The 105,938-nt window shown below is 44.5% G+C and overlaps 1 protein-coding gene across 5 annotated transcripts; it reads right to left on the bottom strand.

The window, feature by feature from the left end:
- Positions 1 to 12,763: 12,763 nt before the first annotated feature.
- Positions 12,764 to 96,214, bottom strand: ESYT2 (extended synaptotagmin 2). 5 transcript variants are annotated; one of them, XM_058723615.1, is made up of 24 exons: positions 95,795 to 96,214; positions 67,905 to 67,946; positions 66,896 to 67,030; positions 64,092 to 64,168; positions 59,624 to 59,696; positions 59,285 to 59,374; positions 50,029 to 50,084; positions 44,034 to 44,154; positions 40,360 to 40,536; positions 39,251 to 39,333; positions 37,778 to 37,826; positions 36,623 to 36,712; positions 35,860 to 35,955; positions 33,944 to 34,045; positions 30,135 to 30,197; positions 26,791 to 26,865; positions 25,806 to 25,892; positions 23,591 to 23,740; positions 21,452 to 21,837; positions 20,201 to 20,299; positions 18,277 to 18,408; positions 16,505 to 16,610; positions 15,649 to 15,698; positions 12,764 to 15,552 (listed from the first exon to the last, which is right to left on the bottom strand). In XM_058723615.1, exons 1-24 carry the CDS (start codon positions 96,104 to 96,106, stop codon positions 15,507 to 15,509), a joined length of 2,697 nt encoding a protein of 898 aa, XP_058579598.1. In that variant the 5' UTR covers positions 96,107 to 96,214; the 3' UTR covers positions 12,764 to 15,506. The 5 variants fall into 5 exon arrangements, with proteins under 5 accessions (XP_058579598.1, XP_058579602.1, XP_058579599.1 ...); XM_058723619.1 differs by lacking the exon at positions 95,795 to 96,214 and adding an exon at positions 68,589 to 68,881; XM_058723616.1 differs by lacking the exon at positions 30,135 to 30,197.
- Between the last annotated feature and the right edge of the window lie 9,724 nt (positions 96,215 to 105,938).

Genomic DNA, 105,938 nt, shown 5'->3' with positions numbered 1-105,938 from the left:
TGAGTGAGTGAAGCGCTGGGAGGCCATTCCCACAATGCATGAACGTGCCTTTCCTCAACAGAATGAATCCCAGGTCTCCTCCAAACCCCGTACAACTTCACTCTGTCTTCAACCCTGTCGTGTGACGCAGCCTCTGAACCCTCCTCTCCACCAGCCCTGTCTGCGCCTCCGTGTCAAGACTATGCCCTGTTCAGCCCTGCGTCCTAAGCCTGGCACTTTGTTTGTTTGTTTGTTTGTTTGTGTGTTTCTTTGTAAGCTCCACGCCCAACATGGGGATTGAACTCACAACTTCAAGACCAATAGTCCCATGTTCTGCCTGAGATAGCCAGGCTCCCCCTGGCACATTTTAGATGTTTGAAGAAAATGTTTTCTGAATAAATGAACGAATGAGGTGTGAGGGTGATCTCCCTTCCCACCTGGTAAGGTTCTAAGGCCCCATGGCAAGGCAATATAAACTAAACCTGAAGCCGTTTGGGACGGGACATATGGGCTAAAATAATACTTCAATAAAGGATCAGCTGTAAAATTCAGGGTGTTTTTTTTTTTTAATTTTGTATTGGGCAAATAACACAAATCGCATTGTTCAAATTCAAAGGAAACCACTCTTACCACTTTCCTGAGTATCCTTCCAGAATATTTCTGGAAGAAAACACAAAATTTGTCACTTCATTATAATATTTATAACCAGGAAAATAAGCTAAACAAGAGGACATCACTGGCTAGGAACTTGAACATGGGGCTGATGAGAAGGAGCATTTCACGGTTGTTCTGGGTGGAGCAGAGCACAGGGCCAGCCCTCAGAGCTGGACGCCCTCCAGCCCCTGAGTCACTGATTCCAAGAAAGAGGGAGGGTTCGTGACTAATCAAGAGGCAGCTGCAGAAACATTTCCTTCCTTTTTGTGGTTTTATACTATAGCGTCTCTAAAAGTAAAAGTTGAACTTGGGAAATGTGGATGTGGATATTCGAACAACAATTAAAGAAAAAGCAGAAGTCATTGGAAGCTCAGGGCCCACCCTTGCCCTCTACCCGTGGGAACTGGGCCAACAGGCCCCACAGGGCACCGGGCCTGGACTGAGTGACCCCTTAGGGGAGCCCTAGGGGTGGCAGGGGACAGCTGGCTGCCCCTATGCGTGCTGTGAAAGCTCCTGGGTGCACATACGAAAAGAAGTATGAACCCCACCTCATACCATTCACAGAAATTCACTCAAAGTGGATCAGAGACCCCCATTAAAGCTAAAACCATAAAATGTCTATAGAGGGCGCCTGCGTGGCTCTGTCCTTGGGAGTCCCACTCTGGATCTCAGCTCAGGTCTTGATCCCAGGGGCGTGACTTCAAGCCCCACATTGGGCTCCGTGCTGGGCCTGAAGCACGTGCTGGGCCTGTTGTTAAAAAACAACAAACAAAAACTAAAGTGTCTATATATGTCTTTCCTCTTCCTTCTCCTTCTAAACAATGTCCCTGGAACAATTTGCTCTTCAGGAGACCCTGACCATCACCAAACCTTTCCTTGCAAGCCTTCAGTGCTTTCTCCTTGCTTTAGGAAAAACACAAGGGTGCCCGGCCCTTGCCTGCCTCCTCAGCCTGGGCTGCGCCCCTTTCTGACTTGTCCGTTCCTGGGGACCCCACAGGGTCCCTCACTCAGTGCCTTCACCCCACCTGCCTGAACCCTCCCTTCCCCCTCACTGCCCATGGCTCACATGCCCTGCAGAGCTCAGCTAGTGTAATTTCCTCCTAGACACAGAACTCCGCCCACGGCACACAGCATACAGTAGGCGCTCACTGAATGCACGGAAGAATGTGTGTCCACGGGGCTTGGCAGTGACCCTACTGAGGCCCCTTGTGGAGCTGAAAGAGAAATCAGACACAGCCGGTGTCCAATTCGCAGGAGGAAAGGTGTCATCATGAGCAGGGCCCGCCCTTTTGAGTGTCCCCAGGATGTCATTCACATTTGGCAACTTCTATTAAACATGTGGCCCCTGACCCCTTAGTCAGGAACCAATGCCCTTTCCTTTCTTTCTTTCCTTTTAATATTTACTTATTTATTCAGTGAGAGAGAGAGAGCATGAGCAGGGGTGGGGCAGAGAGAGAGGGAGAGAGAGAAGCTGAAGCAGGTTCCTCGCTGTCGGCGGGGCTCAATCTCAGGAACCGTGAGATCATGACCTGAGCCGAAACCAAGAGTCGGGCACTTAACTGACTGAGCCACGCAGGCGCCCGAATACATTTAATCTTTTTTTTTTTTTTTTAATGTTTATTTTTGAGAGGGGGGAAGGCAGAGAGAGAGGGAGACACAGAATCCGAAGCAGGCTCCAGGCTCCACACGGACAGCACAGAGTGGGACACGGGGCTCGAACTCACAAACCTCCAGATCGTGACCTGGGCCTCACGCTCAACCAACTGAGCCACCCAGGCACCCCACATTTAACCTTAACAACAATGATTTAAAAGTAATTATTTTGCTGTATTAATTAATTAATTAATTAATTTTAATTTGCTCATTTTTGAGAGAGGGGGGAGAGAGCAGGCACACGCCTGTGCATGTGCTCAGGCAGGGAAGGGGCAGAAAGAGGAGGGCAGACGGAGGGTCTGAAGCAGGCTCTGCGCTGACAGCAGACAGCCCAACAGCCCGACATGGGGCTCAAACCCACGAACCGCAAGATCATGACCCGAGCCGAAGTCGGACAACCAACCGACTGAGCCACCCAGGCGCCCCTATTTTGCTGTCTTTACATTTAACTGTGCTGGTTTAGAAATCACCTCAGTCCTTTCCTCATCCTGAGAAGTTTGTAGAACATGCTGGTGGGATCTGCCTATATTCCTGCCACCCTGGCTTCATAACCAGCCCTGAGACCGTGGGTAAATCATTTTCTCTGAGTGCCTGGTTCTTCTCCTGCGGGAGAGGTAGCGCTAAGATCGCTAGTGGCTCCTTCCAGCTCTAAACTTGTACAAGATGTGCCGAAATGAAGGAAACGGCACATCAAACCTCTAAAAGCCTCAGCGTGTTGCCGTGGCTACGGTGCCGCCTGGTGGGACTGAGGCCCCTGAGGTGAGAAAAGGCGTCAGTCAGCCTGCTGTCCAAGGACTGGCCAGGTGACCCCTAGCGGATTCTCATGTCATATTTCCTTTCTCACATGAAGACACACACTTGAAGGGCAATTTTGGTCACAACGCATGCTTCCACTCACTTCCTCCACTCCACACAGCTCTGAAAGATGAGATTTAAAGAGGAAACAAAGAATGCATAGCTGTGCCCCACGGAGCATATGTGGAACAGGATCCTGAGGACATGGGTTTGCAGTCAGCAGACAGGCAGGTGCGTCCAGAGGGCAAAAGGGCTATGCGTGCACCACAGAGAACAGAGACCAGGTCTGGGCTCACTGCCCACAGCCAAGGGCCAGCTGGACCTGTTTGTCCAGGAAAAGACGCTGACAAGCTCAGAAAGCTGGTACCTATGGCACAGTTAATAGGGAGCCACGGGCCAAGACGTAAGCTTGGGACCAGCAGCTACAGCAAGTCCCCTCTCACTTGGATGCAGGAGCCGTTGTCTCAGATCTCAAGTATCACCAAGGAGTGGGGTCTCAGAATGTCCTTTAAGACCTGCTCCGGGGGCGCCTGGGTGGCGCCGTCGGTTAAGCGTCCGACTTCAGCCAGGTCACGATCTCGCGGTCCGTGAGTTCGAGCCCCGCGTCGGGCTCTGGGCTGATGGCTCGGAGCCTGGAGCCTGTTTCCGATTCTGTGTCTCCCTCTCTCTCTGCCTCTCCCCCGTTCATGCTCTGTCTCTCTCTGTCCCAAAAATAAATAAAAAAAAAAAGTTGAAAAAAAAAAAAATTAAAAAAAAAAAAAAAAAAAAAAAAGACCTGCTCCGGACCAGGGATTAGGAGGGCAAAGATTGGGGAGGGGGTAGGATGAGCTTAGTTGCCCCCCAAATAATCAATATTCTGTAGACCATCTTCTCTGGCCTCAGTGCATTTAAATTAGTAACCAACACCAAAAAGGTAAGGGAAAACATTCTTGGACACTTAAAAATGTCCTGAGAAACTCGTGGAATAGAGTCGGTCCCAGTGGAGATTAGAACACACTTGGATCTAAACGGCAGGGAAGGTACTTACCACTTGGGAAGTGAAGCTACAGCGGGTGTCGCTCGCTTCACTGAATAAATATAAACCTTTGAGAAGAAATACTGAAAATAAGTTCGATGTTGACTCTAGGAGCTAGGAAAAGAGCAGCTCGGGAAACCTGAGGTAGATAGAAAGGAAGCAAGCAGATTCTGATACAAAAATGAGAAACAGTTGGTGTAATAAACTAAAAAGTAGGGTCTTTACAAAACCAATAAAGTAAACTGACTTCTAGTAGGGTTCCATAATCAAGAAAAAATAGAGAATACAAACAAATAATATTAGGGGCGCATGGTGGCTCATTCAGTTAAGCGTCTGACTTCAGTTCGGGTCATGATCTCACAGTTTGTGGGTTCGAGCTCCGTTGTCGGGCTCTGTGCTGACAGCTCGGATCCTGGAGCCTGCTTCGGGTTCCGTGTCTCCCTCTCTCTCTGCCCCTCTCCCACTCATGCTCTGTTTCTGTCTCTGAAAGATAAATTCATGTTAAAAAAATTTTAGTAAAGAAAACAAATAAACAATATTAGGAAATTAAAAGAAAATGCAGCTATGATATAATAGAAATATTAAATTCATAAGAAATATTTTTGCAATAAATTTGAAAGCATAAAGTGGGTACTCTTCAAAACTGATTTGGTAAGAAATAAACACATAAACTAATACAAAATTTTGAAACAAATTTTAATCGAAATCTCCCTATTCAAAGGGTAATGGTTCAGAAAATTTTATAGGCAAGTTTCACCAGCTTTTCAAGAAACAGATGATCGCTATCTATACAAATTGTTTCCGAGAACAGAACAAAAGGAAAAAAAGACTCACCTCACGGGACCACAATCCCAAATAAACCATGTGCACGCAAGCCTTGCCTCAGGCTCTGCTTTCAGGGGAACCTAGGCTCAAACTCAGTTTGAGAAGATGATCTTGGAAGATCTAAACGTACCCACACATGCACATCCACACGTGGGTATGCGGACACATACGCACACATGTGTGTGACATGACACACAAACACGCAAGTGTACCCACACACAATACACGTGTATGCAGACACGCGTACGCACATGCACGTGGCATGCACATACAAACACGTGTGTGCACACACAATACACATGTGTATGCACATGCGACATGTACATACAAACGCGTGTGTGCATGTGCACACATAATACACAGGCGTACGCACACACACGACATAGATACAAATGTGTGTGCATGCGCACACGCGTAGCACACATATGTATGCACACACATGCATGTGACAGGCACATGCAAACACACATGGGCACACACATAATACACATGTGTGTGCAGATACACGTGCATGGCATGCACATACAAACACGCGTGCGCAAAACAATACACGTGTGCAGAAACACGTACACACATGCAGGTGAAATGCACATACAAACACACATGGGCACAAACATAATACACCTGTGTGTAAACATAAGTGTGTGTGGCATGCACAAACACGCGTGTGCACACACAATACACATATGTATGCACACACGTGCGGTACATACAAACACACAGTACCACATGTGCATGCAGACACATGCACATGACACACAAACACGCAGGTGTGCACATACATAATACCACATGTGTGTGCAGACTTGTGTATACACGTGCATGTGGCATGCACATACAAACACACGTGTGTGCACACACCCACATCATACACATATCGGCACCTCACACACACGCACACACATCACTCACAACCACACATATATGTGCATACATGCTCACAATCACACAGAACTTAAATGCATGTGTGCACACACAAAACACACACGCATGCATCTGCACACGTGTGTATACACGTACATATATATACACAACACACATGGATATATGCACACACTCACACGCACACGTGCTCAAGTAATAGACATACCTGCACACACAACACGCACATACACCCATGTGCCCATGTACTCCCAGTGTACACACAACACACATGTGTGCCCACTCACATGTGCATGCACACACACTTTTGCACACATACTCGCACACACTCGCGCAGGCGCTGGCATACGTATACGTTTGGCCGCTTCCTCACTGGCCTGCATACCGCCTTATACATAGTGTGCGTGTACATAAACGTCGCTGGCTGGAGAGCATTATCGCAGCCTGGCCTTCCTTTTGTATTTTGAGAAAGTCAACAAGATGCTGCGTAGGTTTACATTCTCAAAGAAGAGGAGTATACGAGTGTACAACGAAAAGTTCCCCAAAGCTATTTCCTACACTTGACCAGAAAGAACGAGCAGACTTTCCTAGCTCCTGTGGCCTGGGAGCTCTCCTTTGCCGGGTCCAGACCCTCACGTTCAGGGTGTGGAACCAAACAAATGCAGTCACTTGTGTCCGGGGCGAGATGGCGACGGTCAAGGCACATAAAAGGAAATGAAACCTAAGCTTACAAGAGTTGACAGCCCTTCTCAGAAATCAGTAGAAGACATTACCAGTTCCCGAAGGCCAAGTCTGTCCACACCATCTCTGGGCTTCCTTGGCCCCCGACTGAGCTCCCCTGATACAAATAAGAAAGAAGGCCACTAGGCAACTGCCGAAAAAGCCAAATCAGTGGCCCATTTACCTCATCAAAACCCCCGTGTCCGTGAGCAACTTGGGACTCACTGCTCCCGGGGCCTTGAGGTCCCCAGCTTGCAGGTCGAAAGCCTGGCAAAAACTCTTCTCCCTGCCTTGTTTTATTCAGTACGCAGACTTTGGTTTTCGACAAGGGTGTCCGCACGTTAGGGGCGGTGTGTCAGACACTTCACCACTCCGTCTCCGGGCAAGGTTTTGGAAGAACCGTTGCATAGAAAGCGACCCAAGAAGCTTTGGTGTTATGTTTTCTTTAAGTTACGCGTAGAGTTGAGGCTCATAACTGAGAGTCGAAGCAGCCTGTGCAGAACTGGACAAGCAAAAGGGAACCTTGGCCAAAGCGGAGAGGTGTCTTCATATTGAGTATTTGTAAGAAAGAGGAAAGAGAATTCAACATGAGAGAAGCCAGGCTCCACCACCCTGAGATGAGGTTACACAGGGGGCTGCAGTTTTGGTTTTTTTGTTTTGCTGTGGTTTCTTTTTGTCTTATTTTGTGTGTGTTTTAGTTAGAGAACCGCCATTAAAAGCTCTTTCATTATGGACACAAACCCCACATCGCTGGCGAAGCGATCCCCAGCACGATAGGATTGACCCTCCCCGTTTCATCCAGCGGGGTGTAGGTTCTAGGAAAGTGTGTGTTCTTACAAGACGGGACACTGAGGCCAGCCTGCACGGTGTGGCCCTTGACCCCGTCATCACGTTCGAGGAAAGCCCACGCTGGGACGGCTCTGGTGTGACCTGGCTGGTCTGCGGTGTCCTCGGGTGCCATCATTTAAAGCAGAGCGAGCCAGGCTTCAGAAAACGTGCGTGGCGGGTGCTGGTGGAGAGCACCCGGGGGGATCAGAGGTTCCCTCTGGGAAGAGTCGTGGAGGGAGGGAGGGTGGCTCTTTGAACCTAGAAGCCCCTCGCACCCGCAGGCCGGGACCCTCAGGCAGAAGGTGCCGGTCGCGGACACATCTGTGGCGGGGCTGTGAGCGGGCTCCCACAGGCCGCGTGTGAAGCTCCCGGCCGACCGAGTGCTCGCCCACTCTGTGTGTGACCTTCCAGTCCCCAAGGCCTGACCAAACCGTCGTAAGAGACGTCGCATCGTCTTTCACAAACATAACGCGGAGTGGGAGAAGCCGGACGCGCCCACACGCCCACCGCGAGCTCGGAACCGACTGAGCCGATCTGTAGGCCAGGCCTCGGGTGGAGCCGCCTCGCGGGTGTGGCCGCATCGCGGGGGGGGTGGGGGTGGGGTGGGGGGGGTGGGGGTGGGGTGTGGGGGGGGTGGGGGGGCCGGGGCAATGCTCCTCTTCGCTGCTCACACAGGACTCCGCGTGTGAACAGTCCAGGCAGGACGGCGAGGGTTTGCGCACTTTTCTGTACGTATTTTATACCATGACGAACAAAAGTGAGAGCAAACTGTGTTGGGCTGTGGAGGCTGCGAATCCTCAGCAAGGCTGGGGGCGGGGAGGGGGGTTGCTGGAAGTGACCCCCGGAGGAAGGCCGGGCAGACGCACGGCCGCAGGCAGGGCAGGCAGCGGCCCGCATACCAGCCCCCTCCCCAGGCGTGTGGGGAAGGCGTTGGCGCTCTTGTCCTTGGACAGACCGGGAGGGACGCCACACCAGGAACTCAGGAAAGTCAGGCCGGTGGGGGCCGTGCCTTGGGAACGCGTGTGACAAGACAGCGTAAGGCTGTGGCAGGCCTAAATGGGGTGGCGCCCATGCAGGCAGCAACCCTGGGGGACAGAGCGGCTACAGCGACACGTGCTTGCTGCCTGTCACGCGCCGGCCTCCATGCTTGGCGGGTCCCGTCTCCTTTTTTCCTCTACACCACCTTCCACACAAGTACTATGGCCGTGCCTACTTTGCAGATGGGAAGCTGGAGGCACAGAGACCTCTCTGACTTGCCCTAGTGTAAGGGCTAACGCTTAGCTTAAAAGATAACAACTTTGTTCTGACACTGAAGGTCAAAAGATAACAACCTTGCTTTTACTCTTGTAAATCATACTTCATACTCTTGTGAATCAGGCTTTACCAATGAAGGAAACAAAAGCTCAAAAAAGAGCATCGGAGACAAGGTCAAGGAGATCCACTGGTTGCAACTTAGCGGCAGAAAGTCGAAAATAATCACCTCATTCGATAACTGTTTCTAACTCATCTGGGAACTGTTTCTCTGTTCTGTTCCCAGATAATGATAAAACGATGTGATCGGCTTTAAAAACTCTGTACCCCGGCTGTTTAGGGCCACACTCTTATCAAGAGTGTTGGTCCCGATCGGTCGGCCTTGCCTCTCATTGTAATAAACTTTGTTGCAACTGTCACTGGTGCCCGTAGCATTCTGTTTCAGGAGTCGTGTGGATGCAACACTAGGTCACACAGGGCCAGGAGTGGGGTCTGAACGTGGGCAGTCTCTGAGCCATGTTCCCAACCACTGGGCCGCATTCCTTTCCAGACTCAAGATACTTCGAGTACAGGGAGCAGGGATTATCCAAAGAAATCCATAAAATTACAGAGCGGTCGTAAATAAATGCATGCAAACACGAAAAAGTGACATTAACTCCTTCAGTGCTTCTCGGAGGGCAGGCAGGATAGCGACAATTTTTTTTTTTAATTTTAAATCTGGGAGTACCTGTTTTTCCAACATCTTTGAAGGACTGTTTTGTCCGACAGGGGACACTTGGCTGCCAGGCTCCCTTCCAGCCTCTGTGTCTGTCCGAACCCCCCCCCCCCCCCCCCCCCCCCGCGCCGGCCTGCACGGCCTGTGGTGAGGACCAGCGGTTATCTTACAGAGGAGTCCTGCACGAGAAGGGTCTCTCTCGCTCTCAGACTGTCCTGGCCAGTTTGACCATGAAGTGCCTCGGCCAGACCCCCTCACGTGGATCTTACGTGGCGTGCGTGTGTCGCCGTCCGGTTCGGGCAGGATCTCCCAAGCGTTCTATCTGGCCCTGCCCGCCACCCCCCACCCCGAGACTCCCTCCTGCGGGCGTCTCTGTTCCCCATACATGGTCTGTTGGCCTGCTTCCAATCTGTTGTTTGCTCCAATCTACGGTTGAGTTCCTTTAGTAAGTTTGTATTTCATTTATTATAAACTCCAGAATTTCTGTTTAGTCCTTTTAATAATTTCTCTCTTTCCTGATACTCTTTATTATTCTCACACTTGCCTTGACTTTGTTTCTTTGAGCATATTTGTAAGCTGATTCAAGGTCTCTGTCTACTTGGGCCCAACATCTGGGCTTCCCGAGGGACGGTTTCCACGGACCGCTCTCCCCCAATACAGCCCATCCTTTACCACTGCTTTTACACGTCTTACGGCTTTCTGTTGAAAACCGGACATCTAAAATAATAATAGTGTGACAACTCTGTAAACGAGATCCCTCTCCTTCGACTTTGTCTGGCTTAGCAACTTTCTTGGGCCAAGTTTCCGAAAGCTGCCTTGTCACGTGCTGCCTCCGAGGTCTCTGCTCAGCTGGCCGTGTAGCTCAGCTAAGCACTGGGGACAGCTTTCCTCAGATGTGTAGGGACCGGGCCTTCTCCGTGCACAGCTCTGCAGATGCCCACCCCCTCCTGGTGCCCCAGGGATGCCGGGTTCTTCAAAACCCTCTGTGCACATCTCATTTCCTAGACTTCTCTTTCAACTGTCTCGCCAACCTGGTACACTGCCCCCAGCAGCCGCCATGGTGCGGAACTGCCACTGATGGGTTTTGGTACGGTTTTCCCAGGAGCCAGACGGGCCAACTGGCTCCCTGACGATGTGGCTTTCAGGGGCAGCTCTAAACTCACTCTGTGCCCTCCCTGCTTGGCCGCAGTTCCCACTGCTATTGTAGCCCCCAGGCCGCTGCGTGACTTTTCCTCATTATATTTCCCTTTTTAAAGTGATCTCCACACCCAGTTTGGGGTTCGAACTCACGACCTGAGATCAGGAGTCACACACGCCGCCGACAGAGCCAGCCGGGCGCCCCTCATTACATTTTCTAGGAGCTACTAATCGTGTATGAGACACAGAGATTTATGTTTTTATGACTGGCCTCTTATTAAATACTTGCTGGTAAGCTTTCAGGTTATTTTCTTAGGTTTTACAGGCAGACAATCTTGTATTTGAAAATGACCTCTGGGGCGCTTAGGTGGCTCAGTCGATTTGGGTGTCTGACTTCGGCTCAGGTTATGATCTCACGGTTCGTGAGTTCGAGCCCCGCGTCCGGCTCTGTGCTGACTGCTCGGAGCCTGGAGCCTGCTTCCGATTCTGTCTCCCTCTCTCTCTGCCTCTCCCATACTTGTGCTCTTTCTCTCAAAAATAAAGTGTTAAAAAAAAAAAGAAAGAAAGAAAGAAAGAAAAAAGACTTCCTCCATACAAAATGTAACCTCTCCTTTCTTTTCATATCACATTGCCCAGGGTTTCCAGAATAACACCAAAAAAGGTAGACCTCCTGGCTCCTTCCCTACGTTTGTGCTCAACTGTTGCTCAGATGATTATACTGTTGGCTTTTTGTTGCAGTATTTTTCTTTTCCACGTTTGTCAGTACCTTTCTCTTTAGACTTTACTAAAAACTGTCAATAGGTGTTTGTCTTTAAGGGGAAACTTAAGACAAATTAATGTTAAGGTTGTGCCAGACTTTAGCCTTAGTTTATTCAGCATCTGATTGTTCACAGTGATAAGCAACTAGAAAAAGATTTAGGGGACACCCTTACGATCTGTGCCCTTGAGAGCTGACAGCGCAGCCAGAAGATGGTTTTCAATAAAGCAGAACCACGGGCGCCCGGGTGGCTCAGCGGGTTAAGCGTCAGTCTTTTGAGTTCGGCTCCGCTCGTGATCTCACCTTCGTGTCGGGCTCTTCGTTGACAACATGGAGCCTGCTTGGGATTCTCTCTCTGCCCCTCTCCCATCCTTTCTACCTCTCAAAAATACGCTGTAAAAAAGATAAAGCAAAGCACTGCAGTGATGCTAAGTCTATGACTGGAAGCAGCACAGTGCTGAGAGGCCTTGTAACGGGGGCAGGGGGTGTTGGTTCGGGACACCCGGGGAAATCCACGCCAAGCCAGGAAGTGAAGGGCAGTGGGAGTCAGCTAGGCCAGGGGCAGGGGAAAGGCAGGTTTGGGGTACCGATGGGAAGGAGGGTGGGAAGTCTGTGGAACCGAGAGGAAGCGTCAGGGGTGGGCGGCACCGTGGAAGGAAATACGGCTGGGAAGGCCTCAGGGCATGGTATGCGGGGGGGGGGGGGGGGGGGGGGCTTTATTCCAAGAGCAAGGGAGAGCGGTAGTGAGTGAGAGACGTGTTTTAAAAGACCGCCCGGCCTGCGGCATGGAGGGTGCAGGGGGAGGGGCCACAGCTCCAGCGCTGGGGGTAGCAGGCAGCACGGGCGGGGCCGTGGGCTCCTAGCAAAGCGGACGTCTTCTCGACTTGAACTGAAGGGCCTGGGGTCTGCACGTGGGAGGGAGGCAGAGGGACGGCCGAGGTCTCCACCTCAAGCTCCCGGACAGACACCGGCAGCCGGACAGAAACACCGCGGGCCCCTCAGTGCAGAGGGCTAACAAGGAGGCGCCGGGTTAGCGGGTGTTGAGCCCAGCAGCAGAGTCTGCGTTGCAGACATCAACGTGGACACCAAGTTGTCAAGGGCTGTCAAGCAGAATGCAGAGTAAACATTAAAAGAGGGACTGGGACTAAAACTTGCGTCCGTCCGCATTTACGGTCTGGCTGGAGAACCGGAGGGCCAGGCGTGTGGCCGCGGGCGCCCCGCGGCGGGGGGGGCTCCTCCCGGGCTCCCCCTCCTGCCTCAGCCAGCCTCTCGTCCGCTCTTCTCAGGACTCCGCTTACAAAGCGCACAAAAAGACCGTCGTTTTCTACTCGCGATGGCCTTTCAGATGAGTGTTTTCAAGCCTCCGAGTCCAAGGCAGGCAGAGAAGAGCCAAGATGGGAACAAGAGGACGAGTATCAGTGACCTGATGTTCCTTTGAAAATGAAAGAACTCACAAATAGCATGTATAAAGAATCTACTTACTACTTTTCAAGTTATTTGACCACATGTTAAAAATTTCATTTCAAAAGACAAAGGAAAAACAAATCACAAGTGAGCTAACGTAAGAGTTTATTGAATAAATACATGCACGGTCATGTAAAATTAGTTGATCAAAAAGGACATTCTCTAATAACAATTAAAAAAAGCCCTCTGCTGTTTTCCATCTGCAGTGGCGGACAGCCCGAGTATAAACGCGCATATACGCTGGTCTCCACTGAGCTTCGGTTCCTGAAGAAAAAGGGCTGACCTCCTGACGAACACTATCTCGTAGCACAGAACAGAGTTGCGGTGAGTACAGCAACGATCTGGAACTTGGAAACACCGGCGTCACACTTCCATACGCTAAGGCACAGGAGAAGCAACCCACATGGACAAACAGAACTCAAATCTGTGTAAGTTAATTTTCCTCCCGTTGATTCGGCTCAATACAGAGAAGTTAACGTTCCCTTTTCCTAGACGAATCGGTCATTAAGGAGCAGGGATGCCGATCTGGGGACCCTGGAGTGCGGAGTCCGGCCGTGAGCGGAATTCTCAGTCCTTCCCACGGAATACCACAGCTTCCCACTGACCGCTCATTTGGCCGTGAAGGACAGAATCACACCTGGAAAAGTTTTTTTGTTTTACGTCCTCAGAATCGTCCCTTTCCTTCTAAAGAGAAGGAAGCCCGCTGCCAAGGTCCATCTCCAGGCTCCTCCGTCCCTGCGGCACAAGGCGGGTGTCATGCTGCCACTGGCTTTATACTCTTCCTTGTACTTATTTTGCCTAATTGCTTAGAGCGCTGCATAAGGTGAATACATACCGCAAGGTGAGCACAAGGCAAAACCCAGATGTTCGGGATGTTGGTAAAAATTACTGGTATTGTAAATCCCAGTGAGCGGTCGTTCCCTTTTTGTAGATTATGCCAGAGGCCCTTCAACAGACTCAACTGAAAAAAAATCTTCAATAAATCTAATACCATGGACCGACGACTAGGTTTATTAAGTAATTACCTGCCTTTATCGTGCTGCTAAAACACCACCGCAGTCAAATGTTTTGTGGGCACCAATATATTCATCCACTTCCTCCTGTACATTAACATGGGAAATGGTTTATAATGAGGCTTTATAGTGAAGTTCCATCAAGTAGGAAGCAGGGAGATTACACTGGTCTTTATGATTACATGAACTGTGTTGTGAGGCTATAGGCTCCATTATATATAAACCTCCGGTTTAAAGTGTGAACTAAAAGAAGGGTAAGATCTGTTGGCAGGCAGAAGTACGCAAGGTAACAACCAGCATCCACCACAGGCACTTTGGTGTGTTTGGTCACACGGGCCGCCCACGAGTCCGTGGAGGGATTCATGGTAAGATCCCCAGTTTCAACCACAAAGCTCGATTTCCCCAATGTCCTCACACATGATTTCAGAATGTTCTGATAGCTAAGGACTCATTTGCACCATACAGCTTAACATACTGAAAACTCTTTCTGAGTCCGTGCGTGTTTCTCACAGGCGAGCACGGCTTAGACACTGCCACGGAGCCTCAACCCCCAAGAGGTCTGGGACTCGAGGATGTAAAACATGCTTTTAGTAATCTAAACAGAAAAACATATTCCAAAACAGAAACTGTATAACAATATCCCAATACTGAGGTCAGTCACGGCATAAAGTGAGGAAACCCCGGAAACGGTTAATTACAATCACCAGCCGCCGTGCTGGAACCCTGTGGCCCCAAGAGTGGCCTCTGTGTTGGGCAAAAGGAAGCCAAGGCCACCTCAGGGGTTCTGTCAACCTATGATGTCACACTGACAGGTGAATGAATGAGCTGTTGGTTTAAAACAACTTCCTCCTTACCCAGATCCACCCCACAAACTCTATGGTGACCACGTGAGCCTGTCTCTGTCTTCACAGGCTGGGAAAACACTGAAAACTAACAAACCTTATGACCGACTATTTCACAACAGCCTAACTGCTAACACTGAAAATTTGGGTTGTATTTTAGGAAGTATAACTGTGTATCTGTGTACTATTTCATGAATACATTCTATCGAGCAATTAAGACATTTCACGGAAGAAACTTCAAGTTAGTGCACCATGATGACATGACATCCTCTTAGTATTATGTATTACTCAGTTACACATTTTTCCTTAGAAGCACTTCATCTGACTTCTCAAAAATACATATTTATATTTATAAAAGTGGTAATATTTTGAATATTTTCTTCATTCGTGATGGGCAGAACTATACTTATTTAATATTTAATCTTTCAGCTTTCCTTTTTAAAAAGAAAAATACCACAAAATTGGTCACTGAGAACTTTTCCTGCAAAGACAAAATGATTATGTGTCATAAGAATTTAATAAGTCTTAGAAAAAAAATATATTTCCTTAATCCATGTTCTTCAGAGTTCAAACCAGCAGGTAGAGATTATAAAAAATAGTCTATTTACATGGCAGAGTGTACCTCAGCGATGTACAAAACAAGGCAACAGTAAAGCATATACATAGATCTGCTTCCTCGTCGATACAACGGACATACAGCCTTACGCGACACGGTAACTAACTACTACCCTATTATACGCTAGAATAACCGGCAAATACTACAGGAAATTAAACATATAAAATTTAATGATAATATTGGCCAAATATGCCTAAAACGTCAACATGTTTTATAAAACTATTAAGATATGTATAACTAAATACATTGAAATTATAAAAACAATATTGGTACGTCTGTGGGAGGGTGCGCTGCGAGCGCACGAAGGTGGTTGGCACACCGGGGGGGGGGGGGGGGGGGGCTCCTCGTGCCCGGCAGGGACTACGTCACCACGTGTGGTCTCGTGCCATCTTCTGTGAGGTCGTACCTAGGGGTGCATGGGGACATGACAAGAGACATGTGGTCAACCGGGGAAAGTGTTGTGGAATAGACACACGGGGCTCGTCCGTGCTGGGACACTCACCACTGGGTCCAGCCCTTGGCCAGTTCTTCGGACGCCAGACCGACCAACACCTGTGGGTTAAACGACACCTGTAACAGCGGGTGGAGCCCCGATCTCTCTGACCTCCTGCTGCCTCAGTATGGAACCCACTGTGTTATTTTGAGTCTCTCCCTGTCAATGTTTTTGACCCCGATGACCCCCCATGAATGATATGGCGGATCACATCCAAGAGCTCTGCCCTGTATCCAGGACTCTCAAAGTTCGGTTATGAAGAAGGATCAGTGCTGATAACTTACAGGGATATCGGCTCACACTCCATTAGTGCCAGCACAGTGGATCCGGATTATCTGCAAGCGGTACATAATTCAAAACTCCTCTTCCCTAACTCAGCCTCTGTGTACATTTAATGTTAAAGAATATATAATCTTATGCAAGAGTTACATGTGAATTCTGACAAAGACCAGAATAAATTCGGAGAGATAAAGGCACTAATTTGTTAGAAAAAGAATAGTTGGTTAGTGGAGGAGGCGGAACTGCAAGAGAATATTTTCCTTCATGTTTTCTTTCAATGTGACTCAACATTTCTTTAATTAAAAAATTAATCTTTTCTTCAACTCTATGTTCACAGCATTTGTGTGAGTAACATGCCCAATAATATGATTATGTAAAAACAATGAAAATAAAGTAATTTTCAAAATGTACTCATATTTTAGATGCCATGGTCTTTCATGGTCCACTCTTTTATAAATAAGCATTAATCAGAGAGGAAGTCCCCCCCTTTCCATTGATTTAAGTATGGTCTAAAACAATGCCCTTTGGGTACGTGCTTAATGTCTGTAAGATACAGGAACCGATCCCGGTTATTTTTTAAACTTACTTTGCCAAGAAGCCCTTTGTCTTTGGACAGGAAGCCACCACTGTTCTTTACTGCTACATCCAGCGTCCTCCTCTGTACTTCTGGTAATGAAACGCTGAAATCAAAGCTGACACGGGAAAAAGAGGACCGCCCTTACATCTCTCCATAATGTTGTTGTATTCTCATTATAACCAAAAAACAACCTTTCTGCTTACGAGACAGTTCTAAATGCTATGCTGTTTTTTATTATAAAATTGAGTTCTGTTCAATGTTTGCATCTGGCATTTCATGAAGACTCAAAAACAATTTTTGTTTCCCTTATTTTGCAAACATAACCGAAGACTCTGGCCTCCTAAGTATGTGAAAGGCCGTATGTAAGTGATGAATTACCGAATTCTACCCCTGAAACCAACACTGCATTAATATTACTAATTACTAACATATTAGTAACATGTCAACTAAAATTTAACTAAAAATTAAAAAAAAAATCAAATAAAACAACACTAAGTATGCGAAAGACCCTACTGCCTGTGGCTCCCTCATGTATGGGGACGGGTGTTCTTTGAATGTCTGCCCTGAGTCTTCCTAGTAGTTACAATGGGGGACTGTGGATGCAGGTAGGACCCACTGGTTTTCTCATCCAGGCCAAAAGACTAAACAGCAGTGACTACAAAGCCGGGGTGAGTGAAATAAAGAAAAGTAGTATGTGCTACAGCTTCATGGGAGGGAAAAGATCCGCAGTGCACTTTTTAATGGCCGAAGTCAGATGCTACAAACAAAAATGCCTCCAGGGAACCAAGTCCTCAAAGCTGGCTGGAGTTCAGCCACTGTGAGTCAGGGTCTCTGGCAAACCAGAGGGCAGAGGGCCTAAGGCCCGGGAGGGATGTGGCTGGAATGTGACCAGCCTTCAGGGAGCTTCAGCAGCTAGAATCCCAGACTTGCAGGGGGCGCGGAGGGGCGTTTCCGAATCCTTAACTTTGGCTGCGGCTAAGTGAGAACACTGTCAAAATGTGCTCACACCAGGGACTGGTGCACACCTCCTGTCAGTTTCTGTCTGTGATTTAAAAAGAGTTGCTGGCGTGAACATATGAGAAACAACCAGTCCATTTAAAGATAAATGTAAACAAAAGTGACACCACTTGACTGTATGATTTCCCAAAATGCTGTTGGTTTTTTTCAGCTGTAGACACTGTAACGTAAGGTAACGAGTTTGCAGACTGAAGCTCTTAAGGGTGGCGCAAGGCCCCCGGAGGTCCTCGAGGTGCTCTCTGGAGATCAGCACCGATGGCAGAAGCAGATAGGACCTCTACTAAGACAGACCATTAAAGGGATCTGCGAAAACGTTAGACAATAATGCCATTCTTTTCACTTTTTTATTGTTTTGGAAACTAGTTGTTTTTCAGAAGAATGTTGTATTTTAAGATGTCATAGACTTATTGTTATTTAAAATAAACTTAAAATATACTTATTGTTGAATTCTTAGTTTTTATTTATAAGTCAGAAAAATCAATAGATACAACCGCCCAGGATGGAAGTTCCGCGAGGTCCACAATCACCAGTTTCCCTTCCACAGTGTGTACAGCCCGAACGTACTATGTTTAGCCACTTCTAGACCAAGTTCAAAATGTTCATTTATTTATGTTAACAAGTCCGTGTGTGCTAATCTGGAGTTTTTTCACTGATACTTCCCAACAGTGTGTTGGTTTAAATGCATTAGTCATTCAAAGGTATTTGATCAAGCCTTTTTTAATTTCTGAATTCGACAGCCTACCCATCTTGAGTGAGCACCATACCTCTGGTCAAACACGGGGTTCAGTGTTTTCTTTGACACGTGTGTTTTTCTCCTTCCTGACCTCCTCTTGTCTGGTAACAAATACATGCGGACATAGGGGTCAGAGCCATCTTCAGAGAAGGCAATGAGATTTCTTACGACACAAACCAGAGAACACTCGATATTAGAATCTAGGAAAATGACCGTTAGCATCACGTTCAAACTTCCTACTTCGATTTATATTTATCTACACCACTGAGAAGCAGAAAGGAACAAAGTGAGTTTCTGTCCTCACCCTGTGCTAGCTTGTTGGCGGACGCAACTTTCACCTCCGTTTCTTGAGCCCAGAGTTTGGGGGACATCCTGATACTTGCTCTGCTTTGAAAACGGAAGCTGTTGTTTCTAATGTCCAGCTTCTCCCAGTGGGAGGGGATGTGGTTGGCCTCACACCAAGGGAAACCCCATCCTCAGTGCTGCCAGGCTGCTCCCCCAACTCTGTGCCCTTCGTTCACCTAAACCTTTCACCTCCTTTGTGCAACCCATGCTGCTCTTCTCCTCGGACACCTGGTCTGAGCCAAACAGAGTCTGGGAGTTAATGATATGCAACCACTTCAAATTATTCACTTACCGATCAACCTGAAAATCTAGTTAGGGGACTATTTGCTGAGAGTCCTCTACAACAGTAATTATCTCACAGCAAGAATGTATAAGGTGCTCAATAAATAGGTTCAGAACTGAAGTCTACATTTATATAATTTCCTATGTTTCTAACAGCCTTTTATTATTTTTTTCAAGTTTATTTATTTACTTTGGGAGACAGAGAGAGAGAGAGAGAGAGAGAGAGAGACAGAACCCACGTGCATGAGCAGGGGAGGGGCAGAGAGAGAGGGAGACACAGAATCCAAAGCAGGCTCCAGGCTTTGAGCTGTCAGCACAGAGCCCAACGTGAGGCTTGAACTCACAAACTGTGAGATCATGACCTGAGCTGAAATCAAGAGTCAAATGCTCAACCCAAGAGTCAAATGCTGAGCACCCCAGGTGCCCCTCTAACAGCCTTTAATAAGATCCAAATACTTATGCCGTACATTTATATCCTAACTACTACTGAGAGAAGTCACACAGAAGGGAAATAATTAGTTGGCTCCATAGCATCATCACTAATCAAAGACAAATTAAAGCAACGCTGCCAGCTCATGTTACACTTACTAAATCAGTACGCTGCACAATAAACTTCCTGATGGGGGCAGGAGAAGATACACCTGTACCCTGGGTACCAATGCCAGCTGGCATGTTCCAGAAATAGTCTTGAAAGACTATTGGCAATACCTGTCATGATCTCATCAACCTTTTGAGATCCTCCGAATTACTGACAAAAACTTACTCCTGGAAATTTAATCTCAAAGAGACACTTCAAGAAAAATATGTTCATTACCATGTGACATGTAACTTGGACAATCTAAACATCCAGCCATATGGAATGTTGTATAAACTGCAGTAGAGCAGTTCAAGATGTAGTACAGGGGCACCGGGTGGCTGAGTGGGCTAAGCATCCGACTCTTGATTTCGGCTCGGGTCATGATCTCACGGTTCGTGGGTTCCAGGCCCACCTCAGGCTCTGTGCCGACAGCGTGAAGCCTGCTTGGGACTCCGTCTCCCTCTCTCTCTGCCCTTCCCCTGCTCGCTCGCGCTCTCTCTCTCTCTCTCTCTCTCAAAACAAATAAAAATAAACTTAAAAAAAGGAGTGGATTACAAAGCAACCAAAATGTTTATGAACAGAAACAATGTCAAGAACAAAAAAAGAATGCAGCACTGAATACTAAGTCTGTAGCATAACATCATTACTTTGTCCTTCAAAAATGAAATGGGTTCATCTGTTTAGTGATGTCAGAGCTAACACTGGCCTCTCATCTAAAGCCCACCTGGGGGTTCCCGGGGGCCCGGCTCACCTGCAGGAGTGCACGACCACCACAAGCTTGTTTCTCTGCGAGCTGTGTCGGATGGTCAGCTGGATCTGCCCCAGGGGCGACTGCCCCAGTGTCGTCCCACTGGGGAAACAAAGCGAGAGGTTATAGCTCTCCTCAGAACTGAACGGGAGTGAGTCAACTGGCACAAAAACAATCAAATTACCCATGGACTTGAGCATAATCTGGACTTCTATTAATCAACCAGTCAAACTCGTATCTCAAATAAGGTTTCAACATAACTTAATTATCCAGAACTGACAGCTTTCCCAGTGAGGGCCCATGGTAAAAAGGAGACTCAGGAGATGTCCTCATTACAAACATCGATTCTGTGGTCTCTGCAAAGCAACGTCTAGCCTGTAAGGACCCAACTCTACGTGTGCTCCCTCAAAGCCCCACGCGCACTGCTTGCTCTGATTTTCCCGGCAGCCTCTCAGGAAGCTTCTCTCTCAGGATTGAAGCGCAGACTCCCAAGCCCGCCAACGGTTGCCCTGGTGCAATGTCCCTCCAGATCATCGCGGCTACTCCCCAAATTTAGCTCCTGAGAGAAGTGCTTTCTTATTTAAAGTTCTATCTCCTCCTAGAGCAAGAGAGGAAGGGACTGATTGCTTTCTTCTGAACGCTGAACCTGAGAAAGTACGCAGGAGAGAGCATGCTGAGTGCGGGTCACACGCGTGTGACTTCCTCAACCCCCAGGAGTGCGTTTCATCTCTGCCGCCGCTTCCTATGCCTCGACACACCTCTCGGAACAACAAACAGCAAGAACAGCTTCAAAGGGCCACTTCGTTCCTTCCACTGACGGGAAGAGGTTAACGTCTGAAGCTTATGATAACTGCAAGCTGCCTTCCTCCTTCTCTGAAGAGCCCAGGAGCACAAGTATGAATCCAAAGACTAGACAACACACGACCGGTGGTAGTAAGGGGGTGCTGAGCAAACAGCATTTGTTCTTCCAACACAGACACAACCACGGCACGAAGAGCGAGCATCAGCTCTAGGTCCCGCCTCCTGGTCTGAGGACAGGCACACAGGGGCTCAGACCCTCTTCTATTCACCCCGAACCCCACTGCTTCTTGGTCCCTAGTCAGGTCCTAGAAATGGCAGGTTTATTTTAAAAGGCAAACACTCAGTGAGCAAAAGGGCAGGGACACCTCAGGCTCTTTTGGCTAACTCAAGACGACGACGTTAGCACGAGACGCGTGCTCTGATTGGACAAGGACAAAGGAGGGGTCTGGTTACTTCTCTAGCTGCCGCAGCCTCTGCCGAAGCTCCTGGGTGGCGATGGGCAGGGATATGTCTGAGGCTATGCTTGGAGTGGGCTCCTTAATGGAGATGTGGCTGGGGGAGCAGGTGGCACTGGTCTGGAGGCTGGAGGAGCTCCTGCCCAGGTCGCGTGGGCCTTGGGGGCTGGCCTCCACAGGCTGGGCCCCCTCTTCCACGCCAGGCTTATCGCTGCCCCCGACGACTGGTGTGCACGGGGCTGTGCTGCCATCACCGGAGCCCGGCGATGCGGACACGTGAGATCTGACAGATATTTCTCTCCCTTCTTTGGAGACAGAGGGTCGCTTTACTTGAGCTGAGTGTTGGTGGTCTGGGGACCTTTCTGGCTTTTCAAGGTGGAGTATCTGCAAGTGGAAATAAACACAAAATTAAAATCAGTGACACTAGAATGGCCTGGTATATGAGTGGCTTTAGATATATTCGCTTGCCAATGTCTATTGAAAACTTGGCAAAAACATTATAAACAGTCTAGTCTATATGTCCAGCTACTCTGTTATTAGAGTGATGCCACATTATGGTAAGTAGAAAAAGGAGGGGCACCTGGGTGGCTCAGTAGGTTGAGCACCCAACTTCAGCTCAGGTCTTGACCTCACAGTTCATGAGTTCGAGCCCCGCATCTGGCTCTGTGCTGAGAGCTCGGACCCTGGAGCCTGCTTCAGATTCTGTGTCTCCCTCTCCCTCTCTGCCCCTCCCTACTTGTGCTCTTTCTCGCTCTCAAAAACAAATAAAAATGTAAAAAATTTAAAAAATGACTTAGTTCTCATTTAAAAAAAAAAAAGAAGAGAAAGGAAAGTTTAAGGAATCAAAATTATCGCTTCCATGATGTAAACATAATTTCTCTTCAGCCTCTTCCGTTTGCGTGCATTCTTGCACAGCTGTGGGGGTGATGTCATTGTTGGGCGAGCCTGAGCCGTGCGCCCCCAAGAAAGGATGAGAGGTGAGGGCCCCCTCCCCAGTGGGCTACTGCACACACCCAGCATGAATGCCGGAACGGCCTTCATGTCCTTCGGCTTGTGTGAGCACGTGAACCCTTCACTTCGCTGGCTTTTCACAGTCAGTGGTAAGGTGTGCAACATTCCACTGAACAAGAGCCCACACCCCAAAACCCTGCACTCCAGGGTTGCTGCAACAGTGTCAAGTTTCCCTCCTTGTAAAAAATAAAGCTGCAGCAAACATCTTTATGTTCATGGCCTCTTTGCATTCTGTCTTCTTACTGAAGGTCAGATCTCCAGAGAACGGGTTCCTGGCCCAAGGGGCTCTGTGACCCATGGTCTGCAGACACTGCAGTCCTTTCTGCAGAAACTGCCTATCTCCAGAGTTGGAACTAAGTGCAAAGAGATCATGAACACTGAACCCTCCACAGACGGAGGTTGCTTGGATTTTTTAAAAAGTGGGTTCTTCATTTTAATTTGCATTTTATTTTATTTTATTTTATTTTAAAACAATGTTTATTTATTGAGAAAGCACGCGTGCACATGAGTACGGGAGAGGCAGAGAGAGACGGAGAGAGAGGGTCCAGAGAAGGCTCCGTGCTGACAGCAGCGAGCCCGGTGTGGGGCTAGAACCCACGAACCGTGAGGTCATGACCTGAGCTGAAACCAAGAGTCGACTGAGCCACCCAGGCGCCCCTTAATTTGCATTTTAAAAATTAGTGAGTTTTAGCATTTTCCAATCCATTTGCCAGTTTTATTTTGAACATTTCCTTAGGCACTCACAAGAGTCATTGTCTATTTTGTACAAAAAGTCTGTTTGTAATTTCTACCATCTTGAAGAACTGTATTAAATTTTCTCTCCTGAATGACCTTTGAGAATTTAGCCTGGCCTGCTCAAGCAATCTGGAAATACCAGCTGGGGCAGATGTCTAAGTCCAAGCCTCAATTATCTCTCCCCTGAGCGCCTATAGTTGTCAGCAGTGGTTTCCTCGATCCCAGACAAGTGCCTTCCTGGCCCCAGGCTCGCAGCTATACCGCGGTCATCCTCCACGAGGGCCCATGCCCTTCACTACACTCTGGAGCAGCACCCAGGAGTCAGCCAGTCCGCCCCCCCGCCCCCCCAACCCCTGTCCACTCCTGTAATCGCTGCATGAGACTCCAGTACCCTGAGGGCGATCTTCATCTTCAGAGTGCTGTTTGGACCTGAATTACTGAGTTGAAATCGCTGGTTCATGGTCATGTCATTGCTGGTAAGCAGCTGACTGAGAGGGATCTTCAGGTGCCCCAGAGAACACTGATGCTGTTCATCTTTGACCTGCGGAACACACAGAACACATTTAGCTCTGAAGGGTCAAGACAGAAAATATAGAGGGGAGCCCGGGGGGCTCAGTCGGTTGTGCGCCGACTTGGGCTCAGGTCATGATCTCCCGGTCTGTGGGTTCGAGTCCCATGTCGGGCTCTGTGCTGACAGCTCAGAGCCTGGAGCCTGCTTCCAATTCTGGGTCTCCCTCCCTCCCTCTCTCGCTCTCTCTCTCTCTGCCCCTCCCCACCAGGCTTCCATCTCTACCTCAAAAATAAACAAAAGAAAAAAATACAAAAAAATGGAGAAATGTCCAAAATCAAGTCTTTTTTTTTTTTTTTTTTTTTAAACTAGGCTCCATGCCCAGAGCGGAGCCTAACACGGGGCTTGAACTCACAACCCTGAGATCAAGACCTGAACTGAGATCAAGAGTTGGTTGCTTAACTGAGTGAGCCACCCAGGCTCCTCCAAAACCCAGTCTTTAAAAAATATCTCAGCCATCTCTTTCTAAGTAGTGTTCTCATAAATGACGGACACAGTAGAAAACCTCTTAGAGACACAGAATGCTACAGTAAGTGAGGTTCCAACGAATCTCTCATTTCCTCATTGCACAGCTACAATGAGCACCAAAAAAGCACTGTGGGGTCACTTGGGGGGCCCAGCCAGTTAAGCATCTGACTTCTTTTAAAAAATTTTTTAATGTTTATTAATGTTTATTATAGGACATTAAAAAGACATTAAAGGGATATTCTAAATAATGTTGTGCCAAGAAACTCAACAATTTAGATGAAATAGATGAATTTCTTAAAAAACATAAACATCAGGGGTGCCTGGGGGCCTCAATCGGTTAAGCATCTGACTTCAGCTCAGGTCATGATATCACAGTTCATGGGTTCAAGCCCCACGTCGCGCTCTGCTGACAGCTCAGAGCCTGGAACCTGCTTCAGATTCTGTGTCTCCCTCTCTCTCTGCTCCTCCCTCCCCTGCTCTCACTCTGTCTCTCTCTCAAAAAATAAACATAATTTTTTTTTTTAAAGCATAAACATCAAAAATCATGAAGAAAAAAAAGAGATACCCTAGATAAATCCGTATCTACGAATGGAATATAATTTGTATTTAAATGCCTTCTCATGAAGAAAAGTACAGGCCTAGATGGCTTCACTGGTGAATTCTTGAAGCACGTGAGGAGAAAGCCCAATTCTACACAACTCTTCTAGAAAAATGCAAAGAAGGGAACATTCCCCAACTCATTCTAGGAGGACAGCATTACCCTGAGAAAAAAACAAACTTACAGATTAGGATCCTTCATGACTAAGATACAAAAACTCAACAAAATGTTAGCAAGTTACATTGAATACATAAAAAGGATACTACATCATGACCAAGTGGAACTTACCCCCAAACAAAGGTCTGTAAGGTTTAACATTCGACAATCAACAATATAGTCCACCATGTTTACAAACATGAACATCATCTCAATAGTTATAGAAATAGTTATTGAAAATAGTTATAGAAATAGTTACAGAAAAGCCTTTGAGAAAATTCAACATCCATTCATGACAAAAACACGCAGCAAACTAGCAGCTGGAGTAGAAGGAAGCTTCCTAGACAACAGACCTAATGGTGAAACCTCAAGGCTTTCCCCTTGAGGTCGGAAGGGAGGGGAAGGGGTCTACTCGCTCCAGAGGCCGGAGGGCCCAGCAGGGCAAGAGGAGGCAGGAAAAGGAAGTGAAAGGCACCCAGATCGGACACACAGAAGTAGAAGTGACATAATTAGCAGACAACGTGACTACCAGGTAGGAGACAATCCTAAAGTATTCACAAAAAGCTATGAGAATAATCAAATACAATAATATAATATCCACATACAAAAATCATTTGCATTTCTAGATACTAGTAATCGAAAGTTGAAAACTGAAAAAAATTATGTATCAAAAAGTATGAAATACTTAGGGATAAATCTGACAAAGATGTATCAATTATGGTGATGAGTCCATGAACTGTACTCTTTAAATCTGGGCACCTCTTTGTATGTTGGTTATATTTCAACAAATCTATTAAAAAAATGCAAATAAAATACCTCGACTTCAAGGTCCTGGCGCTTGGGATTGTGAATGAAGAAGGTGAAGTTTTCTTCCCATACAGGTTCGTTGGTTTTGTACCGAATCTGAAAGAAATAACCAAGTATCAGCTCTGTGGTATTTTCTGTGGAAAAGGGCTACCGAGACTGTGGTTATTCATTTATTGTGTTTGGAAGCTTAGGACTTTAATTAAATTCCAAGACACTTATTTGCTGAGCATGTGCTGTGTGTTAATTGTGAAAAGTGTTCAAAGATGGAGACAGTCCAAAGCTTTCAGAGTGTGTCAGGGAAATTGACAGTTATGAAATCCCAACCTCTGAGCCCATCCCAATGACAAGAGTTCATCTGCTTGGTTTGGCCTTTGTTCTACTATTTTCCCAGGGACCACATAATGCTAGAAGTCAGGAAGCTTCCTAAATTGTGAACATTTTAAAGCGAACAATGGCCTGTAACTGTAAATAATTCCTGAAATATTTTCTTTTAAATTAGGAAAGTGGAACACATTACAACAACAGCAATGTCCTCTGAATGCCACAGAATTGTGTTTGTTGAATTTTAAGGACTGCTGGTTATCTTTCAAACAAAATATTTATAGAGCATTCAAAGGAAACTTAGAAATTTATACCATGTCATTTATCCACGAAATCAAGCAAAAGCATATTATGGCATTTTTAAAATTTATTTTTTGAGAGGGAGAGAGACAGTGGGGGAGAGGAGTGGGGGGGGAGAAGGGGGAGGGGGAGAGAGAAAGAGAGACAAACTGAGCTACCCAGGCACCCCCCTTTTTTTTGTTGTTGATATTTTTAAACATAAACAATACATTCGTTACCCAATAAAGAAGTTTGTTATCTGGGAACTAACTGATTTGAGAAAACGAGAGGAAGATATGGAAATCAATGCTTCACGCCTGCACTAGCAGCCCGCTGACAGTCCCCACCTAAGACCAGTAACAGTGACATCATAGGAAACCGGTCAGCACCTCACCTTGCTCTCCTGGGCCTTGTGTCCAACTGACATCTGGACAAGAGGGTTTGGATTGCTGTTTATTTTCTTCCCTGACTATCCAAAAACAAACAAACAAACAAAAAATAAGACAAAATAAGTAAACATACATCTTGAACTGGGGCTTACTAAAAATGAAATTAGTGGCTCATATGAATAGTCATTTCTAATTAATTCTGACACTTCAGTTATGGGGACTATCTGGGAACAATTTAACTGGAAAATAATTGCTGAGCATATCCAAAGCCATAATTGGGTCTACCATGAAATAAATTAAGAAAATTCCTATTTCCATATGATTTTTAAATGCTAAGGCCTTTTATTTTTAAAGCAAGCTAGTTTGGAAAAATGCAAACTTCTAAATATCTTTAATGCTAATTCCAGCTCTCAAAACTCACGTTACTAGGATAAGAAAATGAGTAAGTGCAGCAAATGGAAACAAAAGCATGAGGAAGGACAAACATCTGGAACATACACTTCTGAATAGTCCCCTGGTGGGAATAATAAACACACTACAAAGTATCAGAGACATATCTTCACATTTTTAACTTCGTACCTTCTGTGCAAACATGTAGCTATCAGATATCACTTCTTGCTTACCAGCTCCTAAGTAATTCTGACTGGAAGAATAAACATCAATCTAGAACTGCATTAAATTAAGCAGATATAAATATAATGAGAAAAACTCAGGAATAAGAAAACAAATGGTGAGAAGCATACCTGAGCAGACAGGTGAGAGAACATAGTGGGACACAACATACATGGGACATGAGGTTTATTTCTAACTTAGCCCCACAAGAAGATGCAGTTAAATATCTGTGTTAGTGGGAATTAATCAGGTCACAAAAATGTTTTGTTGTTGTTGTTGTTGTTAAACAATTTTAGAGTCAATCCTTAACACTACAGCAATGATAGAAATAGGTGTCAAATTCATAGGATTATCGGAATATTATTAGCCCAAACATACGGTGATAATCTATTTTCTGGTTCATCTTTTTGGTGTGAATAAATTCTGCAAAACGAAATAAACACCATTAAAAAAAGAAAACATCCAAGGTTATAAACTACTGTGGCAGATAATACGAACTCTTCGCCTAAATCCTTCCTTTACCACTGGAACCCGGAGTTCTAGGTGGGCACGAGTCCTCTGCACATGAAAATTCTATTTCCCAACTTCCCTTGCAATTGGGTGTGGCCAGGACGCGGGCTGGCCTCCAGTGAGGGCGCCCTCCTTTGTGAAGCCACTTTGGCTGGAGATGCTGAGCCGCGGGGCCAAGGCCAGGGTTCTGCTACGCCGGAGGGAATGAAATCGTCCTCTGATAATAGCAACTGCTTTGATACAGAAACTGCTTCTTAGCTAGGGTAGGTCACTTCATCTCTGAAAAAGCAGCTGTTTCACTCCTAAAGTTACCGTGCCTTATCAATTTTGAGACACAATTTTTCTTTTTTTACCTTTCTAACATCTCTTGAAAAATTTATGGACCTGTTTCGGGGCGGATCCCAATTGGGACACAGTTGTTCTTGCCTTAACCGATTTATTTTGCTTCTCTCTTCCTTTTGTTGTGTGCATGACATAATAAAAATCTGTATTTATCCTGAGTCTAAGAATTCTTCCAGTAGACACAAACACTATCAAACCTTAATGGAGCTTTTTTTTCTTAGTGGCACCTAAAATAATGGTGTATTTTTAAACAAATGATGTTCCAGATTCTATGAAAGAGGTTAAATCATTAAGTCTTGTACCACAAAGCAGTAGTCAAAATGCATCAGCCCCAGTCAGATACACAGGTATAATGAAAGTATGAGTTTTTATTTTATCTTTTAACATTTTATTTTTTAATTTTTTATATGAATTTTAAGTAGGCACCACAACCAACGTGGGGCTTGAACTCACGACCCTGAGATTAAGAGTCGCACGCTCTACTGAGCCAGCCATGCATCCCGAAAATGTGAGTTTAAGTTAGACTGTCTTGAATTAAGTTTCAGTGGTTTACAACTGATTGTTGAGACCTACATGTTTCATCTATTTGAACTTTGTTTTTCATGTCTAAATAATGGCCACAATGCCATTTCCAAGGCCTTGCCGTTACACTTAAATGAAATGGTAAAATATCAATTAAAATGTACATATTATGCTAGCTACACTGAGCACTTTTTACACGCGTGATCTTATTTAATTTACTCGATACTCCTAAAAAGATCCTATCACTTCCAGTCTATAAGTAGCAGAGGACCGGACATCTCACTACAGGTTATACTGAGGAGTTGGGCAAGGCTGCAGTTCAAACCCAAACAGTCTGACTTAGAGCCTTCATTGCAACCGTTTCGTCTCGCTGGTCAATGATCCCCAGACATCAAAGAAACAGTGAGGAAAGACTTGATCTAATCCCTTCCAGTGTTACTGGAGCGGTTACTTCAACTACTGTGCTAACCACTACTGCAAAGGAGTAACTCACTGCTGGGTCACACCTCATGGCCTCAGTACAGGTGAGGACTTAATAAATTTACAGCAGAAAGCAGACATTTTGTCAGTCTTCTTCACTCAAAATTTAACTTCTTTTTCTAGATGAAGCTGATTCAAAACCATTCCTTCGGACAGAATTTTCTTGAGAAAATATTTAGTATATGTGCTGCCGAAGCGAGCACTCTTGAGAAAATATTTAAATCCCCCCCCCCGCCCCAATATTTGATCCTAAAATGTTCGAAAGAATTGGAAAAAAAATAATAAAACACTGTAAGTCATAGAAAACTTTTAACAATTTGGCCAGAAAATACATGTTCATGTTGTTTTAGGGAGTGGAGCTTAGTTTTCAATATACCTCATTTAATGAAACTTAAAGCTTCTCAAAAGATCTGTCACCCAAACCCAGCAGCACCAAAAGCCATGAGGTCACCGACTCAGACGGCCCTAACTCAGCATATTGGAAGAGGTGATTTCTAAATGGATAGTCACAGTGCACAAGGAATACCTTGAAATCATAATCTAAAGATTGGTTATGTTTTTAAATAGACCTACTATTTCACCATTTTCACCAATTCAAATCCAATTAAAATGCAGAGGATTTAAAAGTACCTTAGATACTGCTGCCTGAGGCCAACAAAACAGAAGTCTAATTTACCATATTGGTACTTTATAAAATTTATCTTCAAAGCTGACTTAATTTCTTCTAACTACTAATTCTTGGGTAAACAAAAAAAGGATCCAACTAGACAATTAATTACTATATTACTACGGGAGGCAGTTTGTCAATAAACCCATGTGAGTTAAAATATCATCTCTTTCAATATGTTTCAATTAAGTTTTCAAAGGGAAACTATTAGTTTACCTTTAAAGCTTTCTGAACTGCAGACTTCTTCAAGACATCAGGGTTAAATTCTAATGGGTTACTCTTTCAAGTCAGAAGAAAATGAATATACCAAGGGTTAATAAAACATGCAATGAGGAGTTTATGTAAGGTTAATAATGACACGAAAATTTATGAGAACAAACAAAAAAATCTTTAAATGAAAACCACCAACAAGAATGACACAGTAAAAATCATTTGTAGCACATACAATTCTTCTTTATGCCCAAGATTTTATCTTAGGATAAACCTTTAATCTATAAATATCAAAATACATTTCCTCTGATTACTGTGATCCTTTACGATTACTGTTCTTTCACTCCCACCCCTTTGTCTTTGGGATTTGAAAAAATCCAGGAGTGACACTTTAAGAAAGAGTTCTGTTTACTATTCTTAACCTGAATAAACTCATGAAGACGTCACCCATGACAACACTAAAGGTTTTATCTGACGTACAAGTGGATGGGCTCAAGATGCCCACGTGGCTCTCAAGCCAGATCACACCCCATACGAGCAGCTGACCCTTCCCTTGCTTCTGAACTTTACCTTCGTGCAAAACCACAGCAGAAGTGGGCCTTTTCCACTTCACTGCCATTCTCTCCCGAGTATCGAATGCAGGGGCTGAACACTTCGTTTCAAAAGTGTATCCCGGCTTTAAAGTTCTATTATTACGGGTTTTATGTCCTAGTTTCATTGACTTTTTTTTTTTTTTTCCATATCATTACTTTCTTGCCTTCAAGAGGACAAGGCAGAGCTGTCTGTAAGCTCCTTCAAGGACTGACATTTAACATGGAAGATTTTATCAATTCGGTTGTAATTAATTTCAAATGACAAACTGCTTTTTGTTATGTTTTTATGAAACAGCAGACATCATGGTGAAGAAAGATGGACAGCCAACTTCCCAGCCTCCGGTGGCCATGGCAGGCTGGGCCAGATGAGAAGACGGAACATCCAGCCAAAAGGAATTCATGTGACATAAAGGCCAGACCACTGAGGCGGCCTGTGGAGCTCTAAACACTGGACCCACCAGATGGGCCAGGTGAGGCTGGGAACCTCCGCCCTGACATGTGAGGACCGCCAACCCTCAGGTGTCACGGAAACCTCTGCTGAAGCTCACTTTGGGTAGGTGTGATGCACATCTCATTCTAACATGCACAACGAAAGCAAAAGTGAGGAGAGAGGCCGTGGTGTGGGTGGCAGAGCTAGAGAAGCGCTGTGAGATCGTGGGGGGCTGCACAGGCTCGAAAGAGAGACGGGCCAGATCACATGGGGACACTGGGAGGGGGCCAGCATCGGCCCGGACGTCACGGCACCTTCCAGCCTCGGGCTGCTCCCCACAACTGGAGGCAGTAATAACCGGCAGTGTAGCCGCCCGGACTTTTTAAAGATTTGTATTTTTACGTAATCTGACACCCGATGTGTGACTCGAACTCACAACCTTGAGATCAAGACTCACACACTCCACTGACTGAGCCAGCCAGGTACACCCCCTTTTTGTTTTTAAAGACCTTAAAGTAATGCCACCTGTACTTTTTACAAGTGAAATGGCACCTTGCATCATCACACCCAGTGATCTTGCTACTGTGTACCAAGTATCCAATTTTACGGATACCAAGGAGGCAACAGTGTGAACACTCATCTCAGATAAACCCCATGGACAGCTCTGTGAACTCACAAACCTGAAGTGCTAACAACCTCACTCTACACTAGCATGGGGTAGACAGGAGGGGTCACAAGGCAGAGTTCAAAGCCCAGCGCTGGTACTGACTAGCTGCGATCTTGGGTCTCTAACTTCTGTCCCTCACACTCTCTGTGCTGCCTCAGCTTCCTTATCTGAAAAGTGATGTGATGGGGAGATTAAACAGGGCGGACAGGGAGAGCCCTTGGAAGGTGTTCAGCAAATGCGTGTTACTATGTAAGTCCCAGGTTCCCAGGTTGGAAAGCTGGCCACTGGAAGCCGGAGAACACCCTCGGCGCTCCAGGGTCACATTCAGCTCCAAATCTGATCAAAACAGGAGGGCAGAGTGCCGACGGTCTATATCGTCAAGAGACTGTTTCCACACGGGAGAAAGTCCTGTAGTGCCAAAGGTTCCCAGATGGCGGTAATGCATGCATGGGGCTGCAAATTAAGTATCCTGAGTAGGTAGAAGGTACAAGACCAACGGGGCTGGCCTTTACCAGAAATACCAACAGTCTCAGCCTTTGGGGGAAAATTGAGAAAGCAATGATTTAACCTGACGATGAAATCCAATTTTCTTTAAAAAAGAAAAAAGGCAATCAAATCTGGTCAAATTAATCTCATAAAACACTGTGCTGATGCCTATGATTGAATCACTAAGCAGCACTACTGTATGATTTTGATAATGTGGGAGGGAAGTTGGTTTTGATAAGCTAGCAATGTCTTAGCTCAAGATCATAAAGCAATTAAAAAATCCTGACACAAGGTCAGAAATATTTCCCTTTAAAGAAAGCAATTACAGAATGAGAAAAGGTAACTTAGAAAAACCACTGCAGACTAACAGAGTTTATGCAGGAGGGTCACACTGTTGTCCACAGCAGCTTACAACCGTCACTAAGAAACACCCAAAATATAAAGTCATTTCATAACTCGAGAGTTATAGAGAATGTTTGCCAACACGTACCAGTGACCTCATCTTGACTTTGAAAACACCTCAAATAGCAACAAGCAAGGAGAGTGAGGAAGGAGACCATGGTTACCATTTCCTACCCACGTGACTCTCAACAGCTCACCTAACCCATCAGGGTCTCAATGTCCCTCACGGATAAAATGGGGCAAAATACCTATTATTCAACTTTTGCCCCACCCTTCTTTGATAAGAATACACTGAAAGTGCACGTGGAAACAGAAATGAAATCTCTTCGAGAACACAAAGCATTACTACCACTGTTAGATTCAAGGGCTGAAGAACTTTATGAATCTCACTAAGTTATTGAATTAAATCAGCCTAGAAAGAGTAACTTTCTAGACTAATGACTAAGCCATCGGTGACTTTCTTTGACCCTAAAGCAAGTAAAAACAACTGTCTGCTACAAGCACCAAGAACAGTAGTACCAGGAATCAGGGCCCCAGAGCAAGACCCCAGGAAACAGACGTAAGAAGATCAAAGTCAGCTTCCCAAATGAGTGGGTTAGAAATGCTCAGTTATCCTCTCCTGGATATTCTTTAAGTTCCTTAAAAGAGGCTGAATCATAAACTCAATGTATTTTGTTCTCCCTTAGGAGCTCTGGTTAAAAAGAGGAGAAGGCACGTTTCCAGGGCAACAGCTGGACATCCGTCTTCACCGACCATCCCCACAGGTACAGCTGGCACTTCAAGGAAGGCCAAGTTCTGACACTTCTGTGTTTCATCAGGAGGGAAAAGGAGATCTAAGGACGTTTTCTGAAAGCTTGCGAATAAACATTTACATCTCACATTGAGATGAACCCTCAGAAAATCGGCTTTAATTATTATGGTTTCATTTTCCCCTCAGAAGAATTTTTATCTTTTTTTTTTTATGGGCCAGTAGCAGCTTAGGAATGTCAGGATTCTTCACGACTCACCAGATTTGTTCATCTCATCATCAGATGTAGTCACCAAAGTTGGTTACAGCAGTGTTACTTTTACAAAACAAGCACAAAAGAAACACACGCACAGTAACTGAAATCATGCAAGAAAATTAAAAAAGCATGCCACATCATTCCACCATTGAATAGATGGCATTAGGAGTTCCAGCCCACATTCTAGCAGTCTCCATTAAAACAAAAGGAAGAAAGAACACTGGAGAACTCACAAATAGTGCTCTATAGACTGAGGTAGTATTTTCACAAAACACTAGTCCCGACGCTCGCCTCTCTTTTAAGTAGCCACACCCAAAGTTTCCCTCGTAGATACTCTTAGGAGAGTGGAAACAGGAGGAGAAAGCAAAGAATGGTGGACCGCGGTCAGTGAACGCACAAGAAGCACTAATAAACAGGATTGCAAAAGGCAGAGTCAAAGCATCCCACAGAAACGCAGGAGAACCGGTGGGCAAACGCTGTTGTTTAACTTAAACACCCGAGAGGGCAGCGGTTTTGCAAAGATCCTTTGCCTCTGACACACAGAGCATACTTCATGCACAGAGTGCCATTTTAATAAAAGGTTAATAAATTCATTTTTGCTTTTGTTTTGCTTACGTGGTATTACTCAAATTTCAATTTAATGACAAAATACACACTTCGAAAGAGGCCTAATTCTTTCTTGCCAATTCACTTAATACTATTCTCCGTATCCTAAAATATATAACAAATTCACTTCCATCAGGCATTATAAAAGACTGTAAAACAAACATTACTGTGATTAAAAACCAGAAAGTTCTACTGTATGAGAAATTCTGCAGGAAGGTTAAATAACAACAAAACAACTTTCCCCAAATTGAGATCGTTAACGGAAAAAGTCAGAGTTTGAACTGGAAGACTGGCCAAAAGGTTAAGTAACATTTTAAGAAAAATTAAGAATTTATGAAGTTAAAATTAGTCAAGAAACCTTCACTGAAAGAAAGAGTACAGTTGCATATAATTACACAGTGTTCAACTACATCTTCCCAGTATAAAAAGAGATCAATTACATTTTGTCAAAAACCTTAACTAAAACACAGGGATGCACAAAGTACATTTACTTTGCTTTGAGCTAAGTGCAAGTAAAGTGCAATTTTCAGAGCTTGAAAGGCACTGGAGGAGAAGTGGGGTGTGCACTCCGTGGGCTTCCGCGGGGAGGTGAGACGAGGACAGTCTGACGTGAGACACTTGGATGCAAACTGTGAAGGGCAGTAAACACTCTGCTTTCTCGTCTGTCTCCACCACGTCGATGCCAACAAGGAGAGGACACAGGGAGACTACATGCAAATGCGCCGGGATGGATGAGCACTTATTACAGGCTTAGCAGGAAAACAGCCTGCAAACCTCAACAGAACTGGTCTGGTGTTTAACACAGTGAAAGAAGGCAGGAATGACCATCCGCTGGGTATGGGAACTGGCACTCAAAAAAAGTGATCAAAACAATGTAACATTTATATAATGATCACATTACCCGAAATAGTGGATTTAAAGTACGGTGGTGGAGGATCCCGTGAGACTTCACATGAACAGAACGGTGGGATTTTTCTTCCCCACAGCGGTGGTCATTACCTATAAAAGCTGCACTTCACAGTGTTTTCTAAGAGCAAACAGTTCTGATGCAAACAAGCAGGGGCTCTCCCTCCGGGCCGTGGGAGCCAAGCGGGGACAGGGCACCAGGGGCTCCAGCCAGCGCCTGTCCTACCAGGCTGCCCACCGGCCGTCCTGCCACGCCACAGCCAGAGTGGACTCTGGGGCCGTGGACAGAGCTGCTTTGTTTTATTCCCATGCCAGAGAAGACAATGTCCATCCCTAGGGAACTCCATTTTAATAATTAGTGATTTTCTACGGAGTATCTTCTTCCCTAACTACCAGGCACATCCTTTCCTTATGTAATGGAGATTTCTTCATAAAGCATGTCAGAGTAAAGATAACTCTGAACATTCTGGACAATCAGTAAGATGCAGAAACATAAATTACACTCATGAAGCAAATGCACACTGACCCCTCCCCTTTGCTGTTCTCCTGGGAGCAATACTGGTGACACGGTGTGGCTCAACACAAGATCTACTGCCAGAAAACGGGCACCCAAGGGAGCTCCCATGGCATTACCTACCGGAAGGTTCCTTGCTGAATCCAAATACAAGATCAGCAACGAAGAGGAAAGACCATCATTGGCTTGGCCTTTGTCAGCCCTGATGTCTGTCAGCACCTACAAGGAAAGGACAAAAAGCCTCAGCAGGCGTGTTTCCAGAAGATTTTAGAGTACTTCTACTGATTATGTCTGTAATGCTCAAGAAAATAAGAAAGGTGGTGAAATAAACCATCCAATATCTGCAACACAGAGAGAATGAAAACACTAAATATATTTTAATGACAATCTACACAAATCAGGGGCGACTGGGTGAGCAGTCGGTTGAGCCTCTGACTTTGGCTCAGGTCATGATCCGACGGCTTGTGAGTTCGAGCCCCGCGTCGGGCTCTGTGCCGACAGCTCAGAGCCTGAAGCCTGTTTCAGATTCTGTGTCTCCCTCTCTCTCTGCCCCTCCCCCACTCATGCTCTGTGTCTGTCTCAGAAACATAAAAAAATTAAAAAAAAAAATCTACACAAATCAATTAAATAAAGCACAGGTGATCTGCGGCTCGCCAGACCCCCAAAGTATATCAAGCACAAAACGTGAAGATCTCGTAAAGCAGGTGGGAAGGACCTATAAATCCTTCTTTTAAAACATTCCGGTACCTTTAATTTACCCCTGATGCAACTGTAGTGACTTAGAGCACAATAATCAAAACCACTGCTGTAATTTTTGTAAGCCAAGTAGCCATGCAGTCTAGAGATTCTAATCTCAGCTGTCAGGGGAAACACTCCATCACGGCACCTTATCGAGGTTTGAAGCATTTGGCATCAACGTGAGCCACTCCAGTTTCAAGTGCAGCTTTCCTCTTGGGACCTCGTCCAGGGTGAACCACTGAAGAGAGAATGTGAACGTTCACAACAGCTCTCCTGAGTCAGACTTTCCAGTCAAGCAGTTTCCACAAGTGTTACGAGCCGCTCCCTGGGAGGCACTGACTGTTTCTGATTACTGCTGAAGGACGGAGTCCTGCCCGATCTCTAATGAGCTGACGACCCCAGAGAGCAGCCGCTGGAGCCTGGCCAGGGAGGGTGCTGAAGGCTTCACTAACATTACCTCACTGAACCCTAACAAAACCATGGTGGAGTAAACACTGTTTTCATCCCTAATGGACACACAAGGATTCCGACGTGCTCCAGTCCTGTCCAGCACCATAGGGCTTCTATGTATGGACCTGAATAGAATTTATGGGCCAAGAGATAATACAACATGGATACCAAACACTGAATTTCAATATCAAATTCACGTTTGTTTTTATTCACCACTGTATACTTCTCAATAAAAGAGTATCCAGCTGTTTCAGCTTAAAGATCACAAAGCAATTAATCAAAGCTAGTCCCCAAATACTCGGCGTTAAGGGGCTGCCACAAGTGCACAGGAAGGAGAATGTGTTACTTTGGAACAGTGGATCTCAACATTTATTTGCTTCCTTATGTCCTGCTTGTCCCAATCACACCCATCTTTTAGAAGCCATCTCAAAATTTTCCTCGCTTTTAACGCTTTTTATTCTGATGGCAATGTCCTGCTTGAAAGCAGTGTCTGCTTGTGAGTTCCCACTGCGTTTGTAGGCGGCGCTCATGTGACAATTTCTCCTCGACCGCACAGTCCTAGCTGTTACACCTCCAGCGCCTTGAAAGCCCACTTTTAGGAAGCTTCTCACAGGCCTGTGCCCTGACTCCCAGAGTGTCGTGCTTGTACTCGTGAATTTCTAACATATGCTGGGCTCTCAATACATACCATCTGACTGGGCTGTCAAACTTCTTTCTTTTCACTTTGCTAACACTGAAGGGCCTAAGTTCTCAGTGTTTGTGAAGTGACCGTTCGGTTCTCGGAACACAGTGGGGACGGGCAGCAGGTCTGTCACTGGCCGTGAAATGGAACAAGAACTCAGAGAAAACTTACTTCATCTAAAAGGCGCTCCTTTTCAACTTCAATAAGATCAATCATAAGACTATGGAAATAACAACACAACAACTTTAGAATACAGAAACATACTTCTTAACACACTGAAATAACCTTAAACATTTGTCTACGAGAAAGTACACAGACATGCATCAAAATGCTAGAGTTTATCAACAGACAGACTTCGTTCGGAAGCTTCCTCAGGTTTATCTCAAAACTATGAAGGGAAGTAAGGGACAAGCGGGGGGGGTGAGTCTCTGGGAGGTCAGGACCCTCAGTCTGGCCAAGCCAGGATGACAGTTGTAAAAAATGTGGTCTTCCCTATAATGTAGCTATTTACAGAATATGAAAACGCCAAAAATGTGTGGAAATATTCAGCCTTCCTGTCCGACAAGCTCTCCTTTGGTGCTGCTGTCCGTCACTACAGCCTTCCCATCGTCACTCCTCAGCTCTGGACCATCAAGTATCTGGAGCCCCACAGAGGCCTCTGGCTCAGTCATCTCCCAGAGCCCCTTCTTCCCCTAAACACCCTGCTCTACGGCAAAGTGTGGCACTCCCCCCGGAAGCCAGAGATGACGAGGGTGGGAGAAGTCCGCTCCTATTTTCGCTCGTAGCTACCCCTCCTCCTGCCCCTACCCCAGGTCAGACCCTCACAGCTCTTTCCTGGTCTATCACCATAGTCCCCAGTCTCAGTCCCCGCCACTCTAAGCCACACAGTGGCTCTACTAAAATGCAAAATTGATCTGTTTACTGCCCTGCTTACAATATTTCAGTCGCCCCTTGTTAAACCAGCTCAGGAATGAATTCTGAAGTCACAGAATACACAGGTCCTTCTTGATGAGGCCAAGTCTGTCCAATGTCATCTATACCCGTATCTTGTTGGCCACAAGAAATTCAGCTAAATAATAAAGATTAGGTTTAGATGTATTTTTCTAAGAGCTCATTTCTTCAGCTGTACCGGTGGTTCAATTTAAGCATACAAATCAGTATTTATTTTTCCAATGTGTAGGCACAATGTAAATTACTATCCCCCCTGCTCCCTAAAAAACTCGACAAACTGAAAACGTTTAAAACCTCATTTCTACACCCTAGAGGGGAGCTGCCTGTGTGGCGTGAAAGCCGGAGAGCTGCACTGGCCTTTGGGGCCACGCTCTGATGTGGCTTATGAGCACTTAAATGGGGCCGAGTACAACCACTGAAGCGAATTTCAAATTTTGTTTAGTTCTAATCAATTAATTTAAATAGCTACACACAGCTAGTGGTTGCTGTGATGGTCGTAGATCTAGAATTTTCCTTCTTATACTTAAATACGAGAGAAATAAAACATACCTCAAGAAGTCTAAAGTGAAACAAATGTTGTATCTAAGAGCCACTTAACAATACACGTTACATACACATACACCTATTTTTCAAAGCTGCGGTAGTTTTAAGTGTGACTACTGGGAACAGTGTTCTCCTCGCCTCAGGGTTTACCTTCCTAAGAAGTCATCCTTGTCCGGGTCTTCGTCAAAGAGCTCAATCTCTAATTCCTGTCCGGGATGTTCATAGACTAAAGCCTGAAAAAATAACGAGTGGTAGTTATCTTACATTTTTACTAACGTCGGCACCTGCTGAATATGAGGATTATGGTAAAGAGCACCGTACTAGTTTTCTCTTATTAAGTGGTTAAGCACTTACATTTTCTCATTGTCAAACCACATACGCTTCTCCGTGGGAGATCATTTTGAAACATCTGCCCACATAGTCTACTGTGTTTCCAGTTACCTGGGATTAGTCTCACCGAGTCAAGTTCCACCGCTCAGGAAGGAGGTCACAAGACAGCACCCACAAACAGAACAGGTTAGCACACCTTACTAGCCCTGAAGTGGCTGTGTTCAAGTCCTGTTCTTGGGATAACTACTAGTGACCCAAGTACCACCACTCAGAGATTAAGCCATCCGGCAACAGCCTGGACCGGAAGGATGGGAAGCTGGTGACGTATAAGCCACACAACTGTTCCGAAGGACAATTCTGCAAAAATGTATCACTCCTTTACTCAAATTGTACTTCATGACGCAGCAATGACACCTTGACGAGCTTCTTTGGAGAAAACTTGCTCAAGTGAAGAAAAATATATTCCTATGACATTGTTACAACAGCGGTTCTAATGCTGGAATGAATAGTCAAGATCTCTTTTGGGTAAAGAAGTGAATGGCAATCACAAATCGGGTCCATCTGTATTTACTAACATGTAGAGATGTCCAGATGTATTAAATGAGAATTTACAAAATGATACATAATTAACCTCGTATTTGTATGTTTACATATGTTAACCACATAAAACATTTTTCACATGAAAAACATTCTGCCAATTACGTATTGCGATGGTTTCACGTCACCAAGGTTTAAAATTTATGTGTCGTTTATGTGTCGGCATGACAACGATATTGTGAGGAAGGGGCGGAAGGGGGCAATTCTTTTTAAAGATGGGAAATTAAAGCAAAAAGGATTTAAATTAGCCTCTACACCAACCACACGCCTGTGTTAACAGGAGCGGACTCAGAATTTGGAGAAGCCAGGCGACACCACTGGGCACATCTTACCTCGTATACCTCGTTCCACTTCGGACTGAGGTTCTCTTTGATGACTTTGCTTTGGAAGATCTGGTTGCCGACTCGAATAATCCCATAGGGGTCCGACTTTCCCTTGACGAGTCCCTTAAGGTAAGTATCTTTCCCCTGAAGGTCCTGAGCTTCGATAAAATGTATCCTTAGGACACCCTGAGAGAAAAGGAGAACCCGTGGACTGTTCACTGGTTCACGTGACAGGGAACAACGCTGTGTGCACTCACCGTCCTAACAACAGGACGGAAGGGAACAAAACAAAGACCCTCTTGTCGTGCGGCAAAGCAGAAAGTAAACCTGGAGCACGCAGGTGGCAGCGCTGAGGAAAAACTAAAGCAGCACCAGATGACGGCACTGGAGTGGTACTATGTTCAGTCGGGAGACCAGACCAGGGAGAACGAGGTGGGAGTCGGTGGCCCCACGGTGACACTGTGCTCCAGGAGCCCGAGGAGCCCGAGTTACAGAGCCTTACGGGTCACCAACACAGCCCTATGGCTCGGTGCTACCGTAACTGGTAACTAACATAGGATGTCTCAGACGTGGTACTAAGCCCTTCATATGCAATGATTACTTCCAGTTTTAGAACAACCCTATGAAATACAGTCGGCCTTGGAACCACATAGGTTTGAACTGTGCAGATCCACTCAAACGTGCATTTTTTTTTTTTTTTTTTTTGAGAGAGAAAGAGGGTGCAAGTGAGCAAGGGGCAGAGAGAAAGGGAGAGAGAGAGGGAGGGAGGGAGGGGAAGAGGGAGGGAGGGGAAGAGGGAGAGAGAGAAAAGAGGGGCTCGAGCTCACCCAAAGCGGGACTGGAACTCACAGACTGTGAGATCATGACCTCAGCCAAAATCAGATGCTTAACCAACTGAGCCACGAGGCACCCAGGATTTTTTTCACTAAATACAGTAAAATGCTATGAATGTATTTTCTTTTCCTTATAGTTTTCTTAGTAACACTTTCTTTTCTCTAGCTTACTTCATTTTAAGAAAACAGAATAAAATACATAGAACATATAAAATACGTGTTAAATGCTCATGTAATCAGTACGGTATCTGGTCAACAGCAGGCTGTTGGTGCAGTTCTGGGGGAGTCAGAAATCATGCCGACTTTCTGCACAGGGGTCGGTGCCCACACCCATGCCGTTCAAGGGTCAGCTGTATGTCATTAAATGTAGTTTATAGAGAAGAAACTGAAAGTCTGAAACACACATTTACTCACAGACTTTAAACAGTTTTCTTTTCCTAAAATGTTGTTTAATACGTAAAATAAAAAATATCCATTCACACTTCTTTCAAGGCAAACGATGGTGGTAAAGTTAACACGGAGCAGCATTCTCCTCTCTTTAAACAACGCTTTTTTTTTTTTAATAGAATTTTTTGAATGTTTATTTATTTTTGAGACAGAGACAGAGAGAACGAGCAGGGGGGGGCAGAGAGAGAGGGAGACACAGAATCCGAAGCAGGCTCCAGGCTCCGAGCTGTCAGCACAGAGCTCAACATGGGGTTTGAACCCATGAACCATGAGATCATGACCTGAGCCAAAGTCGGACGCTTAACTGACTGAGCCACCCAGGCGCCCCTTAAACAAACGCTTTTAAAATCACTGGGCAATATTCCTGACCCCATCAGCTAGGAAGACATGCATTTTTACAGATAAATACACTTTTAAAACTTAGAGAATTTTCTGTTTACATTTTCCTGTGTGTAAAGTTTAGAAAATCTGGCAACATGTTTAAGCAGTGCTGGCTCTTAAGCCCAAGGTTAAGGAAGGCTGGCTTTGGGTGCGGCTTCAGTACTCACCATGCTCAGAGAATAAAAAGTATAAGACGCAAAGGAGCATGAGGATTTCTACATGGAAAAGAATTCTTGCATTTTCAGAGATGAAAATCGTAAATTAAAGAAAAACGACATTTCTCATATGTAGTGTTCCATTAAACCTGAATGCCCATGTTATAACTAGTTTGGGCACCAATTAGCTGGGGTGTTGGTACTTTTAAAAAATATAAGAAAGCTTATAGGTGTTTGAGGATTTGTGCACTGTTACAGAGATCCAGCTTAACTACAAAAATGTAACAAACATCAGGGAAAGGCTGTCTCTGTCCACTTCAGGAAGAACACTGAACAAAACACCTCCACTGAAAGAGGACCAATCCCACACCTTCTGTTGAGTAAAATCAACTTGGGGCGCCTGGGCGGCTCAGTCAAGTGTCTGACTTTGGTTCAGGTCACGATCTCACAGTTCTGGGTTCGAGCCCTGCATCGGGCTCTGTGCTGACAGCTCGGAGCCTGGAGCCTGCTTCAGATTGTGTCTCCCTCTCTCTCTGCCCCTCCCCTGCTCATGTTCTGGGTCTCTCCCTCTCTCTCAAAAATAAGTAAACATTAAAAAAAAAAAAATCAGCTGTCCTGTGTGCATCAGTGTCACACTCATTACAGACAGGAGTGCAGACAGACTACATGGATGGGGGTAAGGACCAAGCAGGAAAAGCTCTGTGAAAATTAATTAAAGGAAACCTTTAGAATGGGGTCGGGAGGCCAGCACTGGGAGGGCTCAGGCACCACCACTCCACTGTCCACTGCAGACCCGACGGGAAGAGATGCACCTTCCACGTGATACTATTTTGCCAGCCCGGCAGGAGGAAGGAAGGTCTCCTCCTGCCCTGGCGACAGCTCAGCTCATGAGCCGCCACCACACTTCGGGCTCCCAGTTGACCCCAATGGGCTTTTAGTTTATAGCGGCCCCTCCCGGCTCCCCCTTTCCTCTGTGAAAGAGCCTCCTCTCCTCTGTTCTGCAGAATCACCTGTGGTTTTGCCACAGCTTAATTGTCCCAGACTGCAATTCTCCGCCGTTCCTGAAGAAACCCATTTTTGCTGGTAAAATAACCGGGGGTTTTACCTTTAAGATTAACAGTTCTCACTAACCTGTGAGGGCCTATCCACTCCAAGCACGTGTCTGACCATTAGAGGGAATTCTAGGTCCTTGACCGGCAAGTTCTCAGTTGTGGGATGAGGCTGCTTAGTCTACTCAAATGAAGGTGACTCCAGTATCTGTGACCTAGCTCTGTGCTAGGCACCATCCCCAATTTATAGTTGAAGAAACGAGGTCCACACATGCCAAGTAATATACCCCAAGAGCAAAGCTGCTATTAAGCCCGAGGGCTGTGCTCTGAGACCCAGGCCTGCCTTCCCATTTCATCCAGGGCAGTTGGTAAGAGCAGCACTGCTTCTGCCACGCTAACTTATTCAAGGGTTCGAGATGACCATATTCTCATCTCTGAGAGAAAACGTGTGCCAGTCGTTACACAAAGTTCCCATCACGTACTAGGCTCTTAGATTCTGTTATTACAAATAGTATATGCTTTCTGAGATGACAACTAAGTTGTCACAGCTGTCCTTTAGGACTTGCAGAATAGCATTTGCAGGATTAAATCCCTATAAGCACCTTGGATGTTCACGGCTGAGGATTAAGAATTGCCCTGAAGTTTCTGTGATGTACCTTAGCCAATCCCTCAAGAACTGTGACAGGCCAAACTATCACATCCAGATCCATGTGGCAAGGTCACTGCTAAGAGAACCACAGCAAGTTACAACACCCAAATATGCGACAGGCCGTCCCATATCTACACCCAAGTGCTAACAGGGGCGCAGGCATACTTACCTTTGGTATAGGAAACCGCAACTGTGCTATTTGAACTTCACTGACAAGAGGAACGGTGATCCGATTGGGAAGCACCAGATAGTTTGATATTATATCCAGAATGATGGTATCTGACAGACCACTATCAGGAGGGCAATAAAAAAGAACAACTATCAGGCACATCAATAGTAGGTCTTGCCTTTAATAGCAAACTTAAGCACAAACACGATCTAATATCCCATTTACAGGGTTGGAGTTGTCGAATTTCTCCAAAACAGTTTTTAAAACAAGCATTTTAAGGCAGTAGCTGTGATATGGCTATGGTGACCATTATGTGGGATGTATATGTGTATGTACACAAACATGCACACACACACACACACACGTGTGTGCGTGTGCATGTATAGCTGAGATATATAGTTGAGTAGAGCTGAAAACACAAGGTAATATATTCTGGCTACATTTCATCATATTCTAAATGTTTCATACATTCTATGTAACTTTATCATTGACCTAATACTAAGATACATTAAATTTTTTTTTAGCATATTTCAAACATCCACAAAAGTGCAGAGAATACCATAACAAACATCCATCTACTCATTCCATGTTTCTAACATTAAATTTCTCTCTCATTATATGTCCATAGGTCCCAAAGAAGTAGAAGAATTTACAGTTTATTCTCTTCACACTGTATTTGGGTACTCACCACTGTAATAATTTTGAATTAACTACTGCCCAGAGAACTCAGTAATATGTATAAAGCTGTGGAGGATAAAGAAACAAATGTACTTTTGATATATTTTTGCCTACTCTTTGGGATAAATTTGAGGATTAAGCAGTATGTATGTGACAACATTTTTGAAAGCGCATGTAAATGAAGTTTCATTGCTATGGAAGAACACCTTTAACCAGAACTGAAAAGTTTTTAAGAGAGTTTTACACATTGCGAGGACTTTTCAGGTGTTACAATTATTAACATAAATGTGTAAAGTAACCGTACATATAAAAACAACCACTGGGACAGAGTGGAAGTCACTGTTGTTCAGTGAGTAATAAAAACTGAATGTTCACTGCAAGCTGGGCATCCAAATACAACGACGAGGCACAGGGCTTACCTTACTTAGAACGTTTCCATTCATGATGGAAAAAGGACTGAAAACCCACAACCCCACAGACAACACGGACAACAACTCTCTGAAAAGGTCGGCTAATCAGACGTTAACACGCCACAGAGACTCAGAGGGTTTCAGGCGGCAGACACCGGATACGTGTTTGCTACGCAGCGGTGTGAGGTGGTCCTCGGGGCTTGGATGCTGGAGCACTTCTTACTTCAGGCATCCCCCGCCCCCTCCAAAATACTGGTTTTGTTTCTACTGAGAAAAATCTGCTGAAGCAGAGAGCCCTTTGATGACGACTTGCTTTCAAGAATCCCCTTTGGGGCGCCTGGGTGGCGCAGTCGGTTAAGCGTCCGACTTCAGCCAGGTCACGATCTCGCGGTCCGTGAGTTCCAGCCCCGCGTCGGGCTCTGGGCTGATGGCTCGGAGCCTGGAGCCTGTTTCCGATTCTGTGTCTCCCTCTCTCTCTGCCCCTCCCCCGTTCATGCTCTGTCTCTCTCTGTCCCAAAAAAATAAATAAAAAACGTTAAAAAAAAAAAAAAATTTTAAGAATCCCCTAGCTGCTATGGTGGCAGGCCGACCGCTCACCAGCCGCCCAGCTGTGCAGACTCCGGCCCAGCACCCAGGAAAGTGGCAGAAGGCCCACCCTGGTGCCTCACCCCTGCTCTCCTTTCTATCCCCCAGTGCACATGTCCAGGCTCCTCCAGAATTTCCCGAGCTGGGGTGCTGCTCCCGGCTGCCCCTCTGCTTGTCCCGGCTGCTGTCACAATCTTGTCACACTGGAAGGGCTTCCTATCGTGTCCAGTCCTCTTTGTCCTTTGGAACTGCTGCCTCTTTACCTCACTTTTGTTTCTATCCTAATTCTCATTCCTTAGGATCCCTGTAGGGCTCTTCGTTGGAGCATGTGGGGATAGTCAAAATATAAGCTAAAGCGCAGCAATTCAAGCATTATTATCTTATGATACCTTTTGTTTTCATAATCAATGAATACAGCATGTAGAGGTTCATTTTATAATGCTCAAGGCGAGATTTCATTATATTAGGTTCAAAGTTACTATTTACTTTTATAACATAAAATACAAAATATTATATAAATACAAAATACAAATACAGAATGTTGTATATTATATAAATTTTACAGAATTATGTATAAGTTATATATATTATATATGAATACACAATTTTACTTAAAAAGATGTTTTTATATATTCCTTTTATACCATAGCTTTTTTTTTTTTTGAGAGAGAGCATGTGAAAGGAAGAAAGGGGCAAAGGGAGGGAGAGAGAGAATCTTAAGTAGGCTCCATGCCCAGCACGGTGCCCGATGTGGGGCTCAATACCACGATTCTGGGATATGACCTGAGCCAAAATCAAGAGTTGGACGCTCAACTGACTGAACCACCCAGGTGTCCCATGGCTTTGTTTCTGAATGGTATTTCCCTCTATACTTCTAATATACATGAGTATATATTTTTAATGATAAATGTATTTCTCTAAATACTAAGTATAAGTATGTATTTTGTGTGTCTCGTGCATAAAATTCTATACATAAAATAGTTAAAGCTATTACTATATGAAGAGAACCTATCTACATATAAAGTCATTAATTAGGAGTGCCTGGGTGGTTCAATCATCTTGAGTGACCAACTCTTGATTTTGGCTCTGGTCATGATCCCAGGGTTGTGGGATCGGGACCCATGTCAGGCTCTACGCTGAGCGTGCAGCCTACGCAGGATTCACTCTCCCTCTGCCCCTCTCCCCCACTCATGCTCTCTGACAAAAAAAAAAAAAAAAAAAAAATCATTAAATAAAATGGAGTATATGTATATATGTATCTCAATGTGTACAGACATGTGTGTGATACAGATCTCCCTTTTTATTTTTTATTAAGTATTTTTTTAATGTTTATTTTTGAGAGAGAGAGAGAGAGAGAGAGAGACAGACAGACAGACAGACAGACACACCATGCACCAGCAGGGGAGGGGCAGAGAGAGAGGAAGACACAGAACCCTAAGCAGGCTCCAGGCTCTGAGCTGTTAGCACAGAGCGTGATACGGGGCTTGAACTCACGAACCATGAGACCATGGCCTGAGCTGAAGTCAGATGCTCAACCAACTGAGCCATCCAGGCACCTCTTATTTTTTAGTAGGCTCTACACCCAACATGGGGCTTGAACTCACAACCCCAAGATCAAGAATCATGCTCTACTGACTGAGCCAGCCAGGTGCGCCTGTATCTCTCTTCTAAATAAATGATTTGGGACTGACTTGCCCCAGCTGCAGGCTTGCCAAGGCAAAACACGCCCTCTGGCTCACCCTGTAAGGCAACTAATATGATGCTATTTACAGGGTAGCTGCTTTGGACAAGGCTGTGTTTATTTCAGCCCTCCCATGATATACAAAGGAGAACACATTTTCCACACTAAATGGCAACAGCGATCTGTTGTTTTGCTGGCTGCCTAGCATCTGTCCGCCCGGATGAGAGGTCTGGGGCAGGTTCTTCCATTGCTTGCCCCCAGCCCCTCACCCTGGTCCTCTCTTCCTCCTTTGGGAGCAGGCAGAAGACCTGGTCATCAGGATCTGTCCAAGGATGGGTGGACAAACAGAAATCAGCCCTGGAACTCGTGCCGGAACCAGCGGGAGGTTCTTTTTAGACTGAAGTTGCTAAGCATGAAGAACAGAGGAGCTGCGACTTCACAGCAAGAGCCTGCCCGATGACAAACCCATGCAGAGAACAGCAGAGTCACGACTGGGACAGAGAGCGCTTAGGGCATCACTTGGACACTAACACCTGCCTGACTTCATGCACACAATGCTCCAGCCTGCCCAGCGACAGGGGCTGGGAAGGAGCCACTGGAAGTGGAGCTCCACGACAGGAGTGTGGCTGTTCTGCTCACAGCTACACTCCGGCACTAACAGCAGTGGCTGGCTCATGGCAGGCACTCAATACTCACTGGCTGGATACATGAGCAAGTTGTCTTAAAAAACAGTATTTATTTACTCATTTGCTTTATTTGTTAAGGTTTATTTACTTAAGCAATCTCTACACCCAATGTGGGGCTCGAACTCACAACCCCGAGATCCACAGTCACATGTTTCTCTGACGGCCAGCCAGGCGTCCCCTGCTCGTTTATTTACTTTTTTATTTAAGACCACTCGAGTTGGCTTTGCTGCTTGCAAACAAGAATCCTAATGAATACTTCAAGAACTCTTAAAGTTGTCTGTTCTTTGCAAAGATCTTTTAAAGTAACAGTATTTTCTAGATCCATAAAACCACAGTACCTAAAAAAGATTTTTATTATTAGGACTCACTTTATTATTATTTTTTTTAAATGTTTACTTATTTTTGAGAGAGAGCAGAGAGACAGAGACAGAGACAGAGCACAAGCAAGGGAGGGGCAGAGAGAGAGGGAGACACAGAATCCAAAGCAGCTCCAGGTTCCGAGCTGTCAGGACAGAGCCCGACGCAGGGCTCGAACTCACAAGCCGTGAGATCATGACCTGAGCCGATGTCAGACTCAACCGACTGAGCCACCCAGGTGCCCCACTATGCCTCACTTTATTAAAGTCCTAACTTTTCCCTGATAATGAAACAAAATAAAGTTCTTTCCAATTACCATTTTAGGGGCATAAACAAACACACAGGAATAGAAAAAAAATTTTAACTTCTGAGTTATTTTAGAAAAAAAAACACATTAAATCGTTATCTACCAGGAACATATGTAACTGTAACCAATAAGTGATATAGTGCAACCCTAAAATACAAAAGTAAATAGCAAAGGCAGGATTCTAGAACCTTCTGCTTGGCAACAACAGGTTTGCCACAAACAGTTGCCTTCCATTAGATAAGACAGATGGCTGTGACCCAATGAGGAAGTCTTCATTTCCCTCACAGCAGGAATGTGCCCTTCACAGTTTCATAAGCTTGTTTTAGGCAAATTCCCTCATGTTTATAAAAAAATTTTTTAATGTTTATTTCTGAGACAGAGAGAGACAGAGCATGAGTGGGGGAGGGGCAGAGAGAGAGGGAGACACAGAATCTGAAGTGGGTTCCAGGCTCTGAGCTGTCAGTGCAGAGCCACATGTGGGGCTCGAACCCATGAACTGTGAGATCATGACCTGAGCTGAAGTTGGATGCTTAACCGACTGAGCCCCCCAGGTGCCCCAAATTCCCTCATGTTTTAAATATGAGACTGCTACAGAATAACGAAGGACTCCCAGGGACACAAGGCAGAAACTCCAGGTTTCTCAGCTCTCACACCCAGGCCAGTGCCTACACCTGCCTTCCGGGAGGGGATGCTGGAGGAACGGAAGGCAACAGCACAGCCTGAAAACAACCCAGAAGGCTAGTTTTATAATATATACTCATTTTTGAAGTTTCCTTTATTTTTCTGGGAAAATAATAAAAACCAAATTTAAAAATTAACTTACAAGTTATTAAAAGGCTGCTACTTTTCTAAAACACCAACACTTGGGGACTTGGGGCACCTGGCTGGCTCAGTTGGTAGAGCATGTGACTCTTAATCTCAGGGTCATGAGTTCAAGCTCCACTTTGGACACGGAGCCTACTTAAAAAAAAAAAAAAAAAAGTAAAAAAATAAAAAAAACAAACCCACCAAAGCTGGAAAGATGCCTCATGATGAGTAAAAAGTAAAATGAAGGGTGAGGGACCCAGTCTAACACTCTCATCCACTCCCCTTTCACTCACTTGGTCCCCATGCCTCAGACGCAGGTCTTAGGAATCTGAGTCTCTTCACCTGAGTCACATGTGAGAGCCTATGAAAAGGCTCAGAGTCAGCCTTGGACGCAGGCCTTACCCGTTCTGTGTTATTCCCATGACACTAGAACTGCACATTATATCATAAACAAGCTAACCATAGGCCATGACATCATACTTACTTTAATCCAGGGATATCGAGAAGATTCGTCAGTCCTGTCCAATTAATTTCTATCAGCTGTTTTAAAAAAGAAAGGGCAAAAATATTAAGTATCCAGATTATTTCCAATTATCAAATCATACAGGTGTCTTTATAAACAAAATGAGGTAGTACGTAATACTGTCCTACACCTTACCTTGCTTTTTGCTTGGGAAAAATCAAAGCCACTGTCCTTTATTGGTACCTGGAGAACCATCTCTTTTTTTGTTTTGCTTTTAGATACTATCAGTTTCCTCCAGTAAAATCGAATAATAATTTATATAACTTTCCTATTGATGAGCACTTAGAGTATTTATAATTTCTCTTTTATTATAAGTTATGATTCAGTGAAAATCTTACATACGTGTTCTTTTTTTTAAAATTTTTTTTTTTAATGTTTTTTATTTATTTTTGGGACAGAGAGAGACAGAGCATGAACGGGCGGGAGAGGGGCAGAGAGAGAGGGAGACACAGAATCGGAAACAGGCTCCAGGCTCCGAGCCATCAGCCCAGAGCCTGACGCGGGGCTCGAACTCACGGACCGCGAGATCGTGACCTGGCTGAAGTCGGACGCTTAACCGACTGCGCCACCCAGGCGCCCCACATACGTGTTGTTATAGCATATGTAGACTAGCATGTAAAACGTGAAAGTTTTGGTCAAAGATATACACTCATTTTTAAAAAAATTTTGATTTTATTTTACTTTAAATTCCTTTATTTAAAAAAAAAAATTTTAAGTTTATTTTGAGAAAGAGAGGGAGCACGAGCAGGGGAAGGGCAGAGAGAGAGAGAGAGAGAGAGAGAGAAAATCCCAAGCAGGATCTGTGTTGTCAGTGCAGAGCCCGATGTAGGGCTCAATCCCACGAGTCGTGAGATCATGACCTAAACTGAAATTAAGAATCAGATGCTTAACTGAGCCACCCAGGTGCCCCAAAGATTTTTATTTTTTAAAAATAACCTCCATAGCCAATGTGGGGCTTGAACTCACATCCCGCAAATCAAGAGTCGCACACCCCACTGACTGAGCCAGCCAGGTGCCCCCATATGTTCATTTTTTGTTGATAGATGCTACCCAGTTGCCCTAAAGAAAAAAATGCTGTACTGATTTAAATTCCCGCCCAAAATGTATAAAATGTTCTTTCTTTTTACCCTCATCAAAAACCGACAGTAAAAGTCAGTCCACCTGGTAGTTAAAAAAATGGTACTTTATCACTGTTTTAATTTGCATTTTCCTGATATTAGCGGAACACGTTCTATCCATTCATTACTTGTATCTTATTTTGCTCATTTCTCTAGTGGGTATTTGGGTATTTAGTTAGAATAATTCTTACATAGTTGGCTAAGATAAGATTCCATTCAGGGGCGCCTGGTAGTTCAGTTAAGCTTCTGACTTCAGCTCAGGTCATGATCTCACAGTTTGTGGGTTCGAGCCCCACATTGGGCTCTGTGCTGACAGCTCAGAGCCTGGAGCCTGCTTTGGATTCTGTGTCGCCCCCTCTCTCTCTCTGCCCCTCTCCTTCTCATGCTTTCTCTCTCTCAAAAGTAAAATAAAAACATTAAAAAAAAAAAAAAGATTCCGGGGGCGTCTGGGTGGCTCAGTCGGTTAAGCGTCCGACTTTGGCTCAGGTCATGATCTCACGGTCCGTGAGTTCGAGCCCCGCGTCAGGCTCTGTGCTGACCGCTCGGAGCCTGGAGCCTGTTTTGGATTCTGTGTCTCCCTCTCTTTCTGACCCTCCTCCATTCATGCTCTGTCTCTCTCTGTCTGAAAAATAAATAAACGTTAAAATTAAAAAAAAAAAAAAAGATTCCGTTTAGTGGATATAGACAGGTTAAAAAAAAAAAGCTTGATTAGAAACACTGACCTGTGCTTTATATTTGTGGAAGAAATACTATAAGAAATGGCATGATCTCAATTACCCATATAGCTGCAGCAATAAAACTTCTCAAATCCCTTTGGGAAGTGGATAGTTATAAACAAGTGTGAACCAGAAGAGTCAAAAGTTTGTTTCGGACAGACCAAAACTTAAAACGATTTAAGAAGCACTGAAAAACTATTTTTCAGAGTAAGAGAAATGAAATACAAATTTATTGCAACTACCAATATAAACTCATGCTGGCGCCTCCCCCATCCATCCCCTCATACTGGGTGCCCATCCCCCACCGAAAGAACAGGTGCAGAAGCAAATGGCAGTGGGGCAACGGGCAGTGGCCAGCGCCCTGATCATGACCTCTAAACACATTTTCCAAGGGATTCTGAAGAAACAGCTGATTCCAGACTAATGAGCCTGGGGCATGTTGTTCAATCAGAAAGCTTGGGAAACATCCAAAGATTAATGGGTCCCCTGGAAGCGACGTTAAAACTAGAGATTATAGAGGCGCCTGGGTGGCACAGTCAGTTGACATCAGACTTCCGTTCAGGTCATGATCTCGCAGTTTGTGGGTTCGAGTCCCACGCTGGGCCCTGTGTTGACAGCTTGGAGCCTGCTTGCGTTTCTGTGTCTCCCTCTCTCTCTCTGCCCCTCCCCCGCTCATGCTCTGTCTCTCTCTCAAAAACAAATAAACATTAAAAAATATTTAAAAAAAAACTAGAGATTATAAAACATCAGGTGACAGACGGCTTACTCTCATGACCCCTGTCAAAATGATGAGATGGGGGCGCCTGGGTGGCTCAGTCGGTTAAGCAGCCGACTTCGGCTCAGGTCACGATCTCGCGGTCCGTGAGTTCGAGCCCCGCGTCGGGCTCTGTGCTACCAGCTCAGAGCCTGGAGCCTGTTTCAGATTCTGTGTCGCCCTCTCTCTGACCCTCCCTGTTCATGCTCTGTCTCTCCCTGTCTCAAAAATAAATAAAACGTTAAAAAAAAACCCAACAAACCATGAGATGCATTTAAATGTTACTCAAGCTCAGAGAAAGAAAACACCAGGGAGGCAGGAACAGGATTCACGAAGGGCAGGATTCAGCTGGGTTTGAGAAGGGATGTGAATGCAAGACACAAGCCCCCAGGAAAGGGGCCCTTTCAAGGGCCTGAAGGATGGGCTGTCGTATCCTTGAACACAGGGGAGACAGGGACAGGAAGAGCCCAGAGCCACAGAGGAGGAAGGAGTAAGAGAGGGGAGGGAGAACTTTTGTGTGAGAAAATGAGCACGTGACTTGTGAGTGATGTGTAAAAATGAGTGTTATCAGAGGGGCGCCTGGGTGGCTCAGTCAGTGAAGCGTCTGACTTCAGCTCAGGTCATGATCTCGCGGTGAGTTCGAGCCCCGCGTCGGGATCTGTGCTGACCGCTCAGAGCCTGGAGCCTGTTTCAGATTCTGTGTCTCTCTCTCTCTCTCTCTCTCTCTGCCCCTCCTTTGCTTACACTGTCTCTCTCAAGAAAAAATAAACATTAAAAAGAATTTTTTTTAAATGAGTGTACCAGAGAATAAGTGTGTAAGAGAATTAACGCCTGTGTGAGAACAAGTCTATGTGCGAACATGGGAGCATATGAGAATATGTGCATGTGTAAGAATGAGTGTGAGAGAACAAGTGCATGAGAATGAATGTACACATGTGAAAGAACTCTCTCATGTGAGAGTGTGAACACGTGAGAATGCGTGTGTAAGAACAAGCATGAGAACGAGCACATGTGTGAGAATGAATGGACACAAGAACAAGTGAGTGTGAACGCATGTGTGAGAATGTGTGTATAAGAACAAGTGTGAGAAAGAGTAAGCATGTTTGAGAACATGTAAGAATGAGCATGAGAATGAGTGTGAAAATGAGTGTACATGAGACCAAGTGTAAGTGTGAATGCGAATGTGAGAACACATGTGAGAATGAACATACATGAGAACAAGTGAGTGTGAACACACGTTTGAGACCATGTGTAAGAATGAGCATGTGGGGAGAAGTGTACATGAGAACGAGTGTGCGTGTATGTGAGAACGAGTGCAAGGTAACGAGCATGTGAGAGAACGAGTGTGAGAACGTGTACATGTGAACAAGTGTGAGTGTGAAGGCACGTGTGAGAACGTGAGCGTGTGTCAGAATGAGCATGTGTGAGAACGTGTGTGTGAGAACAAGTGTGAGCGTGAACCCACGTGTGAGTGTGAGGGCTGAGAAGGCAGCCACGAGAGGGCCGGGACCCAGGTCGTGGCCCCCGCCCTGCCCCGCCCCGCCCCGCCCTGCCCCTGCCCTGGGACGACTAAGCTCTCTGGGAGAAATTCAAGAGCCAGTGGGACAGATTTCCCAATCACTCTCTTGGGCTGCTGTCACTCTTCTAGGAGAAACGGGATCAGTAACGTGGTTCCAGTTCCACTGGAACGACACAAACCAATCTGCTTATGTCATGAAAACCACAGACATGCCTTTCTCCTCTCTGCTTTTCCAGAAATGCATGGGCTGATGGATGCAGTAAAACATACAGTCAACTGATTTCACACTTACTATATGCCAGTGTTCTAGGTGCACTAAGTTGTACAGTACAGACCACGAATCATCTGGGAAGCCTGATAAAATACAGACTGGTGCCTCCCGCTCCTCTCCAGAGTTTTTCAGTTAGTCAGTTTTCACTGATGGTCAAGTCAAGAATGTTCTCCTTATTTTGTTACTCCTGGGACTTCCAGATTCCCCGAGGTGATGCTCTTTCCAGGATGTCGAAAACTGCAAAGAGCATCACTGTTGAATGTGCCAGACAGCTGAGGTGACAGGGCCACCAGCCCTTCCTTTTGGGAGACTCCGAGTGTGGCTGAGGTACCACAGGGCAACTGAGAGGTTCCAGCTAGATCCTGACTGTTAAAGGCCAGTTCAGGTGAGCCAGAGTAAATCCAGACACGGGGCATCTGCAACCCACTTGTGGGCAGAGCAGTGCCTGTGTGCTGCAGAGACTGGGGAGAGCGTCTCTTGCAGGGGTGAGGCCACGGAGGAAGCGGCTGCTTCAGGAGACACAAACGCCACCTTCCGCTGTAAGGAAGAGAAGCCACTGGGAGGAGGGACACACAGCTGAAGGCTCACTGCAGCTGGGGGGCGAGAAGAAAACACGCGCTGTGTCTTGAGGAGCACAGGACACCATCCCAGGCCCTGACCATTAGACCCTGTACTGCTGGAGGTAGGTGTGCGCACTCACTCCTGCGTAAGATCCAACAAAGACGCGCATGAGAAGGCGAGATCACTTGAAAGAGGGCCAGCCCCAAGACTCAGGACAGATGAGGGCAATGGGGAGCTCCCTCATCCCAACTACTGGGGGTAGGGCTAGACTATCCAAAACAACGAAAGGTATCAAAGCAGAGATCCAAGAAGACACTCGGAGAACACCCGCCAGGACAAATACCCTCAAAGCTCCCAAGTGACTTGATGTGTGCTCTAAGTCTGGGACCCTCTCCTGTCCGGTGGACTCTAGTGGGCATGCCTGCCCAGCCCTTCCTTTCCACACAGGGCTGCAGGAATTGGCTTCCAGGAGCCTGATTCATACACTGCAACGTTCCTCCTCCCAGCTGGGCCATGGGTCTGTATCTGACCCAGACAGAACAGGGAAGGGGAGCCAGGAAGGGGAGCACTGCCTCTTGAGTATACTGGCAGCCTTGTTTCTGGCCTGTGGACGGGAGGACCCGAGGAAGGTGGTCTCAGAGGGGAGAGAGCATGCAGCAAAGGCCTAACAGGCACGGATGAGAGTCACAAAGGTTTTCAAGCTCTGCATTCCAGTAGGTTTTGAGAGAGACAAATACACACTAATTTCACTTAAATAAAGGCTTTCCTTTTTTCCCCTCCTTCGATTAAGGGATCTCAGTTGCTGGAGTTGTAGCTAACAGGACTCAAGTTCTTCTCACAATCACTGTAAAAGGAAGATGTTATTTCCATTTTTACAGATGGAGAAATACAATCTGTGGTTCAAAGACTCAGGAAGGGGGCACCTGGGTGGCGCAGTCGGTTAAGCGTCCGACTTCAGCCAGGTCACGATCTCGCGGTCCGTGAGTTCGAGCCCCGCGTCAGGCTCTGGGCTGATGGCTCGGAGCCTGGAGCCTGTTTCCAATTCTGTGTGTCTCCCTCTCTCTCTGCCCCTTCCCCGTTCATGCTCTGTCTCTCTCTGTCCCAAAAATAAATAAAAAACTTTGAAAAAAAAATTAAAAAAAAAAAAAAAGAAAACAAAGACTCAGAAAGTATGTATGCTGTGTGCTAGCTGGGAGGACCCTCTTAGGATAAATGCATTCTCAGCACGCCCCAGATCATCTCCTAGATTTACTCTAGGCTAATCTGTACCCCAGGGAAAGAAAGAACTGAGGACACCAAAGGGACCCTATGCGCATGTGCCTGAGGAAATTACAACAACAGTCGTGTTAGTGTGAGTGGCCAGCTCCCAGGACATGGGTCAGGGGGAGACACTGGCTTGTTCCAGCCCTTACCAGAACCTTCACTTAAGTTATTGTGTTTACCAAACCTTGACTTCTGCTGTTAAGACCCACCCGAATGCTAAACCTGTATGTAGGAAAATATTTGATTTCGTAAAAATCTGAGGACTTCCTATGCACCAGGCACCTACTGGCATTTAATCTTGTGAGGCAGTAGTTCCCATGTTACAGATGGGGACACACCCACTGACGTTTCATGTCCACATTACAGATGGGGAAACCTGGGCTTACAGAGGTGAAACAAACCATGCAAAGCACACGGTCAGAAGAGGAAGACCAGGTGTGGAAGACTAGGCCGGAGGACACCCAAGTCTGTCACTTAACCACACCTTCACTTCACTGTGAACTTACACTTCACTGTGCTCCAAAAAAGTTGGTCACTTTAGAAACTTTTAGTTCTTTTTTTAAAGCAGGTAGCACACCAACAAAACTAAACAAATCAACAAGAACAAAAATGTGCAAAGGTTTCATAAGAGTCTCTGGCATTATACTTTTATATCATCTGCTTAGCCAATCCCCCCCAATCTTTCTAGCTGTATTTTTCCTTGGGGTGACAAGGAGTTACTTGGCAGCTAGCAGTGAGTTCTGTACTCATATTTTCCAGTTGAAAATAACTGAAAAAAAAAAAAATCCCTTCTCTCCAAAGCATATGTTTGGAGACTTTATTTGCCATATAAGGAAATGAATGATTCTGAACTTTTCACAGACTCCTCCATTTCTGACACTAAGATTTTGTTTGGAAGTTATATTATTACAACGTTATTTTTAAAGTTAATAACCCTATGAAAGATCCAACCTAAGGAAGAGTATTGCTAAGTTTTGAGGGAGATTTAAAGATTTGGATTTCATTGTTTTCTGAACTGAAAAAAGGTCTTTCTTTTAATTGTTAAAAATTTCCTGTAAATTAAAAATACTTTGCCATCTGCTAAAGATTAGTTTTTTTATATTCATTAATGAAGAAAGTTTCTTACACATAAAGGCTTTTAAATAACTGGTATGTAGAAAAAGCCCCATGAATTGTAAATCTTGTATAGAATTCTTCATTTCTTAAAATTTTAAGAAATTGAATTTTAAGAGATTCCTTAATGCCTTTTTAATTTCACTGCGTTTTGTGTAGTAAAATACATTAAAAATAAGCCCATTATTTAAGCGATAAAAAGCAAATCAGAACAGCAATTTTAGCAGCAACTTAAAGACACTTAACTCTTGTGTTTTTACATACAGAAAAAATACCACTTGTAGTCTAGTCTAAATAAACCTGTATTTTCAACGTTTTTTTTTTTTTTTTTTTTTTTTTTTTTTTATTTATTTTTGGGACAGAGAGAGACAGAGCATGAACGGGAGAGGGGCAGAGAAAGAGGGAGACACAGAATCGGAAACAGGCTCCAGGCTCCGAGCCATCAGCCCAGAGCCTGACGCGGGGCTCGAACTCACAGACCGCGAGATCGTGACCTGGCTGAAGTCGGACGCTTAACCGACTGCGCCACCCAGGCGCCCCAATAAACCTGTATTTTAAAAACCCAACAACAATAATTTGCATTAAGTTATTTAAATCGAATTATAAAAATTAACGTTTCCGTTTTAAACTATACACGATGTTAATGGTACCTCCAGAAAGGACTCACAAAGGTAACAAAAGTGGCATATCATGGAAAGATATTTGAGAAACAGATCAATGCACCCATCAGACATTTACTGAACTGTATGGAGACAGATGGGGCTGTGGCTTTGAAAGAGTTAACAAGAAGTGTGCCAGAATTCACAGGGCAGTCCGGCATCAAAGGAACACAGGGAAAGCTGACCACCTGTGTCTCTGGAAAGGACACACAGGGATGAAGACAGTGTTCTGGGAGAAGGAAAAGACAACAGGAGGCAGTGAGAGACAATGGGGTTGGTACTATTTGGATTATGATTCTGCCCTGAGGCCGGAAACTGGGATGCTCACCAGGGGCAGTGCCAGCAAAGGAGGCTGGAGAGAGACCCCACCTCTACCATGAGGACTGTGAGGGAGAGATGCTCCCTAGTGGGTCAGCCTGCACCCTGGGAAGATACCCCAGTGGTGAAGTCTATGGAAGACGGGGCCAAGACAGGAAGCCAGTCAGAGGCTGCAGGAACCCAGGTAAGGAGGAGCCTTATAGGTAAGGACCACCCAGGTGAGGGGGAGGAGCCTTAGAAGTCAAAGGGAGGGGAAGAGGGAGTCTTTTTTTAAATTAAGTTATTTATCTTGAGAGAGAGAAAGAACACGAGCAGGGAGGAGCAGAGGGGGAGAGAGAAAATCCCAACCAGGCTCCAGGCTCAGTGCAGAGCCTGCTTTGGGTCTTCGGTCCCCACCTCCCAAAACTAAACAAACCTTTAAAAATAAATAAATAAATAAATAAATAAATACTACATAAAAAGTCTATTTTCGAGTTTTCTGTAACAAACATTATTTTATAATCAGGAAAAAAGCTGTCTATTAAGAGATGAAGCCCTCCACTAAGAGCATTTTATTTTATTATTTTTTTTTTAATTTTTTTTTCAACGTTTTTTATTTATTTTTGGGACAGAGAGAGACAGAGCATGAACGGGGGAGGGGCAGAGAGAGAGAGGGAGACACAGAATCGGAAACAGGCTCCAGGCTCCGAGCCATCAGCCCAGAGCCTGACGCGGGGCTCGAACTCACGGACCGCGAGATCGTGACCTGGCTGAAGTCGGACGCCCAACCGACTGCGCCACCCAGGCGCCCCTAAGAGCATTTTAAAGAGGTATGAACACAGAATTCATATGTCAGAAAAGGGAAAAGAGAGTGAAGGACAGACTATTTCTCTGCTTTACAGAGTCTTGCCAATGAATAGGAAAAATGAAATCAGCATCGACTTACTGGTTTCCTAAGGAAGAAGATAGACAAGGCTCCCACTAAGGGCATGTCTCCAATCAACGGTTCCAGGATCACCCGCATTGTACCATGAATCTAAATTCAAATGGGAAACCAAAACATGTCACAGAAGACAATTCCACAGGCCATTTACTGACTCAAGAAGGAGGACACATGATCGTCTTAGTGACTTCTGAGCATTTGACTTCAGGTTTCTCTCAAGTATAACCTACAAATAAAAAACTTAAACTTCAAAGAAATTCTCAGTTAATAAAAACTTCACAATTTTATTTTTGAATACAGCATAGGGAATTTTGGAAGACTATGAAACTTTAAAAACCTTACCTGTATACTTTGCACACCAGCTCTACAAAAATATCGCTTGATCTCCAAATCAATCTCACAGTTTCCTACAAAACTAGTAAAGAAAAAGTTCTGTATTACTATCTCTTAATCACCACAGATCTGCAAGGTCTACAATCTGAGTAAAATGAGAGCAAAGCAACCAAAACCAGCCTGTAGGCAAACCTGAGACCCATATCTGAGTCTTTAATGCCTGGAACTGCACATGTCCCTGCTAGCAGACTTGACACCTGCCACACTGATTACACACGTCACTTCTCAAAGTGCAATTTCTGGATCAGTTTCTTGATGGAATGTAGTTTTCACTCGTTTTGTAAACAACTGTTTTTGTTTAAGATATTAAAAAAGTTTGTATTTCACCAGAAGTAAATTTTGCACCCATGCTCTCTCCAGTTGTGAGAAAACTAACAGCAGTGCTCCAGGGCTCTGTGGCATCAAAGGTTAGAAATGATGCATCCACGTGGGGGGCACTCAATGATCAAGTCATGGCAAACATTAATACAAAACAAAACCAACAAAACAACAGCATTAATAGGGCATAGCGCTGAATGTCAGGCTTGCATCTATTCCTAATAGGAGCAGGTTTCCTGTGGGGTCGCTATGATCTGACTCCCACCCTCAACTCCCAAAGTAGCACGTCACGCTCCTGCTCCTGCTCCTGCCTGAGAACGTCTGCGGGAAGTTTGAGAAATGCTGGAAGGACGGTGCCTAAGAACACAAGTAAAATACTAATGAAAAACATCTGGGATGAATTCTTCTAACATTTATGTCCTGGTGTTAAAACCAGCACCAATAGATTCTTCTCACTGAACAGGATTCTGGATCTAGCTGGTCCAATCACCTGTTAAAAAACCATCCTGAGGGATGCCTGGGTAGATCAGTTGGTGAAGCTGACTTCGGCTCAGGGCATGAGCTCATGCTCCGTGAGTTCGAGCCTCGAGTCGGGTTCTGTGCTGACCGCTCAGAGCCTGAAACTGCTTTGGATTCTCTGTGTCCCCCTCTCTTTCTGCCCCTCCCCTGCTGGAGCTCTGTCTCTCTCTCAAAAATAAATAAACATTAAAAAAAAAAAATCTTGAAACTTTCCTCTTCTTCACCCTAAGATACAATCACTTCATTTCCTAATATCTGTCAATTACTCCTTCCCCATCTCTACTGCCAATAATCTAATCAAGGTCTCAGTGTGGAACACACAAAAAAGTGGAATGCAGATTTTTTTAAGAAACATAAATATCTGAGCAGCATAATCTGCATCTGTTGTCATGGCTGCTAAAACCATGAAAGCCAGACTACATCTTCACAATGGCATCCATTAACTGATTCCTTCAAATGTTTAATAAATGTGTACGAAACGCTCCTCAGTGCTGGAACAAGAGAACTTTGTTCTCAAAGTTTCCATCCTCATGAAGCTCATTATCAGCCTAGCGGACCGTCCCAGGGCACAGCTGAGCTGAAGACCCAGCGGGCCTTCCTCTTTTATTCTACAGGTGACAACAGGGTTTGCAGTAGTGTCTGTATTTTAAAGATGTAGGTTTTCCATCAGATCATTAGAGGCAGTCAATGCTCCTTTCTAAAGTAAAGGTAATTGTTACCAACACTCTACATTTATTATATTCATACACTTTAAAAACTAGGGGCGCCTGGGTGGCGCAGTCGGTTAAGCGTCCGACTTCAGCCAGGTCACGATCTCACGGTCCGTGAGTTCGAGCCCCGCGTCAGGCTCTGGGCTGATGGCTCGGAGCCTGGAGCCTGTTTCCGATTCTGTGTCTCCCTCTCTCTCTGCCCCTCCCCCGTTCATGCTCTGTCTCTCTCTGTCCCAAAATAAATTAAAAATGTTGAAAAAAAAATTTAAAAAAAAAAAAAACAAAAAACTCAATGATGACATTATAAAAGGATCCTCAGTCAAGGATCAAAAAAAACAAAAGTGTGAAGCGTGTCTGTCAGTCGACACACTTCAGCAGCTGCCCCTTGCACAGTGTGTTACCAGGCCTCACAGGGACACAGGAAGCCATGAGCACATTCACGAAGAATGAGGACAAGAACTAAAGAAAACCACCTTTATCTGCCAGGTGTGGTTCCTGCCCTCAATTAACGGTTTTCCCATTTTTTATCGTAGGAAAAGACATAGAACGTAAAATGTCCCATCTTAACCATTTTCAAGTGTACGGTTCAGAGGCGTCAAACACCTTCATCTTGTGCAACCATCACCACCACCATCTCCAGGACTCTCTTCATCTTGACAAACCCAAACTCTGTCCCATTAAACAACCGACCATCTTCCCCTCGCCCACACCCTGGTACACGCCCTTCTACTTCCTGTCTCTATGAATGTAATCACACTAAGTACCTCATGTAAGCGGAATCCTACAGTATTTGTCTTTTTGTGACAGGCTTATTTCACATGGCATAATGTCCTTATGGTTCATCCACGTTGTAGCATGTGTCAGAATTTCCTTGTAAGTTTTTTTATTTTTGGCTTTAGATGGTATTAGATAATTAGCTATATACTAAAGTCACCTGTTGATCTTTGTTTCAAGTTTTTATTTTAACCACCTGGTGCTCAGCGTGAAGGATTTCCTTTTGTTTTTTAAAGCTGAATAATATTCCATTGCATGTACAGACCACATTTTCCTTATCTATTCACTCATCAACGAACATGTGGGTTGCTTCCACATTTTAGCTACTGCTGGTGTGAACATGGGTGTACAAATACTCTTTGAAACCTTGTTTTCAATTTTTTTGGGGTATAGACCCAGAAGTGGAATTGCTGGGTCTTATGGTAATTTTATGTTTAATTTTTTGAGGAATAGCTATTCTGTTTCAACAGCAATTCACCATTTTACGTTCCCACCAACAGTGCACAAGGGGTCCCGTTTCTCCACATCCTCGCCAACACTTGCTGTCTTCTGTTGTTTGATAGCAGCCATCCTAATGGGTGTGAGGTAGTATCTCACTGTTTTGATTTGCATTTCCCTGATTATCAAGAGGGGAACATCTTTTCATGTGTTTATTGTCCATTTGTATATCTTCTTTGGAGAAATGTCTATTCAAGACCTTTGTCCACTTTTGAATTGGGTTGTTTTTGCTATTGTTGAATTTTAGAAGTTCTTTATATATTCTAGATCTTAATCCCTTATCAGATATGTGATTATACGGACGGCACTAATTCTACAGATTGCTTTTGGTGTTGATTTTTAATAGTATTAAGTTTCCCAAACGAAGAACATGGGCTGCTTCCATTTACTTATGTTTTCTGTAATTTCTCACAGCAATGTTTTGTAGTTTTCTTTGTACAAGTCTTTTACCTTGTCAGGTTATTCCTAAGTATTCTTTTTGATTCTAGTGTAAATGAGATTTTTCTCTTGATTTTTTTGGATTGTGCATGGTTAGTGTATAGAATGTAACCGATTTGTGTGTGTGTGCAGACTTTATATTCTGCTACTTTGCTAAATTTGTTTACTAATTCTAAAGAGGTTTTTTTTGTGAATCCTTAGGGTTTTCTACATGAAAGATCGTATCACCTGTGAACAGAGACAATTTTACTTCTTCCATTCCAACCTGGATGCCTTTTCTTTTTCTTCTTACCTAGTGGCTCTGGATAGGACTTCCAGTGCCACGAAGCGGTGAATGTGGACGCACCTGCTCCTGGTCTTGGAAGAAAAGCTTGGTCTTGCACCACTGAGGATGATGTTTGCTGTTGGGTTCTCACATATGCCTTTTATTACACTGAAGTGGTTTTCTTCTGTTCTCAGTTTGTTGAGTGTTTTTATTATGAAAGAATATGGAATTTTGTCAAATGCTTTTTCTACATCAACAGAGATGGTCATTCATTCTGTTAATGCGGTGCTTGGTTCATTTTCATATGTTGAACCATCCTTGCACCCTGGAAATAAATTCCACTTGGTCACAGTGTATAATTCTTTTAATATGTTGGTGAATTCACTTTGCTGGTATTTTGTTGAAGATTTTGACATCAACGTTCATAAAGGATATGGGTCTGTAGTTTTCTTGTAGTGTGTTCAATTTTTTAAAGTTTAACATACTTACAATTGGCAATTATCTAGGCTATTAGGAATTAAGATGCAGAAAATAAATAAATGTGGGTCTTTAACAGTTTAGTCAAAATCCACCAGGGGTGCCTGGGTGGCTCAGTCGGTTAAGCTTCCGACTTCGGCTCAGGTCATGATCTCACGGTTTGTGAGTTTGAGCCCCGCGTCGGGCTCTGTGTCGACAGCTTGGAGCCTGGATCCTGTTTCGGATTCTGTGTCTCCCTCTCTCTCTGCCCCTCCCCCGCTCACACTCTGTCTCTCCCTCAAAAATAAACAAAAAAAATAAAATAAAAAAAAATCCACCAAACAGCAGGTAAGAAGAGAGTGCTCATTATAGCCTCCACTTTATGGGTCTAGCTAAGTTACATTATATGTCATTAACTATGACACAGATAAAAACTTACCTAATTTGAAGGTCCAAAATAATTTGCCTTTTGTCCACATTTTCAGTGTACACCTTCACACCATTGATCCTGAGTGGCTGAAACAAGAGTCAGCTTGTTTTAAAATGCAGGGAGGGTGAAAAATAAACCCAAATGGCAGAGAGATGAGAACAAGTTTAGCCCCACGCTACAGGAATTACAGTTCTACGTTCACAGTGTACTCGATGTTTCACTTTGGGCAACTTACGTAGCTTCCGTTCTTCCGTGTCCTCATCTGTGAAGTATGGGTCCTAGCGGCATCTATCTAACGAGGTTACCGCGAAATCAAAGGACGTAAGGAAATGCGCCTGGCACACAGTGAGTGCTTAGTCAAGCCCCACGGCCCCTTGTTTCTCCCAGTTTACTTTGATCCTTTCCCTCTACTCTGTCCTTACATGGTTTGAAACTTAACTTCCTTTCTGTTTTTTCTTCATGTCTTATAATTTTTCATTTCTTAGGATTTTCACCACAATGGAGCTTTTGAGTAAATGAGAAATACTGGCTGTAGGTATAATTTTAACACCTATTACCTGAGACAGAGACAGAATCACATGACTGTAAAAAGAAAAGGCAGATTGTAATAAATGTCGTATTTCAAGGGCCCAGCTGTAACACCACTTCCAAACCTTCTCCCATTTTATCACATTGAGATCACTTCTAGGAAAGTTCTCAATCTCCCATTTGGGCATCAAACACTCAAGCTGAAGAAATACTTTAAGAGTACTACGCTTACTGAGGCAGCTTAGGTGCCCTAACATCTCACCCCTCAACTGGCTACAGGATTAAACTCTAAGTCTTTCCTACACTTCCTACTATCTTGGGTTCCCGGCCTTTCCCCCAATGATACGGGCTCAAACATGTACAGACTGTTGAATTACAAAGAACATGGTTCAACCCGCTATGTTGATGAGTGAAAATGGGGTATAGGTGGCTTAGGATCCTTAGCTTAAATGTCCGCATCAGGTAAGATTCCCTTAGTTTAGAGGTCTGCGTTGGGTGATAATCTCACAATCAGATTTAAAGTACGTGTAATAGAAAATGAACATAATTCTCCCTAAAACAAACCCAGCTGGGACCAGAATTCTAACTCTCCACAAACACAGGCGTATTATCTGACATCAGGGGACTGTGAACCAGGGCCTGCAAGTTAAATTTAGCCTTTGGCTAAGAAAGGTTTTTACATTTTTAAAGGGTTATAAAAGAAGTTGGGGGGGCGGGGAGAATATGCCTCAATGGCCCTTTATGAAAAAGTGTGCGATCCGATGCCTGCTTCAAGTTCACATGGCACTCGACCGTGTAATCGTGCTTTCCTATCTGCTGTGACCCTTTCAGGTCAGAGACGATGAAGTAAATACTGAAGGGAAGTGTTATAAAGGTGTCCTGTGCAGGCACGTGTGCGCTCGAACAACAGGACTGAGCAGACCCCAGGCTTGTAACCTATTTGGAGACCTCACAGCCAAGAGGAAAAACAGCCCAGCACAACACAGTCGCCTGCAGTGGAGACCCCAGATGCTGAGTAACAGCAGGTAAGATGGAGAGTTCTCTGTACGCAGAAAATCACTTCTGATGGAGGAAGGTGACTGACAGCCTGGGAGTATAGGATGGGGATGAGCCTGGGGACACTGATAAACACAACGCAGCCACCAGGTCACCAGGTCAGACACTCCTTGGCCACATTTATCAAATCCCTGAGGGGCTGAAGCAAAGACATCTGACCTGCAGCATACAGTGACACTGTGCTCTCTGGCTCTACTGTATGTGCTCCAAATGTGTGTACACTGTGTGTGCATGTCTGTGTGCGTGTGTGTGTGTGTGTGTTTAAAAATATTACTGAATTCTGAATTTTCATTAGGCATATAAAACAATGTTACCTTGGGAAGTACAACAGAAAAGTTATATGTCAATTATACCTCAATTAAAAAAATGTTACACTGAACTGTTACTAATCATTGTAAACACTGACTTACAAAAATAAAAAGGAAGCTTGCCATGAGCAACTAATTTAGCTGTTGTCTTGAGGCTTTCACCAGAAGTAATGTTAGGAATTAGGAGTTTTTCTTTGCAGGATTCCAGTAACAAAATTTTTCTTTCCCTGCATCAATATAATTAATGTGATTCTACAAGCCTGGTGTTGGGAGTCCTTAATCGTTTTTAAAGATCTTGAGGGGGTAAACATGTTAAGCTTGTTGTCGATTATTAAACTTTTAGTATGAATTCATATATCAAACTCCCTTTCCAACTAGATAAATTGTGAAAAACTGTGCAAAGGTAATTCTGACAGAAAGATGTGAGGTAGAAAGAAACGCTGGAACTGAGAGAAACCAACCAAGGAAACCGAACTGGCCAAAGACCACAGTGGAAGAATGAGGGCAAGTGAGGACCTCACAAAAGACAAGGGAGGGCATCCCATGGGAGGCAGACCTGGGAGGAGCTGCAGAGACACCCTTCCAGAACTTCCCCAGGTTGCTTTCTAGAGCAATTTTCTCTAGAAAATAATTGGAAATAGCTTAATACATTTTTAAAAGTTTTCACAGCAACGTGGGGGCGCCTGGGTGGCAGAGTCGGTTAAGTGTTGGATTCTTGATCTCAGTTCAGGTCATGATCTCATGGTTCGTGGGATTGAGCCCTGCGTCGGGCTCTGCACTGATGCTGCAGAGACTGCTTGGGATTCTGTCTCTCCTCCTTCTCTGACCTTCCCTGGCTTGTGCTTGCCCTCGCTCTCAAAATAAATAAATAAACTTTTAAGTGTTCATAGCACAAGAAAGAATACTTAAGAAGAAACTGACCTGCTGACCCACATCAACTTTTGTGAAACTAAAGGTGCTGAGGTGGGTGTTTGCTCCTCGCACAGCTGGCTCTATGGTTTCTCGAAACAACTTCTCTATAAACTGGCAAATAAAAGGCCACATGTGTTTTACGGTCTGTAAAGAAGAAAGAACTCATATCAAACAAGATGCTATAACACATAAATAATAATGTACTTAAGTCATCATGAAAAATTACACCCCTACAGTTTACCAGCATTTTTGAAAATTAAAAGGGGGTGTCTCCTTTTGGTATGCAAAATCAACATGATCTGAACTTCAAAAATGTACAATAATAAACTACTGACCAACTAATATGTCTCAGGAATTAGTTATTCTGGTTAAGCATTCCATTTAATCATACCGGCACATTTAAAATTGCTATAAAAAAAAAATCAGAAAACCCTGTGGTTTCAACTTACTGCTAAAAACGTAAAACCGTATAGGGCTTAATAAAATATTAAAGAGTTTTCTTTAATGATGGACTAACTTTTGGTGCTATAAAAGAATCATTAATCTACATTAGTTTTTACTCTATAGTTCTAAGGATATATAAAATATAGGGGAAAAGGAGATCTACTTCAAAGTATGTGATCTTTAAAAATAACTTTTAAAATGATTATTAATCTATTATTAAATTTCTTGAGAATTACTTCCCTTTTCTTAATATTTTCAAAAATGTTGCCTATAATTATTATGAAATAGACTCGAGCACTAGCCAATCAGGAAAGTAGACACAAGGCCAAATACACAACTATGAATATATCATTAATTTTTTCATGTTAAAGACACAGTTTTCACTATTTAGGAATGTATCAGTTGATACATTGAGTCATACAAAATTGAATGACTCAATTTTGGGGGGAGCGGAAGCCAACCAAGTCCAAATGAGCTCACACATCGTCAACATCCAAATTGCCAAAAAGGGAAAGATGGCCCCTCGCCCTCTAATCCCACGGACAATCTGGTATTCGGTATATTCTACTCTTACCTTATTTAGCCATTCTGCTCTCTCAGTGTCTGGAAAATGAACCTAAGAGAAACACACATACACATGACTTATTGACTCCCAACTGTTTATAAAATGTCACACAGGCTACTGAACACTCTTATTGTTCGCCTACTGTTCACGTAATGCGTCTTTACAACACCCCGCTCTGAAGCGCGCACAACAGCTTCTGAGGAGACACTGAAATGTGTGACGCTCCAGCTCTTTACATCCCAACAACACTTTGAGGCAGAAAAGTCTAATGACCACCAAGGCTACAGTCCCTTCTTTGTTTTTTTTTTTGTTTGTTTGTTTTTTTTATTTATTTTTGGGACAGAGAGAGACAGAGCATGAACGGGGGAGGGGCAGAGAGAGAGAGGGAGACACAGAATCGGAAACAGGCTCCAGGCTCTGAGCCATCAGCCCAGAGCCTGACGCGGGGCTCGAACTCACGGACCGCAAGATCGTGACCTGGCTGAAGTCGGACGCTTAACCGACTGCGCCACCCAGGCGCCCCTACAGTCCCTTCTTTGAATCTGTGAGGCCCCACGGAGAGTGCACTGGAGTCCGGAACATCAGGGAGCGATTCCATGCCATCTCCTCTGTAAGACACGGGCTTCTCCCTGCCATCGCTGGCACTGCGATCAGTCCTCCAGACATCCAGACTCCCAGCCTTCGAGAACCCACCTCTCCCTCCTGCCTTCCTCTTTTGGCCCAAACCAGCCGGCAGATGCATTTCCTCATTTGGCTCCTCTCACACTATCTCCCAAATGAATACTGATTACAGCCCTCCACGAGTAGGGCCTGTATACTGGAGAGAATGAGCACTTGCAGAGACAGAAATAAACCTATTTAGAAAAAAGGTGGAAAAGTACTTTCTTTGCCATTAAAATAAAACCCCCTTGCAAAGGAAGGCTAAAGCTGTTTTGGTAGGGAGTTCTCCTCTGAGAAATGCTATGTACTCACGCCCTCAAAGAAAGAACAGCATACAGACCATACTAACATTCTGAAAATGGTATTTTTGGCTTAGATGTTCAATGGGTCACAGGCAGCTTTGTAAGGGTGACTGAGATGTGTTCAGAGAAATAGTCTGATTTCTGGAACTGCCACGCTCACTTTCCTAAAGAAGACAGGCGCAGCAGTCAGTGAAACACAGACCCCGTACCCCACGCTATGGCTGAGAGGAGCTGGTCAGGGAATGTTCTGGTTGTGGGTGACAGGGGGGAAGATTCCCAAGAACATGGTTCTCTGAGAACGAACCCCACCTGTCGTGCCTGGCCCTGAGGAATACATCACTGAATGGGGCCCAGCAGCAACTGGGTCCTCGTTGGAGGCCGTGGTCACTGCACTGTCCCCGCCACACTGTTCCACAGGAGAGGCCATGGCAGGTTCTCCATGTTCCTCTGTGTCCACAGGCCGGAGCTGCCCACTCCTTCTCACCACAGATTCAATGCGCCTGGACCATGACGGTGGGCTAGAAGGAACTGAAACAACAGTTTCTACATCAGTCAGCTTGAATCCATTCTGGGACCAAACCGAAGGGATGGCAACTTTCCAGAATTAAGAAAAAGGACGACGCTCAAGAAGAGAGGTTTGGCAAAGAGAAGCGTTGGCAAAGGTTGCTTAAATCCAGACGACATGTTGCCTGGAGAGGCCTACCTGACCCGAGTGGAACTGTAGTACCAAAGGGACCATACTTTCCGCCAAGAACTAAGACATTTGGGGCTGGCTGGGGAGGGCTGCAAGGCTTGCTAGACTGGGACTAGGGAACACGTGTAACTCATCCGCAGGCTGTATTCTGCCATTTCTTCACATTATAGCAAAGTAGACCAGGAATGCAACAGGTGGCTGCCACTCCAGAGTACCAGGCCTTCAGGCAGGTCTTCAGCTGTGGTCCAACGTAGCAATTTCTTGTGAGGTTGCCTTCCCTTCTGCCCTTCCCCGCTGAATCCAACCAGCCACACTGGTGACAGAAAGGACCGAAAAGCACGTGCTGAGCACCTATTTGGGGACAGCCAGAACTACTTCACTGTAGATGTGTTCCTCCTTCTAGATTTCTAAGTAAACGACACCATCAACAACACTCTCCACAGGCCTGCCTCTTCTAGAGATGCTGTGACTGCCTCCGCCCGCTTCCCAGGGAGGCTTGGCCTGGTTTCCCAGCTAAACTGCGTGGGGCTACCAGAGCTAAGGACTCACACACAGGAGCCGCGTTTCAATTACCTCACTCGAGACCATAAACTCCTACACGTTTATCAAACAGCAGATCAAAGACTTGCCTCAAATCCTATTTTGCTTTCCAGAGACATCTGTTTCTATTTAGAAAATTACTGAAATTACTGTAAGTTCTTTGGGCTGTACTTTCATGTAAAATGTTATGTGAAGTGTAAAACCTCAATGTAGTGTTGGAATTAGTTTAAAATTCTTTATCATTCCACGCTCAATAGAAATAACAACTATCCACGACAAGACGATCCTTAGGACCACGTGGGCTTATAGGTGACAGTGAGACTGGGGGATGCTATGATGTCAATGAGAGGGGCGTGCACAGGTGGTCCATGGCATCAGTTCTACGAAACTTGAACCGCTGCTCTGCTTCATAAAGAAATATTCCCAGTGTCAAGTGTCCTTTGAAAACATTACAGCAAGTTGAATTTAATCTGCTACTGAAGCATTCCTTTTACCTGTTTTCAGATCTTTTCTTTGCTCCCGAGTTTTACGAAGTGACAACACAAACTGTTCATTTATACCTCATCTCCAGTAAATAACTGCAACTCCATCTGTGAAAACAAGGCCCTTATCTGTTGTGGTCTTAGGCTGTGATGCCGACAATCAGCACCCACAACACACGTTGGAGCGCCCACCCTACCGAGAACATGGCAGGCTCGTGACAGACTGGCACCAGCAACTCTATGCACAGACGGCCCATGTTCCTCAGTAACCAAGACACAGACATCAGGTCCTGCCAGACACACCTGGGCCAGATGGGCCGCATCCTTTTTCCGTGAGCAGGCGGTAGGCAGCCAGTTCCTTTGTGCTAACTGGTAGAGAGTCCCCTTACAAGGCCTACAAATCTCAGAGAAACTTTTCTCCGCAGTTTAGTGCAAAGGTTTTCCTACTACTCCTCAGGGGTAAAATGTGTTTATAGTGATTCTTACTTTTTTTTACGATTCCTTAGTTTCTTTAAAAAACTGAATTCGTGCTAAGTTCTGAAACCCCATAAACAGGTATCCTAAGTACAATGCCTCACACAGAGAAAGCTTCAACTAATCTAGATTTTCTACCCACTTCAAAGATGAGGGCCTTGTCTGGGAGGCCACATGCACAAGGCTGAGTGCATGCAAATCTGCAGGCCACACTACCAGATTTTCAGAGTCCACAAAACCAAGAAGGTTAACATCATAGAATAAGGTGGTCGATAAGAATAAGCTCCCTTCAAAGCCTTTCATCTAAAAGGTTCAGAGGAGCAGGTGAAGGAAGGCAGGTGTTGAAGACCTGGTCCTTGGATGGCTGAGGTAACAAATCTCCCTCCAACTGGGTTTCCGGGAAATCTGTGAGGGCACCATCACTCTTCACTCAAACCCAAGTACACTCAAGTTAACTGCCAGGGCAGTATCATGTGCTGCTGTGTGCGTGGCAGGTTCTGTGCTAAGCTATCAACGTACGTTACCTGAGTTCATTCTTACAACAATCTACACACAGGAACCATTAACTTCCCCAATATACAGGATAGCTACTGACTGACTGGGGATAAAAAACCAGATTTGTCTGCCCCTGCTCCTGACTACTTTATTACTAAAGGATGTTGAAAGTGCTATGAAGACAGTTAATCCACAGAGTCTACTAAATTCTCAGCAGGACATACTCCAATCAAAGAGCAAAGCCTAAACCTCAGATTATATGCCTTAAATTGTATGAAGTACTGGGGCACCTGGGTGGCTTAGTCGGGGGAGCATCTGACTCTTGATTTCAGCTCGGGTCACGATCTTGCAGTGTGTGGACCAAGCTCCCTCTCTCTCTCTGACCCACCCCAACTTGTGCATGTGTCTGCATGCGCCCTCTCTCAAAATAAACTTTAAAAAAACTGTATGAAGTACTAAGTCAGAAGTAGAAAATTTTGTGTTTAATAGTGACCTACTCATCTAGACTCTAGAGGTCAAATACAGTACAAGTCCTGAAACAGCTGACAGCAAAGTTCAACAAGCATGATAGCAATTCACAATAAAACACAATTACCAGACCCACTATTTCTAAAACTAAGAAGCGAGCAATTTATTTATTTATTTTTCAACGTTTTTTATTTATTTTTGGGACAGAGAGAGACAGAGCATGAACGGGGGAGGGGCAGAGACAGAGGGAGACACAGAATCGGAAACAGGCTCCAGGCTCCGAGCCATCAGCCCAGAGCCTGACGCGGGGCTCGAACTCACGGACCGCGAGATCGTGACCTGGCTGAAGTCGGACGCTTAACCGACTGCGCCACCCAGGCGCCCCAGAAGCGAGCAATTTAAAGACTGTTTCTATTTAATATTTGCATGGAAGGGCCACGACACTTAAGTAGTAATGATAAAATTTCATATACGTATATTTACCCTTGTGACCCAGCAATCCCATTTCTAAGCAGTTGATTAAATGGGATAAATGACTTCTGCAAAAAAAAAAAAAAAAAAAATGTTCCAAAATGAAAACATGTGCCTTTTCCAACATTGTTTGATTTCTCTAAGTTCACTGGTATTTCTCAAATTAGGTCTGCCAATGTGCTAGCAAATTCCTATTCATTCTGTCACACTTAAAGCCAGAGTAATGCTATAAAGCTATTGTTTCTTTCTTGCAAACACACACCAGTCCCACAAATTGCCTACAGAATTTACATTTATGTAATAATAAAGCTTCTCTACTCACCATCATGCACCAGGACAGAAATACAGGTTGACTGGTGTGAATTCTGGTTTTGTTACTGCATTTCTGTCCCTGTGCTAGTCTTTAATATACTTGCACATGCATAGACTGTTCTTGTTGAAGAAGAGGCTGAATGAAGCAGCCGGTTTTTGAGCAGTTACTTCTAGCTCTGGCCTGAGCTAGGCATACGACACAGACTTAGACATACGACTGTCCTTGGGAAGCTCACAGCTGGTGGAGTGGACTGGTGTGGAAAGGTGTGACCACCAGTCTGTGAGAGAAGATCTGGGGGTCAGGGGAGGATCTGATGCTGCCTGGAAGAGTCCACCAGAGATATGAGAAGAACACAGCATGTGACATGGGTTTGGAAAAATTACTTGGGGTTTGCTATGCAAAGAAGAGCCTAGTCTAAGCAAAAATAATGGCATACACAATTTACTCTTGCTGGATTTGAAGACGGATAGAATGGTAAATGCTGAAGCTGAAAAACCAGGTCAGGAACAGCCTGAAATATTTTCTATGCCACACAAAGGAGTGTTGATTTTATTCTACAGGCAACGAATGGGTCAACACTGGAATGGTCAGGAGAGAAATGATGGAAGATTAGCATTCGAGGAAACACTTTTGCAGTGCCCACAACGTATTCTGGAACTATCAGAAACAGTAGGCAGAGAAACAGCCGCACAAATAAGCCCTCAATACCAGCGAGCTGGCTGACGCTGAACGTCAAGCCGTCTCCTTGTAGTAGAGTCATCCCAAGGCATTCAATCGTTGAGGTTTTTAATTTATGAGGGATTATTTCAAAGTGCCAAAAAAAATATATCAAAATTGAAGGAAGTCTGTTACTAAATTTTAATTCTATTTACTAAGTCAAAAATCTGCTTCTCACTAATACATATTCATAAACATTTGCTTATGTTCTACCAAACAGAATTTAAAGTAGCAAAAACATCGAAGATAAAAACTGGGATATATAGAGAAAATAGAAAACATATCCCTAAATCACAGAGAAACCCATGAACATGTATCATTTGGTTTCAAACCTTACCTTTGAACTTAAAAAAAAAAAAAAAGCCCTTAAATCTCCTTTATATAAGTCCAATTAAAAAATAAGTTTTCATATTTATTTATATTGTCTCTACAAACTAGAAATAATCATTGTATGATTACTTAAGTTTTGATTATATTTGAAAGTTGACACTACCCAAGAAATCTTTTTAATCTTACCTTTAAAAAGAACAAAGGCATATTTTAGATTCTAATATAATGTTGATATTACCAAAGTTGTTTTGCTTAAAAAAAAATTAAACCAAATATACAAAGACAGAACATTAATTGTGTGCCAGGAACTCTACAGACAGCCACCGTGTCTAACCCTCACCACACTTAGAACAATGAGTGGCTCCATCTAACAGACCATGAAATAGACTCACAGAGGATGACTAATTTGTTCAAAAGCAGGGGAACAGGCCAGAGGGAAGAGACCCAGACTTGAAGGTTGGAAAGTTCTCCCTGTTACACAGGCTGAAGCATAAGGGATGCAGCTGGCTGGAGCACACCTGAATTTTCTAATCAAATCATTTTCCCCATTTTTGAACATTAAAAACATAATATGGGCTAATGCTTGAAGTTAAATAAAAAGACTGTCTTTTTTCTTCAAACAGCACTCCCCTTGAAGACAACGTTAATACTTAGCACTTGTATGGGACTTTACTGCTCAATCCAATGCCCGTAGAGGACTGAGTACCTGCAACTCCACAAAAGTACACCAGCGTATGGGGAATCCTTTTAAATTCCACTTGCATTAGCAACACTGAAACATGAAGTATATGTGTTGTTCACTCCTTCCTTTATTAAAAAAAAAGTCTAGGGGCGCCTGGGTGGCGCAGTCGGTTGGGCGTCCGACTTCAGCCAGGTCACGATCTCGCAGTCCGTGAGTTCGAGCCCCGCGTCAGGCTCTGGGCTGATGGCTCAGAGCCTGGAGCCTGTTTCCGATTCTGTGTCTCCCTCTCTCTCTGCCCCTCCCCCGTTCATGCTCTGTCTCTCTCTGTCCCAAAAATAAATAAATGTTGAAAAAAAAAAAAAAAAGTCTAGAATAAAAATCAATACCTAGGAAAGTATGAAGATACATATCTATTACAATGGAAACGTGACTGACTTAATATTTTTAAGTAATATTCAAAAGGTGAATGGGAGCACCTGGGTGGCTCACTTAAGCATCGACTCCTGATTTTAGCCTTCAAGATCTCACAGTTTGTGAGATCGAGCCTGTGTTGGGTTCTGCACAGAGCCTGCTTATGATTCTCTCTCTCCCTCTCTCTCTCTGCCCCTCCCCAATTCGCGCAAGTGCTCTCTCTCTCTAAATAAACATTAAAAAAAGACAAATGAATAAAGTGATTTTGGAAACCAAACGTCATTAAACTTCAAATAGTAAACTGGCCAATTAAGTTCACCAAACTCATTTATTCACACTCTTTCTCATCCTAAGAAGGATTTGAGCTTCCTCATCTCCGCATAGTCCTTTAGGCACTATCTCAACAACAAACAAACAAAAACCAACAGCAAAAACACACCCAACATAAAAAAACTCACCAAATTCTTACTTGGGGCAGTGACTGGTTCCAGTGAAAGAATTCTTTCACTATTTGCGGGAAAGGGTAAAGGAGTTCAGTCCACCTGGTACAGCTGTTCAGAGTGCGCCTTTGGAACCTGGGGGAGGTCCCAACCAGCACAAACCCAAGCAAGGCCTACCTCACCAGCCACCCAGCACAATGGAGCAAGAACCACCACCCAGGGACAATCCAAAAACACCAACCTTCCTACACCACGCAATGAGTTCTATAGACGTCTACAAATTGAAAAAGCCTAAGCAGGAGTTTTATTTTCTTATCTAAAATTAACATCTCAAAAACCAGGAACAAATGGGGCAAGACTAGAACAGAACCACAGGTTCTAAGAAAACATGAGACACCTATACTTTATTCGTTGTATCACAAGAGAAACTCTGTTTTCAGGAAACCTTGTAAAGCAATCAACACATACCTTTGCCTGGAAGTACTACACCACAGGTTTACTTAAACAGACTTGACCTGCGTTCAAAGAGTTCATGAGCTGGGGAGACACTAACTAAAAATCTTCAAATGTTCACTATTGTTTTGTCTGCATACTGATTAATCTTAAATCAATACAAATGGAAAGAATCTTGCAGCAAGTTAAAATTACCCAGAAAAAGTCTGGTTAGCACACAAATCAACCAAAGGGAGTCTAAGGTTCCAAGGTACAGAATGACTTGGATTTGGAAATGCTATCGACGAAGGCACAAGTATGGGACATCAGTGCAAGAGAGAGTGTCAGAAACTGTCCTCACTCTCTTGACCTTGGGTCAAGTGGACATTTACAATTCTCTCTATGCACTGCTTCCCTATCCTGACAGACACAGCCAATAACCTGTGTATGGCCTGCTGAGATAAAGTGGAGAGGACCTGGAGAAAAGAAAACCACTACAATTTCTAAATACTATATAATTATGATGAGAAAAAAGGCATTAGAGACAGTACTGAATACTCACATTGGACAAAACTTCCAAATGAAAGGATTTCAAATATTTTCACCTTTAAGTCATCTATCTTGCAGGGTTCTTATTACCTCTTGGTAAACATATCAGTGAGGAGTTCTGAGCATTCTGGCAGATTGGCTGCTGAACTTATCAGTGAGAAAATGACTCAAATGTAAATTGGTACCAACATAAATTTGTGCCTCCAATCTTTTTATAAACTTCTTTACCTATTTTCCAGAAGGGTTATCATAAAAGCTACCTCTCTATATTTCCTCACAACCCCCCAGTTCTAATCTGCCCTTCTCCCACCTTCCCCAGAGGCTCAGTATGCATGCAGATCAGAAAAATTAGAGCCAAGAAATCTTAATAGTTTTTTTCTGAGATACTGGGATTCTTTCTCCTAATAGCTGCTTCTACAAAGAAAGTATTCAAGGTTAAAAACAGGAGAGGGGAATGTTTCTCTCAGAACCTGTCAATCCTGTAATAAAATGTTAACAGTAGGGTCAAATTTCTCATTTGGATGGTAAAAAGAAATTGCACAAAATACCTTGGTTTATCTATTTCTAGTCCACATAAAAAGTAGGCAAACTAATTCATGCAGTAAATCCACAGTTGTACTTTTCTCAGTGGTTTGTGTCAGCTTTAGGTGGACTTTAATTACTGTGGATTTGATATACCAAAAAGAATGCTACAGTACAAAGACATTAAAATACAGTAACTGAGCTGGAAAATCCACCTGTTTAAAGGCCTTTTTCTACCAAGAAACATTTTCAAAATTCTCTCCTAGGTGCTTTTTGCATTAGCGAGAAATTTCACTAGGGACTGTAAGGAGCACTAATATTCCTTCAGGGCTTACCTGAGACCACAGGTGGTGACTATGACCGCTCCTTTATATGCTCACCACAAATCTATCAGGGTATATTTGTCGCTTTCCTCTGTGGTCTCAAACTCCAACAGTTCGAAATAAGAACTGTCTGCTGACCAAAGGAAGGCTGGCTGAAACTCCAATGGCGAGCCACAGCGTGGACCAAACCTCAGCTCCATGGTCTTGAGACTCTACTGGCTCAAGTAATGGCAGAGTACATGAATGACCACTACCTATTTTTGTAGACCAGGAAACATTAAGATAAAAACTAAAAAGCTAGGTTTATCCCAGCACATCTTCTATAATCAAGCTGTCTAAATTATTTGAAAACCAGTTCTTATTTCTAATTCACTAAAAGAATAAATACTTTGAATGAATTTTACTATGAGGCCTTCTGTAATTTCATATAGTACGTCTGCCATGTTGGATGTACTATTCATTCATCCATTTATTTCTGAAGGGAGGCTTTAAATTTCAGTGCATGCACATAATGACAGGAAAATTTAAGCCAGGACTAATATTCAATGGTAGAATCTAAACAGGAACACTTTGTTCCTTCTACCCAGGAGAACAATTAGATAGATATCCCTTCATCAAAATACTAATGTCAAGAGATTTACTTAATGCCTTACAGGGAAGATGCAGGTCTACGGATATTTTCCAAAGACTTGAAACATATTTCAATAAAATTCCAAAGTCATTTAGACATTCTTTCTTCAACTGCTCAAGAAAAGTCACATAAATTATGTCATAATCTTGATTCAGACTTGAGGTTCTGGCATAAATTACATCAATTTCGCAAATTAAAATGAGTCCAAGAATAGGAAACATGTCTTCTCATCTCCTTCACTAAACATTTAAGACAATCTGGTTGCTTTTGGTTTTAAATTCACATCAAATGCTACTATTCAAATTTATCTGCTTATGTTTTGACTGAAATGGACCAGAAGATAGATATGTAATTGTAGCACTGAATTAATTGCACATGTTCTATATACCAAGTGGAATCAACCCAGCTTTGTTCTACTATTAAAGAAAAAAAGGGGGCACCTGGTGGCTCAGTCGGTTAAGCATCTGACTTCAGCTCAGGTCATGATCTCACGGTTCATGAGTTTGAGCCCGGCATCCAGCTCTGTGCTGACAGCTCAGAGCCTGGAGCCTGCTTCAGATTCTGTGTTTCCCTCTCTCTCTCTGCTCCTCCCCTGATCATTCTTTCTCCCTCCCTCCCTCTCTCTCTCTCTCTCTCTCTCTCTCTCTCTCTCTCTCTCAAATAAAAAGAAAAAAACCCCAACAATAATAAGAAACTATAGGAGTCTGTGAAGTCACAGTCCCCCTTAAGTACAGAACTGACAGGAATACCAAACATCTACACAAACTCAGAAGTCACTTCATGTTTGAAAATTAACTATAAATTTTTCATTTTCAAGAAACTGGTTTATATATTTCTAAGAGCTTAATTTTATTCTCTCACACAGACAGTATATATTTGAAGAGTTATGAGAATGAAGTCACATACCCCAAATCTACCCATTTTCTCTCTTTACTCCTTTATTAGTATGCAATGGAGAACAGTAATCAGGGACTTGGAAACATTAGGGTTTGTTTCCTAAATATAACAATTTATTTTTACTAGATGTTTGAAACCAAGATCCTGATACATGCCTGTTTGTCATTAACTGTGCTCGTGCAATACAGAAATACCTAAAAAACCCCAACACCACCTCCCCCACACACACAAGCCTTCAATTTGGTGTTACAGTGATATATCCCAGGGAGAAATATCATGGCTTACTCTATCGTTCTTTCTCTTCCATACAAGAGGCTTAATGACGGGAATCTCAGGGAAAAAATTACAAACGTTTTGTACATCTTTCTTTCTTTCTTTAAGAGAAAGTGCGCATCTGTGCATGCCAGGTCAGGGAGGATAACAGGAAGAGTAAGAGAGAGAATCTTAAGCAGTCTCCACGCCCAGCACAACGCCTGATACAGGGCTCAAACTCAGAAACCGTGACCTCATGATCTGAGCTGAAATCAGGAGTCAGATGCCTAACTGACTGAGACACCCAGGCACCCCTTTTCCCATCTCGTGATCAAATCCTGGATTCTCCCCAATTCTCCCTAGAAAACCCACTAGTTTACTCACTGTATGTGCATCACTACATACAGAAATGATAATTAGATCACTTGTTCATGCACTATATATGTGTAACTATATACAGAAACAATAACTAGATCCTAAGATCACCTTCAAGAATTTCTCCTTTTGGAATATTACAGACGTTGTAAAAAGCGCCAAAAGGCCCTGTGTGCACTTCACCCAGTTTCCCCTATGGGTGTATTCTAAACAACTATAGTGCACCCTCAAAACCAGGAAGTGGATATGGTTTCTATCATTTATCTATCAATCACCTATCACCTCTCTCATTTTCTATCATCTATGTACCACCTCTCTATAACACAGGTCGTCAAAGTCGCAAAAACCACACACTACCTGACTCTATTTACATGGGCTGTCCAGAGCAGGCAAGTCCATAGAGAAAAAAACTGGATCAGTGGTTGCCTAGGGCTCGTGGGAGAGATGTGGAGGGATGGGTATGGAGTTGAAGAGAGGACAAAGTCATTCTAAAACTAGACACTGGTGATGGTTCTATAATACTGTGCTATACTGAAAAACAATGAAGTGTACATTTTAAGTGGCTGAATTGCGTGGTATATGAACTGTATCCCAAATATAGCTGTTACAAAAGAGAAACAAACATACCATTCCCTAAAATACATACTGGCTACCATACTTCATTTATTTTACTCAGATATTTCCCAAAATAATATCAAAACCAAGTAAGTAACCCCAGAGGCCTAGAGATAAATTAGTAGCCTGAGAGCTCCGTGTTGGTGGATTAACCAACAAACAAGGACACGTTAGTGATCTACTGGCCCTAAAGGGCACCTGCCCCAATCGCTGGTGAAGAAGGAACATACAGGGGCATGCCATTATGGGGACCAAATTATTTCTGTATTTAAAAACTTGTATATATGTCAGAACTGAAATATTTGGTGAGGCCATAAAGATACATGAATTTTTACTAGAGGATATGCTGTATATTTAACCAATGCTTGTATCTCCCCAGAAAACCCCATTCTTCCACTCCCTCACCCCATCACTCCTTCACCCTTTCACTCCCTCACCTCTTCAGTCCTCCAGTCCCTCACTGCCTCACCCCTCCAGTCCCTCGCAAATTCTCTCCCTCACCCCTTCACCCCTTCAGATCCTCCCCTCTTCACCCCTCCAGGCCCTCACTCTTTTACTCCCATCCCCTGGTCCTGATTCATTTTTTTTTTTTTTTTTTTTTTTAAAAAAATTTTTTTTTTCAACGTTTTTTATTTATTTCTGGGACAGAGAGAGACAGAGCATGAACGGGGGAGGGGCAGAGAGAGAGGGAGACACAGAGTCGGAAACAGGCTCCAGGCTCCGAGCCATCAGCCCAGAGCCTGACGCGGGGCTCGAACTCACGGACCGCGAGATCGTGACCTGGCTGAAGTCGGACGCTTAACCGACTGCGCCATCCAGGCGCCCCTCATTTTTTATTTTTAAGTGCTTGCAGGGACCTGGCCGATCAATCACTGTACTCCTTCACCACTCTGCAGGTGAAGGATCTGAGCCCCATCCAGTTGGTGCCGGTCAGCAGCCACAGAGCTGGGGTCCACAGAGGACCGGCCTCTGACTCCGACTCCACACCCAGAGCAGCACCAGGCAAGCCCCCCTGAAGCAGTGCCCCCACACTGTTCTGTGGGGCAGCCAGACTCCCCACCCTTCCCTACACAAAAATGAGGCTGTCGTGAAAGTTTTAACATCCATTTTTCTCATCTGCTTATAATTAAAATCCCCAGCGTCTCCAGCCTGTTCTTCTCCTGAAGCTATAAAATGTAAAACAAATGAAAGAGCGTTCATGACTCATAAAAACATAAATTCACTAAATGGTCACATTTATCAGGTACTTCACAAGTCACTGAACTGCCAGATGCCATTTCATAGGTGAAGTGAGTGAAGCCCAAACTAGAATTTTTCTAGAGCGGTTTACGTCAAGCTCTACTGCTTAAAATTTACAAATGGCCTCATAGCTGGTGCTAATAGTAACAGGATTTTCATTTAAAAAGGTTCCATGTTGGGGCACCTGGCTGGCTCAGTCAGCAGAGCATGCGACTCCTGACCTCAGGGTCATGAGTTCAAACCCCACATTGGTCATGGAGACTACTTAAAATAAAAATTTAAAAAGTGTCATTTAGTATCCAAAATATTCATATAACTTACAAAACTCAACACCCAAAAAACAAATAATTAATTTAAAAAATGGGCAGAAGACATGAATACATATTTTTCCAGAGAAAACATATAGATGACCAAAAGACACACGAAAAGATGTTGAACATCACTCACCATCAGGGAAATACAAACCAAACCCACAATGAGATACCACCTCACCCCTGTCAGAATGGCTAAAATTAACAACACAAGAAACAACAGGTGTTGGTGAGGATGAGGAGAAAGGGAAACCGAGTTACACTGTTGGTGGGAATGCAAACTGGTGCAGCCACTCTGGGAAACAGTATGGAGGTTCCTCAAAAAGTTAAAAATAGAACTACCTACAACCCAGCAAGAGCATTACTGGGTATTTACCCAAAGGACACAAAATACTGATTCGAAGAGATACACACACCCCGATGTTTTTAGCAGCATTAGCAACAATGGCCAAATTATTGAAAAAGCCCAAATGTCCACCGACTAATGCATGGATATAGATGTGGTCTATACATGCATATATTACATATAGAGTACGAGGTATATATTTATAATATATACACACATATACACAATGGAATACTAAGCCATTAAAAAAAGAATGGAATCTTGCCGTTTACAACGTGAATTATGTTGTAATTTCACTTAGGTGAAATAAGTCAGTCAGAGAAAGACAAATACCATATAATTTCATTCATATGTGGAATTTAAGAAACAAAACAAATAAACGTAGGGGGGAAAAGAGGGAGGAAAACCAAGTAACAGACTCTTAACTCCAGAGAACAAATTGATGGTTACCAAAGGGAGACGGGGATTAAGGAGGTACGGGTTGTGATGTGCACTGCGCGTTGTACGAAAAGTGTTGAACCACTAAATTCCACACCTCATACTAATATTACACTGTATGTTAATTAACAGGCATTTAAATAAAAACTTGGGGGAGAAACCCATATACATTTAAAATATTTACCTAAGGATACATTTTGAAATAAAATTAAACAAAACGTGACACCTAATCCCTTTCTGCCGAATCTATTTTCCCATCCCCCTTCCAAATCACACTCAACAACAGAAAATATTTTCCTTCGAAATTTTATAGGGCAATCAATATATGAGGAGTTCACAAATCTAGTTTTCCTTATAAATAGCGTTAGCTTAAAGCTGAGGAGTACCTTGCAGCAGACCGATTCTGCTGAGAACAATTAGAAACATGCTCATGCACACGTGCTCACACTCTCACACATGCATATACATGCCAGAAGATACTGGAAATCTGCCAAGGCATGAAGGCCCAGTGGGGCTAACATGCAGGGTAGAAGGCACTACGGTGGGGAGCTGACCTTCTGAGACTGTCTTCCCCCCCAGGGATGTGGTACCAGAGATTGAGAAAGGGGCTGAGAAGCAGAGAAGCCACAGAGTTAACGCAAACACCACAAGACCAGAGAAGACAAGAATTGGGAGAGCTGGGTCGGCTGAGCAACAGACTCCAGGATCTGAGATCCTCAGGAGGGGGAAGTGAGCTTATCTGACAGTTTCACCCGTGAGGTAGCTGCCAAACTCTTAAGCTACTCAGGGCAAGAAGCTAGCCTCTAACAGGCAAAAGAGCTTGGCAGGCTCCTCATACTGAGGAAGCAAAACCGGGACTGAGGGTGACTGAAGAGGGACTCAGTCAACACTGCACGTCTTCGGGGCTAAGCCTGAAAGCGGATGAGAGCAGACCAGAGAAGAGCGGTCCGCAACTTGCCCTCGGGCTACTCAGAACCTTGTTAGATTAAGCAGATCTGTTCCCACACTGCCCTAACTTAGAGGGTAGGGGGAACCCTCTCTGGAGGACAGGAACAGCATTCAGAGCTGGGATATACTGTACACATTTACAACCAGTTCCGAGATTGCCAACTTTGGGATGTAAATATTTCCAAACGGCCAATTTCAGGCTAAGAAAACTCACTAAATGTGGAGTTGGGAAGTTAGTTATCGTGGAAATGCAAACCAACCCACAATGAGACACTTCACATCTACCAGGACGGCTATAATCAAAAAGACAAAAAGTAGCAAGTGTTTGTGGGGCGCCTAGCTGGCTCAGTCAGCGGAGTATGTGAATCTTATCTTGGGAGTCTTGAGTTCGAGCCCCATGTCGGGCATGGAGATTACTTAAAAGAAAAAAATATTTTGTTAGGGCCCACTGGTGATGGTTAAAAGCTGAATAAAGATTAAAAACAAAAACACAAGTGTTGGCAGGTATGTAAGAGGAACTGGAACTTTTCCGCCCTGTTGGTGACAACGTAAAATGTTCCCATTATTGTAGAACCGTTCGGCAGTTCCTCAAAAACACGAGCCCAGCAACTGCACTTCTAGGTACACACCCTCCCCCTGCAAACTGAAAACAGGTATTCAAATAAAAATTTGCACACAAATGTTCACAGTGCCATTCACAATAGCCAAGAGACAGAAAAACCCCAACGTTCATCAATGGATAGGATGATAAACGAACAGATAAACAAATTGTGCTGGGTCCATATAATGGACTATTATTCCCCATAGAAAGAAACGACACACACTGCAGGGTAGAATCTTTAAATTATTATGCTAAGTGAAATAAGCCAGACACAAAAAGTCACATATTGTAGCATTCCATTTTTAGGAAATACTCAGAACAGGGAAATCAGAGACAGAAGCAGTGGCTGCATAGGTGGGGGGACAGTGATGTGAATGTTTTGGGATCAGACTGAAGTGATAGGTGCACAACACTGTGAAGGAACTAAATGACACCAAATTATACATTTTTTAAAAGTTAATTTTGTTATTTGAATGTTATTGCAATCAAAATAAAGATAGGAATTATCAAGCCAGGAAAAACAAGGAGGAACCTTAGATACATATTGCTAAAGTGAAAGAGGCCAATCTAAAAAGGCCACATATGATATAATCCCAACCATGTGGCATTCTGGAGAAAGCAAAGCAACAATAAAAAGATCAGTAACCACCTGGGGGTTTGGGAGAGGGAGGGAAAAACAGAGGGATTTTTAAGGTACAGGAGTTTTTTGGGCAGTGACTCCTAATGTAAAGTATGGATTTTAGGTAAATGAATCAACAGTTTCAGTAACTGTAACAAATATGCCACACTAATATCCTGGCTCCCAAGTATCCGGACATAGGTAGTGTTGTCAGCTCAGTAATGTCGCCCCCCGCAAAGATATATATGACGCAATCCCTAGAACCTGTGAATGTTGCCTTATGTGGCAAAAAAAGGACTTCCAGACGTGACAAATCAGGGATCCTAAATCGGGGAGAGTATCCTAGATAATCCAGGTGGGCCCTAACGCAATCATAGCATCCTTCCAGAAGGCACTGTGATGATGGAAACAGCTGCTGGCTTTAAAGGCAGAGAGGGGGCCAGGAGCTCAGGAATGCAGCCCTAGAAGCTGGGAGCACAGCCCTGCTGACCCTTCGTCTCAGCCCATAGGGACTTGTGATTCCAGGCTTGTGGAAGATAAATTTGTGTTGTTTTAAACCACCAAGTCTGCAGTTATTTGTTATCGTGATCCCAGTGCAGGCGGCAAGCAAAGATGGGCTGTAACCCTTTCCCTCCTACTCCGTTCACTATGAAATTACTATCTATAGGTGATTCCTTTTAAACTACTTCATATGCATAGCAAGATTCACTCCTTTATTTCCCCCAATGTGAAACAGCAAGCTGACTCAAGCTATTACATAAAATCAACACTTTGTATTAAGTACTGGATAGATTTCACAGTCTTTATACACATGAAAAAATAACTAGAAATTATATTGTCATTTACGGTTTGGATTACATTTGGGCTTTTCCTTTTAAAAACCCAGTACTCAGGGGTACCTGAGTGGCTCAGTCGGTTAAGCGTCCAACTTCGGCTCAGGTAATGATCTTGGCAGTTTGTGGGTTCAAGCCCCACATCTGGCTCCGTGCTGACAGCTCAGAGCCTGGAGCCTGCTTCAGATTCTGTGTCTCACTCTCTGCCCCTTGCCGGCTAGCACTCTGTCTCTCTCAAAAAATAAATAAACATTAAAAAATAATAACAAAGAAAAATAAAAACCCAGTACTCAGGTAGTTACTTAGAAATTGTTAACAGATCTTATGTACTCACTGCTGGGCACTTAAATATTTATAGCACAAATGAAATACATTAACAAACTCAGTAGGCAATTCACTTCAAATATTTACAATGGCAACATGGGCATTATATAACAATTTACAAGCTGAGTGTAGAAAGTCCTAAGAAGACAAGCAATTGGTAGTTCACTGTTCCAAAAATTCACTAGATTTACCGAGTAAACTGTATAGAAATGCATTCTGCAAGACACTATAGTGGAATATAAAAAGCCTTGTCTTCCAAGTCCTATGCTACACACAAGTACACCACGAAACAGATTTAATTAAATGCTTTAACAAATGTGTAAGTAAAGTTCAGGAAGAAAACAGAAGATAAGAGTATTACTCTGATCAATAATTTTAGCAATTTGATGCTGGTATCTCAGAATATGAGCAGCATAAATGAAAACCAGTATACCACATACTCCAGTGCAGTATTTATGGGATGAAGCAAGTTGGACATTCTCTTGTCACATCACTGGATTTATCTTGTACAGTTCTACCTTATTTTGGGAAGCCTAAAACATCACCCCCGAGATGCAAACAGAAGGAAATAACGCCACAGATAACACAGGTTAAATTAAACTATTAATTTAGTTTAATTAATAAACTAAATTAATAATTCTGGGTCACTCCTGACCCAGAATAGGAGTGCATTTTCGAATCCCCACTTTGGTCACTAACCAGCACGGTTTCACCAGAGGAAGGAAAGGAGTGCTAGAATGAACAAAGATTCCAAGATGACACTTCAGAATGGAACTATAGTATACACTGCATCAGGGCAGCTGCGGAAGGAGGGAAAATTAATCTTGTCCTCAGGATAGTATTTAAGGAAGCAGCAGCAAGGATGAGGGTTAATAACATAGGTTCCTGGGCTATCATTTTAGGGATATACAGAAGACAGAAATTATAAGTAGCACTTCTGACCTTGAATAGTAACAAAGCATTAAGGTAGATAAACTCCTAGCAACAAAACCAACAAACCGCAGTGAAACAGAAACAAAGAGAAACTCCAGGTCCCCTCTGCCCTCTTCTAGCTGACGTGGGGGAGAAGGTGGTAAGGTGGATAAGTGGCCCGGCAGCAGGAAACTGGCAGCAACACCAGGGCTTCTAAAAGGGAGCATCAATCACTCAGATCACTAACTCAAGAGCAAAGGCACCGCTGGCCGCCACTGCCCTGCCAGGGCCAGCATGGCCCTCGGTCTTTCCTCGTTCCAGCCTCATAACCACATCATGGGTTTTTGTTTCATGGCTCATTTCAATGTGTATCTAATGATGAGGAAACTAAGGTTCTAAAAGGTGTGACTGACTTCCCCAAGTGCACAGAGTCGGGAGGGGACTGGACTCAGACGGGAACCCAGAGCTACCAGGTCCAGAGCCTGCTTCTCCAGTGTGCACCTAAGCCACAATGCCATCACAAGGGAGACCGGTGCCATGAGGGCAGCCCGTGCATCTGCCAGTGGCACACACCAGTCAGTGACCGAGGGCTGCCAGACTAACACTGGTCACATGGCTAATGACACAAAGTCAATGACAATCCAGCAAGTCTCAACAATCTCCAAGGAGCCATCATGACACTGTACTACGTGAAACCACTAATCCAGTTTAAAATATTCCTCCTGTTAACAAACTTTACTATCCCAACACAGCACAGAGAAAGAAAAGCTAGTTAAGCTGAGACCCCCCCCATGTCCGGAGAATGCTTTTTTTCTGAAGGTTATTCACATAAGAGGGGATCTGGATGAATCAACTGTGCATTTGAACATCAACATCATTCAAAAATAAACACTGCCCTCCAAAGTCAGACTTTTGTCTATAAAATTATCATGCTACTCTCATGAGTTCAAAAACAGTTCATATTCTGGAACATATCTGGTAAATAGCTCAAGCAAATAATGTTTCAGAACCTGAAAAGAGCAGAATATTAAATACATCTCAAATTCTAGTTTTATTTTCTCAGCATGTAATATCTAACAATCTTGAATCCAGAATTTATCAAATACCATCTAAATAAAACACAGCATCCCCATAAAATAGATAATATTGCAATAACCAAAGACGTATTTCGAATAATGACACAATGTCCACAATGTAATGCTCAATGAAGGAGGATACAACACATACATGTATATCCATATACATCAGAGATTCAGAAAATCATCAAGAAGTTAGTAACGGTCCTCACTAGTTTGCAGGATGCAGGTGACTTTTTCCTCCTTACTCTTCTCCAAAGCTTGAAATGTTCTACAGTGAGGATGCCTTCTTCTATTAGAAAGATTATATGTTTATGAGAAACAAAGAAAAACATAATTGTGTATTCATTAAAAATGGGTAAGAGAGGCACCTGGGTGGCTCAGTCGGCTGAGCTTCCAAGTCTTGATTTCTGCTCAGGTCATGATCTCACAATCCGTGGGTTCGAGCTCCACGTCAGGCTCTGTGCTGAGTGTGCAGCCTGCTTGGGATTCTCTCTTTCCCTCTCTCTGCCCCTCCTCTGCTTACATTCTCTCCATATCTCCCCCAAAATAAATAAACTTAAAAAAATAGGTGAGAGGAACTTCACTTAGTGATTAAGCAAACAAAAAGAACTTTGGGTTCAACTACAATGACAGTTTTGCAAATAATAAAAAGGAAAACACAGTGTGAACTGTCGGATTAGTACTTCCACACTTGCCATTTGCGTGGCTGTCACCAATTCCCACATGTAGTCACTAGGACGGCACTGCTCCTGACACACAGAGTGCACTCAACATGTGTGCTGTTACTTTGCTCAGACACTCTGGTCTGCACACCCTGCTGTAATCCATCAGGTGCTACACTGTGGGTTGCAGAGGTGTCCACCCTGAGTGGTCATAAAACTGCCTTTTGCAAAGCAGGCAAAGACAGCAGAACATAAAATTGGAAGTACAAGCATAGCTAGATCAACAAACCCTAAATAAAGTTTTAGTCCTCATCAATCAAATCTTTGATTTTATTAAAGACTCTAGATGTTACCTTAGTAAATGTACAAAATGTTCTAAATGGCGTAATTTTTTAAAAAAATGAACATAACACCCCACCAACAGAAAGACCTGAGAAAGGTCTGCCTTTCCTTTTTCCATACAAACTTAAGAGTCAAGAAAACTTAAATCCTAAACCACATTTTCCTGAACAAATGATTTTTAGTATGGCTCATCACAAAGAGAAAAATTTGCAATAACAATCCCATTCAAGGTTGTAATTTTCCATCAACTACTATTATGGGTGATTTGGAATTATGAATGATATTTTTAATGTTTTTTTCCTGGATTAAGGAAACGAGTACCTATTACTTTCACTTAAAAAAAAAAAAAAAACTACAAATGCATACTATGACTAAAACTAGGATCACATATACACCTGTATTCTTACCAATGGGTATATTCTTGAGTTTCTAAGGCCTGTCTTACTCACGTTTGTTTCTAGCACCTTAGCAGGAGCCCTGGAACATAAATGTTGGTTGAAGTTAATAAATGAATCCATACAGGCTTGTTTCTAATCCCCAGGCATAAATCAAGCTACTTCCTTAAAATGTAATCTCTAGGAAAAATTCACAAAAATAAATGGGTTTCCTTAAAAAAATAGGACTTTTTTAATGCAAGAAAAATAAATGAAAAAGGTCAGTGACAGGGAGAAACAGCACAAGAAAACTCACAAAGAAAACAGGTTTAATGGAAAAGTGATGGCACACAAAAGAAACCACTGATACTGTTTATGTAAGAACTGTGCCCCACCCAACTCCAAAAGAACACAAGGTGACTCATTACTTAAGCACAATAAGACCGTTAGAGAGAATGGTCTATTCAAGGAAGGTGGGCTGCACTTCCAGCTCCCTCCAGGTAAAGTGCTCAACAACCCAAGAATAATCTTGGCTTGTTTTTCTGGCAGCTGAAGCAAGAAGAGAATTCCACTCCACTGCACAAGAGCTTCCATTTTCTGATTTCACAGGCTTAATTCTGAATACATCACTATCTCCCCTTCCTCCAATGCCAAAACACTCTTGAGTCTCAAGAGCAGTATTTATGTCTATGCCTAGCACAGGCTCCCTGTGAATTGGGAAATCTGCCCTGAGACCCGGGGGGGGGGGGGGGCTGGAGCACATCTACTCCTCACCCCTGAACCCATAGCAACCGATGAGCCTCTACTGCCTTCCATCACCTTCCCATACAGCTCCCTCCAGATGGGACAGTCCAGGTGGGCTCTGATGTTCCCACCACAGAATATGCCTGATTTCCCACTTGGGCACTGTTACCTTGCTATTCCCACAGAATATAATGCCATGTCCTTCTATTCTTAAATGTCCATAAATATGTCTATATGCATGTCTATATGCACCACTAAGCGTGGCACTGGGGCCATCACATCCTGCCTCCTATCTACCCAAAAGATAGCACACACATATTTCTGCATATAATAGGTCCTCAGATCTTTAAAAAAATTTTTTTTTAACTTTATTGATTTATTTTTGAGATAGAGACAGAGTGCGAGTATGGAAGGGGCAGAGAGAGAGAGGGAGACAGAATTCGAAGCAGGCTTCAGGCTCTGAGCTGTCAGCATGGCCCGATGGGGCTCCAACTCATGAACTGTGAGATCATGACCTGAGCCAAAGTCAGATACCCAACCAACTGAGCCACCCCGGTGCCCCCAGATCTTTAAATGGATAAAAGGAAATTCACCTGAGGCAGCACTGTGTCATGGATCTAAAAAAGGTAATGATTTAGCAAAATGTAATAAAACGCAAAAGACCACAAAAAAAATACATTCTAAAATCATGCTATGATAAAATGAATCTAATATACAACAAACCATTCTATACCCTAAAAGTCTTAAACATACATAAGTATGTATCAATACTTTGAATCAAAGGAGTTTAGAATAACTAACAGAAAACCACACATTTAAGCTATTTATATCTTTGAAAGATGACTTCTATGTCATTCAATCAGAATTTATTTAGACATTCTGGTACCAACGTTTACAGTAACATTAGGGTCAAGGTAAGAACATTTACCTCCCTAGTTATCATTCTTAAGCCTACACTGTTCATCAAATATTCTCTAAAAATGCCTCCAAATTTAAGTTGGAACAATAATTTTTACAGCTGCAACAGTTTTACACTATACTGCACACCTGAAACTGATGTAACACTGTATGTTAACTAGAGTGGAATTAAAAACACTGAATAAAATGTAAAAAAGAGTCACAACACAGTTTTTAGTCGGAATTCCACAAGCAAGGACATATGTATGGCTTACTCTGTATTGTAACTAATTTTCTTTTTCACTTATTTTTAAAAGTTTATTTTTCTGAAAGAGTATGTGAACAGGGGAGCGTGGCAGAGGGAGAGAGAGAACCCCACAGGCTCTATACCGCCAGCAGTGTGAAAAATCTAAATTATTTAGATAAATAGAGGCTTGAACCCACAAACTGTGAGATCATGACCTGAGCTGAAGTCAGACACCCCTATTTTTTTTACTTTAGAGAGAGACAGTGTGTGTACAAGAGAGAGCAGGGAGGGACAAAGGGAGAATCTTAAGCAGACTCCACACTCCGCACACAGCCTGACTCGGGGATCCCACAACCTTGGGATCATGACATGAGCAGAAATCAAGAGTCAGATGCTTAACAGACTGAGCCACCCAGGTGCCCCTGATACTCTTTAATAGCACTACTGAGATATAATGCACACACCACGCTGATATAGGAAACAAAGGCAAATGAAAAATTAAATTTCCTTACTGACTACAGCCCATTGACAAGTCCTTGAAACAGGTAGAGTGACATTCCTCTAGGAATTCAATGATGACACTTCGCTAAGGGCAAAAGGTTATCTTAGCGGACTCCCCAGGATCCTGTAAGTCTACTTAACATAGAAAAATTCCTTTGGAAACCTCTTTTATCACCACCTTCCCCACCCCCCAAGATACATGTTGGCAATCAGCCTCCAAGCTCATATGGCCCACTGATGTACATCTGAAGGGTTTCAAGACTGAGTTTTTACTAACAGTAATAAATGACCTTTTCCTAACAGCAGCTAGCCCCTCAAGGTCCTGAAAACCTGGTTTCCAAAATACCTCAGAGACTATCCCTAACCCCCTCCCCACCTGATGGTATATACTTAGTCACTCTTCATAACCCCAGTGTAGCTCTTTCAGCCCACAGGTCCTGTCCCTGTGTTTTTAAAAAACAAAAACAACCCCCCCCCAAAAAAAAACACCCCACCTTTTGCACCAAAGACATTTCAAGAATTCTTTCTTGGCTGTCAGCTCCAGACACCTTTCCCCACCACTCTAAAACCGCATCAATACCATTTGCTCATTTAAAGTATACAATTCGGGGGTGCCTAGGTGGTTCAGGTCGTGATCTCACAGTTGTGGGTTAGAGCCCCAAATTGGGCTCGCTGCTGTCACTGTGGAGCAGATTAGGATCCTCTGTCCTCCTCTCTCGCTTGCACTCTCTCAAAAATAAAAATATTCAAAGTGTACAATTCAATGGTTTTTAGCATATTCACAATGTCTGTGATATTATTCAAAGTTAAATGTTGTGACCAATGTAGAGATCATGAAAACCTCCAGAAAAGACAGGTTCACTAGGCCTAACAAGAACACTATAGTTTTTCAAAACTGGTTCTTTGCAGGAGATCTGTATTTTATAAATATACTTAACACAATGTTAATATACACCATATATTTCTAATTCCTATATTTATTCCTAGTTCAGTCCTAGCTCTATATTCTCCCATCTCACAATGTAAAGTGAAACTAATATTAATCTAAAACAGAAGTATTATTAAAACCAGAGCATACAAGTTGATGAATGCATATACCTTAAATTTAAATCCATTTTTTAGTTTAAACTAAAAAGATATTATTGCTTTATGTGTGCCACACTTGGGGCATTCTGTTCCCACTTGATGAAGCATTTAGTCCACATACTCAGAGCAAAGCAGTGTGCACAGTCCTCCTCTGTGAACAGCAGTGCCAGTATAAATTAAAAAACCCAAAGCAGTATCGCATCCCCATCACAGCCGTCAGGAGGGCTCTAACATCTTTTCAAAGCACATAATGACTCTAGGATCTAAGTGCTAAAGTTGCAACCACAGTTTAAAATAGCTCAACTGTTGTTCCTGAATTAGCTACAAGGACTATATTGTTACAAATCTTCAACAAATTTTATTAAAGTCAAGGATTAACACTGAGAATAAAAACAAATACTTGCCGTTCCTTCACATGAGACCAAAGTGTCTTCTTTTCTCTTGTTCATTTGATCCTTGGCCTGTATGTATTCAGCTCTGGCTAGAGATCAACTCTGGACTTCCCAGAACTATGGGAAGCTGACACGACAGCTCTCCCCCAAAAAAGCCTAACAAGGAAGCCCAGTGCTTTAAATCTCAAGTACCAAAGTATGAGAGTAATAAAAGACCGAGTGTCAAAAGAGTTAAGTAGTACTGTATATGATAGATTTGGGTCTCTCTCTTTTTTTTTTTTTAATGCTTATTTACTTTACACACACAAACACACACACAATGAGAGTGGGCCAGGGGCAGAGAGAGCGGGACACACAGAATCCGAAGAAAGCTCCAGGCTCTGTACTGACATCAGTCTGCCCAATGTGGGGCTTGAACTCAGGAACTGTGACCTGAGCAGAAGTTGGACGCTGAGATGACTGAGCCCCCCAGGCTTTCTATTTGCAGCCATACAATCAGCATGTACTGGCAGCTTACTGTAAAAGCAGGAAAAGGGGCAGACTTCACCCTACCAAGTTCTAATACTTCAAATAAATAAAAATAGCAGTGGAAAACTGTCTTTATTCAACTCTATAAAATCTCTTCAAGAATATTCTTTACCTGTGGTCTCATTTTATAGGACCCAACTAACACAGGGTAGACACACACCACCATGACGAAAGGCCAGTCTTTGATCCATCAACTCAAACTTTTCCCTTTTTATGGGAAAAAAGAGTGAATAATAATAACATGGCTTATATAAAAAGCTATAGGACCAAAGTCTTACAGGATTATCACATGTTAATTGAGAGCCATTTTTCATATCCTTAATTACAAACGGTATATATATTTTTTCTTTTTTACTCAAAGTAGTCATATCTCATTTTCCATATCCAGTATAAATTGTTACTTTACAGACAAAAATGGTCGGTGAATGTATCCACAAGTGAGGTTAGGAAGTGAGTACCACATTAGTTCATGTTTTCCTAGGATTCCACCCCGCTATGAATCATAGTTGTCAATGACACACCATGAAAACACGTACAGATAAATCCTATTCAAAGCAAGATACCGCTCCAAAGTTCAGAAGCCCAAGAACCAGAGTGTGTGCAGTAAAAGTATTACTAATATAGATATCATGACTTTCCTTAGACAAAGTTTCTTGTTGATCTGCTCCCTAGCTGTAGCAGAAAAGCAGGCACACTTCCGGACAGTGCCATTTTATTATGACAATAACGGAGGAGTATTACAATTTATTGTATTAAAATATCTCTCTCAAACCCCAGACTCCTAATGCTTTTCTTGGATATGATCACCGTGAAATTTTACGTTACTCCAGAAATTTTCTAAGCAGCGCAGGCATGTTTAAGTGGGGGGGCGGGAGGTGAACAAATACAAATTTGGAATAAACAAGTGAAAAGCTATGGAGAAAACGTAAATTCTATGAGATTAACATCGTGCTTCATCAGTTGGAGTCACAAAGGAAAAACCCAAGAAAAGAATCTCTGGCTAATCACCCTTCTATTCTGTTTAAAAAAACAACAACAACAACAACAACAAAAAAGGAATTTGTCCTGTCCTTCAACATGGTATTTTTTTCATTTGCTCCGTGAAACTAGTGTGCATTTCACAAGGATTTTTACAGGCAAATTTGGTATGAGCCATTCCTGTTCATTTCAGCCCGGATCATGCCGCCTTTCGGTACCGTCTCTACTCTGTTTTTTAGCTCCTTTGCGACCTCCTCTAGCTTGCTGTAACATCGACACAGATGCCGCTTACAAGCCCTGCATTTCCAAAGTGCTTTCCAGGCCCGGTCACTGACTTCTCTGCCACACCTCCCTCGCCCTTCCCGCTCGCCTCAGGCTAAACGCAGTGATTCTGCTTCCCCAACATACGATCGGACCACACAGTCACCGAGTATTGACAGATCGTTCAATCCCAAAGGTCCCCGACTAGGAGGTTCTGTTTGTCATCCCAAGGCAGCGTCCGTTGGGCTCCGCGCGGCCTGGGTCACACACTGCATGCCTGACTCCCCACGTGTCTTATGACTGGAAACAGCGCTCATTCTCCAAGCCCTTTTCTCCTCTGAAGGAAAGTGGCCCTTCTGAATTTCACCGCCATACTCACGCCCAGTTTACACCGAGCCTCATGCGAACGTCATTTAAAAACAAGCACCGTTTCCTGCCGTCAGGACTGTGACAGCAACTCGCGGGTAACACAGAATCAGGGCGTGACGAGAAGAGGACACCCACTGTACTAGTTCCCTTGCCGCAGAAATAAATTATGCGAACAACTGCCGGACGTAAAAATAAAATAATCAATATCATGACTCTTGCTCTTAGCACTAAAGTTCCCCACCCCCCCTCCCAAATTCACTTCGGAATCCAGTTCACCCTACGCGAGTCTGACGTTACTCGAGAAAAAACGAAACACACTCTCAGTTATCTTAACAACAGCAGATCTTCCGGAGGGCCTTCCGGCTCCCCTGTGCCAAGAAATGACACTCTCCCCGGAGCAGGAAAAACCAACTTCTCCAGGAGCACGGGAGAGCCGCCGGGCTCCAGGCCGCGGCCCCGCCGCCCAGAGCGCACATTCCAGAGCTCGCCGAGGTTAGGGCTCGGCTCCCGCGGCGCAGCCACCTCAGGAAAGCACGCCACGCACTTCACCCGTGCAGCTCCGCGCGGGACTGGGGGCGCGGACGGGGACATGGGGCTGGGAGGGACGCGGCCGGGCGGGTGCGGCGACAGTGGCGAGGACGCCTGACAGGTACCGGGGGGCGGGGAGCCGGGCGGCGCTCAGGCTCGGAGCCCGCGGAAACCGACGGCGGGGCGGACCGGTGGCCCCGGGCGGTGCGGAGCCGGGGTCCCGGCGGGCACCCGACCCCGGCCCGGGCGGGGAGCCGGCACTCACCCAGGCCGGCAGGTCGCAGGCGCGCACCCCCAGGCGCACGGCGCGCTCCTCGTCCTCCAGCAGCGCCAGCGCGCGGCACAGGCGGGTCGCCTTGAGGCCGCGGCTCCTCCGGCACCACACGAGCAGCCCGAGCGCCAGCAGCACCCAGCTGAAGCTCAGGCCCAGGTAGCCCAGCGCGTACACCGGCAGCAGCAGCGCGAAGCTGCGCGCCAGCTGCGCCAGGAGCCCCGCTACGTCCACGCTCAGCGCCGCGCCCGGGGACTCGGCCCGGGCAGCGCCCGCCTCGGGGCCGCGGTCCCCGGCGCCGCTCATCGCGCAGCGCTCGCGTCCCTACCCCGCCGCGGCGCCTCAGCCCGCGCACCAGCGCCCCTCTGAGGGGGCCGCGCCGCCTCTACCGCCCGCCCGCGCTTCCGCCCGCGGGCGGCGTACGACGCAAGCACGCAAGTTGGGCGGGGAGGCGGCCGGCCGCGGCCCGGGGTCACCACGCGGGGTGGGCGGGGGCTGATGGGTGACGTCATCATGCGGGCAAGACATGAGGCTGGAGTGGGCGGGGCCAACGTGAACGTCACCGCGCGAGTTGGGCGCCACCGCGGCGGCCGGGCGAGGCCCTAGACGCGAGCCACAGACTCACTGTGGGTGGGCGGGGCCGGGCTGCCACCTCATCGCGGGGGCGGGCGGGCGCCGTAGGAGGCGGGAGTGGGTGGGGCTGGCACGGAAAACACACTGGGCGTGCGGGGCGCCGCAGAGACGGCGGGGCGCGTCGTCACGTGGGTGGGTGGGGTGCCGCTGTGGCGGCAGGGCGCGGTCCTGCATCTAGGGCACGTACCTACGCTGCGTGAGCAGGACCCACCTGCTTCCGTTTCCGCAAGGGCGGGGAGGTGCGTGACCGCGCGGGGAGGCTGTGGCCCGGCCGGGCGCGCAGTGGCCGCGTGGCCTTGGGGGGCATTCTCTGGAAGGCTTTTGTGGAACGAGAAGTGCACGTTCCAGCGTGTGTCTTACACTTGCCCACTTTCCGGAAGTTCCTGTTTAATACACTTGTAAGATGTTAAAAAAAGCCAAGCGCACTTCTGATCGTTGCCGTTCTGGTCGTGCCGGTAACGCCACAGCGTGAAGATGCTTCTCTGGAAATCTCTCAGCTATTCTAGAGCTGTGAAAAATGCAACAGGGGAGGTCTGGTTTTTGTGTACGTAAAATGAAGAGTTTTGGCTTGAATATGTGCCCGAGGTGAATCCAAGCACCTGCACTCCCTTTTATTTTTTTGAAGTTTAGTGATTTACTTTGAGAGAGCGCACGGGAGCAGAGGAGGGGCAGAGAGACAGAGAGAATCGCAAGCTGGCTGCACACTGTCAGCGGAGAGCCCGCCCCGGGGCTCCAGCTCTCAAAGCTTGAGATCACTACCGGAGCGGAAACCCGGAGCCTGTTCCTGACGGACTGAGCCCCACCCCTCTGCCCCCTAGCGCCTGGGCTCCTAAGTAGAATGCTTTGTAGTTTCCTTGAAAAATGTTGAACTCCTGCTCACTCTGGTTTATTTACAGAGAGAGGGAGCGCGTGACAGGGGGAGAGGAGCAGAGGGAGAGGGAGAAAAATCTTAAGCAAGCTCCATGGTCAGCGCAAAGCGGGTCGGGGCCCAATCCCACGACCCTGGGATCATGACCTGAGTCCAAGAGTGGGACGCTTAACCAACTGAGCCACCCAGGCGCCCCCAGACTCCCTGCTTAAAGTACTAGTTTAGACCCCACTTGCGACTCCTGAGGAGAAACCACAGCCCTTGGTTACTTCATTTTCCAGTAAACTCAATCAGGGTAATTCCTAGTTAAGTGTTTTTGAGCATATGGAGTTCCAAGGAAATTTTAATTCCATTTATAACAACAAAGCTAGTTTTTTCCCTCTTCCTCTTCAAATCTTTGTGACTGGTGACCTTGATCATTTTCAGGAAGGGCAGGGACTTCACTGATGAGAAATAGAGCACACCTACATGTTTTTAAGCTTTCGATTCAATGTGTACCTCATGTGAGAAGTTCTTCCCTGCCATATGGCAAGGGTTCTGGAATAATAACCTGATAACTCTGTCGCTGCAGGGTCAAACCGTGGTGTCTTCAGGAAAAAAACCTTGACAGACCGCTTTGTGGTGCAGATAAGAGAGTAAAAGCCATAAAGGCAAAGAGGACTGCCAACCGAAGGCTAAACTGCCACCACAGCTCCGTTAGACACCCCAAATCAAAGATTTGCTGCCAACTGGAGCTTTTTGAGTGGGGGGAAGCATTTGCATGCATTCATGGCTTTGCCGCAGTCTCATTAACAATTCAACTTTCAGTTCCATGAGGGCAACGACCATATTTACTATGTTTATCATTATATTTCCAGGCTAGCACAGTGCCTGGAAGAGCAGGTACTGAATGAATAAACAACACGTCTCTTCTCCCCTTATCTTCAGGTCCGAATGGAATTACGTATGCGTGTGTGTGTGTGTGTGTGTGTGTGTGTGTGTGTGTGTGTGTGGCCATGGAGATACGTAAATATATCTCATTTCAGAAACATTGCTCTAGGGTCTGGAACAGTCAGCTTTGGGCAAGGGCACTAAATCAAGCAAGGGACAAAGTGGTTTTCCGTTTCTTGCCCTTCACCAAATTACATTGTTGTAAATATACAAAATAACAAGTCTCAAACCTTTTCCTCTGCAACAGCTAAATGTTCTAATGCCACCTCTCCCTCAAGACTGTTATAAGTTTATGACAGGTAATTACATCGTTAACATAGGAAGGGGCTGAGCTTTTCTGTCCTATGGTCTTCCCTCTAAAAAGCTGTAGGACCATAACGAATTGAGTGGACATTCGCAATAGATTATTTGACCTGAGCAGCTTAGGGATGTAAAATGCACTGAAGAGAAGTGTCCAGGCTGCACACCAATCAACCTCCCAGCCTCAGCTGCCTTCCTTCATGACCCCATTGAACTTCTGGCCACTCGCACACCAGCAAGGCAGAGTGCATCTCATTCTGTATGGAGGCTAATAACAGACCCAGCTCGGTTCTTAGGTTTTTGCTAGTATCTTTACCCCCTCAGTTTCCTGGGATCTCTTCATGTTACCCGCTTCCTTACCTTCTGTGCCGATACTCCTCCAATGAAAGGCACTGCTTTCTCAGAGGAAAGAAGAACCTCATTGTGACTGATCTAGTAAAAAATGGTAAAGTTCCAGCCTCTGCCCTCAACTTTTCCAGTTTCAGAGAAAAGTGCTGCCTCCTGTTTAAGTTCAATCCGTTCTGCTTTGTTTCACATCCCCTCTCACCTAGGTCTGGGCCTTATCAACTCTCCTGTCCACCTGTTCTACCTCTTCCTGTCCTCGCTCCTTCCCTATCACCTCTATATAAGTTTCACTGTAGAGGATGGGAGCACATTTTGCCTCTCTTCCTTTCTTACGGCTAACCGGGACTCTTTTTGCCCACACTCACCAAGACTCCTATTCCTGTCTCAGAGGTGCTCCTTTGGTGACACAGCCACACATTCTTTACTACCCGAGCCACCTGAGTACATTTCTGTGTCATGCAACCAGAAGGATCGGAAAGGGCTTGGTCCTTTCTTGCTTACCCGGATGATTATAGGCCGGTAGCCCTTTAATCCTGCCCTCTTTAAAATTTCCACAGAGACTTACTCTCCCCACCACGGAGGAGGCAGTGGCAAGTAGATTCTTCAGCCTGGCTATATTAGCAAATAGACGCATACTTTGACGATAACGAAAGTCAGCTTTCTTGCTGTTGGAGAAGATCTTACAAGCATGGAAAGGGAGAGGCCAGAAAGAACCTTGTGATGGATTGGACTCAGAGGAGGTATGAACTCATGTGTTTTGATACATATGTATAAAGAGGCCTAAAAATGTTTTCTATTTTGGGGCGCCTGGGTGGCTCAGTTGGTTAAGTGTCTGACTTCGGCTCAGGTCATGATCTCACAGTTCATGGGTTCGAGCCCCGTGTCGGGCTCTGTGCTGACGGCTCAGAGCCTGGAGCCTGCTTCGGATTCTTCATCTCCCTCTCTCTCTGCCCCTCCCCTGCTTGTTCTCTCTCCCCCTCTCTCTCTTAAAAATAAATAAACATTAAAAATTTTAAAAAGTATATCTTCTGGGGCGCCTGGGTGGCGCAGTCGGTTAAGCGTCCGACTTCAGCCAGGTCACGATCTCGCGGTCCGTGAGTTCGAGCCCCGCGTCAGGCTCTGGGCTGATGGCTCGGAGCCTGGAGCCTGTTTCCGATTCTGTGTCTCCCTCTCTCTCTGCCCCTCCCCCGTTCATGCTCTGTCTCTCTCTGTCCCAAAAATAAATAAAAAAACGTTGAAAAAGTATATCTTCTATTTCTGTCTGCTGAGAGTGTCCAGAAGCAATGGTACCCCAGTACCAATGAGCACAAATAACTCCCACATCTTGACTTCTAAATACTATTCTCCAATAAAAGGAACCAGAGATCTCTGGAGAAATAGTTGACTTCAGGGCTGGAGCAGTGAAAATACAAGATAAGCCTGGAATATTTTGTTGTGCCAGGAGGTAAGAAAATGCTCAAAGAATCACGCAATGTCAAAGGACATGGGAGGCAACTTGAAGGGCTCTTGCTGATTAAGTCTGGGACTATCTGAGCAGCAAAATCGAGGATGACATTGGCAGATTACAAGCCAGGGAGTAAAATAAGAACCCATGAGCCCACACTGATGTAGATGAATGAGCGAGTGATGAATGCACAAAAAAATAAGTCACTGGAGTCAAAGAAATGGAAAATCCCCACTTAGCAGTCATTGTAGCATAAGAGTGAGTTATCAACGGAGGCTAAGGGCGGTAGGTGAGGTTTGATAAGGAATACTACCCGAATACTTTCTACAAGATACTTACCAATTTAAGGGAAAGAGGAACACAGCATTTCTGGGACATTTTGCCAGAGAGCTTGAGAAAACTTGACCCGAGTATAGGGACTCGGGGGACAGATGCCATGTGGGGTCCCCATGTTCTTACTGAGAAATTAATTATTCCAGATTGCAAGAGACTGAAGAGCCACAACCACCACATGCAGCGTGTGTTCCTGTGTGGGATCTGGGCTTTGGGGACAATCTGTGGAACAAAGGGGTCTGTCGTTTGGACAGTAGAGTTGTATCCATGTTGACTTCCTGACTGGAGGGAGGGTTGTGGAGCGGAGGCTGTCCCTGTTTTGGGGAAACAAACACTGGAGTGTTTCGGAGTGATGAGTAATCATACCTGAAGTTCTTTGTCAAAGAATTCAGGACAAGTCTAATGATCACAGGTAAGTGTGTGTGTGGACAGGTAAATAACTGCTGGGTGACAGACAAGTGGAGCACATGCTGGGTGGTTCGTGGTGGGAATCTGGGCAACGAATGGAGTGCTGTGTACTTGCATGTTTTCTCTAAGTTTGAAATTAATTTGAAAGTCATTTTTTAAAGTTCCTGTTTCGATCAAATGGCCAATTCAAAATGCGGATTTGATTGAGTCTCTTCTGCGCTTGGTTTCCTTTGCTCCTATTCATGACAAACAGAGCTTGCCACACTTGACCCTCCTTCTTGCCTCGCCTCCCGACCTAGGGTCTGCACTGCTGCTCATCCCTGCCATACGCTGCTGTCACCTGTCTGTGCCTGTACACCTGCTGTTCTCTGAGTCTGGACTACCCTTCTCTCTCCGTCCATATGCAAAACTCCAGTTCATCTTTCAAAAAACAATTTGTATATCTCCACCTCTGGGAAAAATTTTGTGATATTTCCCTCCTCGTGTTAATCCTGTCTGTACCTTATGCTCATGATTGCACTTTTCTGCTGAATACCGCTCAGCCCTTAGGAGCCTGGAGGCAGCTCTGTGCATGCGACGGGGAGCCCTGATATTTTGGGGGGAAGTCCAAATGATGTGGTACGTATTAGAACCCACAACTGAAGCCATCTATCAAGTCACAAGCCCCATGCCGGTTTCTGTCGATATTGAAGATGATATTTGCGTGGCCTCACTGGGTCCTCCGCTCAGGTCTCATGAGGTGAAACCAAGTGTTGGCTGAGCTGTGGCCTCCTCCGGAGACCTTCAGCTGAGACCCCTCCCAAGTTCATTCAGGGTGTTGGCAGATTTCAGTTCATTGCAGCTGTAGGGCTCAAGTCCCTGATTTCTGCCAGCTGGCAGCCAGGAGTCACCTTCTGTGTCTCCCACTTGCCCCTCCTTCAACCCCTCCTAGTGTGGTAGTTTGCTTCTTCTCCCAGGACAGTAGGAGTGTTTCTCAGGTGTATCACCTTCTTTGGAAGTCAGGCCCACTCACGAAAACCTCCCTTTTGACCAATTAGTCAACTGATCGGTGACCTGACTATAGGAGTAGATCCCATCACATTTACAGGTTCTGCTCACACTCAGGAAGAGAGAGGGTTAAACAAGAGCATGGATGCCAGGGACTGGAATCTGAGACCAGAGTTCTGCCTACCACAATCTCTTCATTGATGCAAGTGCTCCAATTATGGTTTCATACGGTAGCGGATAATTTATAGATTTATGAAAGAAGGTTCTAATTTTGGTATCCCACCTATTTCCATCTGCCCTAAATGCTTATAATTTAGGTGCTAACATATAACAATAATAAACTTGTTAATAACCAACACTGTGGGCTTAGTTTGCCACAGGCGATGTTCTGGGTACTTTGCACAATTGCTCATGTAATCCTCATGACTGCTCTACAGAGTTAGGCACCTTATAATACCCATTTTACTGAAGAGCTAACTGAGGCATAGGTAGTAAAATAAACTTCCCAGGTTCACACAGTGAGAGGCTGATCAGACTTCTCACTAGCACATTAGCACATAAATTAACTCACAGGTAGGTTTTGTATCATACCCACATACACAGACGTTACAGTGACACCAAATTTAGCTGACCTGGAAAACCAATGAGTTTGGGACAGGAAAGTTCTTGACTTCTGTAACAAAGTTGCTTATAACGGAAGAAATGTTTTGTTTTTTATCATAACCTGGAATTACAAGTTGGTTTACAGTCTAGTGAGGGAGATGGACACATGTGTTCAAATTCTAGAAAAGTGGATGCAGTAGAACTATAACAAACCATTTGGACCGAGTGTGAGCAGGAGAGGATCTGTGCAGGATTGCTGCAGTGAAGGCTCCAGGGGGATTGAGGCAAAGCTGGCTGGGGAAAGGGGCAGAAAAGCAGCTTTGTGCAATGAGGCTTCACAGTATGCAGAGCCCCACAAAGCCCACTCCTGGCTGCCACTCGTCTCCAGCCCACCTTTCCTTCAGCATTCTGGTCCCAATTTTAATGACTTACCATTGCCCAACAATGCTTTAAATCTTCACGTCATGCCATTCAAGGCCCCTCACCACCTGGCCATGTTCCCTTTTTAACCTCCTCTCTGACCATCTCACGCCACCCCATGCCCCCTGCCACCCCCACCCATACCTTTGCTAGAGACCTGGTCCACTCCATACCAAGGCCGCTTGCCACATGGGGCTTTGAGCATGTGAAGTGTGGCTAGTCTGAACGGACATGTGCTGTAAGTGTAAAATATACACTGGGTTTTGAAGACAGTGTAAGAAAAATGTAAAATACCATTTAAATACATGATAAAATGATAACATTTTGTATGTATTGGGTTAAATACATTATTAACTTTGATTTCACCTCTTTCTTTTGCTGGATAATGTTTTATGTGGCTCACATTCTATTTCTACTGGACAGCACTGTTACAGGTACCATTTCTATATTTCCCAGAAGCCTCCAAAGCCTTCTTCTCTTTGTGCTTGTCCCCATATTTGTGTTCCCTTCAAGATGTTCTTTCCTAGCCTCTCTTCCTGGGAAGTTGTGCCCTTCCCAACCTCAGTCCTTTCTTCCAGACAGCCAGCTGTCAGCTCCTCTCTCACTGCCTTTTAGCAGTAGCTCTCATGGGTTCATATTATCTAACAGCTGTTTGTTTGTCCTAGCAGTCACCAATCACCAGCTCCTAGAGGTCCAGAGAGTGTTTATGTAGCTTTCTATCCCTAGCCCTCTGTCACTTCCCAGGTCACCAAGTGAACTTAGGAAGGCATCTATTGAATGAACACAATAAAAGAAAGATTATATGAAAGGTAACTGCTCGTCCAATGAGTTACGTAGAAAATGATTATTTTTAGGAAGTCTGAGGAGAGAAAGACTGTTTTCGCTCCTGCTATAGCCCCTTATTCGGCAAATGCGGTGGGGAGAGTGTGAGAGAGGAGACAACATTCGCCAAGCCTGTGAATATGGTGCATCTGGGGAGCTCTCGGTCATTCTGTTTGCTGATGAAAGAGTGTAGTCCGGAAAGAGAGCCAAGGTGGAGATGGAAGCAGGGAGTGAGCTGCAAAGGGAGCTGCGGGGAAATAAGGGGCAGAGTCCACACAGGACTATCGTGAGTCTGGTTTCACTTGGGGGGTGACGGAGAAGGGCTTAAGGGCCACATCCACGTTGGTCGTGCGGTGTGCACGACTTTGTCTAATGCTGTGGCTGTGACTTTATCCTGATGTTCAACAGAATCTGAAGCTGTTCCAGAATCAGCTGTGTTCTTGGCTTACAAAGAGTGACACAGTGGTTAAGAGAATGGACTTTGGGATCTGACTGTCCACCAGCCTGGCTTTGTGAGTTTAGTCAAGTCAGTTAACCTTTGTGGCCTTCAGTCTCCTCGTCGGAAAAACGGTAACATGCCTACCTCACAGGGATGCCACGAGAATTAAGTGAATGGTGAAATGGAAAGTTTTAGTTTGGTGCCTCACTCAGAGCAATTCCTAAATATATCATTGGTACCACTGAGACTACCTTTCCCACCTTCCTCTTGTGTTATGTTCTTCCTAAGTGCTAATGAGTGAAAATGAAAAAGGTAGTAGTGATATGCCCAGACAAGAGTACAATGAAATAGAAAAGGCTTTGGGGATCTGTTATAAATTTCTCTAAGGCAAGAAGCCTGGTAAATGGCTGGAACGAAGTAGATAGATAGATCCATAAAACTGTAAGCTGGTTCCTAACAGTATGTGGTTCAATAATACGACATCTGCTAAACAAATTTTGTATTTACGGGAAAGCATGATATCACAAGCACAGACTATTAATAACATGCTCACTGAGGTACTTCTTAACACATGATTTGAGAGCGTTGTGTGCATGAAAACATGAGTGGAATCTTTTCTTTCTTTTTTAAAAAATGTTTTATTTATTATTTCTGAGAGACAGAGACAGAGCATGAGCAGGGGAGGGGCAGAGAGGGAGGGAGACACAGGATCCAAATCAGGCTCCAGGCTCTGAGCTGTCAGCACAGAGCCCAATGTGGGGCTTGAACTCACAAACTGTGAGATCATGACCTGCCAGCCACTTAACCCACTGAGCCACTCAGGTGCCCCAAGTGGAATCCTTTCTTAGTTACATTTGCATACTAAACAAATCCAAAACAGTTTGTGAAAGCACAGCTAAACATCAGTTATAACCTGCATCACTGGAATTGGACCATCCCTCTTCAGTCTTGAATGTTTAATAGTAAGTTTCAAAGAAAATAAGTCTGATAAAATAAGTCTGAGATGAAGAATATTTGTCTTAATGTTTCAGTTCTTGTCCCTTGTCTTTTATAAAAAAATCATTCTTTCAACAATTACATTTTCAAATACTTTATGATTCCGAGTATCCTACAGGGTGTGTAATATCAAATGATATATATGGGAAAATAGTTTCTAAGGCGCAAAACCTTCATACACAGATGAAAAGCTCTTCTCTAATCTGTACATTTGCTAAGTCTAATTTCGGGGTGCTTAATTTTCTTGCTTTTAAGAGGTGGGACATGAGATTGCTTCCTGATGCAGTTTCAGGACCCGAGAATACCGCCCTCCAGGCACCTGGTCGGTGGGCTCTGAGGATAAAAGACCCCAGAAGATTGAGTTTAGCCGGTTAAGCCGCAGTCGGCTCAGCATCCATGCCTCAGTTTCCTCGTTGTAGCTCCAGATGTCCAGTGACCCGGCTCAGCTCCAGTCCTCCCAGCCTGGCCGGAGGGTCAGCCCAGTTTAGTCCCCGCGCCAAGGCCCGCGCCCCCTCACCCAACCGGACGCTGACCAGGCAGGGGACCCCGGCTTCGGCCCCTTCCTTAAGGCATCACCGGGCGAGGTCCGGGCTGCAGGGGCGGGGGGTGG

The sequence above is a fragment of the Neofelis nebulosa genome, chromosome 4, assembly GCF_028018385.1.
Source record: "Neofelis nebulosa isolate mNeoNeb1 chromosome 4, mNeoNeb1.pri, whole genome shotgun sequence".
Taxonomy (NCBI): Eukaryota; Metazoa; Chordata; class Mammalia; order Carnivora; family Felidae; genus Neofelis; species Neofelis nebulosa.
This window is presented reverse-complemented; position numbering and strand designations above follow the sequence as displayed.

Bases quoted from the DNA above. Each gene is read 5' to 3' on its own strand.
- ESYT2 (XM_058723615.1), bottom strand. From the start codon at position 96,106: ATGAGCGGCGCCGGGGACCGCGGCCCCGAGGCGGGCGCTGCCCGGGCC. The intron at 59,375-59,623 runs GTAAGGTTTTTA...ATTTGAATTTAG, and splicing joins CTGGTGTGCAAAGTATACAG to ATTCATGGTACAATGCGGGT. The intron at 30,198-33,943 runs GTGAGTTCTCCA...CTGACTTGAAAG, and splicing joins CAGTCTATAGAGCACTATTT to AGTAACCCATTAGAATTTAA.